The 124846-nt window shown below is 34.0% G+C and overlaps 16 protein-coding genes, 2 long non-coding RNA genes and 1 pseudogene across 20 annotated transcripts; 17 read left to right on the top strand and 2 right to left on the bottom strand.

Annotated features, from left to right (window-relative positions):
- The first annotated feature begins 7207 nt into the window (after positions 1-7207).
- Positions 7208-10209, top strand: LOC144560837 (zinc finger CONSTANS-like protein (DUF3537)). Its single transcript, XM_078310072.1, has 4 exons — positions 7208-8000; positions 8098-8529; positions 8668-8980; positions 9677-10209. Exons 1-4 carry the CDS (start codon positions 7305-7307, stop codon positions 9850-9852), a joined length of 1617 nt encoding a protein of 538 aa, XP_078166198.1. The 5' UTR covers positions 7208-7304; the 3' UTR covers positions 9853-10209.
- A 1720-nt stretch (positions 10210-11929) lies between these two features.
- On the top strand, positions 11930-21551 carry LOC144560827 (D-alanine-D-alanine ligase family). Its single transcript, XM_078310064.1, has 22 exons — positions 11930-12316; positions 12758-12873; positions 12958-13069; positions 13166-13237; positions 13336-13398; positions 13488-13565; positions 14366-14578; positions 14668-14751; positions 14844-15050; positions 15131-15178; positions 15693-15938; positions 16025-16125; positions 16552-16796; positions 17237-17305; positions 17407-17471; positions 17940-18109; positions 19432-19510; positions 19624-19879; positions 20133-20178; positions 20270-20378; positions 20743-20805; positions 21312-21551. The coding sequence occupies exons 1-22, from the start codon at positions 12005-12007 to the stop codon at positions 21414-21416; spliced, it is 2859 nt and encodes a 952-aa protein (XP_078166190.1). The 5' UTR covers positions 11930-12004; the 3' UTR covers positions 21417-21551.
- Positions 21552-24819: 3268 nt separating this feature from the next.
- On the top strand, positions 24820-26511 carry LOC144560819 (chalcone synthase-like). Its single transcript, XM_078310062.1, has 3 exons — positions 24820-25096; positions 25200-25892; positions 26008-26511. The coding sequence occupies exons 1-3, from the start codon at positions 24919-24921 to the stop codon at positions 26319-26321; spliced, it is 1185 nt and encodes a 394-aa protein (XP_078166188.1). The 5' UTR covers positions 24820-24918; the 3' UTR covers positions 26322-26511.
- Positions 26512-30379: 3868 nt separating this feature from the next.
- On the top strand, positions 30380-32115 carry LOC144560809 (chalcone synthase-like). The gene is made up of 3 exons (XM_078310054.1): positions 30380-30700; positions 30804-31496; positions 31612-32115. Exons 1-3 carry the CDS (start codon positions 30523-30525, stop codon positions 31923-31925), a joined length of 1185 nt encoding a protein of 394 aa, XP_078166180.1. The 5' UTR covers positions 30380-30522; the 3' UTR covers positions 31926-32115.
- Positions 32116-35857: 3742 nt separating this feature from the next.
- On the top strand, positions 35858-37529 carry LOC144560777 (chalcone synthase-like). Its single transcript, XM_078310031.1, has 3 exons — positions 35858-36111; positions 36214-36906; positions 37022-37529. The coding sequence occupies exons 1-3, from the start codon at positions 35934-35936 to the stop codon at positions 37333-37335; spliced, it is 1185 nt and encodes a 394-aa protein (XP_078166157.1). The 5' UTR covers positions 35858-35933; the 3' UTR covers positions 37336-37529.
- A 2853-nt stretch (positions 37530-40382) lies between these two features.
- Positions 40383-42065, top strand: LOC144560799 (chalcone synthase-like). Its single transcript, XM_078310046.1, has 3 exons — positions 40383-40654; positions 40757-41449; positions 41565-42065. Exons 1-3 carry the CDS (start codon positions 40477-40479, stop codon positions 41876-41878), a joined length of 1185 nt encoding a protein of 394 aa, XP_078166172.1. The 5' UTR covers positions 40383-40476; the 3' UTR covers positions 41879-42065.
- A 3642-nt stretch (positions 42066-45707) lies between these two features.
- Positions 45708-47243, top strand: LOC144560789 (chalcone synthase-like). Its single transcript, XM_078310038.1, has 3 exons — positions 45708-45976; positions 46079-46771; positions 46861-47243. Exons 1-3 carry the CDS (start codon positions 45799-45801, stop codon positions 47172-47174), a joined length of 1185 nt encoding a protein of 394 aa, XP_078166164.1. The 5' UTR covers positions 45708-45798; the 3' UTR covers positions 47175-47243.
- A 3626-nt stretch (positions 47244-50869) lies between these two features.
- LOC144560737 (chalcone synthase-like) lies at positions 50870-52646 on the top strand. The gene is made up of 3 exons (XM_078309986.1): positions 50870-51140; positions 51247-51939; positions 52055-52646. Exons 1-3 carry the CDS (start codon positions 50963-50965, stop codon positions 52366-52368), a joined length of 1185 nt encoding a protein of 394 aa, XP_078166112.1. The 5' UTR covers positions 50870-50962; the 3' UTR covers positions 52369-52646.
- A 1416-nt stretch (positions 52647-54062) lies between these two features.
- LOC144565867 (uncharacterized) lies at positions 54063-56617 on the top strand. The gene is made up of 2 exons (XM_078315739.1): positions 54063-55497; positions 55680-56617. The coding sequence occupies exons 1-2, from the start codon at positions 54063-54065 to the stop codon at positions 56615-56617; spliced, it is 2373 nt and encodes a 790-aa protein (XP_078171865.1).
- A 3021-nt stretch (positions 56618-59638) lies between these two features.
- LOC144560747 (chalcone synthase-like) lies at positions 59639-61290 on the top strand. The gene is made up of 3 exons (XM_078309993.1): positions 59639-59936; positions 60043-60735; positions 60825-61290. Exons 1-3 carry the CDS (start codon positions 59759-59761, stop codon positions 61136-61138), a joined length of 1185 nt encoding a protein of 394 aa, XP_078166119.1. The 5' UTR covers positions 59639-59758; the 3' UTR covers positions 61139-61290.
- Positions 61291-69299: 8009 nt separating this feature from the next.
- On the top strand, positions 69300-71022 carry LOC144560725 (chalcone synthase-like). Its single transcript, XM_078309976.1, has 3 exons — positions 69300-69564; positions 69665-70357; positions 70471-71022. Exons 1-3 carry the CDS (start codon positions 69387-69389, stop codon positions 70782-70784), a joined length of 1185 nt encoding a protein of 394 aa, XP_078166102.1. The 5' UTR covers positions 69300-69386; the 3' UTR covers positions 70785-71022.
- Positions 71023-74170: 3148 nt separating this feature from the next.
- Positions 74171-75673, top strand: LOC144560714 (chalcone synthase-like). Its single transcript, XM_078309969.1, has 3 exons — positions 74171-74434; positions 74535-75227; positions 75339-75673. Exons 1-3 carry the CDS (start codon positions 74257-74259, stop codon positions 75650-75652), a joined length of 1185 nt encoding a protein of 394 aa, XP_078166095.1. The 5' UTR covers positions 74171-74256; the 3' UTR covers positions 75653-75673.
- Positions 75674-78772: 3099 nt separating this feature from the next.
- On the top strand, positions 78773-79188 carry LOC144547329 (uncharacterized). Its single transcript, XR_013509119.1, has 3 exons — positions 78773-78859; positions 78948-79068; positions 79118-79188. It is a non-coding gene; the product is annotated as an uncharacterized LOC144547329 (long non-coding RNA).
- Positions 79189-81721: 2533 nt separating this feature from the next.
- LOC144560763 (cysteine-rich receptor-like protein kinase 10) lies at positions 81722-85957 on the top strand (annotated as a pseudogene). The gene is made up of 7 exons (XR_013513471.1): positions 81722-82662; positions 83467-83571; positions 83668-83846; positions 84038-84248; positions 84613-84853; positions 85040-85190; positions 85515-85957. The product of XR_013513471.1 is annotated as a cysteine-rich receptor-like protein kinase 10 (transcript).
- Positions 85958-87800: 1843 nt separating this feature from the next.
- On the top strand, positions 87801-92384 carry LOC144560705 (cysteine-rich receptor-like protein kinase 19). The gene is made up of 7 exons (XM_078309958.1): positions 87801-88682; positions 90055-90159; positions 90252-90430; positions 90604-90814; positions 91243-91480; positions 91668-91818; positions 91966-92384. Exons 1-7 carry the CDS (start codon positions 87860-87862, stop codon positions 92251-92253), a joined length of 1995 nt encoding a protein of 664 aa, XP_078166084.1. The 5' UTR covers positions 87801-87859; the 3' UTR covers positions 92254-92384.
- On the bottom strand, positions 88749-90073 carry LOC144560772 (uncharacterized). Its single transcript, XR_013513480.1, has 2 exons — positions 89966-90073; positions 88749-89933 (listed from the first exon to the last, which is right to left on the bottom strand). It is a non-coding gene; the product is annotated as an uncharacterized LOC144560772 (long non-coding RNA).
- Positions 92385-95136: 2752 nt separating the features above from the next.
- On the bottom strand, positions 95137-99295 carry LOC144560690 (cysteine-rich receptor-like protein kinase 10). 2 transcript variants are annotated; one of them, XM_078309946.1, is made up of 8 exons: positions 98850-99002; positions 98335-98521; positions 97539-97643; positions 97272-97450; positions 96916-97126; positions 96278-96518; positions 95928-96078; positions 95137-95605 (listed from the first exon to the last, which is right to left on the bottom strand). In XM_078309946.1, exons 1-8 carry the CDS (start codon positions 98859-98861, stop codon positions 95297-95299), a joined length of 1395 nt encoding a protein of 464 aa, XP_078166072.1. In that variant the 5' UTR covers positions 98862-99002; the 3' UTR covers positions 95137-95296. The 2 variants fall into 2 exon arrangements, with proteins under 2 accessions (XP_078166072.1, XP_078166064.1); XM_078309938.1 differs by having other exon boundaries at positions 98335-99295.
- A 15281-nt stretch (positions 99296-114576) lies between these two features.
- On the top strand, positions 114577-116237 carry LOC144560755 (chalcone synthase-like). Its single transcript, XM_078310005.1, has 3 exons — positions 114577-114831; positions 114934-115626; positions 115741-116237. Exons 1-3 carry the CDS (start codon positions 114654-114656, stop codon positions 116052-116054), a joined length of 1185 nt encoding a protein of 394 aa, XP_078166131.1. The 5' UTR covers positions 114577-114653; the 3' UTR covers positions 116055-116237.
- A 3106-nt stretch (positions 116238-119343) lies between these two features.
- LOC144560679 (protein NRT1/ PTR FAMILY 8.3-like) lies at positions 119344-122715 on the top strand. The gene is made up of 5 exons (XM_078309931.1): positions 119344-119479; positions 119710-119779; positions 120520-120737; positions 121119-121624; positions 121834-122715. The coding sequence occupies exons 1-5, from the start codon at positions 119420-119422 to the stop codon at positions 122630-122632; spliced, it is 1653 nt and encodes a 550-aa protein (XP_078166057.1). The 5' UTR covers positions 119344-119419; the 3' UTR covers positions 122633-122715.
- The last annotated feature ends 2131 nt before the right edge of the window (positions 122716-124846 follow it).

Genomic DNA, 124846 nt, shown 5'->3' with positions numbered 1-124846 from the left:
TATGTTAGCCTTTTCATATACTTGGTTAGTGTTTGTTTGTTTGTTTTTTCTTATTTATTTTTGAAAGCTGGAACTTTAATCAATTTTTCTATTATCTGTGATCTACTTCAATTATTTTGTATATTTTAAGCAAGTCAAGTTATGATCTACTTCAAGTAATATAACTGATTAATTTATCCCAATAATTCCTTATATCTATCAAAAATATTTTTGTGTGAACACCTTCATACATTAATTAAATACAATACCAAATATATAACATATTAGATAATATAAATTTTATGAGGAATTCTCTCTCTCTCTCTCTCTCTATATATATATATATATATATATATTTATATATTAGACAATAAATTTTTATGTGAGGCTATGTTACTATGCATGATTCTGTACTATGGATCAATATCTTTGTTTTTAAAGTCTAAACAACTGATAAAAGTTTTAAATTTTGAGTTATTAATTTTTTTTTTAAAATAAAGGTGTTTGAACCCTCCTATATAATATATTTTTTTTAAATAAAAATTCAAATTAATCCCAATAATTGTTTTTTGTAAAATGCCTCTTAAGGAAAGAGAAATTAATAGTATAATTAATGAATTTGACCAATTGATTTAATTACTAACGTCATTGTAGGGAATAAAGAGAGAGAAATTGAAGTGAGAGTGAGGGAATTAATAATTAGTTTTTAATGCCAGCTCATTTATATTTAATTAGCAAATTGGTAAGGATATATGTCTTTTTCCATCAAGTCGTTTTTAGACATTTAGAAAAATATGTTTTCCCTATAAAAAATGCAGAATAATTTATTTTTTCTAATGATCCTGTGTGGATTTTTAGACATGTGTGGGACATTGAAGAATTTGAATTTTTCCTGGAAAATTGTTATTGGAATTGGATTTTTATTAACATTTTTTTTTCCTGGAGAATTGGAATTTAACACCCCCGTTAAATGAGCCCAGATCACCAGAGGTAATATACTGGCTGAGTTTCAATCCCGACCGTTCGATCAGAATTCATATCAATTAGATTCAAGTATGTAATGTACGAAATTCTTTTAAGATTCATGTTAGTATATAATGAACAGATTAGATCCAAACTAAAAAAATTGAGGTACCTTAGTGAAGGCGGAACCAAACTTTCAAGCTATGCGAGTCAACTATATAAAATTATAACGTTGCGTACATGATTCAATTTTACAATACTCATAGCATTTTACTCTAAATTATATAAAATATCATGTACAATTGTAAAATTTTGAAAATAAATGTCTGTCGACATGGACTGAAATTTTTAAATCTTCCATACTAGAGAAATAGATAAACCACAAATTCTGTAGAATTCGAAAAACACCATGGACGCAATCTCATGTTGCGTCCACCATATCTGTAGACGCAACGTGAGGTTGTGTCCAACTAGGAGTGGACTCAACCTCATGTTGCATCCAAATTCATTAAAATTTTGAAATTCAACTCTTGTTTTTCTTATTATTTTTTGAAAATGAATGAAGCAACTTACAATTTGAATATACGAGAAGGAATATCAAACAAAATAGATGAAAACTTTTATAAGATATTTTATATATTTTGTTTGATATTCTTTCTAGTATATTCAAATTATAAGTTACTCCATTCATTTTTGAAAATTAACAAAAAAAAAACACAACATTTCTTTGGCAGTAAAAAAATTTTAACGAATTTGGACGCAACGTGAGGTTGTGTCCGTAATATTTTTCGAATTCCACAGAATTTGTGACTTATTTATTTATTTATTTGTCTGATATGGTAAATTTAAAAATTTGGGCAACATGGATCCACCCCTGATCCTCAGATGATATGAATTTCTGTTAAATTATTTCAGCCTTTGGAATAGAAAATGGGAAGCATAGTGTTCTAGGGGTCAACATTTTAACAGAGAAATTTTACCTTCATACAGCGCACAAACTATGAACATTATTATTTTGATTCTATAACCCGTGTGCTGCATGTAGCCAAAACTGCTCTGTTAAAATATTCATCCACATTTTAGATTAGATCATTTGCACTTTCTGTAAAGCAAATGATTTTCCAACTCTGTCTTTATTTCTTCTTGAAAGCTTGGCATCTTGATTAACGAATAAGTGACCAAGAAGCAAACTTCAGATAATTATAGAGAGGGTTGGTGCAGCTCTCTTTTGAATTTTTGTTTATTTTATTTTTTAATTGGTCATTATGCAATTATTGATTTGTCAAATAGATTAAATCAGCGGTGTAAATTTATTGTTTGAAACTAATTTAATAATTTTAAAATTTAATCGAAAACTTGATTGGCTCTGATTTCTCATCAATCATTTTTAAATAATTGTATTTTGCAATTGAATAATAAATACTGCTGAACTCAATGAATTTCTTCTTCATCTTTTGAGAAATAAATAATATGTTTTTACTTGGGCAAAGATCATTTTTTTTTCATTCAAGGTTTAGTTATTAATTCCATTACAAATCAAAATTCAATGTAAAAGTTTAACATAAAAACTGATGAACAAAAACTATCTAAACAAAACTTCCAAAACTACCTTTCAAAGCTAACTACAAAATTTAAAAAAAAAAAAAAAAAATCAGTAACTTGGAACTATAAAATTAAGATTGGGATACTGAAAAATCAAATATAATGTTTATTTTATTTTATAAGAGGAACTGAAAAATAATGATGTATATAAAACTTATAAAAATTAATTGAACAAAAATACAAATTTTCAGTTTATAATGAAAGCTTAGTTCTCAGTTTTTTTTCTCAAACTACCATCCTCCTCTGTCAGCACCACATCATCAATCTAAAAAGATAAAAATTTATTTAATTTTCTAAATCTAACATTTACATACCTTTCATGTGCAATATATAAAACAAAACCTCATTTAATCTTTTGTTAGTTTTGTGGGTGTTGTTTTTTGGTGTTTCATATAAGCCCTCATGCTTGTAAGTTGCAAACAATAAATTGTCCTCTATGATGCCTCTTTTCTTTGCCTACTAATCACGTAACACTAATCGAAATCTAGCCGATATCCATTTTAACACTAATTGAAACTTAGATAGAATATTATACTGATTTTGATAAAGCATTAATCGAAAGTTAGATAGAACATCAGACCGATTTTAATAAAGCACTAATCGAAACTTAGATAGAACCTCAGATTGATTTTGATGTGATGTCTATTAAAAATTTTCTTTCTCCAAAATAACAATCTAATGAAGTCAAAATGCGATTAGCAACACATTTTCAAGCTAATGAAAACTAATGTTATGTTTTATTTTCTAATCTAACAATTACATACTTTTCATGCACAACATATTAAGTAAAGAGAAAAATTTTAATGTCTTCATTTTTTTTTTGTTCCATCATATCTCTATTATTTAATTTTATAATAAGAATAATTATAATATTTATATGTCAAAATAAAACCATTATATCTGATCTACATTATTGAAAAATCAACATCCAATAATTACATCAGTGTATTTTTGCATGTTCTTGATAGATTTTTTTTTTTAAATAGAACTATTTTTAAAAAATTTAACGGAACAAACATTATATGTGGAGAAGCTATAAAAAAAAGACCACCAATCGCAAAAAACCATGTTCTCCACCTCAAAATACTTCACATTTATCTAAAACCAACACTATCAGTGGTCCGAAAATAGCTCACCCATCCTAGAAAAATGATGGAAGACACAAAAAATAAAAACATTAGAACCTCCTCTAAAATAAAATCTCATTTATCTTTGTTATTTTTTTGGGTGTTCTTTTTGGTGTTTCATATAAGCCCCCATTGCCTTTTGTTGCAAACAATAAATTATCCTTTACGGGTGCTTCTTTTCTTTACCTACTAACCACGTAACATATAGCAAACAAAAGTAGCCAGACAAATGGACGGTGGATATTGATGCAATGCCACATCTCACTTTCACTTTCATAGTTTCCTTAAGATGATGCAATTTTATTTATTGCCACGTGAGACTGTGAAAACCTTTTTGTGTTCTACATAAAGAACTCTTAATTATCCAAAATAAATAAAAATAAGTAACATTTAGATCTTTATCCATTAAATTAAATGTAAACTAGAGTGTTTTAAGCTCATCTTGTTTTTTTAGCTTAATTTTACAATTTATCTGATTGACTTCAAATGACAAATTTAAATTGTTAAAACCAATCGACTTCACGATGCGTTTACATATCAAATTTATAAACTTCCGAGTTAATTTAGTAATTAGTATAATATTAATTTGTTAAAAAATGAGAAAAATAATCTAAATTTTCATTTTTTTTATCACCTACTTTAAGAATAATTTATTACAAATTAATAGTTTCAAATTTTGCAACATCACATGTATACTTTGAGAATTAATATTTGATTTAGCGACAAAAGATAATACTTTTTATGAACAAAGTTATACATCAAGAAATAATCTTTGATTTGGCGATAAAAGATGAGTAGAACTAAAGTGTTTCTTAACCTCACCAAGTTCTTTGGTAAACTTAATTCTAAAACTTATCAGAGTGAGTTCAAATGACCAATCTAAATTGTTGAAACTGATCTACTTAATGAGTGATGTGTTTACATGTCAAATTTATAAATTTTCAAATTAATTTATTCTTAAGGCAAATGGTAAAAGAATAAAAGAAAATGAACGTATTAAAATTATCTGATAAACCTTCTTTTTTTACTGCTTGACTTAACATTAAATTATTTTGAATAGTTATAAATTTGACATGTGAATGTGTCACTTGTGAAATAAATTGATTTCAGCGATTTGCATTTCTCATTTAAAGTCATTCTGATAGATTTTAGAGTTTAAGTTCATAGTAATACTCTTTCTGCATGAAGTCTTCAAATTTTTTTTTATAAATAATTAAACAGTTGAATGACATTTTTTTAATAAAATATGGAGATATAAGTTTTTCAAATTACAATATACAAAAAATTTCTAAAATTTCATCCTGCAACGTTTTCAGACAAAACGTTGCACAACTAAATCAAAGACTAGTTCTTCATTATATTTTTCCTAATAAAAAAAAATATGGAGCTATCACATAACATGCCTATATCTTTGTTTGTATATACCTCAGCAGAAACAAACACACAAGCATGAACAAAACACAGAATCATCACATTTCAACATGTCAATTAATTGAAGAGTTGTTGATAATCAACAAAATTATTTGATTTCATGGCTTATCAACCTATGACACGGTAGTTTGCACCGCCACAATCATTAGCCATGGATTCAAGCGCACATGTTGTAGTGTTAGTCTACATCGTAATTGACAAATAGATTGGATTATATATACATGTAAAGTAACATGTCAATCAAATGTTTTCCGGTCACCTCTGACCGAAATTTTTATTTATACCATATTAAAAAAATAAAGCAAAAAATTATATTTTGGAAGAATTTTGAAAAAAATACTATAGTCTTCAAGCCAATATGTGGTCTGATAGTTGAAGGAGGAGGGGAGAAGGAGGGCGGAAGCAGATTGGCTTGCCGGCCCTCTAGAAATTCAAAAATGCACTATAATTTTAAATATATTTAGGTTTTTGAGGGGCTTGCAAACCAATTTGCGTCCATCAAGAATGAAGCCGCAAAATGTCTTGGAGGCCCTGGTGTTTTCGCACACCCTAAACGACTGATTTAGTTGAAACTGTAAACTATTTTTTTTTTGCGGTTTTTAAAAAACCAACGAATTAATATAACTAACCGAATAAAATAAATTAAATTTAAAAAAAAAACTCAATACACAATACATTATAATTTTCTAGAATAAATATTTAGAAAACATTACAAACATTATTCAATTCCATACAAAAATGTAAATGTTTTAAAATTTTCAAACTAAAATATAAAAAAGAAAGTAATAATTGAACTAAATAAAATATAAATCATATTAAATCATTATAATTAAGTCGGTTCAATTTAATCAATTTTAAAAAATCTAAACCGAATCAATTCATTTAAACTGAAATCATTTAAAAATTTAACCAAATCAATTTATTTAAGTAAAAAAAATTCGGTTCGGTTGAAAACCAATCAAACCGGCTCTACGCAGGATTGAACAGACACCTGTCCTTTTTTCAAGCCATGTGCCGTGGCTGGTAGTGTGTTACCTTCTAGTAAGAAAAAATAAATATTTACCTGGGCTCAGAAGCATATGTGACATTCATAGACTTGGTCCAGTGAACCACATCTTGCTGGAATTGAATGATTAAAATATTCTTGTTTTTCTCAAGTCTAGAGGAAAAATACATTAAATAATTAAAAGAGATATTAGATGAGATAATATATTTATAAATTACTAATTCAAAACATATTAGACTTTGATTCCGGATATCTTTCATTAAAATCCCACAATCTATATTTTAATATATAATTTTCTTCTATTTGTGGATTAAGAATTATTCAGAGATTCTTTTCAATCTTTGAACTTTTGAGCAGGATGAATCCAAGATTTTTGTTAGAAGTGGAAAAAAAAAAATAGCGAATTGGATTTAACCCCATTAGCTAATTGGATACTAAATAAAAAACAATACTAAATTTATAATTTCTAAAGCTCCGACTTATAATTTTTAATGATCTAGCTTCTAATTCTAATTATCAATCATAATTCACATAATTTATTGTAATTTTAATCATAAATTTAATATAAATTACAAATCAGAATTCTAGAGGGGCGCAAAAAATCCAACGAACCTATAAATTTCTATAAATTCAAAATCCAAGAAGGCACTCCCCTGAACCTATGTGAATTCGCCCCTGAAATTTTTTCCTAAAAATAAGTCCTAAGAAATTGTATATTAATAACACTGAATTTGTTGTTATAAATTGATGATATTTTGTTTTTATTATTGTACATGAGCATTCGATCAAAATTGCCTTTTAGATTAAATAAATGCATTGTAGAGAAATAAATTATATATTCGAAAACCAATCAATTAAAATACCGATATTTTTTTTAAACATAGTATATATTTTTATTTTTTAATAAAAAATAAATAGGTACTTTATAAATTTAAATGAGTTTTAATAAGAGACAATAAATAAAATAAATTTATGAGTTTTTAAAATTTAAAATGTTCTTTAAGATACACATAAATTTCCCCCTAATTTCAATGTCGCCATCATATATATATTTTTGACAAGAAGAACAAAACGGGCAAGAAATGAAAACCAATAATGAGCCCCAAAATCACAAGGAAACATTCCTCTTCTCTCGGAACAAAACAATCTCCTCTCTTTCTCGATCCTACCAGTAGGTTCTACTTTCACACACTCTAATGGCGGATCCCTTTGCTGCTCCGCTACTTCCTTCTTTCATCAACTACACACCTCCACCCCCTTCTCCTTCTCCTTCTCCTTCTCCTTCTCCACCTCCAGGCGAAGACTCCGGACACGGACACGGCGACGCTTCTGTACCTCTTCTCCCTTCATTCTCCCCTTTACGACAAATAAATGAAAACGGAAGCGGAAACGGAAACGGAAACGGAGACGCTTCTGGGCCGCAACTCACTTCAGTCTCTACTCTGGACCGCTCCTCCTTACGATTCACCAACGGACACGGACACGGCGACGCTTCCCTCCCTCCAATCTCCCGAATTCTGGACCGATCCTTACGCCGCCTCGAAACCTTCCTCTGTTTCCTCGGTCTCTGCCCCTTCTTCCTCTCCTCCCTCCCTTTCCCTCCCATCTTCCTCCCTTCCTCTGTGTTTCTCCTCTTAGGCCTCGCTCTCCCCATCCTCTCCTCCCTCCTCTCCTCCTGTGCCCTATCCTCCGATTCAACTTCTTGCCAGAACTACCGTGTCGACAGCTTTGAAACCTGTGTTCTCATCTCCCAGGCCGCTGTTGCCGCCGTGTCCATTGGTTGCGTGTCCAGGAGCCTCTGTAAGTACAAAATCAGAAAGTTTATCTTCATGGATAATCGCTTTTGCGGAGCAAATCCCCGTTTCCAGAAGGAGTACATTACCAGAATCCAGGTAAATTTGATTTCTAAATTTACAGGTCAAAACTTCTAAATTTGATCTTTCACTTTTGCAAAATGGTCCCTCTACTTATCTTATTTTTGTACTTCAGGGATTTTTTCGCCTTGCCATATGGTGGATTATACCTTGCCTTCTTGTAAAGATAACTCGTGAAGTATTTCGGTTCATGCATTTGTTACACGAGTCGAAATTGCGAGCTGCGGTAGTCTTTATTGCCTCCATCATATCATGGAGTTACCTTACTTCTATAATTCTAGCCTCTTGCACTCTTTTTCACCTAGTTTGCATTCTACAAGTGATCCATTTCGAAGATTTCGGTAAATTGTTAGAACGGGATATGGATCCGATGTTGTATTTAGAGGAGCATATGAATTTACGGTACAATTTGTTGAAGATTAGTCATCGGTTCCGGATGTTTTTATTGTTGCTTTTTTCTTTTGTTACGGCGAGTCTCTTTGTGGTTCTTTTTATAACGACGGCTTATAAAGGGAAGATTACTTTCGCCAATGGTGGAGATATTGCGGTTAGTATATTCATTCATTGGCCTTTTTTTACTTTATATAATAATTTTCTCACTCGCAGTGCCCTCTTAAAGTCAAAATAGTTTATTTTTTTTTAATTTATATGCTCATATCTAATCAAAGGAACTTATTGTTGCTAGGTTTCATCGGTTGTTCAAGTAGTGGGCCTAGTTATATGTCTCCACGGGGCCGCAAAAATCTCTCACAAATCACAAGGCGTTGCCTCGTTGGCTAGTAGGTGGCATGCATTGGTAACATGCAGCTCTTCGAACAATGAGTCTACACACGGTACACATCGAGTGCAAAGCTCGTCAAATCTTGCTGCTTTTCCCGCAAGTTTTTTAACAATGGATTTTTCGGAGAGTGACTTGGAGTCGGTGGAAAATGGGCCTGTGCATAACAATACACAGTTGGCTTACTATATGTCCTCGTATCACAAAAGAGAAGCACTCGGTGAGTTTATATTCTACTTATGAGGTTTTAAATAAAATTTGGAGGGAGGCTATGGTAATATGGCACATGCTACGGACTCATATCTCCAAATTTAAGGCCCAAACAGTCGATCTGAACAGTTGGACATGATCTTCCTATGAAAAATGTGTTTGCATACCAAATTTTACATTTTTTTAGAATTTTTGTGCTATTTTTTAGATAGGTAGAAAACAAAAAATTCTGGACCATCCAAAAGCAGTGGTTTTCTACCATCTAAAAAAATAGTACAGAAATTCTAAAAAATATAATATTGGGCCTTCAAGTATATTTTCATATGGATCATGTGTAACAGTTTGGATCGATTGTTTGAACTTTGAAAATAGAAAGGTGTGTTCATAGCACAGATTGATCTGTAATATGCATATTGCCATAACCTCACTCAAATTTTTTCTAGATTTAGCAATTGCAACACCAAAAAGAATCGAATTTTAGGTTTATTAGATAAAAATTGAGAATAATGACATCTACTGGTACAATATTAGTATCATAGATGACAAAAAAACCCATGGCTCGGCTGACCCACCCTTATTCACTTTGGCCCTAGCTGATTACTGACAAAGAAAACCTAAATTGCATGTATGTTCTTATCCCAAACTTAGCAACTTATATTAAAATTCAAATTACAGTGACTAACCTTATACTTTCATACACTTGCAGTTCTATATTTACTGGCAAATCCGGGTGGAATCACTATTTTTGGATGGACAGTCGATCGAGGAATGCTAAACACTATATTAATGTTTGAATTATCACTGGTACTATTTGTGCTCGGCAAAACCTTTGTGCTTCCAAATGACAAGGCATTACTAAACAGTATACTGAGGCTGTTTTGAGGTGCATTTTTTATGCTTGTCAGATTTGCTGGCTTATTCTCTGCTTGAATCGACCGTTCAAGAAACGAGTCTCGTGTTGTGCTTTCTAGGACAAAATCAGAGGAAATTTCAATGAGAAATCGGAAACATCATAGGGTTAGAACGCGAATTTTCACCGAGTAGTAGCAGATGGGTCGAGATGAAACATGGTACAGAAGTAAATAGTAAAATGTTAATAACCAGATTATATGAGGGTTTTTTCTGGTTCTTTTTTGTTTTTATTTTTGTCAGCCATATTTTTTGTAGATTATTTGTATTCATTCTCAAACCTTGGTACAATATGCTTGTATAATATATCCGTTTATTTTGTTTCTCTTTGTTTCTTTCCTCTTGTAAATTTCTTTATGCTTGAATGTAAATTAATTTCATTCTTTAAAATTTTTTGTTTTGTTTGTGTTTCAAGTTTAGCACAATTCAATTCAATTTTGTCTTGTTTATTGATCACTTCAGGTAATTGCAACTTATGATGGATTTACTTTTGGAGGCTACTATAGAATTCTGGAGTGATTTGTTAAAGAGATGCATGAGCTGAAGAGTTGGTATTGTAGACAACTAAAATTTGGAGCCTATACGAATTACCCACGACAATATTAATTAAAAATGGGCTGCTTTAAGATTCGTGTAGTAAGAATCTGAATGATTTTAAAAAAATACTGAAGGAAGGAAATTAAGGGTTTTTGCAGACTGCCTTTATTTTGAAATTATAAATGTGGGAAAATAAATTTAGCGAGAACCAGCAAATCAAGAGAAGAACAGACAGAGATTGTCAGATTTGTGCCAGAAAACATTATTTACTGACAAGACGAACGGAAAATAGGGATAACATGGATCATAATATTAGTTATTGGATTCGATCCATATTAGATCTGATCAACTGCTAATCATCCGTTAATTGTGTTTTGCACAACCCATTTTCTTTTGTCTTTTTGTCTTAGTAGAGCTTTTAGCGACACATCAGATGCTCACAAAATTTTTTAATAACATGCTGTTTATATTGGGTATAGATTTTAAAAGATTAGTTACGACTATATGCAGCGCACATGTTACAGAATCAAAACATCACTGTATATAATTTGTGCGTTGTATGAAGATAAAACTGCTCTGTTAAAATTTTACCTGTCTATATTCCTCTCAAAACTTGTTTGGATTGACGGTAGATAAAAACGAAGGTAATTACGTAAGAGAATTTTTTTTTTTTTTACTTTATTGAGGGTATATTTGTAGCTGCTATCAATCACAAAACATACAATAGTGTGATTCTGATGAATAAAAAAAGTGATGGTACATTGTTTTACAAATTTATCTATTGTATTTCAATACAACAATTATTAGACGTGTTTCAATTTTCATTCAATGCACATCTTAACACAAATCCAAGGTCTGTTATATTAAAGGGAAAATAAATGTTATATTAAAGCACACTTAATAGGTGTACATTGTATAAAACATCATAACCTCACTCGAAAAAATTATAAAGTTTCAAATAACATAATAACAATATAAATTTTAGTAAAACTGAAAAAAAAAATCTAACGGACAAGTTAACATAATAACAAATTAGTCCCAAAATCTGACGAAATTCCAACGGAGAGCCTTCATCTTTCTTCTGTGCATTAAAAGAACAAAACAATCTAACGGAGAACTCAACAGAATTCAACCCGTAATTACTAATTAATAGAATAAAATAATAAAAATCCTCATCAGATTAAATCATGCGGCTGAGAGAGGTTTTGGAAAACGGTTTCGTCAAAAGGCGTTTGTACAAGATAAAAAAGAATCCAAAACCCACTAGCAAATACTAGAACCATTCCCATCGTTCTCATCGAACAACTGCTCTCTTTCTATTGGGTCCGGATCCCCTAAGTTAACCCAAATATTTCTTTTATATATGAATCGTCCGATCAGAATTATGTCTAGATACAGTCCGTTCGATCCTAATTCTTTCCTTTAATATTCGTGTTTATTCAGATCTGACGGTCGTGATATAAGCTCAAAATTTGCTTTAACTCAGGTCATATCTATTCAGTGATGAAATCTCTATCTTTCCGTTCCGAGGTTTTAGAAAGCAAAACCCTCAACCTTTTGACACTGACACTACCACCTCTCCTCTCCAATGGCGTCTCTAGTTCGATGTCACCGCCTCTTTCCTCTCACCTTTACCTTTTCAAATCACAACAACAGAACTCCATTCCTCCAATTCTCTTCTTCTCTGAACCTATCCAACTCCAATTGCTCAACCAGATCAAAACCGGGTTTGTCTCTTCTTCGAGCAATAGAATTCGGAGTTGGAGTCGTGACTGATGCGGAGAAGAAGAGGGAAGAAGAGAAAGGGAGACAGCTCAGAGTTGGTTTGGTGTGTGGTGGCCCCTCTGCTGAGAGAGGCATTTCTCTCAACTCGGCGAGATCTGTGCTTGATCACATACAAGTATGCTCTTCTTTGCATATAGATTTCAGATGTTGAATATTACTGCAAATTTCTAATTTCAATTGAAAAAGGAAAGAAAATTACTGGTAAAGATTTTAACAGCGCACATGCTGTTGAATCAAAACAGCACTTTATGAAGCCAAAATTGCTCTGTTAAAATCTTTATCCAAAGGACTGCAAGTTTAAAAAAAAAATATTGAGTTGATTAATTTGATTTGAACATGTCCTAATAATCAAATCCAGGGAGAAGATTTGATTGTTAACAGTTTTGGCTTCATGCAGCATACATACTGTTGAATCAAAGCAGCACTGTATAGGCTTCGTGTGCTGCATGAAGCCAAAACTGCTCTGTTAAAATCTTTACCCAAAATTACTGCAAAAAACATATTTAACTGATTAATTGATTTAAACATGTTGTAACAATCAAATTACGTAATATAGGGAGAAGATTTGATTGTTAGCTGCTATTACATCGACTCTGATTTGAATGCATATGCTATCTCATCAGCACAGTTATACTGTAACACACCAGCTGATTTCGATTTCAAGCTAGAAAGGTTGCATTTTAATCTTTGTAATGTTTCCTGGTTAAGTTAATTGGGTTAATTTTTTCTCTTTAAAGTTTGATTAATGTGATGTAGCCTAGCACAAGGGTTTAAATCTCTAGATGAGTTTGTGGAGCATCTTGCCATGTCTGTTGACATAGTATTTCCTGTTATTCATGGCAAATTCGGTGAAGATGGAGGCATTCAGGTCTCATTAATTTATTGTTTGCTGATTTATTTGCATTTTGAATTCTACTCTTTGGTAATAAAATGTGAGTTGTTCTCCAAATTATTTGAATTTTAGGAACTTTTGGAGAAGGCCAATGTTCCATTTGTGGGGACATCCTCTGAATGTTGTCGTAGAGCATTTGACAAGGTATTTATTCACATATTTCTTCTTTCCATGTACTACCCCAAATAAATCTGATTATGTAATTATTTAATAAATTATTTTTGTTTTTAATTCATTGGTAGTACAATGCATCTCTGGAGCTTAAGACACTTGGTTTTGCAACAGTCCCTAACTTTCTTGTAGAGGTAACAAATTGAACTGTGATTTTGTTTTCAGAATGTATTTGATCAAATTTTGTATTTTTAATTTGTGTTCACTCAATTTGAAAGTGCAGGGAAGAGAAGTAGACAAAGCAGCAGTAATTGAATGGTTTGAAAGTGTTGCCTTGAACACAGAAAATGGCAGAGTTGTGGTAAAATAAAGAACACTTTATATATACTTTGTATTTCTTAATTTTCTGTCTTTTTAAATGTTTTATTATTTTATTTTTTTATGTTGGAAAACTGATTGCAAGATAAAATATAGGGGAACGTCACTACACCCACTTAAAATTTCCATTTGAGGCAAATGCTTCCCTGAACAATTTTGACCAACATCCTACAAAATTCTAGTTTTTGATGATCAACCTCTAATGCAAGATATCTATTACTTAAAATTAGCACTGTTACCTATTACCTTAGATATTTGACGGAAAATAACCATAATACCTTAGAAAATTTTGAGTTTAATGTGCTTATTTTCCTAAATTTGGAGCGAAATTAATATATCACTTCAAGAAAAACTGTTATATCTAAAACTGAAGTATCATTGCATTTCCTTTTTTTTAGTACATATAATATGATTCTAATTTCTACAATATATGGCTTTGAAAAACTCTTTAAACAGGCAAATTTATTACCAACATTTAAAATGTATAGACAATTTTGACTACACATTTAGTACTCTAATTTTGAAATAAGATATGAAATAGAGGATAGTAAAGGCGATGGCAAAAGTTTAACAAGGATAACAAAACTCAAAAGGGTATTGTAGTCATTTTCCATTAAATTGTTAACAGTTTTGATTAAAATAAATGGCAAATTATGATAAGATTCGAATTTTGGGGTATTTATCAAAATTAAAAGTTTGAACAGGGAGGGGAATTTTTTTTGTAACAATTGGAAAGTTGAGGGGATGTGATTCCATTACCCCTCAAAAAATGTTTTTTTACAGGTAAAACCGACAAGGGCTGGATCAAGTATTGGTGTTGAAGTTGCTTATGGTGTTGATGATGCAATACAAAAGGCGCTTAATATAATTTCAGAGGGAATCGATGAGAGAGTTCTAATAGAGTTATTTCTCGAAGGAGGCAAGGAGTTCACTTCTATTGTATTAGATGTTGGCTCTGCTGCTGACAGCCGGCCAGTTGTGCTACTTCCAACTGAAGTTGGTTCATTATACAGTGAATTATTTTTGCATTTTTGCTCTTTTTAATTCAATTTCCTCTTTTTTTACATTTTTTTTTTTTTGTGCAGGTGGAGCTTCATTTCTTCCATGAAAACGATAAACAAGAGAATACTATATTCAATTACCGCAAGAAATATCTGCCAACCCAACAGGTACTGACAATCATGACATTTCAATTAATCATATTACATCTATTTCGATATAATTTGTTAAATGAACAATTAAGTGAATATTACTTTTCCAGGTTGCATATCACACCCCTCCTAGATTTCCTACTGATGTGATCGAATGCATAAGAGAAGATGCAGCTCTTCTTTTTCAGAGATTAAATTTGCAAGATTTTGCAAGAATAGATGGGTGGTTTTTGCCAAATCCTGTACCAGGAATGGACAGTAACCATACCTTTGGAACTACTGACTCTGGTACCATTTTGTTCACTGACATCAACCTGGTAAGTTACTTGTTATATCTTTTCGTTTTGCTTTTTCTTTTTACCATGATTAACTTCACTTTCCTGCTTTTTTTATGTAGATTAGTGGAATGGAACAAACAAGTTTCTTATTCCAACAAGCATCGAAGGTACATCTATATCTATCTAAAAGTTTAAACTTTCAAAATATATAATGAGTGAGGCTATGGTACTATGCATAGCGTGGATTGGTCCGTACTATGATTCAATATCTCTGTTTTTAGAGTTCAAACAGTCGATCTAAACCATTCAACGTGATCTCCATATGAAAATGTACTTGTAGACTAAATTTCACATTTTTTAGAATTTTTTATTATTATTTTTAGATAGGTAGAAAATCAATACTTTCTAATGGTCTAGAATTTTTAGATCAAGTAATTTCTACCTATCTAAAAAAAGTAAAAGAATTATAAAATAATTAACAAAAAAATATAAAAAATGTAAAATTTGATCTACAAGAACATTTTCATATGAAGATCATGTTAAATGGTTTAGATTGACTGTTTGGACGTTTAAAAATGATATATTGATCCATAATACAGACCTATCCGTGCTATGCATAATTTCCTTTCTCTTAATTATGACTCTGTACTGTACATCTGAGCCTGTTTTGTTCAAGCACAGGTTGGTTTTTCACATTCACGCATCCTTCGTACTGTAATTCAACATGCATGTTTGCGATTTCCTTCTCTTGCACCACGCTTTGATGAATGGAATGCCCTGTCAAGAGAGTTACAACTCAAGGGGCCCGGTAATAAAAAAAGTGACACTCAAAAGGTTTTTGTTTTGTTTGGTGGAGTCACATCAGAACGGCAGGTGTCCCTTATGAGTGGCACCAATGTGTGGCTTAATTTGCAAGGTTTTGATGATGTAAGCATTCCAAAAACAAGCATAAGTAATTTTGAATCAAATCATATTATTTTTTTTTTCTTCTTGACATATTTTCATGTCTTCAGCTTGATGTGGTCCCATGTTTGCTGGTACTGACGGATGGATATGGGTCAATAGACCCGAGCATTGATGAGATTGACCGAGACTGGGCAGTTTGGACATTACCGTAAGTAATTTCTGAATTTACATTCTCACATATATTTTCGAATGAGGATTAAAATGTTTCATTGTGCCTCACATTCTTTATCTCGGTTTTCAAAGTGCAAATAGTCGATCCAAACTGCTCAACATGATCTCCATATTAAAAAATGTGCCCGTAGACCAAATTTCATATTTTTTTGAATTTTTTTTACTATTTTTTAGATAGGTACAAAATCACTGATTTTCATAAGATTCTAGACCATCCAAAAACAGTGATTTTGTACCTATCTAAAAAAATAGTAGAAAGTATACAAAAAATATAAAATTTGGTCACATTTTAATATGGAGATCATTTTAAGGCATGATGAGGCATGAAAGACATGAGGCATTTGAAACCTCCTCTTTTTGGAATATCCTGAGCTTAATATTTTACGAATTTTAATGCCAACAGTTATTCACTGGTACTTCGCCATACTGCTGAGGAGGTCTATGCAGCATGTATCGAGGCCATTGAACCAGATCAAGCAGTTAAAACCTCTAGAATGCGTGAAAAAGTTATGGCTGAGCTGGGAGAGAATCTAAACAAGCACACTTGGTTTGAAGGGTTTGACATTGTAGATGAATTGCCTGTTATGTATTCATTAGAGGAATGGGCTGAACTTGCAATTAAATCAAAGGCCATTGTGTTTAATGCAGGTCCAATACCTCCAAAAATATAATTTTTTTTTTATTTGAAATTTTAACAAGAGGGTTCAAATGCCTCCATTTTTAGAACTACAATAGTTTAAATTTTAAAACTTAAATGTCAAAATAAAACCGTATATGATCACAGAATTTTGATTTAGTTTTCATTAGTATCAAGAGCTTGCAAAAGTGGATAAATTATGGATGTTGATTTTTCAAATTGTTGATTCATATAAAACCAAAATCAAAAAGTGATAATTTTTTCTGTGCGGGTAGAGAAAATAATATACATCACATCTAACGGTTTTATTTTGACATATAAATTATAGAATTTTTGTTATTATAAAATTAAAAAGTGAAGGCATGATGGAAGCACAAAAAATCCCTCCTCTTTTAACAATAGCTTCTAGTTTTGGAATTTTATATAATATATTTTTTTTTGTTCTGAATAGTGCATGGTGGTATGGGTGAGGATGGCACCCTTCAATTAATACTTGATTTAGCAGACATTCCTTACACAGGTATTTTGCTGCATCATTTTGTTCTCCTCTGTTCTTACTTCTTTATAATGAAGCAAAGATAAAACCATGTTATATATTATATTGCGCTTTCTTTGGTTCAGGGCCAGGGCCTGTTGCTTCTAAAATATGCATCGATAAAGTTGACACATCACGGGAACTAAAAAATGTATGCATTGTGATTTTCCTGTCAGCTTTGAAATTTTTTTTGTCATGAATTATTTGTTGAGGCTATGGTACTTTGCATAGCGCGAATTGGTCCGTACTATGGATCAATATTTCCTCTTTCAAAATTCAAATAGTTGATCTGAACCGTCCAACATGATCTCCATATGAAAATGTACTTGAAGATCAAATTTTTTACAATTCTTTTGGATACGTAGAAAATCACTTGATTTGAAAATTGTAGACCATTAAAAAGTAGTGATATTCTACCTATCTAAAGATATAGTAAAATAATTCTAAAAAATGTTAAATTTAGTCTGCAAGTACATTTTCATATGGAGATAATGTTGAACGGTTTAGATTACGGAGATATTGATCCATAGTACGATAGCCTCACTCTTATTTATTTGTTTAAATATTTATTTATAATATGCCAATATCAATTGAGCATGTTTCTTTGTATATAATGTAGGCGATAGGATCAGGAGTTTATACTATTCCAAAGGATGTATGGAGTACAAAGACAATTCTAGAAACACCTCTCGGCACTGTCTGGGATGTTTTGGTCACAAATTTCAGGGGTGAGTCGGTCTGTGTGAAACCAGCTAGTGACGGTTGCTCCACAGGAGTAGCCCGATTATGGTTAGTGCATTTATTATTAGGGTTTCAAAATCTCGTGGAAATATCTTTAGGTTCCTTTTTTTACTATTTATCTGTTGAAGGAAAATGAAGGCATTAAACAGTGTACAATGAACTTCTTGCATATTTTTTCCTTCCATCTGATAAAATAGTATAAGAATCTAGGGGGAATTTCACGTATACCCCTCAAAAACTTCAAAATTACGTATTTCCCCCGCTAAATTTTGAAATGACATATTCCCCCGTTAAACTTCAAAAACTCACATATTTACCCATTTTATTGTCTATATTAAAACACATTCTAAATTTATAAAATACCTATTTTACCCTTTTATTAAAAAGCATAAAACGCCCACTTGACTCCAATTTGAATATGAAGGTTCCTCTACCATCCGAATTGCTTTAAGATCTGTACACACTAGATCAGCACGAATCTTGAAGCGAACACACAAATATTGAAGCAACGTGCACAGATTTTAATGCAATGCACGCGGATAAAAAATGCTTTGAGATCTTTGCGCGCTAGATTAGCACAAATCTTAAAGCAAACACACAATAATCTTATTGCAATGTGCACAGATCGAACGATAGAGGAACCCTCCAGATTTGAATTTGATTTCGATGGAGTGTTTTATACTTTTAATGAAGGGTAAAATGAGTATTTTATAAATTTAGAATGAGTTTTAATATAAAAGACAATAAAATGGGTAAATATGTGAGTTTTTGAAATTTGGAGGGGGGAAATACGTAATTTCAAAATTTAGAGGGGGAAATACGTAATTTTGAAGTTTTTGAGGGTATATGCGAAATTCCCCCAAGAATCTAAATAAGAGTGGGGGCTTTGGTACTTCGCAAATTGATTCATATCTTCGTTTCCAAAGTCCAAACAGTCGATTCAAACTGCTCAACATGATCTCCATATGAAAATGTACATTGAGACCAAATTTAATATTTTATAGAATTTTTTTACTGTTTTTTTAGACTAGTAGAAAATCACTTTATCTAAAAATTCTGGGACCATCCTAAAGTAGTGATTTTCAACCTACCTAAAATTATAGTAAAAAAATTATAAAAATATAAAATTTGGTCTTACATTTTTATATGGAGATCATGTTGAACGGTTTAGATCAACTATTTAAATTTTTAAAATGGAGATATGGATCCATAGCATGGACTGATCCGCACTATGCAAAGTACCACATCATCATTTATTCATACAAGCTATTGATATATAGATTCCATTAAACGGCTCAGAACTGCCTATAGTATCTAGGGCTTTTACTACATGTAACCAAACTCTTATAGTTATATGTTTTATATTTCAGCTCAATTGAAGATCTGGAAGTGTACTTGGACGCACTTCGGAATTCCTTACCACAACTCCCAGCTAATAGTTTATCCAGAGTAAGAACAAATAATCAAAATAAATGTAAATCTAAAAAAGTACTGAGCCACCTAGCAGTGGGTCCTGCAGTGTTTTATATTAATTAAAGAGATATTTCACTTGATCAATTCAGGCACATGGGGTAATTGAGATGCCAATACCACCACCCAAATCGCTCATATTTGAGCCATTTATAGAGACAGATGAGATTGTCATTTCATCAAAGTCACCAAGCAATGGGTCCCGCAGTTTGTCATGGAGTGGAGAAAATGAATGGGTTGAGATTACAGTTGGCGTAGTTGGTAAACATGGCGAAATGCATTCTTTAAATCCGAGCATAACTGTGAAGGAGAGTGGTGATATTTTATCCCTTGAAGAGAAGTTCCAAGGTTGCATTTCTTAACTGGGCGAGGCGTAGTTTTATAATTATTTTTAATACTGAGTATATTTTTATAATTTTTTTTGAGAGAAACATAGAAATAGAAGCATATTTTTGGGAAAATTCCAGGGGTAGGTAAAATATATATTTTTTGAAGTTCAAGTATATTTTTTTATTGAAAAAAGCATAAAAATAAAAGCATATTTTTGAAATAAAATATGGTTTCAATTTTTAGGGGTAAAAATTATACTTAAATTTTTCAGGTGGAACTGGAATCAACCTAACACCACCACCAACAAAGATTATTAGGTCTGATTATTCCCTTTGTTCGTATTATTATTCCATTGCTATATATAGTTTAATTTTGTTTTACTATTATTTATGAATGTTTCTTTTACAGTGAAAAAGCCTTAAAAAATTGCAAAAAACGTATCGAAACAATAGCTGCTACATTGGGATTGGAAGGGTTTTCTCGTATTGATGCCTTCGTTAGTGTCGAAACTGGGGAGGTAATTTTTTTTAGTAAATTTGCATGAATGGTCTCCATTTCAATTTTGCGCATAAACATTCAAAAGTACAATACTCTTTCTTTTTGAATAAAAGCAACAATGTTTTCTGTTGTTGGTAGTATGAAGTTGTTAAAACAGTACAGATGTGAATGTTCCGGGATCAAAATGGGAATTGGGAATCTTTATTGGAACAAAAAGAGAAGCTTGATTTTTTAAGATTGTATGATTATCAAGTGATTGGATGCTTAAATTCTGCATATTTTAATATAGAAAAAACAATAACTAGGCACATATCTAATAATCATTTACTTTTCTGATACCCAATATAATATCTTAGTAAATGTTATTGCTTTCTTTACTAAAGGTGCTTGTAATCGAGGTCAACACTGTGCCAGGAATGACCCCTTCAACTGTCTTGATTCATCAGGTAAAGAAGGAAACAAAATGAAAATATATTTATCAATTACCTCAATTCTTTGCATCCTTAATTTATAGTATCATATAGAGTAAACCGTATAATGTATAGCGCGGATTGGTCTTTACTATGGATCAATATATCCGTTTTCAATGTCCAAACGGTCGATCTAAACCGTTCAACATGATCTCCATATGAAAATGTATTGGTAGATCAAATTTTGCTTTTGTACAATTTTTTAGATAGTTAGAAAATAACTTGAATTAAAAATTCTAGACCATTCAAAAGTAGTGATTTTCTTCTACCTTTCTAAAAAATAGTAAAAATTTCCAAAAAATATAAAATTTGGTCTCCGAGCACATAATAATATAGATATCATGTTGTGTTGTTTGGATCGACTGTTTGGACTTTAAAAACGGAAATAAGGATATGAGACATGATTGAACCCTACTCATTTATCAATTACTTTAATTATTTGCATCTTTGATTTATAGAATCATATACATTTTATTGTTCAGGCACTTGCAGAGCAACCACCGATATACCCGCAGCAGTTCTTCCGGAAGCTTCTCGACCTCGCTCTCGTAAGAACCAAATACAGAAACCCGATCTTTAATCGCTAGAATTAATCTTTGTAGAAACATTAATTTATTTATCGCCTTCAAATCTATTATTCATGGGTATTGACTCAACAGTATTTGTGGTGTAATAATTGATAATTGGGTATATATAATAAACTTAAATTTTGAAATACAAAATTTTATATTTTTAAATGGGGAAAAACAAAAGAAAATTTCTACATAAAATGTGGTTTCTGGAAACGAGTATATACAGGTCGGGTAAACAGTGTAGCGTTGTGATTTTCTGTAGCCGTTACTGTGTACAAGTTCATGCTGAGGAATTCAGATCCAGTGAAGTAACCCAATCTTTGGGTTCTAAATTGGGACTGTCCGATTCGAATCCGAGATGATCTATACAAAGTGGAGGGCACATAACCCGAGATGTGAATTCAAATCCCGAAGCAATTTCGATCAATGGATTCGAATCGAATGGTCTCGATCCAAACCCAAAGATTGGGTTACTTTAGGGGATCCGGACCCCTGAGGATAGCTATGGATGAACCGTATTTAGTAGATTTCGAAGGTGTCTCTGTTCCTCTTCTGATGCAGAAAGGAGTGTGGCGGGTCAAAATGAAAAACTTATCATTGAAAATAGTGAACTATACTATTACCTACACGAAAGAGAAACATATATAAAAGCAAACAGTTATGAGAAGCAGTGGGTTGAACAGTCAGAGCTCCACGATTTCTGAAAAAGAGAGCCTTTTTATTTCCCTATCACAATAAAATGAATTCAATGATGCCTACGGGCAATTCTCCTAAAAAAATGAATACAATGGAAAACAATTTTCATTGTTCCAATCAAAACAAAGTTGGTTGATAGACTCCGTCAGTTACTCAAAACACAAAAGGGAAAAAATGATAAAGAGAAGGGAAACAATAGTTATTCAAATTAATTTCTCAAACATAGTTTTAAATTGAATATATTTCTAATTAGAATTAATATATTCCAATCATACAAGCCAAAACACGAGAGAGTATTAAATTTAAATGGGAGATACATTCAATATGGACGAATTGATGGGGACATTTTTAATTATATAACTTTTTGATAGTATGCATATAAATATATTTGTATTTCTTTCATACTTCGAAATAGCTAGTTATAGTTTTGTAATAACTATGTTATAGTTTTTTCGAACCTTAAAAGCTATAACGCTATTAATCACTTTTCTTTTATTAGAAATCTAAATAGCCGGCTATCATTGCGCAATACCTGTGTTATAGCTTTTTTGAGCTTTAAAAACGATGACGTGATAATCTTTATTTAAAACCATGATTTCTTTTGATTACAATTTATCTAATATAATGCTATCTTAAGCGCATTACAAAAAAGAAAATTAACTGTCACACATATATGATGAAGAATCACTCATTTATTTGCCTCCCTCATTAACTTTTTATTTTGTTGCATGCTTTTCGCTACCGTTTTAGTAACTACTTTTAATACCATAAATATCAAAGTAATAAAATAAATAAATTATTTGTGAGTTAAATTCTTTTTTTTTTTTAAATTTCAAATTAAATTTAAAAATGAATCACTTATATGAATAAAAAACATAATATGTTATTAAGACATTAGAGAAAATCAATTATTTGTAACAAAGATCTGTGCATTTGTTAGAGCAGAGAGACTTCTAATCCAAAAACTAACTATCCCTTTTAAAATTTGAAATTAAGAAAAAAAAAATAATTTTACGCCTTCACAATTTTTATATTTTTCTTCATTTTTACTGTGGTTTTTGCCCATATTTGTAACTGTACAATATTGACTTTCTAAATTTATATTTAGATATCGTTAGCATTAAAAGATAGTGTAGTTGTTCGATTGACAATTCGAATGTCTTGGTTAGACATCTAATCAAGCAAGAGAAACAAGATTTTTCTTAAAAAAAAAATATGAAATATCATGTTACTCGTTCTAAGTTTGAGATTAACAAATAAATTTGCCTCTAGTAAAATAAATCATTTATGATATCTGTGATATATTATATTAAAATGAACAAATTAATTATTGTTTTAAATAAAAAGTTTGAAATTGAGTTTGAATAATAGAAATTGTATTTGTTTGAGTTATTAACTAGAATTAGCATTTTTGTTAAGGAATTGTATTCTAAATGCTTCTTCAAATTTAGTTGTACAATTCAATATTATCTCCATATAAAAATATACTTGAAAATCAAATTTAATATATTTTTCAATTTCTTTTACTATTTTTTTTAGACAGGTCAAAAATCATCTTATCTAATTTTTTTGTGACACATTTTAAAAATAACAATTTACTATCTATCTAAAAAAACTCTATTATATCCGATGAGTTGATGTTTTAATACATGGTCCTTGAAATAAAATCCTTCATTACTATATCCTGTAATTTTGGAAGAATAAATTAATCAAGTTTAACTAAATTGTTCTGACTAATTCAAAAGCAGAGAACCCATGGAATTTAGCATGTGCATTTGTGTTAGTCCCTAACAACCATAGTTGTTACCTACTGAGAGTGATAACAACTAATAGCATGACAACAAATAATTTACCACATGGAGAATAGACTTTTTGAGGAATATACTTAGACTGGGTACTGGGTAGGTGTCTCTCTTCAAGTCAATCCACAAATCATTTGATATGATTAATTCTTTTGTAACTACACCCAGATTAATAGTATGATATCTTTATAGAATCTATAGTAACATTTTATTGTAATCTATATACAAAAAAGACGGCTTAAATGTTTATTTTTTGTGCTTCCACCGTGGTTAATTATTCAAAATCTAAAATATAAATATCAAAATAAAACCGTTAGATGTGATCTATATGATTTTTACTACTGGCATGTATATAAGAATTTATCACATTTCAATTTTATTTTTACGTGAATCAATAAGTTGAAAAATGAATGTTTAGGAATTATTTACATCAATACATTTTTACAAGTTTTTGATAACAAAGTACAAACACAATAAAGTTAAAATATTATAATTTTTCACACGTGTGTGTAGGTAAAATGATGTAAATCATATTGCATGGTTTTATTTTGACTTTTAAGTTTTAAATTTTGTGTTATTAATATTTTTAAAAATAGAAATATGCACAGAAATAGAAACATTTGAATCCTCTAATAAAAAAAATGGCTTTGCTTGTATGGAAATTGAGACGAATTAAATTAGTAGGTTCAGGTAAATTATTTTTTCTGTACATGGGAAGTTGTGGCAACAGGAGCTAAAATTGTCTCTGATTCTCTTTACCGTTTTAATTCTGTCATCAGAAATTTTATAATGAAATATAAATTTCTGGTACCTAACAAATCAAAGTTTGAACATCCCACCAGTCTCTTCAAAACAGTCATACTATCCATCTATCATGCACCTTCCCTTCTCCTTCTCTATATCCTATAAATTCTCTCTTCTCCATCACAAATCATAACACAAATTTTTTCATCTCTTTAATTGCTCTCTCCTTCCTTTAATCTTTCTTCAAGCTTAATTAATTAACAAAGAGTTGAGCTATGGCTAACGTAGAAGAGATCAGGCAAGCACAACGTGCGCAAGGCCCGGCTTCAATTTTGGCAATCGGTACAGCCACACCGAAAAACTGCGTGTACCAGGCTGACTACCCCGATTACTATTTCCGCACCACAAACAGCGAACATATGACGGAACTTAAAGAGAAGTTTAAGCGCATGTGTAAGTTGTACAAAATAATTAAGTTTATGTATGAATTAGATGTATATATCTTTCTAATTATTTTAGTTTTAGTTTCTCATTATAATCTTATTGTATATTTCAGGCGATAAGTCGATGATCAAGAAGAGATACATGCACCTGACTGAGGAGATCTTAGCTGAAAACCCGAACATAACCGCTTACATGGCACCGTCACTTGACGCACGTCAGGACATGGTTGTCGTTGAGGTACCGAAGCTCGGTAAGGAGGCAGCAGTCAAGGCCATCAAGGAGTGGGGCCAACCAAAATCAAAAATCACCCACTTGATCTTTTGCACCACCAGTGGTGTCGACATGCCCGGGGCTGATTACCAAGTTACCAAGCTCCTTGGACTTCGTCCATCCGTAAACCGCTTCATGATGTACCAACAGGGTTGCTTCGCCGGTGGTACCGTGCTCCGCATGGCTAAGGACCTGGCTGAGAATAACCGTGGTGCTAGAGTTTTGGTAATTTGTTCGGAGATCACCGCCGTTACCTTCCGTGGGCCCTCAGATACCCACCTTGACTCCATGGTAGGGCAATCACTTTTCGGAGATGGTGCAGCTGCTTTGATCGTAGGTGCCGACCCCGACCCTGCAATCGAACGGCCTTGGTTCCAGATGGTCTCAGCCGGACAAACCATCCTGCCCAACTCAGAGGGAGCCATTGATGGCCACCTCCGTGAAGTCGGTCTCACCTTCCACCTACTCAAGGACGTGCCACGTCTTATCTCGACAAACATCGAGAAAAGTCTCGTGGAGGCTTTTACTCCTATTGGTAAGCAAAAACTATATTATCCTCATAATTATATTGGTCATTAAAACATATAATAAACAGTGCTAAAGAAGATATACATATGTATACAAGGCTAATATATGTACGGTGCATGCAGGCATCAATGACTGGAACTCGATCTTTTGGATCGCACACCCGGGAGGCCCAGCAATCTTAGACCAAGTAGAGCTCAAGCTCAAGCTGCAGAAGGAGAAGATGAGTGCAACAAGGCACGTTCTAAGCGAGTACGGCAACATGTCAAGCGCTTGTGTTTTGTTCATACTGGACCAGATGAGGAAGCAGTCGGTGAAGGAAGGCAAGGCCACCACCGGAGAGGGCCTCAACTGGGGAGTGCTCTTCGGATTCGGGCCAGGTCTCACGGTCGAGACTGTCGTTTTGCGCAGCATTCCCATCGAAGCCCGGGAAAACTGAGAGAAAACAGCCCCGGGATACATATATTATGTTTGTTTACATTGGAAGTGAAATTAATTAATTAGTTTATTGGTTATATTGACCCATTTATTTTTAAAGATTTTATAGTTGCTGTTCACTAAGATGAATTTATTTCTCCCTTCTCTTTTACACGGCAAGAACAGTTATCAAAGAATTTATTTCTCCCTTCTCTTTTGGCGATCTTTTATCTTAAATGTAAAATGAAAAAAACATATCATAAATGTTGTGATGTATAAATATATTGATTATAATTATCCCATCTCTATATAACATAAATATTTTTGAAGAGGATTTTTTCTTCATTTTATTAAAATAATATCAATACATAATAAATTAGAAGGCTGCATATATTATTTTATTTTTTTAATTGAAAGTCTGTAGACAATTGCATTGCGATTTAAAGCTGTACAACATAGGTTTGTCTTATTTGTATACTACTAGCTATCTGACAAAGTCCTATACAAAATACTACTTAAAATAAATCTCCTAAATTGCCATGTCATGGAAGAGTGCGTAGGTGGTTCCAGAGATTGCAAATTGGCCAACTCGCATTCTATTAGCAAGTTGGGAGCCGTAACATTTTCATATTTAGATATACAACAATAGTTCTTCCGAGTAGCAAGGATCTGAACAGTAACCAATAGATTGTAAGAGCGTTAGTCTGTAGCTTGCAACGGTTGTAACCTTCACTACTAAAATCTGAACTTTTTCCACGGGCATAATAAAGCTTGTTCCCTTGGCTGATCTTTGGAAAAAGCCTCGAAATCGTTATTTCCGTGCGCTATCCTTGATTTCGAAGGTGTCTCTGTTCCTCTTCTGATGCAGAAAAGAGTGTGGCGGGTCAAAATGTAAAACTTATCAATGAAAATAGTGAAGTACAGTATTACCTACACGAAAAGAGAAACATATATAAAAGCAAACAGTTATGAGAAGCGGTGGGTTGAACAGTCAGAGCTCCACGATTTCTGAAAAAAAGAGCCTTTTTATTTCCCTATCACAATAAAATGAATTCAATGATGCCTACGGGCAATTCTCCTAAAAAAAATGAATACAATGGAAAACAATTTTCATTGTTCCAATCAAAACAAAGTTGGTTGATAGACTCCGTCAGTTACTCAAAACACAAAAGGGAAAAAATGATAAAGAGAAGGGAAACAATAGTTATTCAAATTAATTTCTCAAACATAGTTTTAAATTGAATATATTTCTAATTAGAATTAATATATTCCAATCATACAAGGTAAAACACGAGAGAGTATTAAATTTAAATGGGAGCTACATTCAATATGGACGAATTGATGGGGACATTTTTAATTATATAACTTTTTGATAGTATGCATATAAATATATTTGTATTTCTTTCATAATTCTAAATAGCTAGTTATAGTTGTGTAATAACTATGTTATAGTTTTTTCGAGCCTTAAAAGCTATAACGCTATCAATCACTTTTCTTTTATTAGAAATCTAAATAGTCGGCTATCATTGTGCAATAGCTGTTATATAGCTTTTTTGAGCTTTAAAAACGATGACGTGATAATCATTATTTTAAACCATGATTTCTTCTGATTACAATTTATCTAATATAATGCTATCTTAAGCGCATTACAAAAAAGAAAATTAACTGTCACACATATATGATGAAGAATCACTCATTTATTTGCCTCCCTCATGTACTTTTTATTTTGTTGCATGATTTTCGCTACCGTTTTAGTAACTACTTTTAATACCATAAATATCAAAGTAATAAAATAAATAAATTATTGGTGAGTTAAATTCTTTTTTTTTTATTTCAAATTAAATTTAAAAATGAATCACTTATATGAATATAAAACATAATATGTTATTAAGACATTAGAGGAAATCAATTATTTGCAACAAAGATCCATGCATTAGTTGGAGAAGAGAGACTTCTAATCGAAAAACTAACTATCCCTTTTAAAATTTGAAATTAAGACAAAAAATAATAATTTTATGCTAGAGTAAACCTGCCTTCACCATTTTTATTTTTTTCTTCATTTTTACTGTGGTTTTTGCCCATGTTTGTACCTGTACAATATTGACTTTCTAAATTTATATTTAGATATCGTTAGCATTAAAAGATAGTGTAGTTGTTCGATTGACAATTCGAATGTCTTGGTTAGACATCTAATCAAGCAAGAGAAACAAGATTTTTCTTAAAAAAAAATATGAAATATCATGTTACCTATTCTAAGTTCGAGATTAAGAAATAAATCATTTATGATATCTTTGATATATTATATTAAAATGAACAAATTAATTATTGTTTTAAATAAAAAGTTTGAAATTGAGTTTGAACTATAGAAAATTGTATTTGTTTGAGTTATTAACTAGAATTAGCATTTTTATCAAGGAATTGAATTCTAAATGCTTTTTCAAATTTAGTTGTACAATTCAATATTATCTCCATATAAAAATATACTTGAAAATCAAATTTAATATTTTTTTCAATTTCTTTCACTATTTTTTTTAGACATGTCAAAAATCATCTTATCTAATTTTTTTTGAAACATTTTAAAAATAACAATTTACTATCTATCTAAAAAAAACTCTATTATATCCGATGAATTGATGTTTTAATATATGGTCCTTGAAATAAAATCCTTCATTACTATATCCTGTAATTTTGGAAGAATAAATTAATCAAGTTTAACTAAATTGTTTTGACTAATTCAAAAGCAGAGAACCCATGGAATTTAGCATGTGCATTTGTGTTAGTCCCTAACAACCATAGTTGTTACCTACTGAGAGCGATAACAACTAATAGCATGACAACAAATAATTTACCACATGGAGAATAGACTTTTTGAGGAATATACTTAGACTGGGTACTGGGTAGGTGTCTCTCTTCAAGTCAATCCACAAATCATTTGATATGATTAATTCTTTTGTAACTACACCCAGATTAATAGTATGATATAGTAACATTTTATTGCAATCTATATAAAAAAAAGACGGTTTAAATGTTTATTTTTTGTGCTTCCACCGTGGTTAAGTATTCAAAATCTAAAATATAAATATCAAAATAAAACCGTTAGAAGTGATCTATATGATTTTTATTACTGGAATGTATATAAGAATTTATCACATTCCAATTTTATTTTTATGTGAAACAATAAGTTGAAAAATAAATGTTTATGAATTATTTACATCAATACATTTTTACGAGTAGAACTAGGGTGTTCTTAAGCTTACCAAAGTTTTGGTGAGCTTAACTCTAAAACTCATCAAATAAATTTCAAATGACGAATCCGAACCGTTGAAACCCGTCTACCTTACGTGTGATGCATCTACATGTGAAATTTTAAACATTCGAATTAATTTAGTATAAAGTCAAGCGGTCAAAAACATTCAAAAAATGAATGTACTAAAATTAATTTATTAACCTTAATTCTAATTTTGACCGCTTGACTTTATACTAAATTAATTTGAATGTTTAAAAATTTCACATGTAGATGCATCATACGTAAGGTAGGCGGGTTTCAACGGTTCAGATTTGTCATTTGAAATCGATTTGATGAGTTTTAGAGTTAAGCTCACCAAAACTTTGGTGAGCTTAAGAGCACCCTAGTTCTACTCCATTTTGACAAGTTTTTGATAACAAAGTACAAACACAATAAAGTTGAAATATTATAATTTTTCACACGTGTGTAGGTAAAATAATGTAAATCATATCTCATGGTTTTATTTTGACTTTTAAGTTTTAAATTTTGAGTTATTAATATTTTTAAAAATAGAAATATGCACAGATATAGAAACATTTGAATCCTCTAATAAAAAAAAATGGTTTAGCTTGTATGGAAATTGAGACAAATTAAATGAGTAGGTTCAGGTAAATTATTTTTTCTGTACATGGGAAGTTGTGGCAACAGGAGCTAAAATTGTCTCGGATTCTCTTTACCGTTTTAATTCTATCATCAGAAATTTTATAATGAAATATAAATTTCTGGTACCTAACAAATCAAAGTTTGAACATCCCACCAGTCTCTTCAAAACAGTCATACTATCCATCTATCATGCACCTTCCCTTCTCCTTCTCTATATCCTATAAATTCTCTCTTCTCCATCACAAATCATAACACAAATTTTTTCATCTCTTTAATTGCTCTCTCCTTCCTTTAATCTTTCTTCAAGCTTAATTAATTAACAAAGAGTTGAGCTATGGCTAACGTAGAAGAGATCAGGCAAGCACAACGTGCGCAAGGCCCGGCTTCAATTTTGGCAATCGGTACAGCCACACCGAAAAACTGCGTGTACCAGGCTGACTACCCCGATTACTATTTCCGCACCACAAACAGCGAACATATGACGGAACTTAAAGAGAAGTTTAAGCGCATGTGTAAGTTGTACAAAATAATTAAGTTTATGTATGAATTAGATGTATATATCTTTCTAATTATTTTAGTTTTAGTTTCTCATTATAATCTTATTGTATATTTCAGGCGATAAGTCGATGATCAAGAAGAGATACATGCACCTGACTGAGGAGATCTTAGCCGAAAACCCGAACATAACCGCTTACATGGCACCATCACTTGACGCACGTCAGGACATGGTTGTCGTGGAGGTACCGAAGCTGGGTAAGGAGGCAGCAGTCAAGGCCATCAAGGAGTGGGGCCAACCAAAATCCAAAATCACCCACTTGATCTTTTGCACCACCAGTGGTGTCGACATGCCTGGGGCTGATTACCAAGTTACCAAGCTCCTTGGACTTCGTCCATCCGTAAACCGCTTCATGATGTACCAACAGGGTTGCTTTGCCGGTGGTACCGTGCTCCGCATGGCTAAGGACCTGGCTGAGAATAACCGTGGTGCTAGGGTTTTGGTAATTTGTTCGGAGATCACTGCCGTTACCTTCCGTGGGCCGTCAGATACCCACCTTGACTCCATGGTAGGGCAATCACTTTTCGGAGATGGTGCAGCTGCTTTGATTGTAGGTGCCGACCCCGACCCTGCGATCGAGCGGCCTTGGTTCCAGATGGTCTCAGCCGGACAAACCATCCTGCCCAACTCAGAGGGAGCCATTGATGGCCACCTCCGTGAAGTCGGTCTCACCTTCCACCTACTCAAAGACGTGCCACGTCTTATCTCGACAAACATCGAGAAAAGTCTCGTGGAGGCTTTTACTCCTATTGGTAAGCAAAAACTATATTATCCTCATAATTATATTGGTCATTAAAACATATAATAAACAGTGCTAAAGAAGATATACATATGTACACAAGGCTAATATATGTACGGTGCATGCAGGCATCAATGACTGGAACTCGATCTTTTGGATCGCACACCCGGGAGGCCCAGCAATCTTAGACCAAGTAGAGCTCAAGCTCAAGCTGCAGAAGGAGAAGATGAGTGCAACAAGGCACGTTCTAAGCGAGTACGGCAACATGTCAAGCGCTTGTGTTTTGTTCATACTGGACCAGATGAGGAAGCAGTCGGTGAAGGAAGGCAAGGCCACCACCGGAGAGGGCCTCAACTGGGGAGTGCTCTTCGGATTCGGGCCAGGTCTCACGGTCGAGACTGTCGTTTTGCGCAGCATTCCCATCGAAGCCCGGGAAAACTGAGAGAAAACAGCCCCGGGATACATATATTATGTTTGTTTACATTGGAAGTGAAATTAATTAATTAGTTTATTGGTTATATTGACCCATTTATTTTTAAAGATTTTATAGTTGCTGTTCACTAAGATGAATTTATTTCTCCCTTCTCTTTTACACGGCAAGAACAGTTATCAAAGAATTTATTTCTCCCTTCTCTTTTGGCGATCTTTTATCTTAAATGTAAAATGAAAAAAACATATCATAAATGTTGTGATGTATAAATATATTGATTATTTGTAATCTGCAGTTACAACACTCTTGCAACATTTTAATGAAATCAATTAGAGGCTGGACCTCTATTTTTCCTCAAAAAAAAAATAAATATATTGATTATAATTATCCCATCTCTATATAACATAAATATTTTTGAAGAGGATTTTTTCTTCATTTTATTAAAATAATATCAATACATAATAAATTAGTAGGCTGCATATATTATTTTATTTTTTTAATTGAAAGTCTGTAGACGATTGCATTGAGATTTAAAGCTGTACAACATAGGTTTGTCTTATTTGTATACTACTAGCTATCTGACAAAGTCCTATACAAAACACTACTTAAAATAAATCTCCTAGATTGCCATGTAATGGAAGAGTGGGTTGGTGGTTCCAGAGATTGCAAATTAGTCAACTCGCATTCTATTAGCAAGTTGGGAGTCGTAACATTTTCATATTTAGATATATGGATACAACAATAGTTCTTCCGAGTAGCAAGGATCTGAACAGTAACCAATAGATTGTAAGAGCGTTAGTCTGTAGCTTGCAACGGTTGTAACCTTCACTACTAAAATTTGAACTTTTTCCGCGGGCATAATAAAGCTTGTTTCGTTGGCTGATCCTTGGAAAAAGCCTCGAAATCGTTATTTCTGTGCGCTATCATTGAAATTAAATACTACTGTCACAAATAGTTTCGATGAAAATATTATTTTTCTGACTTTTTCCGTGGACTTGTACTTGGAAATACTATTTTCTGACTTTTTCTGTGAGCTTGCCCTAAAAATATTACTTTCAGAAATACTTTGACATCCGGCCCCTGAGCTTATTATTTCCAAGGGCAATGTCTGTGGGTCCCACTATGGTATTTCCAAGGACAGCACATGTGGGTCCCAACAGGTTATTTCCAAGAACAGCGTATGTGGGACCCACCGTAGTTTTTCCAAGGGCAGCACATGTGGGTCCCAACAGGTTATTTCCAAGGAAAATGTATGTGGGACCCACCGTATTATTTCCAAGGGCAGCATATGTGGGATCCACCGTAGTATTTTCAAGGGCACTGTGTGTGGGACCCACCGTAGAATTTCCAAGGGCAGCGTATGTGGAACCCTCCGTAGTATTTCCAAACACAAATTGTATTCATTTTTCCATGGATATACTGACAAAAATAACTTGAATGACATTGTACATGTAAGCTCTCATCTACAACCCTTCTTGTACCAACCAGGTACTATATTACATTCCCCACTAATACCCATTCAAAAATACAAACAAAAACACATTTATAAGTAGATTTAAAGAAAGCATTTAACATTTAATAAGTATTAACATAACATATATATATATAGTGTTCATACATTGAAAGGAATACACTTGCATTCCCAACTATACCAAAATGTGCCCACCAGTTAATCAAAATATACCATATTGCAGTTATAACTATACTAAAATATACACATCCCAAATTACCCAAAATTCACAAAATAACTTGAATTTATTTAATATCTCAAACGTCGTCAGTTTTAAATTGAATTTATTTCTAATTGGAATTAACATATTCCAATCATACAGGAGAAAACACGCGCGAGAGAATATAAAATTTAGATGGGGGATGCATTCGATATGGAAATAATTGATGGGGACATTTTTAATTGAGGTGGGTTCCAATGTTTCATGTATTTTATACCTCATTATACTTTATATTTTATATCTTTGTTTTCAAAGTTCAAATTGTCGATCCGAACCGTTCAATATGATATATATATATGAGGAGGGATCGGATGACACCCTTTTTTGGTGACATCGAATAACATCGTGCATTTTCAAAGTTTTTAAAGTCCAAACGGTTGATCCAAACCGTTCAACTTGATGGATATGTTAAAATGTGCTTGCAGATAAAATTTTATATTTTTTAGAATTTTTTTACTATTTATTAAGTATTTACCAAAATCACTATATTCAGACCGTTGAGTTTTTGTACCCATCTTAATAAATAGTAAAAAAATTCAGAAAAATGTAAAATTTGATCTGCAAGCACATTTTAACATATCTATCAAGTTGAACGGTTTGGATCGACCGTTTGGACTTTGAAAATACATGGTGTTATCGGATGTCACCAAAAAAGGGTGTCATCCGATCCCTCCTCTCTCTCTCTCTCTCTCTCTATATATATATATATATAGGAATATGCTAGCATGCTATGCATAGCATAGAGCCCCCTCCATGCAACGGCTCGGATTTCGAGTTTTCAAAATCCTAACGGTCGATTTGAACCGTTCATCTTGTTTTCTATATTAATATGTGTTTGGAGACCAAATTTTACATTTTTTGAAATTTTTTTACTATTTCTTTAGATTTATTGAAAATCCTTGTTTTCAGCAAATCTGACCATAAAAAAACAGGGATTTTCAATAAATCTAAAGAAATAGTAAAAAAATTCAAAAAAAATGTAAAATTTGGTCTCCAAACACATATTAATATGGAGAATAAGATGAACGGTTCGGATCGACAGTTAGGATTTTGAAAACTCAAAATCTGAGCCGTTGCATGGAGGGGCTCTATGCTATGCATAGCATGCTAGCATATTTCTATATATATATATATATTAAAATAAGGTTAGGGATGAAATTTTTTTACTATTTTTTAAGATGGGTAGAAAATCACTGTTTTTTGAACGGTTCAAAAACAGTAATTTTGTACCTATATTAAAAAATAGTAAAATTTTTTTTCAAAATATATAAAATTTGATCTCCAAGCATATTTTAATATAAATATTATGTTGAACGGTTCGGATCAACGATTTGGACTTTAAAAACAAAGATATAAAATATGAGACATGAAAAAATGAGGCATAAAAAAATGAGGCATTAGAACCCTCCTCTTTTTAATTATATAACTTTTTATGGGCATATATATTTTTAATTTGTCCTAAATATATATGTATTTCTTTCATGATTCTAAATAACTTGTTATAGCTATGCAATATATAATCCTTAAAATAAAATCCTTCGTTACTATCCTTTAATTTTTGGGGAATAAATTAATCAAATTTAGCTAAATTATTTTGACTAATTCAAAAGTAGAGAACCCATGAAATTTGCCATGCGCATTTGTGTCAGTTCCTAACAACCACAGTCATTACATGAGACAGATAACAACTAATAGCATGACAACAAACAATTTACCACATGGGGAATAGACTTAATGGACTGGGTTGGTGTCTGTCTCTCTTTCTCTCTCTCATTGTTCAAGTCAATCAACAAATCATTTGAAAATTAATTAATTCTTTTATTATTACATCCAGAATGAAAAAATAAAATCCAGAATAATGTGATATCTTTATAGATTCTATAGTCACATTTTTATTCCAATCTATAAAAAATGTTGAGCTCATATGGAAATTGAGACAGTAAATTAGTAGGTTTTGGTAATTTTTTTCTCCTGTCAATTTGTAGTTGTAGCAACAGGGGCTAAACTTGTGTCTTTGATTATCTTCACCTTTTTCTGTCATAAGAAAATTTACGATGAAATATTAATTTCTGGTACCTAATAAGTCAAAGTTTGAACATCCCACCAGCAGTCTCTTCAAAACAGTCAGACTATCCATCTATCATGCACCTTCCCTTCCTATTCTCTATCCTATAAATTCTCTCTTCTCCATCACAAATCATAACACAAATTTAATTTGTTCACCTCTTTAATTGCCCTCTCCTTCCTTTACTCTTTCTTCAAGCTTAACTAGTTAACAAAGAGTTCAGCTATGGCTAAAGTAGAGGAGATCAGGCAAGCACAACGTGCGCAAGGCCCGGCTTCAATTTTGGCAATTGGTACAGCCACACCGAAAAACTGCGTGTACCAGGCTGACTACCCCGACTACTACTTCCGCGTCACAAACAGTGAACATATGACGGAACTTAAAGAGAAGTTTAGGCGCATGTGTAAGTTGTACAAAATAATTAAGTTTATGTATATGAAGATGTATATATCTTGCTAATTATTTTAGTTTTAGTTTCTCATGATAATCTTATTGTATATTTCAGGCGATAAGTCAATGATCAAGAAAAGGTACATGCACTTGACTGAGGAGATCTTAGCCGAAAACCCGAGCATAACTGCTTACATGGAGCCGTCACTTGACGCACGTCAGGACATGGTTGTCGTGGAGGTACCGAAGCTCGGTAAGGAGGCAGCAGTCAAGGCCATCAAGGAGTGGGGCCAACCAAAATCCAAAATCACCCACTTGATCTTTTGCACCACTAGCGGTGTGGACATGCCCGGGGCTGATTACCAAGTCACCAAGCTCCTTGGACTTCGTCCGTCCGTCAACCGCTTTATGATGTACCAACAGGGTTGCTTCGCCGGTGGTACCGTGCTCCGCATGGCAAAGGATTTGGCTGAGAATAACCGTGGTGCTAGAGTTTTGGTAATTTGTTCGGAGATCACTGCCGTTACCTTCCGTGGGCCCTCAGATACCCACCTTGACTCCATGGTAGGGCAATCACTTTTCGGAGATGGTGCAGCTGCTTTGATCGTAGGTGCTGACCCCGACCCTGCAATCGAACGGCCTTGGTTCCAGATGGTCTCAGCCGGACAAACCATCCTACCCAACTCAGAGGGAGCCATTGATGGCCACCTCCGTGAAGTCGGTCTCACCTTCCACCTCCTCAAGGATGTTCCACGTCTTATCTCGACAAACATCGAGAAAAGTCTTGTCGAGGCTTTTACTCCTATCGGTAAGCAAAAATATTATTATCCTCATAATTATTTTTGTCATTAAAACATATAATAAACAGTGCCAAAGAAGATATACGTATGTATACAAGGCTAATATATATATGGTGCATGCAGGAATCAATGACTGGAACTCGATCTTTTGGATCGCACATCCTGGAGGCCCGGCGATCTTAGACCAAGTAGAGCTCAAGCTCCAGCTGCAGAAGGAGAAGATGCGTGCGACAAGGCATGTGCTAAGCGAGTACGGCAACATGTCGAGCGCCTGTGTTTTGTTCATACTGGACCAGATGAGGAAGCAGTCGGTGAAGGAAGGCAAGGCCACCACCGGAGAGGGCCTCGACTGGGGAGTGCTCTTCGGATTCGGGCCAGGCCTCACTGTCGAGACCGTCGTTTTGCGTAGCATTCCCATCGAATCCCCGGCACACTGAGAGAAAACAGCCCTGGATTGATACATTTATTATGTGTGTTTATAGTTGAAGTGAAATTAATTAGTTAATTTATTGGTTATATTGACCCATTTAATTTTAAATATTTTATAGTTGCGGGTCACAAAGATGAATTTATTTCTCCCTTCTCTTTTGCACGGCAAGAACAGTTATCAAAGAATTTATTTCTACCTTCTGGTTGTTTGTCATACTATAGATATTTGATATATTTTTGAATTTTATGATATAAATGCATGAAATGTCTTAGGAAGAATGACCATACTTTTCTGAAATTAAAGCATGACTTGATATAAAATAATTTTGCTTTAAGTCAACAATGGCATGATTATGATGCATAGTGTTCCTCATGAAGCATAACATATAGTCATATGTGTGCTTGATTAAATATTAAACTTGGAAAATTGACCGGTCATTAGGCGCTGTCTTTTTGGGGTAAGCGCACAATTTTGGTTATTTAGGTGCTGAGCTTCTAACGCATAACAAAAATATTACGTAGGTGTCATATTCATGGTAGCACAACGGTTATGTAGGCACTCAATTTGTGGCGCATCGTGTAGACACCGTATTTAGAGTAAGCGCATATTTTCAAGTTATGGCCATAAAAAAAAATTGTATATGCGCTGTATTTGTGGTAGCGCATGACCTGTAGTCAAATATGTGTCGAATATGAATTGCAAGATAAAAATGTTAAAAGAATTGTTTCATAAGAACATTTGTGTATTAAATAATATTCATGAGCATTGCATTCAGGTACCTATATAATATCATATGCATGGCAAAATATTGAATTTTGTTTCATTGTTTCTCTTATGGTTGATTGTTTCTTTTATTTGAAAACGAGCATTTGATGTTGTGAAAATTAAAAGCATGCTACTTAGTATGTGATCATTGCACTTTCAAAACTTAGAATTATGTTACGTAATGAGACATGCATTTTCTTTATGATTTTGTTTATAAGATACTTGATTAGATTTCAAATTTATAAGTTGTTTCTGGATTTCTATTATCTTTATTATTTTATTATAATCGTGCTCAGTGTTGTTTTGGTTTAGTTGGTTGGATCTTATAATAACTGGATTAATTGGAATTGAATACAACACTGAGAGATTTTTAGTCTCACCATTCTACTTTGTGGGTTCCAGATACAAAGAGTAAAATATGAAAACGACACGTAGAACTTGAAGATTTGAGGAATTTGTCACAGAGAAGGTTATTTATTTACTTCAAAATAAATCTGCTATGATATTTCATTGGCATATTTTATACCATAACAGGGTTATTCTCGATTTGTTTATTTCAAGTTAAATATGTAACTTGAATAGAAATTTCATTATGCCTTGTGGCTCATTAACTTGTCACTGGTAATGTATTATAAATGATTATAGTTATGATTGAATTACCTTGCGCTAATGAGTGTGACGGGTTGTCAGTCCTATTGTCAGATTGTGACATATACATACATAAGTTGAAAAAATAGTGCAGTTGTCTGCCTGATAATTTGAATGTCTTGGTTCGACATTTAATCAGGCAAGAGAAAGAGGATTTTTCTTAAAGAAAATAGGGAATATTATTCGGTGCTAAGTTTGAGATTAACAAATAAATTTGCTGCTAACGAAATAAATCCTTTATAGTTGGTGCACCATATAGCTAGGCGGACCATATGTGTTATATTATATTAAATATTTATAATTAAAAAATTAGATATTGAGTTTGAATAAAAAAAAATGTATTTGTTTGAGTTATTAACTAGAATTAATTAACATTTTTGTCAAGGGTATGTATTCAAAATGATTTTTCAAATTTCGTTGTGAGGTGTAATGTATTAGTTTTAGAATTGAAGTTTTATATAATTTAAAATATGTTTTTAGTAGAATTTTTTAAGCATAAGATACTGATTCATATATACACAGTCGATTTAAAAACTGCTGTAATATAAAATGGTCTGATAGCATGTGAAGAGTAGAACTAGGGTGCTCTTAAGCTCACCAAAGTTTTGGTGAGCTTAATTCTAAAACTTATCAAATCGATTTCAAATGATGAATCCGAACCGTTGAAACCCGCCTACCTTACGTGTGATGCATCTACATGTGAAATTTTTAAACATTCAAATTAATTTAGCATAAAGTCAAGTGGTCAAAAAACGTTTAAAAATGAATGCACTAAAATTAATTTATTAACCTTCTAATTTGACCACTTGACTTTATACTAAATTAATTCGAATGTTTAAAAATTTCATATGTAGATGCATCACACGTAAGGTAGGCGGATTTCAATGGTTCGGATTCGTCATTTAAAATCGATTTTATGAGTTTTAGAGTTAAGCTCACCAAAACTTTGGTGAGCTTAAGAGCACCCTAGTTCTACTCGCATGTGAATAGATAAAATTGTGTTAATGTTTTAATATTGTTCTTGAAATAAAATCCTTCGTTACTATATCCTGTAATTTTGGGGGAATAAATTAATCAATTTTAGTTAAATTGGTTTGACTAATTCAAAAGTAGAGAACCCATGGAATTTACCATGCGCATTTGTGTAAGTTCCTAACAACCACAGCCGCCGTTACGTAAGACCGATAGCAACTAATTAATACCATGACAACGAACAATTTACCACATGGAGAATAGACGTCTAAAATGGACTGGGAGTCTGGGACACTGGGTAGGTGGCTCTCTGTGTGTTCAAGTCAACCAACAAATCATTTGATAATTAATTAGTTATTTTATAATCCAGACTAATATGATATCTTTATAGAATCTATAGTCACATTTTTATTACAATCTACAATAAAAGGTTAGATTATATGGATATTGAGACAAAGTAAATTAGTAGGTTTAGCTAAAGTTGTGCCACTGATTCTCTTCACCTTTTTAATTCTATCATGATAAATTTTATAATGAAATATTAATTTGTGGTACCTACCAAGTCTAAGTTTGAACATCCCAACAGTCCCTTCAAAACAGTCATACTATCCATCTCTATCATGCACCTTTCCTTCCTACCCTCTCTATCCTATAAATTCTATCTTCTCCATCACAAATCATAACACAACCTTTCACCTCTTTAATTGGCCTCTCCTTCCTTTACTCTTTCTTCAAGCTTAACTAATTAACAAAGAGTTCAGCTATGGCTAAAGTAGAGGAGATCAGGCAAGCACAACGTGCGCAAGGCCCGGCCTCAATTTTGGCTATCGGTACAGCCACACCGAAAAACTGTGTGTACCAGGCTGACTACCCCGACTACTACTTCCGCGTCACAAACAGCGAACATATGACGGAACTTAAAGACAAGTTCAAGCGCATGTGTAAGTTGTACAAAATAATTAAGTTTATGTATATGAAGATGTATATATCTTGCTAATTATTTTAGTTTTAGTTTCTCATGACAATCTTACTGTATATTTCAGGCGATAAGTCGATGATCAAGAAGAGGTACATGCACCTGACTGAGGAGATCTTAGCCGAAAACCAGAGCATAACTGCTTACATGGAGCCGTCACTTGACGCACGCCAGGACATGGTTGTTGTGGAGGTACCGAAGCTTGGTAAGGAGGCAGCAGTCAAGGCCATCAAGGAGTGGGGCCAACCAAAATCCAAAATCACCCACTTGATCTTTTGCACCACCAGTGGTGTCGACATGCCCGGTGCTGATTACCAAGTCACCAAGCTCCTTGGGCTTCGTCCTTCCGTCAACCGCTTTATGATGTACCAACAGGGTTGCTTCGCCGGTGGTACTGTGCTCCGCATGGCAAAGGATCTGGCTGAGAATAACCGTGGTGCTAGAGTTTTGGTAATTTGTTCAGAGATCACCGCCGTTACCTTCCGTGGGCCCTCTGACACCCACCTTGACTCCATGGTAGGGCAATCACTTTTCGGAGATGGTGCAGCTGCTTTGATTGTAGGTGCCGACCCCGACCCTGCGATCGAGCGGCCTTGGTTCCAGATGGTCTCAGCCGGACAAACCATCCTGCCCAACTCAGAGGGAGCCATTGATGGCCACCTCCGTGAAGTCGGTCTCACCTTCCACCTACTCAAAGACGTGCCACGTCTTATCTCGACAAACATCGAGAAAAGTCTCGTGGAGGCTTTTACTCCTATTGGTAAGCAAAAACTATATTATCCTCATAATTATATTGGTCATTAAAACATATAATAAACAGTGCTAAAGAAGATATACATATGTATACAAGGCTAATATATGTACGGTGCATGCAGGCATCAATGACTGGAACTCGATCTTTTGGATCGCACACCCGGGAGGCCCAGCAATCTTAGACCAAGTAGAGCTCAAGCTCCAGCTGCAGAAGGAGAAGATGCGTGCCACAAGGCACGTTCTAAGCGAGTACGGCAACATGTCAAGTGCCTGTGTTTTGTTCATACTGGACCAGATGAGGAAGCAGTCGGTGAAGGAAGGCAAGGCCACCACCGGAGAGGGCCTCGACTGGGGAGTGCTCTTTGGATTCGGGCCAGGTCTCACGGTCGAGACTGTCGTTTTGCGCAGCATTCCCATCGAAGCCCGGGAAAACTGAGAGAAAACAGCCCCGGGATACATATATTATGTTTGTTTACATTGGAAGTGAAATTAATTAGTTTATTGGTTATATTGACCCATTTATTTTTAAAGATTTTATAGTTGCTGTTCACTAAGATGAATTTATTTGTCCCTTCTCTTTTACACGGCAAGAACAGTTATCAAAGAATTTATTTCTCCCTTCTCTTTTGGCGATCTTTTATCTTAAATGTAAAATGAAAAAAAACATATCATAAATGTTGTGATGTATAAATATATATATATATATATATATATATATATATTAATTATAATTATCCCATCTCTATATAACATAAATATTTTTGAAGAGTATTTTTTCTTCATTTTATTAAAATAATATCAATACATAATAAATTAGAAGGCTGCATATATTATTTTACTTTTTTAATTAAAAGTCTGTAGACGATTGCATTGAGATTTAAAGCTGTACAACATAGGTTTGTCTTATTTGTATACTACTAGCTATCTGACAAAGTCCTGTACGAAACACTACTTAAAATAAATCTCCTAGATTGCCATGTAATGGAAGAGTTGGTAGGTGGTTCCAGAGATTGCAAATTGGTCAACTCGCATTCTATTAGCAAGTTGGGAGCCGTAACATTTTCATATTTAGATATATGGACACAACAATAGTTCTTCCGAGTAGCAAGGATCTGAACAGTAACCAATAGATTGTAAGAGCGTTAGTCTGTAGCTTGCAACGGTTGTAACCTTCACTACTAAAATCTGAACTTTTTCCACGGGCATAATAAAGCTTGTTTCGTTGGCTGATCCATGGAAAAAGGCTCGAAATAGTTATTTTCGTGCGCTATCCTTGAAATTAAATACTACTGTCACAAATAGTTTCGATGAAAATACTATTTTTCTGACTTTTTCCGTGGACTTGTACTTGGAAATACTATTTTCTGTGAACTTGTCCTAAAAATACTACCTTCAGAAATACTTTGACATCCGGCCCCTGAGCTTATTATTTCCAAGGGCACCGTTTGTGAGTCCCACTGTAGTATTTCTAAGGACAGCACATGTGGGTCCCAACAGGTTATTTCCAAGAACAGCGTATGTGGGACCCACCGTAGTATTTTCAAGGGCAGCACATGTGGGTCCCAACAGATTATTTGCAAGGGCAGCGTATGTGAGACCCACCGTATTATTTCCAAGGGCAGCATATGTGGGATCCACCGTAGTATTTTCAAGGGCAGCGTGTGTGGGACCCACCGTAGAATTTCCAAGGGCAGCGTATGTGGAACCCACCGTAGTATTTCCAAACGCAAATTGTTTTCATTTTTCCATGGATATACCGACAGAAATAACTTGAATGACATTGTACATGTAAGCTCTCATCTACAACCCTCCTTGTACCAACCAGGTACTATATTACATTCCTCACTAATACCCATTGAAACATACAAACATGAACACATTTATAAATAGATTTAAGGAAAGCATTTAACATTTAATAAGTATTAACATAACATATATATATATAGTGTTCATACATTGAAAGGAATGCACTTGCATTTCCAACTATACCAAAATGTGCCCACCAGTTAATCAAAATATATACCATATTGCAATTATAACTATACCAAAATATACACATTTCTAATTACCCAAAATTTACAAGATAACTTAGAATTTTTTTAATATCTCAAACGTCATTAGTTTTAAATTGAATTTATTTCTAATTAGAATTAACATATTCCAATCATACAATCGAAAACACGCGCTTGAGAATATTAAATTTAGATGGGGGATGCATTCGATATGGAAAAATTGATGGGGACATTTTTAATTGAGGAGGTTTCCAATATTTCATATCTCATCATACCTCATATTTTATATCTTCGTTTTCAAAGTCCAAATTATTGATCCGAACCGTTCAACATGATATATATACTAAAATATGGACAAGGATGAAATTTTATAATTTTTGAAATTTTTTTACTATTTTTTAAGATGGGTAGAAAATCACTGTTTTTTGAACGGTTCAAAAACAGTGATTTTGTACCTATATTAAAAAATAATAAATAAATTCTAAAAAAATATAAAATTTGATCTCTATACATATTTTAGTATAAATATTATGTTGAACGGTTCGGATCGATGATTTAGACTTTAAAAATGAAGATATAAAATATGAGATATGATGAGATATGAAAAAAATGAGGCATTGAAACCTCTCTTTTTAATTATATAACTTTTGATGGGTATATATACTTTTAATTTGTCTTAAATATATATGTATTTCTTTCATGATTCTAAATAGCTTGTTATAGCTACGCAATATATAATCCTTAAAATAAAATCCTTCGTTGCTATATCCTTTAATTTCTGGGGAATAAATTAATCAATTTTAGCTAAATTATTTTGACTAATTCAAAAGTAGAGAACCCATGAAATTTACCATGCGCATTTGTGTCAGTTCCTAACAACCACGGTCATTACAATATAAGACCGATAACAACTAATAGCACGACAACAAACAATTTACCACATGGCGAATAGACTTAATGGACTGGGTTGGTGTCTGTCTCTCTTTCTCTCTCTCATTGTTCAAGTCAATCAACAAATCATTTGATAATTAATTAATTCTTTTATTATTACATCCAGAATGAAATTTTTTTTTCAGAATAATATGATATCTTTATAGATTCTATAGTCACATTTTTATTCCAATCTATAAAAAAGGTTGAGCTGATATAGAAATTGAGACAGTAAATTAGTAGGTTTTGGTAATTTTTTTTTCGTGTAAATTTGAAGTTGTTGCAACAGGGGCTAAACTTGTGTCTTTGATTATCTTCACCTTTTTTCAAGGTTCTAAATAGCGTTTATCGCGTCATAGCGGGAAGCCGAAAAAAAAAGCTATAGCGAATAGCGTCGCTATAGCGAAAGCTATGCCACATAGCGTTTTTTTATTTTTATAAAAATTATATCATATATTTGTATTAAATATCAACATTATCTAAGTCTCATATAACAATAAATAAAATCAAATTGATTAAAAAATTATAATATTCATATTGAACCAATACAAAGTCCAAATTGTGACTCAAAATATCCATAATAATACAAATATCATAAACTATGGATCTTTTTCTATTCAAAATATATTCAGCATTATGACATAATCTACCTTTTTTCTATTTAAATTTCAAAATAACCTAGACATCATGACATAATTAATTATCTTAATCTATTCAAAATATTAAAACTACCATATAGTAAGTATCATTTTGTTACTTCAAAAAATATCTTTATATATTCAATCTGAGTCTTTATTTAAAACCCATATAAATTAAAAAGAAAAAAAAATAGCTTATGTTGCATAGCGCACTGTAGCTTCCTTATTTGATTTTTTTTGATGGATCTCTCATTTAATAATTAATAGTTTACTATAAAACTTAGTACGTCAATTGCAAAAAAAAATCACAGTTAAAATTCAATATGAGCCTTTATTTAAAACTCATATAAATTGAAAAGAACAAAAAAAAACAGTTCATGTTGCATAGCGCGCGCTATTTGCGCTACACGCTATGCGCTATAGCGGACCGCTATTACCGCTATAGCGCCCGTAGCTCAAATAACGCGTTTTGATACCATAGCGTAGCGTCGCTATAGCATGCTATTTAGAACACTGCCTTTTTCTGTCATAAGAAAATTTACAATGAAATATTAATTTCTGGTACCAAATAAGTCCAAGTTTGAACATCCTACCAGTCTCTTCAAAACAGTCATACTATCCATCTATTATGCACCTTCCCTTCCTATTCTCTATCTTATAAATTCTCTCTTCTCCATCACAGATCATAACACAAATTTAATTTGTTCACCTCTTTAATTGCCCTCTCCTTCCTTTACTCTTTCTTCAAGCTTAACTAGTTAACAAAGAGTTCAGCTATGGCTAAAGTAGAGGAGATCAGGCAAGCACAACGTGCGCAAGGCCCGGCTTCAATTTTGGCAATTGGTACAGCCACACCGAAAAACTGCGTGTACCAGGCTGACTACCCCGACTACTACTTCCGCGTCACAAACAGCGAACATATGACGGAACTTAAAGACAAGTTCAAGCGCATGTGTAAGTTGTACAAAATAATTAAGTTTATGTATATGAAGATGTATATATCTTGCTAATTATTTTAGTTTTAGTTTCTAATGACAATTCTATTGTATATTTCAGGCGATAAGTCGATGATCAAGAAGAGGTACATGCACCTGACTGAGGAGATCTTAGCCGAAAACCCGAGCATAACTGCTTACATGGAGCCGTCACTTGACGCACGTCAGGACATGGTTGTTGTGGAGGTACCGAAGCTTGGTAAGGAGGCAGCAGTCAAGGCCATCAAGGAGTGGGGCCAACCAAAATCCAAAATCACCCACTTGATCTTTTGCACCACTAGTGGTGTTGACATGCCCGGGGCTGATTACCAAGTCACCAAGCTCCTTGGACTTCGTCCGTCTGTCAATCGCTTTATGATGTACCAACAGGGTTGCTTCGCCGGTGGTACCGTGCTTCGGATGGCCAAGGACCTGGCTGAGAATAACCGTGGTGCTAGAGTTTTGGTAATTTGCTCAGAGATCACCGCTGTTACCTTCCGTGGGCCCTCAGATACCCACCTTGACTCAATGGTCGGGCAATCACTTTTCGGAGACGGTGCAGCTGCTTTGATCGTAGGTGCCGACCCCGACCCGACGATTGAGCGGCCTTGGTTCCAGATGGTCTCCGCTGGACAAACCATCCTACCCAACTCAGAGGGAGCCATTGATGGCCACCTCCGTGAAGTCGGTCTCACCTTCCACCTACTCAAGGACGTCCCACGGCTTATCTCGACAAACATTGAGAAAAGTCTCGTTGAGGCTTTTACACCTATCGGTAAGAAAATAATATATTATCATCATAATTATATTTGTAAACAGGAGATACATATATATTCAAGGCTAATATATGTACGGTGCATGCAGGCATCAATGACTGGAACTCGATCTTTTGGATCGCACACCCAGGAGGCCCGGCAATCTTAGACCAAGTAGAGCTCAAGCTCCAGCTGCAGAAAGAGAAGATGCGTGCGACAAGGCACGTGCTAAGCGAGTATGGCAACATGTCAAGCGCCTGTGTTTTGTTCATACTGGACCAGATGAGGAAGCAGTCGGTGAAGGAAGGCAAGGCCACCACCGGAGAGGGCCTTGACTGGGGAGTGCTCTTTGGATTTGGGCCAGGCCTCACTGTCGAGACCGTCGTTTTGCGTAGCATTCCCATCGAATCCCCGGCACACTGAGAGAAAACAGCCCTGGATACATATATTTTGTTTGTTTACTGTTTAAGTGAAATTAATTCGTTTATCGATCGGTTATATTGACCATTTATTTTTGAAGTTTTTATAGTTGCGGTTCACTATGATGAATTTATTTCTCCCTTCTCTTTTACAGAAAAGTTGTCAAAGAATTCAATATATTTCTCCCTTCTGTTTGGGGATCTTTTATCTTAAATGTTGTGATGTATAAATATATTGATTTTAGTTATCCCATCACTATATCACATAAATATTTTTGAAGTGGATTTTTTCTTCATTTTATTAAAATAATACCAATACATACCAAATTATCTAGTTCATTTAATTAGAAGGCTGCATATTTTACTTTTATTTTTTTGATTAAAAGCTCGTACGCAATTGCATTGAGATTTAAAGCTGCATTACATATGTTTGTCTTATTTGTATATTATTAGTTATCGACAAAGTCATATACAAAGCACCACTTCAAATAAATCTCCTAGATTGTCATGTCATGGAAGAGTGGGTAGGTGGTTCTTGATATTGCAAATTGGTCAATTCGTACCCGATTAGCAAGTTGGGGAGCCGTTACATTTTCATCTCTGGATATATAGATGGCATTGTTGTTGAAGTAAGCTTACTGCTGTCATGTTTGAGGTTTTGGTGCGAACCAGAGCGTTTTTTTCACCTCTTCGCTACTTCGCTGCAGAGTCCACAGAGGCAACATCATCTAGGCAACGCCTGGTGTCGCGAGAGAGAGGTGGTGTAGCGAGAGAGCACAATTGACGAAATGAAACAGCGCCATCTTCTAGTATTCGCCTAGAAGAAGCGGATAGGTTTGAGAAGATCAGATCGGAGAGAAGCGTGAAGTGAAGTGAACGCTCAAGAGAGAGGTGCAACTACGTTTTTTCGAGCGGGAGAGATGTGCGGAGGGAGAAAAGAGGCTGTGTTTTAAACCCTAGGCGCGCGTTGTGAAAGAGATGCGCGGGACTTAAAATGAAATTTTTTTAGCTTTAGTGTCAGCTGTTTATAAATAGGCGACACTAATAACTGAGAATTAGTGTCGGCTGTTTATAAAAAGGCGACACTAATGTATTAGTGTAGGCTATTTATAAACAACCGACACTAATACTTAACAATTAGTGTCGCCTATTTATAAACAACCGACACTAATACATTAGTGTCGGTTGTTTATAAATAGCCTACACTAATTCTCAGTTATTAGTGTCGCCTATTTATAAACAGCCGACACTAATATTATTAGTGTCGGCTTTTTGTAAACAACCGATACTAAAGTATTAGTGTCGACTTTTTAAGGCGACACTAATTGTACGTTCTCCACTAGTGCAACAATAGTTTTTCCGAGCAACAAGGATCTAAGCAATAGTAAACAATTGATTGTAAGAGCGCCAGTCTGCAGCTTGCAATGGTTGTAACCTTCTGCCTGGGTCAAAGGTGTCTGCTAATTGCTGAGAGTCGGTTAGAAACGTGTATTCTTCAAAATGAAGTTCAACAACTGCCTCGAGTGCCATAAGAAGCGCGCAAGCCTCTATGTGAAACGCAGATACACCATTTAGGTGTCCCAAGCTGGTATTTGATTAACACGCCGTTTAAGAGTAGAATAAAGGCTATTCCTCCTCTGTTCTGTTCATCGAAGGAGCCATCCACCCAAGCCATCGGGTTGCTCAATGATGCTTAATTTAGTTTTGCGTTTACTAGAATTAAGCAGTTCACCAATCGTTTGGTTATGTACGCACATGTGGCTTTTTTATTGTCTTCAAGCACACACGGAATGTTTTGAAAGATTTGCATGCATCTTGCGTTTCAAATACGCCATGCAAGCATCATGACGAAGGCACTTTGGTTGTTATCGAGGTTTTGCCATAGGTCAATAATGATTTCTTTTAGTGAAGTATTGAGTCCCAGTTGTGAACTAAAACCAGGTTGCACGCACGTGCGGGCAGCCGAAGATTACGTGATCGAGTTGCATCCTCTGTGTCCCACAAATTCGTATCCCCTCAGGTTATCTTACGGAGTAGAATTGAATTGGACGGTCAATAATCCTGCCCTCTGTTATCCCGAATCTTGACCGCCTGAGAGTAAATCTGAGCCGTTCGTTTCAATTGTGTTGAGTCAAGTACCTGGGAGGATACGGATCCGTGTCCCTCCAGCACAACTTGGAGTCTAGTTGGATAGAGAACGGTTTGGCAGTTGGTAGCGCACTTGTATTGACTCTCTAAATATTAAGTTCGAGATTAACAAATAATTTTGTTGCTAGCAAAATAAATAATTATAGTTGGCACATCATATAACTAATTTGATCATCTGTGATATATTATATTAAAATGAAAAAAATAGTTATTGCTTTAAATTAAAAAAATTAGAAATTTAGTTTGGATAATAAAAAATTGTATTTGTTTTGAGTTATTAACTATAATTAATATTTTTGTCAATGCTAAGTATATATTCAAAATGCTTTTCAAATTTGGTTGTCAAATATAATGTATTAGTTTTAATTAGAATTGAAATTTTATATAATTTAAGCATAAGATACTGATTCGTACACAGTGCATTTAACAACTGCTGTAATAAAATGGTCCTTGAAATAAAATCCTTCGTTACTATATCCTGTAAGTTTGGGGGAATAAATTAATCAACTCTAGCTATATTTTTTGTTTTTTCTACTTATTCAAAAGTAGAGAGCCCACATTTGTGTTAATTCCTAACAACCACAGTCGTTACGTAATGAGACCGATAACAACTAATAGCATGACAACAAAGAATTTACCACATGGGGGAGACTTATTGGACTGGGTACTGCGTAGGAAGGTGCACTCTCTCTCTGTTCAAGTCAATCAAGAAATCATTTGATAATAATGAATTCTTTTATTTTATCAAAAATTAATTCTTTTATAATTAAGCCCAAAATAATAATATAATATCTTTATGGTATCTATAGTAGCATTTTATTGCAATCTATAAAAAAAGTGGGTTTAAATGTCTATTTTCTTGTGCCCAACCACGTCTTCATTTTTAAAACATTAATAACACACAATTTAAAGCATAAACATCAAAATAAAATCGTTACATGTGATTTATATGATTTGTACTACTTGTTAATAAAAAATTATTACATTTCAATTTTGTTTTTATGTGAATTAAAAACTTAGAAAATGAACGTCTAGAAATTATCCGAATTAATATATTTTTACAAGTTTTTGATGACAAACAAAACAAAATTGAAATATCATAATATTTTACACGCGTGTAGATAAAATGATGTAGATCATATCTAACGGTTTTATTTTAACTTTTATCTAACGATTTTATTTTAACTTTTATGTTATTAAAAATTTAAAAATAGAAGTACGATGGATGCACAAAAATAAAGGCATTTGAATGCTCTTATAATTTTTTTTTTAGCTTGTATGGAAATTGAGACAAATTAAATTAGTAGGTTTAGGTAACTATTTTTTTTCTCTAAATAGGCAACAGCAGCTAATTAAACTTTTGCCTCGGAGTCTCTTCAACTTTTTTATTCCATCCTAAGAAATTTTATAATGAAATATTAATTCAGGCACATAACAAGTCAAAGTTTGAACATCCCACCAGTCTCTTCAAAACTGTCATACTATCCATCTATCATGCACCTACCCTTCTTATTCTCTATATCCTATAAATTCTCTCTTCTCTACTACAAATCATAATACAAACCTTTCACCTCTTTAATTGCTCTCTCTCCTTCCTTAATTTAATCTTTCTTCAAGCTTAATTAATTAACAAAGAGTTCAGCTATGGCTAAAGTAGAGGAGATCAGGCAGGCACAACGTGCGCAAGGCCCGGCCTCAATTTTGGCTATCGGTACAGCCACACCGAAAAACTGTGTGTACCAGGCTGACTACCCCGACTACTACTTCCGCATCACAAACAGCGAACATATGACGGAACTTAAAGACAAGTTCAAGCGCATGTGTAAGTTGTACAAAATAATTAAGTTTATGTATATGAAGATGTATATATCTTGCTAATTATTTTAGTTTTAGTTTCTCATGACAATCTTATATATTGTATATTTCAGGCGATAAGTCGATGATCAAGAAGAGGTACATGCACCTGACTGAGGAGATCTTAGCCGAAAACCCGAGCATAACTGCTTACATGGAGCCGTCACTTGACGCACGCCAGGACATTGTTGTTGTGGAGGTACCGAAGCTTGGTAAGGAGGCAGCAGTCAAGGCCATCAAGGAGTGGGGCCAACCAAAATCCAAAATCACCCACTTGATCTTTTGCACCACCAGTGGTGTGGACATGCCCGGTGCTGATTACCAAGTCACCAAGCTCCTTGGGCTTCGTCCTTCCGTCAACCGCTTTATGATGTACCAACAGGGTTGCTTCGCCGGTGGTACTGTGCTCCGCATGGCAAAGGATCTGGCTGAGAATAACCGTGGTGCTAGAGTTTTGGTAATTTGTTCAGAAATCACCGCCGTTACCTTCCGTGGGCCCTCAGACACCCACCTTGACTCAATGGTCGGGCAATCACTTTTCGGAGATGGTGCAGCTGCTTTGATTGTAGGTGCCGACCCCGACCCTGCGATCGAGCGGCCTTGGTTCCAGATGGTCTCAGCCGGACAAACCATCCTGCCCAACTCAGAGGGAGCCATTGATGGCCACCTCCGTGAAGTCGGTCTCACCTTCCACCTCCTCAAGGATGTTCCACGTCTTATCTCGACAAACATCGAGAAAAGTCTCGTGGAGGCTTTTACTCCTATCGGTAAGCAAAAATATTATTATCCTCATAATTATTTTTGTCATTAAAACATATAATAAACAGTGCCAAAGAAGATATACATATGTATACAAGGCTAATATATATATGGTGCATGCAGGCATCAATGACTGGAACTCGATCTTTTGGATCGCACACCCGGGAGGCCCGGCAATCTTAGACCAAGTAGAGCTGAAGCTCCAGCTGCAGAAAGAGAAGATGCGTGCGACAAGGCACGTGCTGAGCGAGTACGGCAACATGTCAAGCGCCTGTGTTTTGTTCATACTGGACCAGATGAGGAAGCAGTCGGTGAAGGAAGGCAAGGCCACCACCGGAGAGGGCCTTGACTGGGGAGTGCTCTTTGGATTTGGGCCAGGCCTCACTGTCGAGACCGTCGTTTTGCGTAGCATTCCCATCGAAGCCCCGGCACACTGAGGGAAAACAGCCCTGGATACATATATTTTGTTTGTTTACTGTTTAAGTGAAATTAATTCGTTTATCGATCGGTTATATTGACCATTTATTTTTGAAGTTTTTATAGTTGCTGTTCACTATGATGAATTTATTTCTCCCTTCTCTTTTACAGAAAAGTTGTCAAAGAATTCAATATATTTCTCCCTTCTGTTTTGGGGATCTTTTATCTTAAATGTTGTGATGTATAAATATATTGATTTTAGTTATCCCATCACTATATCACATAAATATTTTTGAAGTGGATTTTTTCTTCATTTTATTAAAATAATACCAATACATGCCAAATTATCTAGTTCATTTAATTAGAAGGCTGCATATTTTACTTTTATTTTTTTGATTAAAGGCTCGTACGCAATTGCATTGAGATTTAAAGCTGCATTACATATGCTTGTCTTATTTATATATTATTAGTTATCGACAAAGTCATATACAAAGCACCACTTCAAATAAATCTCCTAGATTGTCATGTCATGGAAGAGAGTGGGTAGGTGGTTCTTGATATTGCGAATTTGTCAATTCGTACCCGATTAGCAAGTTGGGGAGCCGTTACATTTTCATCTCTGGATATATAGATGGATTATGCAAGAAAAGGCATTGTTGTTGAAGTAAGCTTACTGCTGTCATGTTTGAGGTTTTGGTGCGAACCAGAGCGTTTTTTTCACCTCTTCGCTACTTCGCTGCAGAGTCCACACGGCAACATCATCTAGGCAACGCCTGGTGTCGCGAGAGAGAGGTGGTGTAGCGAGAGAGCACAATTGACGAAATGAAACAGCGCCATCTTCTAGTATTCGCCTAGAAGAAGCGGATAGGTTTGAGAAGATCAGATCGGAGAGAAGCGTGAAGTGAAGTGAACGCTCAAGAGAGAGGTGCAGCTAGGTTTTTTCGAGCGGGAGAGATGTGCGGAGGGAGAAAAGAGGCTGTGTTTTAAACCCTAGGCGCGCGTTGTGAAAGAGATGCGCGGGACTTAAAATGAATATCCGAAAATAGAATTCTGTGTTAATTGATTGTGTACTAAAAATAGAAAACTGGTTTGTCAAGTAAACCAGATTTAGTATCTCAATATTTAGATTAAGTTAGTGGGTGTTTTATATATGGAAGTACTTGTAATAGGTTTATTGGCTGAGGTGGGTTAGTTGTTGCCAAAATTAGATTTGTGTGGTGCTTAAATACAGCACTTGTAATAGAGATCAGTGTATTCGGAAATAGAGGAATTCCAGAAATAAGAAAATTGTTGAAAGCAGAAATTCTCTTGTCTTGTCTCTGTTTTTTTTTACCAAAGTTTCCAACAATTGGTATCAGAGCCATAAAGGGCGCAATCCAAAGAGTAGAAGAATATCTCCCATCGACGAAGCATTGAAAGAATGTCTTCAGGCGCAACCATGGCGCAATTCCCAGCTCCTATGCTGACCGGTAACAACTACGGCATATGGAAAGTGAAGATGGAGACTCTACTACTCTCACAAGGTTTGTGGGATATCGTTGAAGCTGGGTATACCACGTATGCCGCCGGACACCAACTAAAAGAAGAAGAGAAAAAGCAGTTGAAGGAAGACAAGATGAAAGATGCATGAGCGCTATTCCTTATTCAACAAGGGGTAGCAGAAAACATCTTCTTACGCATCATCAACGCAACCAAATCAAAGGATGCTTGGATCATGTTGCAGCAAGAGTTCCAAGGATCAGCTAAGGTGCAAGTTGTCAAATTACAAACCTTACGAAGACAATACCAAAACATGCAAATGAAAGATTCAGAGAAGGTAAAAGATTATTTTTCACAAGTTATGGATTTAGTAAATCAAATGCATTCGCTTGGTGATAAAGATATTACCGAACAGAAACTTGTAGAAAAGATGTTGATTAGCCTTCCTGAGAGTTTTGACTCTATAGTCACGGCTAAAGAGGAGTCCAAAGACCTTGAAACCTTACCCATACAACAGATGATTAGTTCTCTTGAAGCGCATGAAGAGAGAAAATTGCTAAGACACATGTCTAATGAAAACGCATTCAAAGCAAGTCCAGCCTTCAAATCTGGAATTTTCCGAAAAACAGAAAATCTTGAAAAAACCGACATAGATGAGAATGCAGAATCTAGTAAGGCCAACCGATGGTGTGAAATCTGCAAGAGGGATAGCCACGATACAAAATATTGTTGGACTACCAAACAATGCAACAAATGTAAGAAGAAAGGCCATATAGCTCGGCTTTGCAGAACAAACAGCTCTCCACAACCCAATCAAGCACAGCCACCTCCTGCTCAAGTCAACTTCTCAGAACAGAGGGAGAATTCCGAAACAATCTTCTATGCATGTCAATCTGCTAGTGAAGAAAGAGGCGACATCTGGTATATAGATAGCGGATGTACAACTCATATGACCGGCAACCATCAGATCTTCCATGAAATCAACACCTCATTTGAAACAAATGTTCGAATGGGAAATGGTGCATTGGTTCAAGCCAAGGGCAAGGGCAGCATCGCAATACATACTAAGATGGGTACACGGTTGATAAGGGATGTGCTCCTAGTACCGGACTTGAAGCAGAATCTGCTAAGCGTGGGGCAGCTGGTTCAAAATGGTTATGCAATGCATTTTGAGAAGAATGGCTGCAGGATAATTGATCGGCATGGTCAAGTACTAGCGAATATTGGGATGGAAGACAAAAGAAATTTCATGTTACAATTGAAGCATACTCCACATATGGTTCTTCAAACCGAAACAGTTGATGAGTCAGTTCTTTGGCACAAAAGGTTTGGTCATCTCAACTATAGAGCACTCAAACTGCTACAAGCAAAAGAGATGGTGCACGGGCTACCCGAAATCAACACAAACTATCAAACCTGTGAAGGATGCATTAGAGGCAAGCAACATCAGAACTCTTTTCCAAAAAAGGGTGCATGGAGGGCAAGCTCACCATTGGAGTTAATTCACACCGACATCTGTGGCAAAATGCAAACACCATCAGAAGGACAAAATTGGTACTTTCTTATCTTTGTGGATGATTTTACTAGAATGACCTGGGTTTATTTCCTCAAAGAAAAGTCACAAGCACTTGATACATTCAAAAAGTTTAAAGCTCTAGTTGAGAACCAAAGTAATTTCAAAATCAAGGTGCTAAGAAGTGACAGAGGTGGAGAATATACATCCAATCAATTTGTTAGTACAGTCAAATTGACAAATATTTTCTGCAAAACGAGTTTGAGAAGAGCAAGTCCGAACCTACTCTCTATGTCAAGAAAAGAGGTACTCAGATTTTAATCGTTGCTCTATATGTAGATGATTTAATCTACACGAGCAACAGTGAAGAAATGATGCAAAGGTTTAAAGGAGACATGATGAACACTTATGAAATGAGTGACCTTGGATTGATGAAATACTTCTTAGGTATAGAAGTGGCTCAAGTTCAAGATGGGATATTCATATCTCAGAAGAAATATGCAGAGAACATATTGAAAAAGAATAGATTGCAAGATTGCAAGAGTGTCACAACACCACTTGTTCCATTTGAAAAATTCAAGAAGGAAGATGGTTCAGCAAAAGCAGATCCAACTGAATACCGCAGTTTGGTTGGAAGTTTACTGTACTTGACTGCAACAAGGCCAGACATCATGTTCAGCTCAAGCCTTTTATCAAGGTATATGGATTGTCCTACACAAAAGCATGTTACAGCGGCAAAACGAGTTCTAAGGTACATCAAAGGTACTGTTGCATATGGCATATGGTACAAACCAGTCAAGAGCTCAAAGCTGATTGGTTATACTGATAGCGACTGGGCGGGTTGCCAAGACGACATGAAGAGTACTTCAGGCTATGCGTTCTCTCTTGGATCAGGTATTTGCTCATGGTCATCCAAGAAACAGACGGTGGTCGCCTTGTCATCAGCTGAGGCAGAATACGTTGCAGCAGCAAAAGCCGTTGCACAGGCCATTTGGCTTAAAAGAATATTGGAGGATGTCAACAGCAAAGTGGAGGAACCAGTCACCATCAACAGTGATAGCAAATCTGCCATAGCAATCAGCGAGAATCCAATAAGCCATGATAGAACCAAGCACATTGCCATCAAGTATCACTACACTAGAGATGCAGTCGAGAAACAAGAAGTGCAGTTGAAGTTTTGTCGAACTGACGAACAGTTTGCAGACATCTTTACGAAGGTGCTAACAAAGGAGAAGTTTGAGCTAAACAGGGGACACATAGGTGTATCCCAGATGTAATCGTTTTACCGCTGAGGGGGAGTGTTGAAATAAGTATCCGAAAATAGAAAACTGGTTGTGTACTAAAAATAGAAAATTGGTTTGTCAAGTAAACCAGACTTAGTATCTCAATATTTAGATTAAGTTAGTGGGTGTTTTATATATGGAAGTACTTGTAATACGTTTATTGGCTGAGGTGGGTTAGTTGTTTCCAAAATTAGATTTGTGTGGTGCTTAAATACAGCACTTGTAATAGAGATCAGTGTATTCGGAAATAGAGGAATTCCAGAAATAAGAAAATTGTTGAAAGCAGAAATTCTCTTGTCTTGTCTCTGTTTTTTTTTACCAAAGTTTCCAACACGCGGGACTTAAAATGAAATTTTTTTAGCTTTAGTGTCGGCTGTTTATAAATAGGCGACACTAATAACTAAGAATTAGTGTCGGCTGTTTATAAAAAGGCGACACTAATGTATTAGTGTAGGCTATTTATAAACAACCGACACTAATACTTAACAATTAGTGTCGGCTATTTATAAACAACCGACACTAATACATTAGTGTCGCCTTTTTATAAACAACCGACACTAATTCTCAGTTATTAGTGTCGCCTATTTATAAAGAGCCGACACTAATATTATTAGTGTCGGCTTTTTGTAAACAACCGATACTAAAGTATTAGTGTCGGCTTTTTAAGGCGACACTAATTGTACGTTCTCCACTAGTGCAACAATAGTTTTTCCGAGCAGCAAGGATCTAAGCAATAGTAAACAATTGATTGTAAGAGCGCCAGTCTGCAGCTTGCAACGGTTGTAACCTTCTGCCTGGGTCAAAGGTGTCTGCTAATTGCTGAGAGTCGGTTAGAAACGTGCATTCTTCAAAATGAAGTTCAACACCTGCCTCGAGTGCCATAAGAAGCGCGCAAGCCTCTATGTGAAACGCAGATACACCATTTAGGTGTCCCGAGCTGGTATTTTATTAACACGCCGTTTAAGAGTAGAATAAAGGCTATTCCTCCTCTGTTCTATTCATCAAAGGAGCCATCCACCCAAGCTATCGGGTTGCTCAATGATGCTTAATTTAGTTTTGCGTTTACTAGAATTAAGCAGTTCACCAATCCTTTGGTTATGTACGCACATGTGGCTTTTTTATTGTCTTCAGGCACACACGGAATGTTTTGAAAGATTTGCATGCATCTTGCGTTTCAAATACGCCATGCAAGCATCATGACGAAGGCACTTTGGTTGTTATCGAGGTTTTGCCATAGGTCAATAATGATTTCTTTTAGTGAAGTATTGAGTCCCAGTTGTGAACTAAAACCAGGTTGCACGCACGTGCGGGCAGCCGAAGATTACGTGATCGAGTTGCATCCTCTGTGTCCCACAAATTCGTATCCCCTCAGGTTATCTTACGGAGTAGAATTGAATTGGACGGTCAATAATCCTGCCCTCTGTTATCCCGAATCTTGACCGGCTGAGAGTAAATCTCAGCCGTTCGTTTCAATTGTGTTGAGTCAAGTACCTGGGAGGATACGGATCCGTGTCCCACCAGCATAACTTGGAGTCTAGTTGGATAGAGAACGGTTTGGCAGTTGGTAGCGCACTTGTATTGACTCTCTAAATATTAAGTTCGAGATTAACAAATAATTTTGTTGCTAGCAAAATAAATAATTATAGTTGGCACATCATATAACTAATTTGATCATCTGTGATATATTATATTAAAATGAAAAAAATAGTTATTGCTTTAAATTAAAAAAATTAGAAATTTAGTTTGGATAATAAAAAATTGTATTTGTTTTGAGTTATTAACTATAATTAATATTTTTGTCAATGCTAAGTATATATTCAAAATGCTTTTCAAATTTGGTTGTCAAATATAATGTATTAGTTTTAATTAGAATTGAAATTTTATATAATTTAAGCATAAGATACTGATTCGTACACAGTGCATTTAATAACTGCTGTAATAAAATGGTCCTTGAAATAAAATCCTTCGTTACTATATCCTGTAAGTTTGGGGGAATAAATTAATCAACTCTAGCTATTTTTTTTGTTTTTTTTTACTAATTCAAAAGTAGAAAACCCACATTTGTGTTAATTCCTAACAACCACAGTCGTTACGTAATGAGACCGATGACAACAAAGAATTTACCACATGGGGGAGACTTATTGGACTGGGTACTGCGTAGGAAGGTGCACTCTCTCTCTGTTCAAGTCAATCAAGAAATCATTAGATAATAATGAATTCTTTTATTTTATCAAAAATTAATTCTTTTATAATTAAACCCAAAATAATAATATAATATCTTTATGGTATCTATAGTAGCATTTTATTGCAATCTATAAAAAAAAGTGGGTTTAAATGCCTATTTTCTTGTGCCCAACCACGTCTTCATTTTTAAAACATTAATAACCAAAAATTTAAAGCATAAACATCAAAATAAAATCGTTAGATGTGATTTATATGATTTGTAATACTTATTAATAAAAAATTATTACATTTCAATTTTGTTTTTATGTGAATTAAAAACTTAGAAAATGAACGTCTAGAAATTATCCGAATTAATATATTTTTACAAGTTTTTGATGACAAACAAAACAAAATTGAAATATCATAATATTTTACACGCGTGTAGATAAAATGATGTAGATCATATCTAACGGTTTTATTTTAACTTTTATCTAATGATTTTATTTTAACTTTTAAGTTATTAAAAATTTAAAAATAGAAGTACGATGGATGCACAAAAATAAAGGCATTTGAATGCTCTTATAAATTTTTTTTTAGCTTGTATGGAAATTGAGACAAATTAAATTAGTAGGTTTAGGTAAATATTTTTTTTCTGTAAATGGAAGTTGTGGCAACAGCAGCTAAACTTTTGCCTCGGAGTCTCTTCAACTTTTTTATTCCATCCTAAGAAATTTTATAATGAAATATTATATAATTCAGGCACATAACAAGTCAAAGTTTGAACATCCCACCAGTCTCTTCAAAACTCTCATACTATCCATCTATCATGCACCTACCCTTCTTCTTCTCTATTTCGTATAAATTCTCTCTTCTCTATTACAGATCATAATACAAACCTTTCACCTCTTTAATTGCTCTCTCTCCTTCCTTTAATCTTTCTTCAAGCTTAATTAATTAACAAAGAGTTCAGCTATGGCTAAAGTAGAGGAGATCAGGCAAGCACAACGTGCGCAAGGCCCGGCCTCAATTTTGGCTATCGGTACAGCCACACCGAAAAACTGTGTGTACCAGGCTGACTACCCCGACTACTACTTCCGCATCACAAACAGCGAACATATGACGGAACTTAAAGACAAGTTCAAGCGCATGTGTAAGTTGTACAAAATAATTAAGTTTATGTATATGAAGATGTATATATCTTGCTAATTATTTTAGTTTTAGTTTCTCATGACAATCTTATATATTGTATATTTCAGGCGATAAGTCGATGATCAAGAAGAGGTACATGCACCTGACTGAGGAGATCTTAGCCGAAAACCCGAGCATAACTGCTTACATGGAGCCGTCACTTGACGCACGCCAGGACATTGTTGTTGTGGAGGTACCGAAGCTTGGTAAGGAGGCAGCAGTCAAGGCCATCAAGGAGTGGGGCCAACCAAAATCCAAAATCACCCACTTGATCTTTTGCACCACCAGTGGTGTCGACATGCCCGGTGCTGATTACCAAGTCACCAAGCTCCTTGGGCTTCGTCCTTCCGTCAACCGCTTTATGATGTACCAACAGGGTTGCTTCGCCGGTGGTACTGTGCTCCGCATGGCAAAGGATCTGGCTGAGAATAACCGTGGTGCTAGAGTTTTGGTAATTTGTTCAGAAATCACCGCCGTTACCTTCCGTGGGCCCTCAGATACCCACCTTGACTCAATGGTCGGGCAATCACTTTTCGGAGACGGTGCAGCTGCTTTGATCGTAGGTGCCGACCCCGACCCGGCCACTGAGCGGCCTTGGTTCCAGATGGTCTCCGCCGGACAAACCATCCTACCCAACTCAGAGGGAGCCATTGATGGCCACCTCCGTGAAGTCGGTCTCACCTTCCACCTACTCAAGGACGTCCCACGGCTTATCTCGACAAACATTGAGAAAAGTCTCGTCGAGGCTTTTACACCTATCGGTAAGAAAATAATATATTATCATCATAATTATATTTGCAAACAGGAGATAAATATATATTGAAGGCTAATATATGTACGGTGGATGCAGGCATCAATGACTGGAACTCGATCTTTTGGATCGCACACCCAGGAGGCCCGGCAATCTTAGACCAAGTAGAGCTGAAGCTCCAGCTGCAAAAAGAGAAGATGCGTGCGACAAGGCACGTGCTGAGCGAGTACGGCAACATGTCAAGCGCCTGTGTTTTGTTCATACTGGACCAGATGAGGAAGCAGTCAGTGAAGGAAGGCAAGGCCACCACCGGAGAGGGCCTTGACTGGGGGGTGCTCTTCGGCTTTGGGCCGGGCCTCACTGTTGAGACCGTCGTTTTGCGTAGCATTCCCATCGAAGCCCCGGCACACTGAGAGAAAACAGCCCTGGATACATATATTTTGTTTGTTTACTTTTTAAGTGAAATTAATTAGTTTATCGGTTATATTGACCCATTTATTTTTGAAGTTTTTATAGTTGCTGTTCACTATGATGAATTTATTTCTCCCTTCTCTTTTACAGAAAAGTTGTCAAAGAATTCAATTTATTTCTCCCTTCTCTTTTGGTGATCTTTTATCTTAAATGTTTTGATGTATAAATATCAGGCTTCTAAATAGCTAGCTATAGCTACGCTATAGATTTTCCGGACCATAAACGCTAAGCTATGAGATAAAATTGCACTAACTCAGCTACGACCGCTATAGCTATAATAGCTGACCGCTATTACCGCTATATGAGACCCGTTATAGCTACCGCTATGCTAGGTGATTTTTTTTTTGCAATTTATATGGACTTCTGTACTTCTATTCTTATTTCTAATGCTACATGGTCTTCTACGATAAGTATACTAAACCAAACTATATGCTTCTATTTTTATTTGTGATTTATTCTATCATTCTATATCGAGAAATATTCAAATACTAATTATTCATTCTGATTACTCTTTTTATAGTATTCATCTGTAAAATTATTATCGTTCGTTTCAATTGAAAGCTGATTTTGATTATTATTATAATTATAAAATGTTTAAATATGTATATTGACTTCATTTACCTTATAAAATTAATTGCTCTTTGTCTATTATAATATGTAATACTATGAAGTATAAATTATTAAATAATGTTACTTTTTAGATTTTTTTTATTCTTATTTGCGTAATTGATAAAAAGTATAGACTTGGATTAGTTGTCATTTAGTTGTTACATCAATTCTCTAATATTGATTATGTTGATAATTAGTAGAAATATAGAATATAAAGTTTGAAAAGGAAAAATCGCTATGTGTGATAGCTTCCGCTATAGCTACGCTATTCGCAATAGCTTTTTTTTTTATCTCCCCGCTATGCCGCTATAATCGCTAGTTAGAACCTTGATAAATATATTGATTTTAGTTATCCCATCACTATATCACATAAATATTTTTGAAGTGGATTTTTTCTTCATTTTATTAAAATAATACCAATACATATATATCAAATTATCTAGTTCATTTAATTAGAAGGCTGCATATTTTATTTTTATTTTTTTTGATTAAAAGCACAATTGCATTGAGATTTAAAGCTGCATTACATAAGTTTGTCTTATTTGTATACTACTAGCTATTGACAAAGTCATATATAAAGGATATGAGCAATGGTGGTTCTAGAGATTGTGAATTGGTCAATTCGCATCCGATTAGCAAGTTGGTGGGGCGTTAAATTTTCATCTCTGAATATATAAACATAACAATAGTGTTTCCGAGTAGCAAGGATATGAGCAATATGCGCAACAAGAATGAGACACTTTTCGCGAGGATAAAAAAATGACTTTTTGCGACGAACTGCTCTCATTGTTCAGCTTTTTTTTTTTTGCGATAATACTTTTTGCGACGGACAACCGTCATAAATGCATTTTTTCCCTCGCAAAAAGTGTCTACATTGTTGTAGTTAATGGTAACCAATTGATTGTAAGAGCGCCTCACTAGTGGAAAAACATGAATCAGGATCGGCCTATCTGGATCGGTTATATGAAACAACCGATACTAATACCTATCTGGATCGGTTTTCTGAACAAAACCGATCCTAAAAACTAGTTAGATCGGGTTTTTTAGTCAACCGATCCAAATTTGTGAACTATCAGGATCGGTTGTTCTAAAAAACCGATCCTGATACTATCAGGATCAGTTGTTCTAAAAAACCGATCCTAATAGTTAAACTATTAGGATCGGTTGTTTAGAACAACTGATCCTGATACTATCAGGATCGGTTTTTTTATAAAACCGATCCTGATACAATTTTTTTTTCAAAATTGGTTCTGCAAAAAAAAAAAAAAAAATCTGGGTCGGTTTTTTATTAAAAACCGACCCTATTTTTTTTTTTTTTTTTTTTTTTTTTTTTTTTTTTTTTTTTTTGCAGAAATTTTTTTGAAAAAAAAAATTGTATCAGGATCGGTTTTATTGCTAAAAACCGATCCTGATAGTATCTGGATCGGTTTTTAGCAATAAAACCGATCCAGATAGTTTTTTTCTTTTATTTGGAAAATCTTTTCATATGGTTATGTTTAAATAAATATAAAAAATTACATATTAGAAATATAAGTTAATTATTTAATAGAAATTTTAGAAAGCGTGCATTTTTTTTTCTCAATCCAAAATTAATGCATGTATCTAATAATCATGACTCATGAGAGATGAACCATATATATTATACGAGTAAGGCTGGGTGCTATGGATAGCATAAAGGCCTCTATGCTACGGCTCAATATTTCATATTTTAAAATCCAAACGGTCGATCCGAACCGTTCATCTTATTCTCCATATTAATATCTGCTTGGAGACCAAATTTTACATTTTTATGAAATTGTTTACTATTTATTAAGTATTTTACAAAATTGTTGATCCAACGGTGGCTGCACAAAACAGTAAAACCGTTGGATTAGCGATTTTCAACGTGGCTTAATAAATAGTAAAAAAATTCAGAAAATTATAAAATTTGGTCTCCATGCAGATATTAATATGGAGAATAAGATGAACGGTTCGGATCGACCGTTTGGATTTTAAAAACTTGAATATTGAGCCGTAGCATAGAGGCCTATATGCTATCCATAGCACCCCAGCCTTACTCATATTATACTTACCACTATATGTATATGAGGCTTACATCATTTGTCATATATATATATATATATATACATTAATTAAAAAAAATGTAAAAGTTTATTGTCTTATTATTAATGATATTTGAGAATCTTAAAGTCATTTTGGTCGTTCTTTTGACGACCAATAACAATTCTAGTATAAAGAGCAACAATATTGGTCGTTGCAAATCTGATCATTTCAAACCGGTCAAAATATACATAGAAATTAATGAATTTGACATTGGTCGTCAATTGTTATAAATCAGAGAGAATCTCCTACATAAAAATCATATAAATAGCCATTGTTAATTTATTAACCCGATAACTGTTGTTTTAATAAGAAAGTTTCTTCCATAAATTATTATTGTAATTATACATATACCACAATATATATCTAAAGATAATCAAATTAAACATATAGCTGAAAAAAAAAAATCCCCTTCCTTCATTTTATTTAAGTGTTGAAATGGAAAATAAAATATATTATATGGCACAAGTCATTGATGCATAACCATATGAAAAGAAAATATATTATATGCACAAGTCATTTGAAAATTAAATCAAATTTTTATTAAATAATTAACTTATATTTCTAATATGTAATTTTTTATATTTATTTAAACATAACCATATGAAAAGATTTTCCAAATAAAAGAAAAAAACTATCTGGATCGGTTTTATTGCTAAAAACCGATCCAGATACTATCAGGATCGGTTTTTAGCAATAAAACCGATCCTGATACAATTTTTTTTTTTCAAAAAAATTTCTGCAAAAAAAAAAAAAAAAAAAAAAAAAATCAGGGTCGGTTTTTAATAAAAAACCGATCCTAATAGTATTAGGATCGGTTTTTTATTAAAAACCGACCCTGATTTTTTTTTTTTTTTTTTTTTTTTTTTTTTTTTTTTTTTTGCAGAAATTTTTTTGAAAAAAAAAAATTGTATCAGGATCGGTTTTTTATAATAAAAAACCGATCCTGATACTATTTTTTTTTCAAAAAAATTAGTATCAGGATCGGTTTTTTTATAAAAACCGATCCTGATACTATTAGGATCGGTTCTTTATAAACAACCGATCCTAATGATAACTTTCTATATAACCAGCTTAGCTAGGGTTCTTCTTATTTTCATTTCGCGCCTCTCATTTTCAATTTAGCGTCTCTGTCTCTGTCTCCGTATCTCCCTCTCAAATCCTCAGTACTCTCTCTCTCTGTCTCCGTCTCTCTCTCTCCTCCGTGTGTCTCTCTATCTTTCTCTCCGTCTCTTCCTCTCAAATCCGAGCATCTCGCACCTCCGGCTCAATTGTGCCAATTTTTTATTTTTTTTATTGTTTCAAAAATGAATTAATGGTGTTTATATATTGTTTTACAGTTTTGAGGACATCTCTCTCAAGTTACTTAATCATCCGGCCGATCAACTATCATGGTATTAGCTTTATCTAATTTTCTCATTATTATACTTTTAAAACACATTTTTTTGTATTTTTTATTGGAAAATGTTTTTCTATCTAATTGTTACCTTTGTTTTTGTTTTTAGGATTTTTTTTAATCTCAAGTGATGTGATTGCAAAAGAGGTAATTATTGATTTTTTTATTGTTGTGCTTTACATTAATTGCATAATTGTGTATATTGCATAAATGTGTGTTAATTGAAGAAATAGCCCAATTAGTCACTTGTATGTTTGTTAATTAATTTTTTTTTTGGATTTAAATTTCTTGTTATAATATGTAATGCTTCACAAAACTTTGTATGAAGTACATGAATTTTTTGTAATAGTTTAAGATGTGTATGATAATTAATTTAGAATGTGTATATGATATTTAATTGATTATTGTTTCTTACTGTGCAAAAAAAAAAAATTTAGGATGCTGGCCAGCAAAATATATATGGAAGCTGGTCAAATAAATAAAAATATTTTTTTTAGCCTCAATAAAACATCAGGATCGGTTTTATATAAAAACCGATCTTGATAGTACGTATCAAGATCGGTTTTTATTCAAAAACCGATCTAGATATGTAATTTAAAAAAAAAAAATCGAAAATACTATCAAGATCGGTTTTTATATAAAAACCGATCTTGATATGTAATTTTTAATTAAAAAAAAATTCGAAAAAAATATCAAGATCGGTTTTTATATAAAAACCGATCTTGATAGTACTATCAGGATCGGTTTTTAGCAATAAAACCGATCCTGATACAATTTAAAAAAAAAAAAAAAAAAAAAAAAAAAAAAAAAAAAAAAAAAATCAAGGTCGGTTTTTAATAAAAAACCGATCCTAATACTATTAGGGTCGGTTTTTTTTATTAAAAACCGACCCTGATTTTTTTTTTTTTTTTTTTTTTTTTGCAGAAATTTTTTTGAAAAAAAAAAATTTGTATCAGGATCGGTTTTTTTATAAAAACCGATCTTGATAGTACGTATCTGGATCGGTTCTTAGTCAAAAACCGATCTAGATAACAACTATTAAGATCGGTTTTGTTAAAAAACCGATCCTAATAGTTTCTATTTGGATCGGTTCTTTAAAAAATATAAAACCGATCCTGATAGTATCAGTATCGCCTTCAACAGGATCGGTTGGATTCCGATACTGATATGTGTATATAACCGATCCTGATTCCATATTTTCCACTAGTGCCTGTCTGCCGCTTGCAACGGTTGTAACCTTCTACCTGGGTCAAAGGTGTCTGCTTAGAGCTGAGAGTCGGTTAGAAACGTGCATTCTTCAAAATGAAGTTCAACAACTTCCTCGAGTGCCATAAGAAGCGCGCAAGCCTCTATGTGAAACGCAGATACACCATTTAGGTGTCCCAAGCTGGTATTTGATTAACACGCCGTTTAAGAGTAGAATAAAGGCTGTTCCTCTTCTGTTCTGTTCATCAAAGGAGCCATCCACCCAAGCCATCGGGTTGCTCAATGATGCTTTAGTTTTGCGTTTGCTAGAATTAAGCAGTTCACCAATCGTTTGGTTATGTACGCACATTGTGGCTTTTTTCATTGTCTTCAGGCACACACGGAATGTCTTGAAAGATTTGCATGCATCTCGCGTTTCAAATATGCCATGCAAGCACCATGAGAAGGCAATTTGGTTGTTATCAAGGTTTTGCCATAGGTCAATAATGATTTCTTTTAGTGGAGCCCGTTGATAAGTGAAGTATTGAGTCCCAGTTGTGAACTAAAACCAGGTTGCACGCACGTGCGGGCAGCCGAAGATTACCTGAGTTGCGTTCGTATCCCCTCAGGTTATCTTACGGAGTAGAATTGAATTGGACGGTCAGAAAACGGATTGGCACGCATCTCAAAACACAAATAATCCTGCCCTCTGTTATCCCGAATCTTGACCGGCTGAGAGTAAATCTGAGCCGTCCGTTTCAATTGTGTTGAATCAGGTACCTGGGAGATACGGATCCGTGTCCCACCTGCACAACTTGCAGTCTAGTTGGATAGAGAACGGTTTGGCAGTTGGTAGCGCACTTGTATTGACTCTCTAAACATAGAATTAAATATTGTTATTATTGAAAGATAGTGCAGTTGTCCGCCTTGTCAGTGGAATGTCTTAATTCGAATATCTGATCAGAAAAGAGAGGGTTTTATTTACAAAAATATTGAAGATCATGTTATACTTGATGAACTATTAAGTTCGAGATTAACAAATATTGTTGTTATATAGCAAAATAAATAATTTATACTTAGCACGTCATCTAGCTAATCTGACCACCTGTGATATATTATATTAAAATGAAAAAAAAAAGTACTTATAGCTTTAAATTAAAAAAAATCGAAATTTAGTTTGGATAATAAAAAATTGTATTTGTTTTGAGTTATTAACTATAATTAACATTTTTGTCAAGGGTAAGTATATATTCAAAATGCTTTTCAAATTTGGTTGTCAAATATATATAATGTATTAGTTTTAGAATTGAAAATTTATATAATTTAAGCATAAGATACTGATTCGTACACAGTGCATTTAATAACTGCTGTAATAAAATGGTCCTTGAAATAAAATCCTTCGTTACTATAGCCTGTAAGTTTGGGGCAATAAATTAAACAACTTTAGCTATATATATATATTTTTTTTTTTACTAATTCAAAAGTAGAGAACCCACATTTGTGTTAATTCCTAACAACCACAGTCGTTACGTAACGAAACCGATAACAACTAATAGCATGACAACAAAGAATTTACCACATGGGGAGACTTATTGGACTGGGTACTGCGTAGGTAGGTGTACTCTCTCTCTGTTCAAGTCAATCAACAAATAATTTGGTAATAATTAATTCTTTTATAATTAGGCCCAAAATAATAATATAATATCTTTATAGTATCTATATAGTAACAATTTATTGCAATCTATTAAAAAAAGTGGGTTTAAATACCTATTTTCTTGTGCCTCAACAACATCTTCATTTTTAAAACATTAATAACACAAAATTTAAAACATAAATATCAAAATAAAACCATTAAATGTGATTTATATGATTTTTACTACTTGCTAATAAAAAAAATATTATATTTCAATTTTGTTTTTATGTGAATTAATAACTTAGAAAATGAACGTTTAGAAATTATCCACATTAGTATACTTTTATAAGTTTTTGATGTCAAACAAAACAAAGTTTAAATATCATAATATTTTACATGCGTGTAGATAAAATGATATAGATCATATCTAACATATTTATTTTAACTTTTATCCAACAGTTTTATTTTAAGTTTTATCTAACGGTTTTATTTTAAGTTTAAATTTTGAGTTATTAAAAATTAAAATTTTAAAAAAAAGAAGTACGATGGATGCACAAAAATAAAGGTATTTGAATCCTCTTAGAGCATCTCCAACAGTGATTGCTTATGGATTACTTATGCTGATATGTGAATTATTTTTGTAATTGCTGGGTTGTATGGCTATTGCTTATTTAGCAATTCTTGGAAAAAATTGCTTAATAAGAAATCCTTTTTCTAAAGATGAGTTGACCAAATGTTTAATTCTTATTGGCCAAATGTTTAATTTTCAATTGTTTAGTTGATTTTACTAATGTAGGAGTGGATTGCTTAATTTCTAAAATTTTCATAATTGTTATTTAGCAATTAATTTCAATTGCAGGATTGAAGATGCTCTTATAATTTTTATTTTAGCTTGTATGGAAATTGAGACAAATTAAATTAGTAGGTTTAGGTAAATATTTTTTTCTGTAAATGGGAAGTTATGGGAAAAGCAGCTAAACTTGTGCATTCTCTTCACCTTTTTTATTCCATCATAAGAAATTTTACAATGAAATGTTAATTCCTGGTACCTAACAAGTCCAAGTTTGAACATCCCACCAGTCTCTTCAAAACAGTCATACTATCCATCTATCATGCAGCTTCCCTTCTTCTTCGATCTCTCTATCCTATAAATTCTCTCTTCTCCATCACAAATCATAACACAAACCTTTCACCTCTTTAATTAATTTACTCTCTCTCCTTCCTTTAATCTTTCTTCAATCTTAACTAATTAACAAAGAGTTCAGCTATGGCTAAAGTAGAGGAGATCAGGCAAGCACAACGTGCGCAAGGGCCGGCTTCAATTTTGGCAATCGGTACAGCCACACCGAAAAACTGTGTGTACCAGGCCGACTACCCCGACTACTACTTCCGCATCACAAACAGCGAACATATGACGGAACTTAAAGAGAAGTTCAAGCGCATGTGTAAGTTGTACAAAATAATTAAGTTTATATATGAAGATGTATATATCTTGCTAATTATTTTAGGTTTAGTTTCTCATAATAATCTTATTGTATATTTCAGGCGATAAGTCGATGATCAAGAAAAGGTACATGCACCTGACTGAGGAGATCTTAGCCGAAAACCCGAGCATAACTGCTTACATGGAGCCGTCACTTGACGCACGTCAGGACATGGTTGTCGTGGAGGTACCGAAGCTTGGTAAGGAGGCAGCAGTCAAGGCCATCAAGGAGTGGGGCCAACCAAAATCCAAAATCACCCACCTGATCTTTTGCACCACCAGCGGTGTCGACATGCCCGGAGCTGATTACCAAGTCACCAAGCTCCTTGGACTTCGTCCATCCGTCAACCGCTTTATGATGTACCAACAGGGTTGCTTCGCTGGTGGTACCGTGCTCCGCATGGCTAAGGACCTGGCTGAGAATAACCGTGGTGCTAGAGTTTTGGTAATTTGTTCGGAAATAACCGCCGTTACCTTCCGTGGGCCCTCAGATACCCACCTTGACTCAATGGTCGGGCAATCACTTTTCGGAGATGGTGCAGCTGCTTTGATCGTAGGTGCCGACCCCGACCCGGCCACTGAGCGGCCTTGGTTCCAGATGGTCTCCGCCGGACAAACCATCCTACCCAACTCAGAGGGAGCCATTGATGGCCACCTCCGTGAAGTCGGTCTCACCTTCCACCTACTCAAGGACGTGCCACGGCTTATCTCGACAAACATCGAAAAAAGTCTCGTTGAGGCTTTTACTCCTATCGGTAAGCAAAAAATATATTATTCTCATAATTATATTTGTCATTAAAACATATAATGAACAGTGGTAAAGAAGATATACACGTATTCAAGGCTAATATATGTACGGTGCATGCAGGCATCAATGACTGGAACTCGATCTTTTGGATCGCACACCCAGGAGGCCCGGCGATCTTAGACCAAGTAGAGCTCAAGCTCCAGCTACAGAAGGAGAAGATGCGTGCGACAAGGCACGTGTTGAGCGAGTACGGCAACATGTCAAGCGCCTGTGTTTTGTTCATACTGGACCAGATGAGGAAGCAGTCGGTGAAGGAAGGCAAGGCCACCACCGGAGAGGGCCTCGACTGGGGAGTGCTCTTCGGATTCGGGCCAGGCCTCACTGTCGAGACCGTCGTTTTGCGTAGCATTCCTATTGAAGCCCCGGCACACTGAGAGAAAATAGCCACGGATACATATATACGTGTGTTTAGAGTTTAAGTGAAATTTATTAGTTCACCGGTTATATTGACCCATTTATTTTTAAATTTTTTTATAGTTTCTGTTCACTAAGATGAATTTTTCTCTCCCTTCTCTTTTACACTGCAACAACAGTTATCAAAGAATTTATTTCTCCCTTCTCTTTTGGTGATATTTTATCTTAAATGTTGTGATGTATAAATATATTGATTTTTGATTATCGATCCAATCTCTATATAACATAAATATTTTTCAAGACGATTTTTTCTTCATTTTATTAAAATAATACCATACAAACCAAATTATCTAGTTCATTTAGAAGTTTGTAGGCAATTGTATTGAGATTTAAATCTTCATTACATAAATTTGTCTTATTTGTATACTACTAGCTATTTGACAAAGTCCTAAATTGCCATGTCATGGAAGAGGGAAATAAATCTGCTGTGATTCTAAAAGAATCGCAGGACCCTATGATTTCAAATCCAACCCTTCATTTTTTTTAATGCACGAATCTCAAAAACACTTATATACACAGTAATAGTTTTTCCGAATAGCAATGGTAACGAGATTGTAAGAGGGAAATAAATCTGCTACGATCCCTTAGGATTGTAGGGTCCCTACAATTTTAAATCCATATTTTATTTTTTGGGTGTACGAATCTCTATAGAAATTTTTTATGCACGAATCTCAAAACAAATAAAAGGTTGGATTTGGAATTTTTGGAACCCTACAGTAAGGGATCGTAGCTAGGGGTGTCAACGGGTACGGTAAGGGTCGGGTGGAAGCATTTTCATACCCGTACCCGTCACAAATTATCCTTACCCGTACCCTACCCTTACCCGTTACAAATTGCCTTACCCGTACCCTACCCTTACCCGTTATAGTTGTCGGATAACGAAACGGTGGCGGGTAAATAACGGTTAATACTTGTATAATAATTATTTTTATTATTTATTAAATAAAATACTAAGACACATTTATTTGTCACATATATAATCACACTACTAATATGAAAATTAATTCTAACTATATTGATTTTTATCAAAACACAAATTTAAAAATAAAATATCTCTGTTCTTTAATTAAAAAAATCAGGTATGCAAATAAAAGCAAGATGGTCAATTGTTCAAGTACTTTAACGGTGATTATGTTTAACACAGTTACATAAATGGTCAATTGTTCAACTTAGAAAATTTAATAAATTTTATTTTCTAAGATTAAGAGTAGTTGCCAGTTGGACTGTTGGAGAGGGATAGTAATTCAATGCTCATTAAGATATATAATATATACAATTTTTTTATATAATTACCCGATCGGGTAACGGGTACGAAATAGGCTCTACCCGTACCCTTACCCGTTTTGATAACGAAAAAAAATCTTTACCCGTACCCGTACCCGATAAATTTACGAAAAAAAAATCTTACCCATACCCGTCTTATCGAATACGGTACGGGTCGGGTAAACGGATAAAAGGGTGCCATTGACACCCCTAATCGTAGCAGATTTATTTCCTTGCAATGATTGTAACCTTCTGCCTAGGTCAAAGGTGTTTGCTAAGAGTTGAGAGTCAGTTAGAAACGTGCATTCTTCAAGATGAAGTTCAACAGCTGCCTGGAGTGTCAAAAGAAGCGCACAAGCCTCCATATGAAATATTGCAGATACGCCATTTAGGTGTCCCTCCTGTTGGTATTTGATTAACGCGCCATTTAAGAGTAGAATAAAGGTTGTTCCTCCTCTGTCCTGTTCATCAAAGGAGCTGTCCATCCAAGCCATCGAGTGCGTGTGCAAAGCACTACTCTCCTCAATGCGGTTGTTCACAGATGCTTTGGTTTTGCGTTTGCCAGACTTAAGCAGTTCACCAATCATTTCGTTATGTACGCACATGGTGGCTTTTTTTATTGTCTTCAGGCACACAAGGAATGTCTTGAAAGATTTGCATGCATCTTGCCTTTCAAATATGCCATGCAAGGATCATGAAGAAGACAATTTGGTTGTCATCAAGGTGTTGTCATAGGTTAATAAGCAGGGCGGAGTTATACTTTCAATTATGAGGATCAAATGTGAATGAATGTTAAGTATATCAAAATTTTCTACTATGAATAGTATCAATTTCACACTATCCATAACCTTTTAGTTTAAATTATCTTAAAATAGAGCACAAATACAAAAAAAAAATGAAAATAAATAGACGTCAATTCATCTCATTTATTACATATGGATTCGCCTCTGTCAATAAGAATTTTTTTTGTTTGGAGCCACGTTGATAAGTGAATATGTATCGCCTCTGTCAATAAGGATTTTCTTTTTTGGAGCCACATTCATAAGTTAATTTTTGAGTCCCAGTTACATTGAGCAAAAACAGGTTGCACGCACGTGTGGGTTTGGGGGAATAAATTAATCAAATTTAGCTATTTTTTTTTTTTACTAATTTAAAAGTAGAGAACCCGTGGAATTTAGCATGTGCATTTCTGTTAGTTCCTAACAACCACAGTGATAACAACTAATAGCATGACAATAAATAATTTACCACATGGGGAATACACTTGGACTGGGTAGGCGTACTCCCCCCCGTCTCTCTCTCTTCAAGTCATTCAACAAATCATTTGATAATAATTAATTCTTTTCTAATTACACCCAGAATAAGAATATGATATCTTTATAGAATCTGTATAGTAACATTTTTATTGCAATCTATAAAAAAAGAGGGTTCAAATGTTTACATTTTTTGTGTCTTTTTTTTTTAAATGTTAATAACTAAATATTTAAAATATAAATGTCAAAATAAAACCGTTAGATGTGATCTATATGATTTTTATTGCTTGCTCATAAATAATTATCAAATTTTAATTTTGCTTTTATGTAAATCTATAAGTTGAAAAATAAACGTTCATAAATTATCTACATCAGTATATTTTTATAAGTTTTTAATGATAAACACAACAAAGTTGAAATATCATAATTTTTTACATGTGTAGATTATATCTAACGGTTTTATTTTGACTTTAAAATTTAAATTTTGAGTTACTATTTTTTTTAGAAATAAAAATATGATGGAGATACTATTATATAAAAAAGTTTAGCTTATATGAAAATTGAGACAAATTAAAATTAGTAGGCTTAGGTAATTTTTTTCTTCTATAAATGGGAAGTTGTGGCAACAGGAGCAAAAATTGTCTCTGATTCTATTTACCTTTTTAATTCTATCATAAGAACAATTATAATGAAATATTAATTTCTGGCACATAACAAGTCAAACATCCCACCAGTCTCTTCAAAACTGTCATACTATCCATCTACCATGCACCTACCCTTTTTCTTCTCTATATCCTATAAATTCTCTCGTCTCTATTACAAATCATAACAAAAAACTTTCACCTCTTTAATTGCTCTCTCTCCTCCCTTTAATTAATCTTTCTTCAAGGTTAATTAATTAACAAAGAGTTCAGCTATGGCTAAAGTAGAGGAGATCAGGCAAGCACAACGTGCGCAAGGCCCGGCTTCAATTTTGGCTATCGGTACAGCCACACCAAAAAACTGCGTGTACCAGGCTGACTACCCCGACTACTACTTCCGCATCACAAACAGCGAACATATGACGGATCTTAAAGAGAAGTTCAAGCGCATGTGTAAGTTGTACAAAATAATTAAGTTTATATATGAAGATGTATATATCTTGCTAATTATTTTAGTTTTAGTTTCTCATAATAATCTTATTGTGTATTTCAGGCGATAAGTCGATGATCAAGAAAAGGTACATGCACCTGACTGAGGAGATCTTAGCTGAAAACCCGAGCATAACTGCTTACATGGAGCCGTCACTTGACGCACGTCAGGACATGGTTGTCGTGGAGGTACCGAAGCTCGGTAAGGAGGCTGCAGTCAAGGCCATCAAAGAGTGGGGCCAACCAAAATCCAAAATCACCCACTTGATTTTTTGCACCACTAGCGGTGTCGACATGCCCGGGGCTGATTACCAAGTCACCAAGCTCCTTGGACTTCGTCCGTCCGTCAACCGCTTTATGATGTACCAACAGGGTTGCTTCGCCGGTGGTACCGTGCTCCGCATGGCAAAGGATTTGGCTGAGAATAACCGTGGTGCTAGAGTTTTGGTAATTTGTTCGGAAATAACCGCCGTTACCTTCCGTGGGCCCTCAGATACCCACCTTGACTCCATGGTCGGGCAATCACTTTTCGGAGATGGTGCAGCTGCTTTGATCGTAGGTGCCGACCCCGACCCGGCGATCGAGCGGCCTTGGTTCCAGATGGTCTCAGCCGGACAAACCATCCTACCCAACTCAGAGGGAGCCATTGATGGCCATCTCCGTGAAGTTGGTCTCACTTTCCACCTACTCAAGGACGTGCCACGGCTTATCTCGACAAACATCGAAAAAAGTCTCGTTGAGGCTTTTACTCCTATCGGTAAGCAAAAAATATATTATTCTCATTATTATATTTGTCATTAAAACACATAATACTGTGGTAAAGAAGATATACACGTATTCAAGTCTGATATATGTACGGTGCATGCAGGCATCAAAGACTGGAACTCGATCTTTTGGATCGCACATCCGGGAGGCCCGGCGATCTTAGACCAAGTAGAGCTCAAGCTCCAGTTGCAGAAGGAGAAGATGCGTGCGACAAGGCACGTGCTGAGCGAGTACGGCAACATGTCAAGTGCCTGTGTTTTGTTCATACTGGACCAGATGAGGAAGCAGTCGGTGAAGGAAGGCAAGGCCACCACTGGAGAGGGCCTCGACTGGGGAGTGCTCTTCGGATTCGGGCCGGGCCTCACGGTCGAGACCGTCGTTTTGCGCAGCATTCCCATCGAAGCCGCAGCACACTGAGAGAAAACAACCTTGGACACATATTATGCGTGGTTACAGTTGAAGCGAAATTAATTAGTTTATTGGTCATATTGATCTCATTTATTTTGAATTTTTTTTATAATTATACACAATTTTCTATATTGTTTAAAGAAAAATGTTAGTACTGTAAAATTGAAACTCATACTAAGTATGAAAATTTTATATAATTAAATTCTATTCAAGCCCATAGTTCATGCATATATTTTCATACCGAAATTGAATCGAGCAGTTAAATTGAAAATTGAAAACGAATCCAGGTCAGCGGGCTGAGAGAACAGAAGATCCAAGCCCAAGCCGAAATTGAATCCAGCAAACAAATTCGAAATTCAATGGAGGTGTTATTAAATTTTTATATTCCAAGCCCAAGCCCAAGCCCAAGATCAAATCCAGTAGACTAAAGAAGGCCATATGCTCCGTTCTAATGTCGTGAAAAATCTGAGCCTTAAGTTTTGACAAATCGATTTAATTGGACAAATGAAATGACGCTAAATTATCTATAACTGGTCCCAAATTTATACTTGATTTTGTTGAGAAATGAAATGACGCAGCGAGTGGGACTGACCAACAAGCGAAATTGTATTTTCTATAGAGTGATAATTGCACCTTTAACTCAATTGAAAGATGCTACTATTAGAGTTGAAAAAATGGCAGGACGGAGTCAACCAAATAGGTATTAGGAATGAATTGTGGGAGAATATGGGAAACCGCAATAGAAACCGTCAAAAGGAGTAGAAATTAAGCTCATCTTATTTAATTATTCTTTAATTAGCATTCAATCATATATGAACTAGAGTCGGTCTATGGTACTATGCATATTACGATTTGGCACTGTACTACAGCTCTATATTTGAGTTTTCAAATCCTAACGGTCGATCCGAACCGTTCATCTTGTTCTGCATATTAATATGTGTTTGAAGACCAAATTTTACATTTTTTGAAATTTTTTTACTATTTTTTTAGATATTTAGAAAATCACTTGATCTGAAAATTCTGGACCATCCAAAATCAGTGATTTTCAATAAATTTTAAAAAATAGTAAACAAATTTCAAAAAATGTAAAATTTGGTCTCCAAACACATATTAATATGGAGAACAAGATGAATGGTTCGGATCGACCGTTAGGATTTTAAAACTCGAATATAGAGCCGTAGCACGGTGCCAAATCGTAATATGCATAGTACCATAGACTCACTCTATGAACTATCTTTTAAATTAATGTGTTGTATGAACTCTATATATTTTGAGAAGGATTTGCTTTATTTTGTATTAATATATGGGACAAGGACTAAATGGTAAAAAAGACAGCTTCTTGTCAGGTTATTAATTTCAAGAAGGATTTGCTTCATTTTGTATTTTAGATGAAATTTGTAGCCATTATATTATTCTCAGTTGTGACAGTTGAAATATTGCTGTTATTATTCTCTGAGAAGGTTTTGCTTCATTTTGTATTTTAGATGTATTAATGATAATAATATAATTCAGTTGAAATCTGTTATTGTACATTGTTATATAGATAAGTATTCAAATCCGAACTAAAACACTATTTCTTACTGTACACAAGTCGTTTGTTCTATATGACCTCATTAGCAAGGGTATATTGGTCTTTTACTCTTATCCCATAATAGAATAGATTTTTTCAATTCAATGATAATCCTAGTTTCTAGCTTAAAATTTAATCTTTCATGCTTAAGGAAGGGTGCTAAACATGGCCCAAAGGTTTAAATAGTGGTTATCATGTTTTTATGATCTAAAAACGCTATAGCAGCACTATAGTGCACTATTTAGTGCATACTAGGAGTGGATTAATTAGTCAGATAGAAAAAGGCCATGGTCAAGAAAACATTTCAATCAACCACTTAAATTCAGCTTATTTTCAACGGCGATTAGACACAAATTTGATTTCCTAATCATATCTCTGCTATAGTGTAGTTGACGAGAAATTAGCGGAAATTTCGCCAAACTACAATGACAGACAGGGACTATATATGACATGGCCTTGGCTTTTCGCCAATCAAAACATTCAATTTGGAATAAGTAAAATTCAACTAATTAAATTTTTAGTTGTTCTCAGAAGTTTCCTCACCCTTTGCTGAAGATACTTGCAATGGGTCAATAGTCAACACTGTACATAGTCCTCCCTTCATATAACCGCCACAATTATTGACTTCGACTAAAAATATAAAAATATGTGAGTATCCACATTAAAAGTGTTTAACAGTGGGAGATTTTTGTTGGTAATAGTGATACTCTCAAAAATAATAATTTCATTATATCAAATGTGATTGCCTTTGTCAGGTCATAATCAAATTATTTTTTAAATTACATATATTTTAATTATTAAATTATCTAGAGAATTCAAATTCCTCGTGTCTTTCATGTGCCTCCATCATACCTCACATTTATATATATTTAAATTTTTTTAATATTTTTTTAAATAGAAACAAATCACTGTTTTTGAAAATATAAACATCACAACTGATAATGATAGATATCACAAAGGAGCAACAACAATTAAGAATTTGTTATTAAAATTGTTTCATATATTTTTGTTTCTTATATATAGTTGTATTTTATTTAATTAATTTCTAAACATTTTAATTTTATGTTTCCAATTTGTTTACCAAAACTTCTGTAAGCACTTACTGACAGTCTGACACGCTTGATGTTGATGTTAATAGAATCTGGAAGAATTTCATGCCGATTTTTTTATTAATAGAAATAAAATAAAATAAATATTTAAAAAGAGCATAACTTTTATGTTTTTGCGAAAAGTAGGTAAATCGGGTCTAGATAACCCGTCCCACCGGACGGGTCCAATTGACCCGTCCCGGTTAATCCTCATTTAACCTTAACCAACATCACGGAAAAAAAAAAAAAAAAAAATTCCTGGACGTGTTTAAGCGTCCCGTCCCGACCCCTAAAAAAAAAAAAAACTTTCTGGACGGGTTTAAGAATCCCGTCCCGACCCGTAAAAAAAAAAAAAAAATTTCCTGGACGGGTTTAAGCATCCCGTCCCGACCCGTAAAAAAAAAAACCGTCGTCATTTAACCTTTACAGCAATGAATGATTTGTTCCATTCATCCAGGTGATGAAGAGTCTCATTGGGTGGGACCCTCCTAAATGTTGGGGTCGCATTGAACGGTCAAGGCAACCAACTGATTGCTAACGGCTCATTTGTTGGTGCTGGTATAGAGCCTCTCTCATCCCTTTTCCTCCCAATTTCTTATAAATAAATATACATAATCTGATTGATGAACTCTTTATAAAATAACAGGTGTCATGTTGGCGCTAGTGGTTCGATCGATGCAAAGAGTGAAAAAACTTGACAAATTTGAGACGATGATTTAACTTGTAGGGTTGTGTAAATGAGCAGCATGATGTTGTTTATACTATCCGTTAGTCTGAATTTTTTTTTTCGAGTTATATCATATGTGCGGTGGCAAGCATACCATCCGTCAAATTTGTAACCCGATTCTTATGTAAATAAGTACATTTGTTTATTCGAGTCTTCAATCGCTAGCAATGACAAAAACCAGCTTTTGTTGTTGATCTGACGTCTGGTTTAGGAGATTGTCTAAGAAATATTGAATAGACCTCCTTACCTAGTTTAGAAGATAACCAACAAGTTAGTTACCAATAAAATCATCATTACCTAAAAGTGACCTCTATAGTTTGCAAATAAATCCCTTAGTTATCTAATAAGTATGGATAACATAATGTTCTAACTTATGCAACCCTCTTAGTATCGGATTCCCACAGTTTCTTTTGGATACTTAAGAAAACATGACCAAGGTACAATAAAATATGTTTAAAGGGCCCGTATGAAAAGAGATACAGTTTAATACTTACAGGAGAAAGGTCACCAGTTGGTTGGAGGGCTTCCAGTTCAATCAGACTCTTCATCACCTGGATGAATGGAACAAATCATTCATTGCTGTAAAGGTTAAATGAGGACGGGATTTTTTTTTTTACGGGTCGGGACGGGATGCTTAAACCCGTCCAGGAAATTTTTTTTTTTTTTTTTTTTTACGGGTCGAGACGGGATTCTTAAACCCGTCCAGAATTTTTTTTTTTTTTTTTTTAGGGGTCGGGACGGGACGCTTAAACACCTCCGGGAGTTTTTTTTTTTTTTTTTCCGTGATGTTGGTTAAGGTTAAATGAGGATTAACTGGGACGGGTTATCTAGACCCGATCTATCTACTTTTCACAAAAACATAAAAGTTATGCTCTTTTTAAATATTTATTTTATTTTATTTCTATTAATAAAAAAATCGGGAATTTCATGATGTAGACTCGGCAGTCGACAATGGTTTATTCAAAGTCATCAAAGCCATCAATGTTATGAGAAGACTAGCTAAGATGTTGACTAGGACAATAGAACCCACATGCAATTATCAAAAAAATATTACAACGACAGAACACGGCAATAGTGTACTAGTAGGGGTTGTCAATAACACCCTTTTATTCATTTATCTGACTCATACCGTATTTAATAAAATAGATACTGGTAAGAATTTTTTTTGATAACCTTATCGGTATGGGCACGGATAAAGATTTTTTTCGTTATCTAAATAAGGATACGAATAAAGCCTAATCCGTAGCCATTACCCGATCGCGTAAATATAAAAAAAAAGATTAATAAGGAATGAATATCTATTCTCCAACTACTATTTGTAGTTGTGTTACACTTAATTAATCATTAAAGCACGTAAATAAATCCAGCCAATTCTGATAAAATTTAGATCTTTAAAACACGTATATATGTGTGAAATGAATATGGTTTAATATTTTATTTAGTAAATAATAAAATAATTATTATATTAGCACCATAGTAGGAATTATCGGTATCGGGATCGGGATCAGTCCCGGCCGATACCGATACGGGATTAGGGTATCGGATCGGTATCAGCTCAGGATCGGGGATTTTTTTTTCTTTTTTTTTATGATTTGCTACGTGAGGATCGGCTTAGGATCGATCGGGGTAGGCCGATACTGATACGTATCGGCCGATATTTCCTACTATGATTAGCACCAGTAAGATAATTTGTAACGGATACGGGTATGAAAATCCTTCCAGCTGACACATATCGTACCCGTTGACACCTCTATGTACTATTGAGGTAGCCTCGCCTCAAAGACAGTTGACTTAGTCAACTTCTTCCTTCTTGCATTATTTGTTTCCATTAAAGACTAGTTCGGGCACGTACTCTATATTTATTTTGCCAGACAATTTTAATTAGTTGTTAGTCACATACATCAATTCCAGTTGTCCTGCAATTGATGTATTGTTGACTCAGACTTCAAAATCTCGTGCTTGATGAATAGATAAAAGGAAGCTACTAGGAAAAAGACCCCAAACATAGGGAATTTTTTTTATAAACCATCATAAAAAAAAAAATTTCGAAAATTGGATTGATTGTTTACTTTTTGTTTTTGTGAGAAATTTGTGTTTAAAAATTTGGACAAAACATACACGGTTTTTAAATGAGTAACTATGTACGGAGGCCTCTAAGTGTACACGGTACATTAATAACAAACCGCGTACACATACAAGTTATTTTAGTACATGGTTGCTTTTTACATGATCGTGTGTGTGTGGTTGATCAAGTTCATTTTCGTGCGAGCACCTTCTCTGTTTACACACTGGTAAGTTGGAAATTTATTGCATCTGTGTATGATATATATGTCATATATGGTTACAGTTTTTGTAGTAGTGTTATTATTCAAATAAAATATAAAAATATTGATATTTGTATAAGTAAATAATAAGTTCGTAAATTTTAGGAATATATATATGAGCTAAATATTATAATTGGTTTGTATAATTCGTCAAATTGGAGAATTATTCGAACATGTTTGAAAAAAAATATTGGATAATACAGCTATTATATTGTTCAACAATATTAACAGCATCAACAATTTAAATAAAAACAGAAAGTTGTGATATTTTGTAGCATGAAAAAATTTGTGGAATTAAAACCAAGTCATAATGAGATACCTTATGGCTCCAATCACTATCATCTAGCTGTAACATATCATTGAGATGTGGCACAGTTTTGCTCCATAGGTGCATAATCATTTTGTTCCTTGACCAAAAGCAGAGCAATGCAGAACATTAGTCCCTGCCTTTTTGCTCTGTTCCTAACAACTCTCTGCTTACATCTATCATCTGCATCCGACGACTTCGACCAAATTTGCGGCACCACTGCCAACTACACCGTAAATAGCACATACAGTTCCAACCTTAAGACACTCTTCTCCTCCTTTTCCACAGAAGCTGTTGCAAGACAAGGTTTCTCTGAAAATACCATTGGTTCAGCACCGGACCAGATCTCTGGTCTTGTTCTCTGTCGTGGCGATGTCAATTCTTCTATTTGTGGCGACTGTCTTAACCAATCCTTCCGAGATGTAATAAATCTATGCCCATTCTCAAAAAAAGCCACTATATACTATGATTTCTGCCTCCTCAGCTACTCCAACCTGAATTTCCTCAAGTCAAGTGATAATTATTCTAACCTAATCATAGGGTGGAACCACAGATATGTGACAGACAATAGATTTAGTGGATGGGATCCATCAAATAATACTGTAAAAAAACTACTTCAACAGTGTGTTGAATACATTACTTAGCAGTGTCTCGGATCAGGCAGCTTATAACTCTGAAAGGCATTTTGGGACCGGAGTGATAAACATAACAGGATCCTTGCCGGTGATCTATGGATTGTCTCAGTGCACACCCGATTTGTCAAATACTGCATGCCGAGCTTGTTTAGAAGTCTTTATTAATTTGATTCTAGGGTTATATGATGGGAAGCAAGGTGGAAGAATTTTAGAAGTGAGATGCAACCTGAGGTATGAAATATACACCTTCTTTTCCGGAAATCCAGATAAATATATCTCAGGGACATCCATAATACCGACTCCTCCAGCATCTGGTAACCAGCCAACTCAGCCTCCTCCAAAGAATACAACATCTAGCACCAGTAAAGGTGAGTATTCAACACCTTACATGGCCTCTTTAATCTTTCAATTTTTTAAAAAGAAAAGCTGGAATATCTTTATTCTTATGTATTTTACAAAAAGGCAACATCCCAAGATCTCTTAAATCCTTATTTGTCTGGGAATTAGATAGGATAAGGATTCAGATTGAGTTGAAATCAGCATGAAAAGATGACGTCAAGGATACTACCTTTTCTAAAGAGCAAATTTGAAATTACTTAATTGACCCTAACTGATCTTGTCCTGCCCTGTTCTCTATCTGGACACTACCAGTATCTACTTTAGTGTTATTAGTTGAACCAAATAATTTGAAGTGCAAACAACAAAACTTGGATAAATGCAAAAATCACCTACTTGGTCGAATTTAGAAGGGGTACCATAATGTAGAACCAAACCTGAATATTACATAACCAACTAACCAAAAATGCAGGACTAATGGTGTCTGCTAACCTTAATCTGACTGACCCCTTGTACTCTGGAATTGTATGATCTTAACATACTCTTAACAGACTCTTAAACCCATAAAATCCAAGTTATACCAAGCTGTAACTGAAAATTACACAGAAATAAATTAAAACTGATTTACGATCCAAATTAACGTCCGAGGTTGGCCAGACTATAGCTGAAAGTGAACTAACTGAATCCATCTTGATGAAAAATTGCCACCTAATTACAACTCTTTGGATGTGTATATCCATCAGTTCCTTGTGAATGTTGATTCTTTTTCTTCAGTCCTCATCTATGCAAAATTGCAAAAGAAACTATTCACTATATTGATGTGTGTTGATCTTCAGGAGGAAAAAGAAGGCACCTCATTATCATCATTAGTGTATCTGTGGCATTGCTTATTATTGGCTGCTTCATCGTCTCTTTGTTGATCAGAAAATTAAGATATGCAGGTTTAGTTCTTAATTTATACAATTGAAAGTACATTGTCAATACATTAATTTACATGAAAACTTAGCTAACACTTTATCCATTCATTAATAATTTAGAAACCGAGATTTCTCAAGAAGAAAGAATGCTCGCAACTAACAATGGAACACTTAATCAATGGAACAGCAAAAGAAGTTCAGATTTTCCACTCTTTGATTTCAGTCAAATAGCTAATGCGACAGATAATTTCTCATTGGACAATAAACTCGGTGAAGGTGGATTCGGACCTGTCTATAAGGTGCTTCCTATTTCCTTCCATCTCGATACTGCAATTTTGTTTTTATCTTTCTTATTATTTTTATTATTATTCTTTTAGAGCAAAAAAAGTAATAGGATTTTTTTATTTTAATTCTCATTAAAAGAACTAACAAATTAAAAAATGCATAAAAATCTACTTGAGATAGCTGTGATTCCAAGTTCTTCTTTTAGGGGCTGCTACAAGATGGACTTGAGATAGCAGTGAAGAGGCTTTCTTCAAATTCAGGTCAAGGTCTAGTTGAATTTAAAAATGAAATCCAACTTATTGCAAAGTTGCAACACAGAAATTTAGTCCGGCTGGTTGGGTGGTGCATCCAAGAAGAGGAGAAAATATTGATTTATGAGTTTATGCCAAACAAGAGCTTAGACTGTTTCATTTTTGGTACGTCTCTGTAAACCTATTTTGGAAGGGTTTTTGCAATCTTTTTATCCATTATTTCCCTGTGTTTCCATAAATTAGAGTAGTAGTACTTACTGAGTCATCTGTAATAAATCACTGGGGTTGTAGTTGATAGTATTCTGACTTTGGAGGCTTCTAATTTCACAAAGTTTCTCTTATCAATTCTAAGAATTTATTCACCCATAAGTTACATTAATTAAATAAGTTAATATGTTCAATATTTGCCTCCTGTAGTTTTTAACTGAAAACTAACAATTCAAGACCAAGGAACTTTTTAGTTCTTGGAATGTAATAACAAAGATAATCCAATTACTATTACTATATTACTATATATATTGTATCCCAGATAAAACATCAAGAGGAGAACTTCTAAATTGGGAAAGGCGTTTTGAGATAATTGAAGGCATTGCTCAAGGACTCCTATATCTCCACCAACACTCGAGGCTAAGAATTGTTCATAGAGATTTGAAAGCAAGCAACATTCTCTTAGACTCTGAAATGAACCCAAAGATATCTGATTTTGGATTAGCCAGAATATTTGGTCCGAAAGAGCTCCAAGCAAATACAAATAGGGTGGTAGGAACATAGTAAGTATGATGCGACGTATCAACTAATATATATCCAATTTAATTAGTGTGTACAGAAAGGGAAAAATTAAACAAAAAACAAAATAATTTAAAATAAATCTGTTTATGAATAAGATAAAGTTATTAGAATTGATAATCGGAGGATTTATATCATCATATTATGTTGCTTTTTCTTTGTTTTATCAGCGGTTACATGGCTCCTGAATATGCATCTGAGGGTCGTTACTCAATCAAATCAGATGTATTTAGTTTTGGTGTGCTTCTTCTGGAGATTGTAAGTGGAAAAAGGAATACGGGTTTCCACCAATATGATGACTTTCTCAACCTTATTGGATATGTAAGGATCTCACAATACTAAAAGCATTCTCTGAAATTGATTACCAATTACTTATTATCAACAAAATAATAGACCATTCAGGATAATATAAAATTTTAATTGCTTTCTAATTAACATCACGTCGGTGATCTCTCCTTCTTCTTTTCTCCCTGACCCCTATGTACTTTATTTAATTTAATTTAATTTCTGGAACATAACAGAACTCCTGTTAAAATCTCGGTCTATTTTTAGTTTTGAAGTACATTATATTTGCATTTGAGTACCTACAAGACTAGACATAGTTTGCAGCATTTTTTACCCTAGCATAAAAAATTTCTTTTACAGGCATGGGATAGATGGAAAGGTGGGAGATTTTCGGAACTAATTTGTCCAACATTAACCGAAGTGTCCCAAAGACAGACAGAGAGATGCATTCATGTGGCTTTATTGTGTGTACAAGAAAAGCCAGTTGATCGACCCATCATGTCAGATGTGATCGTGTTTCTTACCACTGAAAGCATAATTTTACCAGAGCCTAAGAAGCCGGCATACTTCAATGTAAGAGTAATAGAGGAAGCAGTGGAATCACCTGATTTCGACGGCTCATCATGCTCTATAAATTATGTGACCTTGACCAACCCACAAGAGAGATAATTTTACTAGATGTGATTAATTAGTTATAGTTATTAATGGAAGTACTATGCACTGTTATTATGAGCTAAATCTCAAATTAATTTTCATTTGTACGATACATAGGATATATATAGCTAGGTACTTCTAAGTGTCTATATCTATTATTATGTGCATCAACATAACACATGTTTTTTGTGTGTTTATACTTCAACTATTCACTAGGATCAAAGCTCAATTCAATAGTGGACAAGAGATAAACTAAACTCATATGAGAAAATTCGTATTAATTCAATTGCTTCCCTTACAAACTGATTTTGGACTATATTATATAGCCATATTCAACCTCTAAAGTCTTCCAAATATTTATTACAACTCTCAACCACTTTTTGTAATACCAAAACATAATTATAACCTCCTATGGACACTCAAAACGCACCTTAGAAGACTTAATAGAACCATTCGTTTTGACTAAAATTAAAACACATTCATATAACTCCCACCTAACTAATTAATGACAGAATCCTCCAAAACTTGTAACCTTGTTAGCACGGCATTTTGACCAACCTATGTTCTGAATCTGGAATAATGTGTCATATGAAAGTTGTAGAGCTTATTGTCAGGATTCCATAGAGCTTATTGTCGTATGAGAACTCTATGGCCAAAATACTGAAGTGTGTCAAATTGTCCAGAAAACAGTCCAGAGAGTTTGCTCCATTGCTGACCTGATTTAGTTTCATATTAACTTGGTCGATGGTAATATGGACTTGAAAAGGCTTAACCATCATCCAGATGGGACATTTAACTTGATGACATGATACATGTTGCTGATGTGACTTGATAGGTGATCCAGGTAGTACTGTCAGTAAGGTTAAACGGATATTATCCACGAGGCTTCTTTCCTCCAGCAAAGTGTTTTCTCGTACGTGCAGTTTCGAGTATTGCCGGGATGTTGGATTTTGTGTTGTATTTCTACCATTGAAAGTCCACAGGAATGGTCTGGTTCAAACTGGATTTTGTACAGGACTTCTACCATGGAAAAGTCCACACGAATGGTCTGTCATTATCGTGGATTTAGTGCTGGACTTTTACCATGAAAAAGTTATGGAAATGAACTTCTACCGTTGAAAAGTCAACAGGACTGGTCTACCATGATTGAAACATCAAATACCGTAATTCTTCCTTGACAACAACGTGAAGAAAATTGAGGAGGGATCCAGTATCAAGAGTATCAAACGGTGTTAATTTTTTTTATTCATCATAATTAAATAATTAAGTTGTATTGTTAGATACGTTTCGTATCATCTCAATTACATGTAGGATTTTGACATCATTTTCATAGCCATCAAGAAAAAGGGTTACATTGCGAAATTTGCACTGTTGATATTGTTAGCTTTTGATGCATAGAAATAAGATCCAAATGATGTAACTTTTTATATGTGCAAAGTTTATGATATTTATAATATATCCAATCAATTAATTTTACTTTTAAAAAAAAAATACTTTCGAGATTTAATATTATTGGCACCAATTTTACACCAAAATTATAGATATAAAAGCCCTTCTCAAGTAAAATAACCATCCAATGGCACAAGATATTATGCCAAAAATTACCACAATCTCAATTTTTCGTTTAGAATTTAATTTTTGAAACCCAAATATCGAATTTAAACTGTTTATTGTGTTTAATTTTATTAGTAGAATTATATGAATTTCTTAGTGCATTCTATACTAGATCAAATGATAAAGAAATGAACAAATTAAATATAATCAATTATGAATTTTTTTAGTTCATTTTTTCTATCACCTGATCTACTATAATTAAATTTCAAAAATTATAATTTTGTGTGGACATATTCTCATACATATTGTCAATGTTCAGATTTGAAAAATCTAAAAAGTAAAGCAGCATATCTGGTGATGCTATCATGGAGCAAGTGGCTGTGATAAACCTTATGGCTCCTATCACTATCATCTAGCTGTAACATATCATTGAGACGTGGCACAGTTTTACTCCACAAGTGCATAATCATTTTGTTTTCTTGACCAAAAGCAGAGCAATGCAGAACATTAGGCCCTACCTTTTTGCTCTCTTCCTCACAAATCTCTGCTTAAATCTATCATTTGTATCTGATGAAATCTACAAAATTTGCAGCTCCAACAACAACTATGCCGGAAATAGCACATTCAGTACCAACCTTGAGAAATTGTCATCCTCCCTTTCCACAGAAGCAGTTGCAGAACAGGGTTTCTATGAAAATACAATTGGTGCAGCACCGGACCAGATCTCTGGTCTAGTTCTCTGTCGTGGCGATGTCAATTCTTCTATTTGCGGCAACTGTATTAATCAATCCTTCACTGATTTATCAACTCTATGTCCATACTCAAATGAAGCAACTATATACTATGACTTTTGCCTCCTCAGTTATTCCAACCAGCAGTTCCTCAACTCGACTGATAATATTGACAAAATCCCAAGCGTGCAATCCACTAGATTTAGAGGATGGAATCCATCCAACGATACTGTAAGGAACATCTTTTCTACTGCGGTGAATACGTTACTTAGTAATGTCTCAGATCAGGCAGCTTATAAATCGAGAAAACATTTTGCGACTGGATTTATGAAAACAACAGCATCCATGCCAGTGATCTATGGTTTGTCACAATGCATTCCCAAATTTTCAAATAACGCATGCCGTGATTGTTTAGAAGACCTTATTTCTCAGATGCTAAAGATATTTGATGGGCAGCAAGGGGGAAGGTTTTTAGGAGTGAGATGCAACCTAAGGTATGACATATACGCCTTCTTTAACGGAAATCCAGATATAGAAATTGGTTTAACCTCAGGGACAGTAATACCGACTCCTCCAGAATCTCGTAAAGGTGAGTATTCAACACTTGACATGGCCCTTTTTATCTTTCATTTAGAAAAAAAAACTGGAATATGTATAATCTTATATATAGTTAAGACTCAACTGGGATAAGGATTATAATGATTAGCTTCGGCAGTGTTAACTCAAAATCCTAAATATTAAATAAACTGATATATAGTACACAAGATTCCTCATAGGAAATATGGATCTTTTTTTAATATATTTACTTGACTCCATAGGAAGCACATGTAATTGAGCCTGGGTAAAAATTTGAATCTTAGGAGACTAGAGCACAATTTGTGATTGATGAGGAGCAAAATAATATGTATAAATGGAACATGAAAATATAACAAGTGGAAAAGAACAAAGTGCTTTTAAAAGTCCAATTTGCGCTACTTCAAAAGTATATTGCTTCTTTGAAGTCCACATCTTTTCTTTCCCTTAGTTTCCTCTTTACTTTCGATCGTTCGTTCATTCTTTATTTTGATTTTGTTTTTTTTCTGTGGCAAGTGAAAGTCCTTGCCCAATCCTCAAGTCAGAAATGAATTCCCAGTTGTTGAAACTTCAATTTTGGAGAACACTAAATTATATCCCAATTTGTAATAGCTGTAAACTTGAGGATGAAATTGGAAATTTCCAATTCATTAAATAAGGAGTATTTCTCGTATGCCCTCAAAAACTTCAAAATTACGTATTCCCCCCTCTAAACTTCAAACTTACATATTTTCACCTCTAAACTTCAAAAACTCACATATGCATGTGTACCCATTTTTATTGTCTTTTATATTAAAACTCATTTTAAATTTATAAAACACCCATTTTACCCTTTATTAAAAAAAATAAAAAAGTTTGTAGTATGTTTACGAAAAATAAAGAACTAGCCTTTGATCTAGTGGCAAAAGCATATGGTCTCTATGTAAGAGGTTATGAGTTCGAAACCTAGATGAGAGAAATCCTTTGTTGTAATAACAAGGGTATTAAATAGTTGGATGACTTGACTTCCAACTTTACTCAAAAAAAAATGTTTACGAAAAATATCTGTATTTTTATTTGATTGGCTTTCGTGGGCAAATGGTTCATGTTTTTTTTTATTCTTGACGTACTCTGGAATTATAGCATCTTAACATACACTTGACTCAATATAAACCAAGATCTACCAAGCAGCAACAGAAAATTACTTAAATCTGAAGCCGCCAGACTATAGCTGAAAGTTAACTAACCTGAATACAATTTGATATCAATTTTCCACCTAATTTCCACTCTTTGGATGTGTTTATCCATCAGTTTCCTTACGAATGATGGATCTTTTTCTTCAATTTTGATCAATGCAAAATAACAAAAGAAACTATATTGAAATGTGTTGATAATTTCAACCTCAACAGGAGAAAAGAGAAGGCACCTAATTATCATCATTAGCGTATCTGTGGCATTGCTTATTATTGGCTGCTTCGTCGTCTTTTTGTTGATCAGAAAACTGAAATATGCAGGTATAGTTATTTATACAATAATACAGTAGTTCTCAATATGTTCATTTGAATGAAAATTTTGCTAACACTTTACCCCTTCATTAATGATTCAGAAACAGAGGTTTCTCAAGAAGAAAAAATGCTCGCAACTAACAACGAAACACTGGATCTGTGGAGCAGAGAAAATAGTTCAGATTTTCCACTCTTCGAGTTTAATCAAATAGCTAATGCAACAGGTAACTTCTCATTGGACAATAAACTTGGCGAAGGTGGATTTGGACCCGTCTATAAGGTGCTTCCTATTTGCTTCCATCCTGATACTGCTTTCCTTTTTCTCTTCCTTGTTTATTTGAAAAATTACGTTCTTAAAGCAAGAGAAGCCACAATTTTAACATGGCAATTAAAATATAGGAAACCATTAAAAGAAGAATTATGATTTATTATCATTCAAAGTTCTTCTTCTAGGGGGTACTACAAGATGGACTTGAGATAGCTGTCAAGAGGCTTTCTACATTTTCGGGTCAAGGTCTAGTTGAATTTAAAAATGAAATCCAACTAATCGCTAAGTTGCAACACAAAAACTTAGTCCGGCTGGTCGGGTGGTGCATCCAAGGACAGGAAAAAATATTAATTTATGAGTTTATGCCAAACAAAAGCTTAGACTATTTCATTTTTGGTACGTCTCTAGAAACTTATTTTTAAAGGATTTTTGTAATCTTTTATCCATATTTACCATATGTATCAATAAATTAGAGTACTAATTCCATTTATAAAGAAGTTTTCTTTTTTTCTCAGTACTAGGTCATCTGTAACAAATCACTAGGGTTGTTAGTTAACCAACTATTTTTTAATCATATAGCCTTCTGAATTAATTTGAAGTCCTGTCAGATCACCAGATTTATCTCTTTTACATTCTAAGAACCAATTTACCCACAAGTTCCTTTATTAAAAGTAAACAGTACAATATTTTGACTCCTTTTATTGTTCAAGTTGTAACTAAAAACTAACAATTCAAGGACAAGGATTGAATTGTTGGAATGTAATAGCAAAGATAATCCAACTTCATTTCCTATATTACTATATAACCGTTGTATAAAATCACAGATAAAACAAGAGGAGCACTCCTAAATTGGCAAAGACGTTTTGTGATAATTGAAGGCATTGCTCAAGGACTCCTATATCTCCACAAACACTCGAGGCTAAGAATTGTTCACAGAGATCTGAAAGCAAGCAACATTCTCTTAGACACTGAAATGAACCCAAAGATATCTGATTTCGGATTAGCCAGGATATTCGGTCCGAAGGAGCTCCAAGCAAATACCAATAGGGTGGTAGGAACATAGTAAGCGTGATCCTACCTGTCAAATAAAATTTGTCCAATATATGTTAGTGCAAAAACAAAGATCATATTCAACAAAAAAACACAATAATTTAACATTAATCAGTATAATACAAGGTTACTATCTATATATGAATAAGAAATGTATAATATTGACATATCATCATATTATGTTTTTTTTTTTAATCAGCGGTTATATGGCTCCGGAGTATGCATCAGAGGGTCTTTTCTCAATGAAATCAGATGTATTCAGCTTTGGTGTATTGCTTCTGGAGATTGTAAGCGGCAAAAGGAATATGGGTTTCCACCATCATGGGGACTTTCTCAACCTCCTTGGATATGTATGAAGCTCATATATTGACATATGCTAACACTTCTATACAGTGAAATTCCTTTTACTTAATTCAAACTCTGGAACAAAATATAATTCCTGTTAAAATCTCGGTTCATAGAATGTTTTTCCCTGACATAAAATTTCTCTTTTGCAGGCATGGGTTAGATGGAAAGATGGAAGTTTTTCTGAACTAGTTTGTCCAACATTAACCGAAGTGTCCCAAAAACAGACAGAGAGATGCATTCATGTGGCTTTATTGTGTGTACAAGAAAATCCAGTTGATCGACCCACCATGTCAGATGTGATCTTGTTTCTTACCACCGAAAGTATAATTTTACCAGAGCCTAAGCAGCCAGCGTACTTCAATGTAAGAGAAACAGAGGAAACAGTGGGATCATTCTCTATAAATTATGTGACCTTGACAAACCCAGAAGTGAGATAATGTTATTAGAGGTGATTAATTACTTGCTGCTATATAAATATGACATCAATTACAATCGAAGTACCATTGATTGTTATTATAAGCAAATCTCAAATTAAATTTCTCATGTACCACATAGGTCACATGCATTCCTGTAATTCAGAAATAGTATGAAGTTATTCGAGGGTTCAATTCTCATCATGGTGGGCTCAAATGCATAGTAGGAAATATCGGCCGAAACCAATCCGGATCGGCCGATATGTATGGGTATCGGGCAGAAACCGATCCGATACTGAGCCGATATTTGCAGATTTTGTGTTTTTCGTCCAATTTCAGCCATTTTGGTCCGATTCTAGGCATTATTCGTCTGAAAACTTGAACTCATGATTGATTATAAATAGAGTATAAACTATGCACATGCTGAAAACTCGTCACATTCATTGATTAAATAGAGTATCAAGTATCAACTATGCTGAGAACTATGAACCCGTAATTAGTTAAATAGTGTATCAACTATATATCCACATGCTGAAAACTTTGAACCCGTCACATTCAAACTTTGAATCCGTGATTAACATGCTGCCAAACTATGCATCCAAACTTTAAATAGAACATGCTGCCAACTTTGAACCCGTGATTAACATACTGCCAACTAAATAGAACATGCTTCCAAGTGCCAACTATGCTGCCAACCCGTGATTAAATAGAACTACCAATGATGAACATAATGCACGCAACAGTGATCATGAAAGCAATGTTTCAAGAAGTAATGATGGCAGCAGTGATTCAGGAGATGCCGATTAAAACAAAGTCAAATGCTTCCAATTTGTGTGCTTTCATCATGCCTTAATTTATAAATGTTAATAATTAAAAATTTAAAATTCAAATATCAAAATAAAACCGTTAGGTTTAATTTTTTAAACGTTAATAATGAAAAATTTAAAACTCAATTAAACATTAATAATTATTGACTTTGTTTTAATCGGTATCAAAATCTTGCAAAAATATATTGAAATTGATAAATTATGGATGTTGATTTTTTAACTTATTGATTCATATATATAAAGAAGAGGGTTCAAATGCCTCCATTTCTTGTGTCTTCATCAGGCCTCCATTTTTAAAAACTTAAATAACTCAAAGTTTAAAACTTAAACGTTAAAATAAAACTGTTTGATGTGATCTATGTTATTTTCGCTACGTGCCCATAAAAAATTATCACATTTTGATTTTGTTTTTATGTGAATCAATAATTTAAAAAATCAACGTCTAGAAATTATCCACATTAGTATACATTTTTACAAGCTCAAGATGACAACCAAAACAAAGTTGAAATGCCATAATTTTTTACACGTGTATAGATAAAATGTAGTTCATATCCAACAGTTTTATTTTGAATTTTAAGATTTAAATTTTGAGTTATTAAAGTTTGTAAAAATGGAGGCATCATGGAAGCACCAAAAATGGAGGCATTTGAACCCTCCTCATATATAAAAATAAAACCAAAAAGTGATAAAAATTTTGTGTACGTGTTGAGAAAATAATATAGAATACATCTAATGATTTTATTTTTACATATAAGTTTTAAAATTTAAATTATTATATTATAACGCGGATATATTATGGAGACATTTAGAACCTCCTCTCTTTTTTTCGTAGGGTTAATTTTTTATTTTTGAAATACGTACCTAACAATAAAATTATTAACACTGAATATATGTGATTTAATAACGGTCATTATCATTTTCAAATCTTACAATTTTAATGGTTTCAAGGAACTCTCGCTAGACTAATGCATTTCTCGGTCCCTCCTGAGTTTTAATACAAGATTACATAAATATTATATTAATAATAACCAGAATTTCAGCACCAGATTGTTTCCTTCCATCACCATCATACAGAGGCGGAACTAGAAAATTTAAATAGGGGGCTAATTTATAAAATGTAATATGTGAAACAGAAAAAAAAAACTGTGACTAGTGGGAATTGAACCCATGACCTCACATATAACAACTTGAACTCAAACCACTAGACTACCACAACAAGAATGAGACACTTTTCGCGAGGATAAAAAAATGACTTTTTGCGACAGACTACTCTTATTGTTCAGTTTTTTCTTTTTGCGACGGTACTTTTTGTGACGGACGACTCTCGCAAAAAGTGTCTACTTTGTTGTAGTGTACTAACAATCACCTGTTATTCTATGAGGGGTGCTAGAATATATAGAAGTTAAAAAAACTCGAAAGTTTAATTAAAGTTTAATATATATAATTAAGAATTTTAAAATTATAGAGTGACTTAGCACTCCCTGACCTATACATAAGTCCGCCCCTGCCATCATAGTTGCCTAAATTAACATCGTTCAATAATACTCTTGAGTTAAAAAAATAACATCGTTCGATCCTCTTGATATTGGATCCCTCAATTTTCTTCACGTTGTCAAGGAACAATTTACGGTAGTTTGATGTTTCAACCATGGTAGACTATTCCTGTGGACTTTTCCATAGTAGAAGTGCATTTCCATAACTTTTCCATGGTAAAAGTCCAGCAGAAAATCGATCCACGATAATGATCAGACAATTTGTGTGCACTTTTTCATGGTAGAAGTACAACACAAAATCCAACATCCCGGCAATACTCGAAACTGCACGTACGAGAAAACACTTTGCCGGAGGAAACAAACCTTACGTATAATATCCGTTTAACCTCACAAAGTTCATAACAAGAGCCCTTCGCAAATAATTATCAATCGCGGCGGAGTTAAATGCAAGGTCGACAAGAGCAAGAATGTATCCTCGCATATAGTTAAGGTTGACAAGGGTTAGAATGTATCCTCATTGATAGCTATCTGCGAGGACTTACTATTGCGGAAAGGCAAATTTTTTACCTCGTTCTTGCTGCAAATTCTTGTAGTGAACAATGAATAGTTGAGGTATAAACACTCAAATAGCATGTGTTATGTGGTACATGTATTGTACAAATGAAATTCAATTTGAGATTTATCTCATAATAACAATCCATAGTACATCCATTAATAGCAACAACTAATTAATCACCTCTAGTAAAATTATCTCTCTTGTGGGTTGGTCAAGGTCACATAATTTATAGAGCATGATGAGCCATCGAAATCAGATGATTCCACTGCTTCCTCTGTTACTCTTACATTGAAGTAAGCCGGCTGCTTTGGCTCCGGTAAAATTATACTTTCGGTAGTAAGAAAGATGATCACATCTGACATGATTGGTCGATCAACTGGCTTTTCTTGTACGCACAATAATGCCACATGGATGCATCTCTCAATCTGTCTTTGGGACACTTCGGTTAATGTTGGACAAATTAGTTCAGAAAATTTCCCACCTTTCCATCTATCCCATGCCTGTAAAAGAAAAATTTTATACTAGGGAAAAAAATGCTACAAACTTTATATCTAGTCTTGTAGGTACTCAAATGAAAATATAATGTCCTTTAAAACGAAAAACAAACCGAGATTTAACAGGAATTCTGTTATGTTCCAGAAATTAAATTAAGTACATATATAGGGGTCAGAGAAAAAAGAAGAAGGAGAGATCAATGATGTGGTGTTAATTAGAAAGCAATTAAGATTTTATATTTTCTTCATTGGTGTACTATTTTGTTTATAATATAATAACTAATTGCTAATCAATTTCAGAGAATGCTCTTAGTATATGTCTCCTTACAAATCCAAGAAGGTTGAGAAAGTCTTCGTATTGGTGGAAACCCATATTTCTTTTGCCACTTACAATCTCCAGAAGCAGCACACCAAAACTAAATACATCTGATTTGATTGAGTAACGACCCTCAGATGCATATTCTGGAGCCATGTAACCGCTGATAAAACAACGAAAAAACAACATAATATGATGATATAAATCCTCAGATTATCATATATATTTTCTTGTAGTAACTTTATCTTATTCATAGACACAGCTTTATTTTAAATTAGTGTGTTTTTTTGTTGAATTATGCCCTTTATGTACACACTAATTAAATTGGATATATATTAGTTGACACGTAGCATCATACTTACTATGTTCCAACCACCCTATTTGTATTTGCTTGGAGCTCTTTCGGACCAAATATTCTGGCTAATCCAAAATCAGATATCTTTGGGTTCATTTCAGAGTCTAAGAGAATGTTGCTCGCTTTCAAATCTCTATGAACAATTCTTAGCCTCGAGTGTTGGTGGAGATATAGGAGTCCTTGAGCAATGCCTTCAATTATCTCAAAACGCCTTTCCCAATTTATAAGTGCTCCTGTTGATGTCTTATCTGTGATACAACATATAGTAATATAGTAAAAGGAGTTGGATTATCTTCGCTATTACATTCCAACAACCAAAATGTTCCTTGGTTTTGAATTGTTATTTTTTATTTCAAACTAAAAGGAGGCAATTTTTGAAAAGATTACTTTTTATGTAATGGAACTTATGGGTAAATAAATTCTTAGAATTGAAGAGCCAGAAACTTTGTGAACTTAGAAGCCTCCAAATTCAGAATACTATTAACTACAACCCCATTGTTTTATTACAGATGACTCAGTAAGTACTAGTACTCTAAAGAAATGAGTTTTATAAGATGGAACTAGTACTCTAATTTATGGAAACACGGGAAAAAATGGATAAAAGGATTAATAAAACCCTTCCAAAATAGGTTTCCAGAGACATACCAAAAATGAAACAGTCTAAGCTCTTGTTTGCCATATACTCATAAACCAATATTTTCTCATCTTCTTTGATGCACCACCCGACCAGCCGGACTAAATTTCTATGTTGCAACTTTGCGATAAGTTGGATTTCGTTTTTAAATTCATCTAGACCTTGACCTGAATTTGAAGAAAGCCTCTTCACAGCTATCTCAAGTCCATCTTGTAGCAGCCCCTAAAAGAAGAACTTGGAATCACAGCTATCTCAGGTACATTTTTATGCATTTTTCGAATTTGTTGGTTCTTTTAATTATAATTAAAATAAATAAGAAAGGGAAAAAGAAAATTGCAGTATTAAGATGGATGGAAATAGGAACTACCTTATAGACGGGTCCGAATCCACCTTCACCGAGTTTATTGTCCAATGAAAAGTTACCTGTCGCATTAGCTATTTGACTGAAATCAAAGAGTGGAAAATCTGAACTTCTTTTGCTGTTCCATTGATTAAGTATTTCATTGTTAGTTGCGAGCATTCTTTCTTCTTGAGTAATATTGGTTTCTATATAATTAAAGAAGATATAAAGTGTTAGCTAAGTTTTCATGCAAATGAACTTGTTGACAAGTACTGTATAAATTAAGAACTAAACCTGCATGTCTCAGTTTTCTGATCAACAAAAAGACGATGAAGCTGCCAATAACAAGCAATGCCACAGAAACACTGATGATGATAATAAGGTGTCTGCTTTTTCCTCCTGAAGGTCAACACATATAAATATAGTTAATAGTTTATTTTTGCATTTTTGCAAAGATGTGGACTAAAGAAAAAGATTCAACATTCATAAGAAACTGATTGTAATTAGGTGGCAATTGTTCGTCAAGTGGGATTCGGTAAGTTCACTTTCAGCTATATAGTTTGGCCGACTTTGGATTTGGGTTAATTTGTATTGCATATCAGTTTTGTTTTATTTCTGTGTAATTTTCAGTTACAGCTCGGTAGAACTTGGATTATATTGAGTTCAGAGTCTGTTAAGATCTTACAATTCCAGAGTACCAGGGGTCAGTCAGATTTGGTTATGTAATATTCAGGTATGTAGGTGATTTTTTTTATTTATGCAAGTTTTATTGTTTGCACTTAAAATGATTTGGATTAACTAATAACTCTAAAATAGATACTGGTAGTGTTCAGATAAAGAACAGGTCAGGACAAGTACTGTAACATCAAATTAATACTGTCATTTCAGGTTTCTGGTCCTTGATGTCATATTTTCTTGTTTATATCAACTCAATTTCAATCCTTATCCAACCTAATTACCTGACAAATAAAGATTAAGAGATCTGGGTTTGTTGCTGTTTTGTAAAATAAACAAGTATAAAAGATATTCCAGCTTTTCTTTTTTAAAAATTGGAAGATAAAAGAGGCCATGTAAGGTGTTGAATACTTACCTTTACTGGTGCTAGTTGGAGAATTCATTGGAGGTGGCTGAGTTGGCTGGTTACCAGATGCTGGAGGACTCGGTATTACTGTCCCTGAGACATGTTGATCTGGATTTCCATAAAAGAAGGTGTATATTTCATACCTCAGGTAACATCTCACTCCTAAAATTCTTCCACCTTGCCGTCCGTCAAAGAACTTTAGCATCAGATTAATAAGGTCTTCTAAACAAGCATTGCATGCATTATTTGAAATATCAGGCATGCACTGAGACATGCCATAGATCACCGGCAAGGATCCTGTTATGTTTATCACTCCGGTCCCAAAATGCTTTTTGGAGTTATAAGCTGCTTGATCTGAGGCACTGCTAAGTAATGTATTCACCACAGTATTGAAGTAGTTTTTTACAGTATTATTTGATGGATCCCATCCACTAAATCTACTGTCTGTCACATTTTGGTCGCTGGAAAATATGATTTTGTTCGAATTACTAACAGTAGAGTTGAGTAACCGTTGGTTGGAGTACCTGACGAGGCATAAGTCATAATATATATTGGCCTCTTTGCTGTTTGGGCATATAGATAGATTCATTACACCTTCAAAGGATTGCTTAAGGCAGTCGCCACAAATAGAAGAATTGGCGTCGCCACGACAAAGGACAAGACCATAGATCTGGTCCGGTGCTGCACCAATTGTATTTTCATAGTAACCCTGTTCTGCTACTGCTTCTGTGGAAAAGGATGAGGAGAGTTTCTCGAGGTTGGAACTGTATGTGCTATTTATGGTGTAGTTGCCGGTCTGACCGCAATTGTAGTAGAGTTCATTTAAGACAGCTGCAGATGATAGATGTAAGCAGAGATTAGAGAGGAAGAGAGCAAAAAGGTAGGGAATAATGTTGTGCATTACTCTGTTTTTGGTGAAGGAACACAATTATGATAAACTCGAGGAGCAAAACTATGCTACATCTGGATGATATGTTACAGCCACTGTCAGCATTTAGAAAAACAAAAGACTTTGTGTTGGATGCTGACAGCCACTGTCAGCATTTCGAAAAAAAAAAAGACTTGGTGTTGGATGCTGACAGCCACTGTCAGCATTTTATAAAAAAAAAAAAAAACATTTGGTGTTGGATGCTGACAGCCACTGTCAGCATTTAGAAAAAAAAAAAAAAACTTGGTGTTGGATGATATATATGTACATCAAGAGGTTTTAATACCACAAATTTTTTTATGCTACAAAATATCACAACTTTCTGTTTTTATTTAAATTGTTGATGCTGTTAACATTGTTGAATCATATTCGTACGTATTATCCAAATTATTTTTTTCAAACATATAATTCTGCAATTTGACGGATTATACAAACCAATTATAATATTTGAGTATTTAACTCATATATTCCTAAAATTTACGAACTTATTTTTTTAATTTATTTGAATAATAAAATATCGAATTTTTCCAAATCATATCCACATAAATCTGAATTACGAACTTTAAACCTGGCCGAATTATTTTAAATATGAACTTTGACACTTTGCTTGAGAAATGTGTCCATATAAAAGTTTCTGATTTTTCAAATTCATTTTATGTAATATCAAGTGGTCAAGAATAACAAAAGTACATTAAATTTAATTTTGTATAATTAATGGTCCCCACAAATTATATAATGATCTGCTATATATAATCTCTACTAATTATATAATGATGTTCTTGCATCAACTTATCTCTAATGATGTACTAAGGTCCCCACTAGTTATATGCTCCCGAATTTTTTATTAATATCCAAATTTTATATTAAATTTAAAAAAATATCCGAATCGGTTGTTGTTTTCGAAATCTACCCATTCCGGAAAAAAAAATTTCCGGAATTAAACTCTAAATCCGGAAAAAAAATTTACGGAAACTCGGTTCTAACTCCGGAAAAAAATTTTCCGGATTTAGGATTTTTTTTTTTTTTTTTTTGCTAAATCCAGAAAAAAATTTTCCGGATTTAGGAATTTTTTTTTTTAGGAAATTTTTTTTTCCGAAATTTTTTTTTTCAGTTTTTATTTATAATTTATTTATTTTTTGTATTGAAGTATTACAAATATTTAATATATTTTTTAAAAAATAGATGGAATACTATATAATTTGATTTATTCGAAAGAATGCTACAAATAATCCGGATCAACATTTTTCATGCCGGATTTTTTACGGTCGTAAAAAAAAATAATATAATATAATATATGTATATGTATATGTATATATAATATAATATATGTATATGTATATATAATATAATATATGTATATGTATATATAATATAATATATGTATATATATGTATATATAATATGAGATGGGCTACGGTGAGTTGCGAAGTAAAGCGACTATTTTACTTCACGCTCATATTTTGCGATTTTTAAGTTCAAAACGTCGATCCGAACCGTTCATCTTGTTCTCCATATTGAAATGTGCTTGGAGACCAAATTTTACATTTTTTGGAATTTTTTTACTATTTATTAAGCAATTTTGAAAGTCGCTGATCTGATGGTCCAGAAAATTTTACTGTTTTCTACTGTTCAAAGCAAAACAGCAATTTTCAAAAATTCTTAATAAATAGTAAAAAAATTCCAAAAAATGTAAAATTTGGTCTCCAAGCACATTTCAATATGGATTAAACATCTAACGGTTCGGATCGGTCGTTTGGACTTTCAAAATAAAAATACAGCGTGAAGTAGAAACGCGTTTTACTTCGCAACTCACCGTAGCCCACCTCTATATAATATAATATATATGAAAATGAAGATATAAAATATGAGGTATGATGAGGTATAAAAAATATGAGGTATTGGAACCCTCGGTTAGTGCCTCAAAAATTCAGTTTAAGTTTTCGTTTCAACGGTAGGCATTCAACGATCTGTTTGGACTTTGAAAACTTTGAAAATACCGATCGTTGAATGCCTACCGTTGAAACGAAAACTTAAACTGAATTTTTGAGGCACTAACCAAGGGTTCCAATACCTCATATTTTTTATACCTCATCATACCTCATATTTTATATCTTCATTTTCATATATATTATATTATATATACATATATATACATATATTATATTATATATACATATACATATACATATATTATATTATCTATACATATACATATACATATATTATATTATATATACATATACATATATTATATTATATATACATATACATATACATATATTATATTATATTATTTTTTTTATGGCCGTAAAAAATCCGACATGAAAAATGTTGATCCGGATTATTTGTAGCAGTCTTTCGAATAAATCAAATTATATAGTATTCCATCTATTTTTTAAAAAATATATTAAATATTTCTAATACTTCAATACAAAAAATAAATAAATTATAAATAAAAACTGAAAAAAAAAATTTCGGAAATTTTTTTTCCGGATTTAGCAAAAAAAAAAAAAAAATCCTAAATCCGGAAATTTTTTTTTCAGAGTTAGAACCGAGTTTCCGGAAAATTTTTTTCCGGATTTAGAGTTTAATTCCGGAAAAAAATTTTCCGGAATGGGTAGATTTCGAAAACAACAACCGATTCGGATATTTTTTTAAATTTAATATAAAATTTGGATATTAATAAAAAATTCGGTATATGCTCCCTTTACCAATCCCCGCACTCATTTCCTGTGTTAAACTTCAAAGGTACAAATACTTGAAAAATAAGATATTAATATTTATAAAATAAAATATTAATACTTTTATGCGTAACTTGATATGGTCATCTTCCATTTCCAGTCTCCCAATTATCTTCGCGTCAACATTCCTCTAATGGAGTAGTGAGGACCCTGTATTAAAGTAACCTATATTTGTACACGGTTTGTTATAAATGAACCGTGTACGCTTACAGGCCTCCATACATACATTTAATTATTTAGAAACCGTATATGATTTATCAAAATATCTAAACACAAATTTCACACAAAAACCATATAAGATTCGTTCACACTCTCAACTAAACCAATTCAAATTTTGTATGTAATATGTATGATTCAATTTGTATAAATATGTGTATTGGTTTTCAATATGAGACTTTAATTGATAAAAGCATGTTATCATATTAATTAATTTTTGTATGTTTAATTGTTTATGGATAGGAAATTAACAGGATGCTTGTCATGGGTCATAACATTAATTATATATTTTCTAAAATTTAGGAACTTATTATTTACTTATACAAATTTCAATATTTTTATGTTTTATTTGAATTATAACACTACTACAAAAACGTTAACCATACATAACATATCATACACAGATGTGATAAAAATCCAACTTACCAATGTATTAAGAGAAGAGGCGCTCGTGTGAAAATTAGCTGAACCAAGCATACATGGTCATCATTTAAGAAAACAACCATGTAAGTAACCTATATTTGTACACTGTTTGTTATTAATGAACCGTGTACGCTTAGAGGCCTCCATACACGGTTATTTGTTTAGAAACAGTATATGTTTTGTACAAATCTTCAAACATGAATTTCTCACAAAAACTATATAAGATTCGTTAACATGATCAATTGAAACAGTTCAAAATTTGTCTGCAATATGTATGATTCAATTTGTATAAATCTGTGTATTAGGTTCAATTTGAGACTTTAATTTATAAATGCATGTTATGCTATTAATTAATTTATGTATGTTTAATTGTTTATGGATAAAAAATTAACAGGGCTGCTTGTCATAAGTCATAACATGAATTATATATTCCTAAAATTTAGAAAATTATTATTTACTTATACAAATATCAATATTTTTATGTTTTATTTGAATAATAACACTACCACAAAAACGTTAACCATACATGACATATCATACACACAAGCGGTAAAATCCAACTTACCAATCTGTAAAGGGAGGAGACGTTCATGCAAAAATTAGTTCAACCATACACACACGGTCATTTAAAAAAACAACTATGTACTAAAGTAACCTACACTTGTAAACTTATCGGGTATGGGTACGTGTAAAGATTTTTTTTCGTTATCTAAATAGGTAATGGTACGAGTAAAGCCTATTCCGTATCCGTTACCCAATCTGATAATTATAAAAAAAAATTATATATTAATAAACAATGAATATAAATACAGTACAAGTTAGATAAACGAATAAAAGGATACCATTAAGACCCCAACTAGTACACTATTGCCGTGTTTTTTTCCCAATGGTCCTTGTAATTTTTTTGTGATAATTGCATGTGGGTTCGATTGTCAATGGTTCTAGTAGTGTTGTGCAGTCAGCATCTCGATCTGTCTTGTCATAACATTGAAGGCACCTGTGATGAATTTGAAATTCTTCCGACTGCCGACTGCCGATCGAGTCTACATCATGAAAATTTTCCAGATTCTATTAACGTACACATCAAGCGTGTCAGTAAGTGCTTACAAAAGTTTTTGTAAACAAATTGGAAACATAAAATTAAAATGTTTAGAAATAAAATAAAATACAACTATAAGAAACAAAAAGTACAGATGAAACAAATTTAGTAACAATAATTTCGCAATTGTTGTTGCTCTATGTAATCTCATACCAATTTACAAACTCCTTTGTGATATCTATCATTATCAGTTGTGATGTTTATATTTTCAAAAACAGTGATTTGTATCTATTTAAAAAATATTAAAAATTTCCATAAAAAAAATATAAATGTGAGACATTAGGGGTGTCAATGGTACCTTTTTAGCCGTTTACCCGACCCGTATCGTATTCGATAAGGCGGGTATGGGTAAGATTTTTTTTTCATTAGCTTATTGGGTATGGGTATGGGTAAGAATTTTTTTTCGTTAAATAAATGGGTAAGGGTATGGGTAATGACAATTTCGTACCCGTTACCCTATAGGGTAATTATAAAATCCAAATATATATTCAATTCAATTTTCAACTCACTTAAATGTATATTTAATTCAATTTCCAACCAACTTAAATGTATATTCGTGTTTTTGAATTTTTATTCTTTATAAAAAATAATTTAGTTGGAATTGATTGCACATTTATTTGATTTTTTATTAGAAATGCAATTATATATGTGTTAAAATGAATGAGTTTTTGATGTTTAATTTGTAAAATATAATAAAACTAATTATTATACTAGTATTATCCATTATTCACCCGCTACCGTTTCGTTACCCGATAATATTAACGGGTAAGGGTAGGGTAGGGTAAGATCAATTTTTAATGGATATGGGTAGGGTATGGGTAAGGTCAATTTTAATGGGTATGGGTATGAAAATGTCTCCACCCGACCCGTATCGTACCCATTGACACCCTTATGAGACATGATGGAGACATGAATGAAACGAGAAATTCGAACCCTCCTCCAGATAACTTAATAATTAAAATATATGTAATTTAAATATAATTTGATTATGATCTGAGAAAGTCAATCACATTTGACATAATGAACTTACAAAAAATAACTATTGTCTAGAGTAAACCGACAAAAATTATTATTTTAAAGAGTATCACTATTACTGAAGAAAGTCTCCACGAGGATACGAGGATACCGACGTTGTTAAGCATCTCTGACCTTGTGGATACTCACATACATATTCTTATAGTCAAATTCAATAATTGTGGCGGTAGTGTTGACTATTGACACATTGCAAGTATATCTTCAGCAAAGGACGAGGAAACTTCTGGGAACAACTTAAATTAAATTTGAGTTATTCCTAATTTAATGACTATGTTAGTTTTATTTATTTATTATGTGACCTATAAATTATTATTATGCACCAATTTTATTATATAGTTAATGAAAAGATATATGAATTTTTTAACTTAGTAGCCACTACCAAGCAATTTCAAAAAAACAAATATATATATATATGAATTTTTGATGAAAAAAATTCAGATTGCTATTTATAAGATATACTAGTTTCAAAGGTTGCCCCAGAGTTATTAAAATCATTATTTTCTTATTTGGACGCATTTCATCCTGAGAAAAACTCTCTGTTCACTTATTTTATTAAAAGAAAACGTCTAAGATCTTCATCATCACTTCTGAGAAAAACCACTGAAAATCAGTATTTACACTTCCACAAAACACATTATGATTTTATAATTTCTATCAGACTAATCTATGATTTTACAATTGATAGTAAATATGTATAGATATGATGTCTTGGAAATTTTCGCCAACAATACCATGTCATATGTCGAATATAGAATAGAAAAGTAGAAAGATATATCAGAAAATTTGCAATTGGAAATTAATATGACGGGGAATTTAAATATAATATATTAAAGAAAGTAGAAAGGAATAGTGTTGAAATTGTTTATTTTTTTATATGGCCTTTAAATTAAAGAAGTACAATATATATATTAATCGATTTTAATTATAGAAGCTATCCTTATTCGAAACTACAACCGAGGTTTCTTAAGACATTCTTATTTAACACTTTAAACGTGAAATAAATTCTTTATTTGAATGTTAATTAAGCTTGCTAATTAAACAGACAAATTATATCAATGCAATTGGGCTGAGAGTTCAACGATTTTTTGATAGGCCCGTTAATTAAGCAGTTCCAAACTCTTGTTCATTAAGAAGCACATTAATGTAGCCCAGGAGGATGGATCTGATGCTTCTCTCACCTCTCACCTCTCATCTCTTGCTCGAACTCTACACCCGGCATGGTTTGGCAAATCAGCCGAGTCTGAGTCAACTCGGCCAAGCCGGAACAGTATCGGCCGGAGGCAATCCGATATTTCTCGAGTTGACTCATTTGGACGAATTATATATAGAAAATCGATAAAATAGATACTAACTCAAAATAATCGGCTCAATTTTCACACATTCTCTTGCCTCTAGAGCAAAAGTATATTGTTTTAGTACTTTAATCGGATCAATTTTGAATTTTTGCAATCGCAGTCGAAGGATTTGGGAGTGTTGCAAAAGAATTTGGGGCACAGTTTTGCTCCACAAGTGCATAATTCCTTGACCAAAAGCTGAGCAATGCAGAACATTAGTCCCTACCTTTTTGTTCTCTTCTTCACAAATCTCTGCTTAAATCTGTCATCTGCATCAGATGAAATCTACAAAATTTGCAACTCCAACAACAACTATGCCAGAAATAACACATTCAGTACTTATTAATGTGTTTGGAGACCAAATTTTAATATGTCCAAATAACTAATCCAAACCGTTTATCTTGTTCTCCATATTAATGTGTTTGGAGACCAAATTTTATATTTTTTGAAAATTTTTATTATTTTTTTAGATTTATTGAAAATCGTTATTTTTCAGACAACCAAGTAGAGCTGAAGCTCCAGCTGCAGAAGGAGAAGATGTGTGCGACAAGGCACGTGCTGAGCGAGTACGGCAACATGTCAAGCGCCTGTGTTTTGTTCATACGGCAACATGTCAAGCCGCTAAACTGAAATTCAAACGAGGTGATATTAAATTGTTTGGGCCCAAGCCCAAGCCCAGGCCCAAGCCCAAGTTCAAATCCAGTAAAATTCTAATCGTAAATTTGAGGATTTCTGTCGATTTAATAAAGGGTAAAATTATCTATATGGATTAATAAAGAAGATCGACAAATAATCCAGAGCTTCTATTTGTCAGATTTTTGGTGAATTTTCGTACATTGTTAGAAATAACTTACTTTCATTATGACTATTTTTTTGTTGTAACCTAGAAATAACTAACTTCAATATATTTTTTTTTTTTGGAAATAAGGGTTAGAAGCCCGTTTCATATAGAAACCAGTTTAAGTTACATCATACCAAGTTCAAAAACGACCAACTAAAGAGGTCGAAACCACATGAAACAAAACACCAAAACAGAAATCATAGTTAGGCCACACATGGCGCATACCAACCAGCAAACTTATAAACTTTTGTTATGTTAGATATACTAAAGTCAGGCCACGCAGGGCACACACAAAACAAAAGTACATAGAACTATTCCTTAATGTGCAGATTCATTTTCACTGTCCAAGTCTATAATCTGACGTACTTCTGTGGCTTGGTTCCATTCTTGCATGCAGGGGGATATTCTCCATGGGAAATAGTGGCATCCAAATCACCTGACCAATAAGAAACCAAATGCACAATATGAGTAACCAAAGATCTAACATTATCAATGACAGCATGTTTAAACAAACATTGTTTCTCAAGTTCCAAATTGTCCAGGTAAAGGCACTAAGCATAATCAAGAAATGTTGTTTAGAGCTAGTTGGTAAAGCAAACCTACAATCTAGTACATCTTGAAAAGTGTCCTAATCAGGTAAGAAATGAGAGGTATTGCCTAACCAAAATAAAACTTGTCTAGCTTTGGGGCACTTGAAGAAGAGATGGTCTATTATTTCATTGTCCCTACAAAAATGACATCTAAGATTTCCTGTTCATCCTTTGGTAGCTAAATTATCTTTGCTCAAGGTTTTATTTTTGCTAAGCAACCACAAGAACAGTTTAATTTTTGGAGGAACTTTCAAGGTCCACCACTCCATAGTATGGAGTTCCTGACAGACCCCAAACTAAAGAATTGATACAATGATTTAACAGTATACTTCCCTTTTGAGTCGAAGAGCCAAGTTATGTGAGCTTGATTGTTATCAGAGATGAAGGTATCTAGGATTTACAGTACTTCTTGCCATTCATGTTTTACTACCCCTGTCAGAGTTATGACAAAACTAACTCCTTGCCGCGACCTTTGATTGAATCTCCTCAGGTAATGAAATATTTGGATTATTGCAGAGGGCAAAAAATAATGGTAACTGATAGATAACGAACAGTCTCCTATCCAAATATCTATACAAAATTTGACCATACTTTGGACTCCAGGTTGATATTTAATATTCCTATCATATATAGATTGGTATCCTGTACAGCAAGCCAGAAAGGGGAGAAGGATGGGAGGGTTTGAGAAGCATAGTATTTGAGATATATGTCATGTTTCTAAAGTCCCTGACAGCAGGGGTCTTTGAACCTCCATCTCCATTTTTCCCAGTAAAGAAATATTCATGAGTTCTAAATCTAGTACCCCCAAGTCCCCATATTTGTTCTCAGTTAATCAAACCATACTTATGTTGGTGGACACTGTACCCTTGCCACAAAAATTGTCTTCTTGCTTTGTGTAACCTGAGCAGCACTGTTTTTGGAATGTGATAAATGGAAAGAGCATAAAGGAGAACTGCAGATAGAACTGAATTTAGTAGAGTAATTCTACTACCTAGAGAAAAAATTCTGCCTTTCCAACTCTGTAATTTTAACTAACTTCAATATATGCAATATTGTTAGATTTAATTTGTTAATATAGAACAAGGCCAATCATGAGCAAAAAGAAATATTATTTAAAATTGGATTTCTTTGATGTCACAACCAACAATAGTTCTTATATATACATGAGTTACATAGGACCAAAGGAAAAATAATAAAGGGAAGGGATACAATAGGTATTTTTGAAATTTCTGAAATGTCAGTTTTAAATTGATTTTTTTTTAAGTTTGAATTAACATAATCAAATCATACATGTGAAATATGAGAGAATTTTAAATTAAGATAGGAAAAATTCAATATTGAAGAATTGATGGGGATGCTTTTAATTATACATTTTGTCCTTGCTCTTTATGATAGCATGCATAGAAATATGCATTTCTTTCATGTACAATTCATGTAAGATAATGTTATCTTTAGCGAATTAAGCAAAAGAAAATTAATCGTCACACAAATACAATTAATTGCCACACATGTACAATGAAGAATCACACATTTATTTTCCATCTTCATGCACATTTTATTTTTCTACACGCTTTTCGCTGCCTAATTAATAACTATGTAAACTACTATAAATATTAAGTGAGAAAAATAAATTGTATGTGAGTTTGAAAAAATTATATTCCAAATTAATTTAAAAAAATAAATCACTACTGAGTTTAAAAACATCATATAATATTTAGATATTAGAGAAAATCAATTAAACATAATAGTGCTTATTAGAGAGAAAGTTATTAGAGAAAAAGTTATTAGAGAGAGTAAAATAGAGGCTTCTAACTAAAATAAAATTGAAATTAAATTTGGAGAACTGTTGTACCCTAAAATGTTGCTAAAATAAAATAGCAATATTTTAACGCTTAAAAAAATACCAAGAACACATGAAAGCTCTTTAAAATAGATCAGGAGAAATACATGAAAATTCATGGTAATATTCTACATGTGAAATTGTGAATTTTGATATATTATACACATTCTAACTCAAAAAAGAAAACCTTGTGCCAGTCCCTGGTACCATACCAAGCATAGGCTCAGTAGCAAATCACATGAATAATCCAACTGGTACTATGCAATGCACAAAAAAACAGTGAAATGTGTTGTTCTGACAAAATGGACAATTCTGATAATTAAAAGGACAAAAGTGAAAAATGGACTTCACAGTCAGATAGACAATTCAAAAACATACAGAATCCTCACAAATTTCATATTTTTCTAATTTCATTTCAATTTCATATGATTTTCCAAAGTTCAGAATTTAGAAAATAATAAATGTGTATATGCTGTCCAGAAAATAAAAATACTACTGAAAATTGCATCGGCTTTTTCAAGGGTCTAATAGTATTGAAATGTAAAATAAAAATATATATTCACGAACTACACTCTCTGCCAATGAAAATGGATATAAAATTTGTCCAAACCTGATTTGTATATATGCCAAAATAAAATCTTGAAATAATTCACAAATAAATAAAAGTTCTTGAAATATAGGTACATATATAACCTTGCCATCAAATCTAAATCATGCATTCAAATCATGTCTAATCAGTTTGATATATCTAAATATGCTATGTAAGACCTCTTTAAGCTTACATCAATACTTAATTTTGATTTAAAGCTCCAATACCGATGACAGATACCAAGGTCGGTACCAAACCGAAATCCCAAATCCAAAATTATGTCTCATACTCAATTGAATTTCTAAATTAATGCTTCCATTCATTCTATGAAACCCAAACGCTACCCAATGACCAATCCGACAGGGAAGATCATGATGAATTCAATGAAAACCGAGATGCTATGCTATCGGTACTGACACACCAAATCAATGCCGAGAACCTCCGCCTTGATGACCGTCGACAGCCGACACTAGTGTCAAAATATTCCTAGAGATGTGACGATGTAGACTGCACCTCCTCAAAGCCTGCCGTGGCCGGAGACGTCACCGAAGCTATGAACCCTAATCGGGAATGGAGTCTCCAGTTTGTAATTGAAGCCATCAGACGTGCACGAGTTTTAATGTGAATCAGGGCCGCATGACGAAGGCGCCAGATGAAAATTTGAATAAAAGCGCGCATCACCAAACGCCACACTGGATCTGAAGGCCGGAGTTTAAATCCATAACCAGAGGATCCCGACAGTCGGACCCCACATGTCATAAAACCATTCGGGCCATTTCGCACGAGTTTTGATATAAGCCCATGATTAAAATTCCGACGCCAAAGCCCAATGTTATTCTAATTAATATTCAAGGCCTATAAGCCCAATATCATGTTTAAAGCCTAGAGTTAACTCCTGAACTCATATCTCAAAGCCTAGAACGCATCTTGAAACACTATATCCGGATCTTAAAGCCCAAACACTGATCCAATGGTTCTTCACTTCTGTTTCGCACATAAAGTACTTCTGACAATTTAAAATATGTATCGAAGTCCTTGTTTGTTTGTAGACAGATTCCTGATATGATAAAAATCTTCATAAAAAGGTCCCTGGCAGTCCATACTTCATTACAAACCTCATCAAAGCCTCAAATTGCGCACCCAGGTCCTTCAGAAATTACCAATCAGTCCATGGAATATAAAAATCTTTACAAATAGGTCCTTTTGGTTCATAACTTTCTCATACTAAGTCCAAATCAACTCAAATCAGTTCTAAATGAACCCAAATTCAATTCTCTACAATTCTAAATAATAATTGAACATATCCAGGTCCCAGCCATAATCTAAAATGACTAAAATGCCCCTCTCTTGACATATTTTTATAAATAAAAATATAAAAATGATATTTAAATGTTTTCTTTCAAATTATAAATACATAAATGATATTTCTCATGAATATTCTCATATTTAAAAATATAAAATCCATATTTTCATGCACACATCATGATAACTGACCAAAAAGAAATCCAAAGTCAAATGAGAACCAACCACATGACCAAAATAATCATACATGAGCCTTTTTAGCCCCAATTATTCAATTCACAACCCATAGGTACAAATTCTGAAATGCATGAGCTGTTCAATCTGACTCGAAAGGTCTTTCTGATGTAATTAACGGTGGGGGCTTGCGCCCGTCGGGAGTTAAACGTCGTCACAATCGAAAATAATAAAACCTCCGACAACTGATCATGAATGTAGATTGTCACAAGGGGTGAACTAGAAGAAATGCAGAAAGAAATACCCAGTGGATGCCTTCCCCTGAGTTCAGTGACCTGCTCATGTTTGTTTTGAAGAACCAGAGCACTGAACCTAGCTGGGATTTCCACTCACCCAAAGTAAAATCCTCACTGTTAGCTAACCTGACGCCGTGCAACTTTCTGCGCCCTATAACAACATAACAATAAATTAGAATTGAATACATTAGAATTGAATACGAAAATGTCTTAAATCAATACTTTGTTTTCATTGTCGTGTTCACTATTGCTTTCCTGATTTTCGTTGTTGTTGATATTCTTCGATTTTGCTTTCGTTTGTGCTTCTCCAATTATAAATGAAACAGTCTCTCATGAAGACTCAAATCTGCATTTCAATATTGTATTAATCAGAAAATAGCATATGAGGTAGATAACATGTATATATATGTTTTAAAAGAAAATATAAAATAATTTACTTTGTAAAAATCTACGTTCTAGAGTAACACTATTTTTATTTTTGTTGTCATTTATAATATATTAGTATTAACACTGATTCTTCAAATTATTTGATATGATATATATATATAATTTAAAATAATTATGTTGGCAGTAAAAAAAATTATTAATAAATTTTAGATATATAAGTATTAACTAGAATGAGACACTTTTCGAGAGGTAAAAATTATTAATAATTATGTTAGCAGTAAAAAATTTCGCGAGGTAGTAATTATTAATAACTTTTCGCGAGGTAAAAATTAAACATAATTTTGTTGGCAGTAAAAATTATTAATAAAAAATAATCCACAACGTGACAAGTCATGATGCGTGTCATTCCATTTATGTCCGAATTCATATAAACACGTATACAATGTATTTTTGTTTAGATCTGGAACGTCTGATTAGAATCTACACAAATCATTAAACAAGCTTTGTATATTCCGCTTCAGATCGAATTGATTCAAATTCTAATCGGATGGTCCAGATCTAAACACAAATATTATGTTACCTCATATACGAAATGAACTCTCTATCTCTGGGGTGCATTTTTCACGTGATAATTAATATATAGTTTTCACATGAAATTTACATGGAATTTAATCAAGTTTAGCTAAATTATTTTGACTAATTCAAGAGAATCCATGGAATTTACATGCACATTACTGTTAGTTCCTAACAACCTGCACAGTCGTCCTACTGAGACCGATAACAACTAATTAATAACATGACATCAAATAATTTACCACATGGGGAATAGCCTTTGATGGACTGGGAACTGGGTAGGTGTTCTCTCTCTCTCTCTCTCTCTCCTCTCTGTTCAAGTCAATCAACAAATCATTTGATAATTAATTAATTCTTTTATTTATAATTACATTCAGAATGAAAAAAAATCCAGAATAATATGATATCTTCGTAGAATCTATAGTAACACTTTTTTCCAATATATCTATAAAAAGTTGAGCTTATATGGAAATTGAGACAGTAAATTAGTAGGTTTTGGTAAAAAAATATTTTCTGTAAATGGGAAGTTGTGGCAACGTACAGGGGCTAAACTTGTGCCTCTCATTTAGGGGTGTCAATAGCACTCTTTTATCCGTTTATCTAGTGCAGTATCTGATAAAATGGATACGAGTAATTTTTTTTCGTTATCTAAATAGGTATGTAAGAGAATGCGTAAAGTCTATTTCGTACCTGTTATCTGATCGGATAATTATAAATATATATATATATATTAATAAATAGTAAAAAAATTCAAAAAAATGTAAAATTTGGTCTCCAAGCACAATTTAATATGGAGAACAACTTGAACGGTTCGGATCGACGTTTTGAAATTTAAAAATTTAAAAATAAATTGGTAGCACCAAAGCTCAGGAACTACCACTTTGATCTTAGCCAACCTCTCTCTCTCTCTCTCTATATATATATATATATATATATGAGTAGAACTAGGGTGCTCTTAAGCTCACCAAAGTTTTGGTGAGCTTAACTCTAAAATTCATCAAATTGATTTCAAATGACGAATCCGAACCGTTGAAACCCGCCTATTTTACATGTGATGCATTTACATGTGAAATTTTTAAACATTCGAATTAATTTAGTATAAAGTCAAGCGGTCAAAATTAGAAGGTTAATAAATTAATTTTAGTGCATTCATTTTTTGAACGCTTGACTTTATACTAAATTAATTTGAATGCTTAAAAATTTCACACGTAGATACATCACACGTAAGGTAGGTGGATTTCAACGGTTCGGATTCGTCATTTGAAATCGATTTGATGAGTTTTAGAGTTAAGCTCACCAAAACTTTGGTAAGCTTAAGAGCACCCTAGTTCTACTCTATATATATATATATATATATTGATAAACATTGAAAATAGTATTTTAGTTTGTTTACTTGCGCTTAATGTACATAATCAGTTTTTTTTCAATAAAGTGCTATACATGTGTGAAATAAATATATATGTTATAATATTTTATTCAATAAATAATAAAAACATTATTATATTAATATTACCCATTATTTATTCACTACCATTTCGTTATCCAATAATTACAACAGATAAAATAAAATACAAATTAAATAATTATTAGCGAACAACAATAACATATGAATAAAAATAACTTATAACGGATACAGTATGAAAATCCTTCTATCCGATGCTTACCGCGCGTAATCGTTGACACCCCCTACTCTGATTCTCTTCACCTTTTTCTATCATAAGATATTAATTTAACAATAAAATATTTTTCTGGTACCTAACAAGTCTAAGTTTGAACATCCCACCAGTCTCTTCAAAATAATCATACTATATATCCATCTATCATCCACCTTCCCTTCTTTTCTATCCTATATAAATTCTCTCTTCTCCATCACAAATCATAACACAAACCTTTCAACTCTTTAATTGCTCTCTTCTTTTAATCTTTCTTCAAGCTTAATTAATTAACAAGGAGTTCAGCTATGGCTAAAGTAGAGGAGATCAGGCAAGCACAACGTGCGCAAGGCCCGGCTTCAATTTTGGCAATTGGTACAGCTACACCAAAAAATTGCGTGTACCAGGCTGACTACCCTGACTACTACTTCCGCATCACAAACAGCGAGCATATGACGGAACTTAAAGAGAAGTTCAAGCGAATGTGTAAGTTGTACAAAATAATTAAGTTTATGTATATGAAGATGTATATATCTTGCTGATTATTTTAGTTTTAGTTTCTAATGACAATCTTATTTTATATTTTAGGCGATAAGTCGATGATCAAGAAGAGGTACATGCACCTGACTGAGGAGCTCTTAGCCGAAAACCCAAACATAACTGCTTACATGGAGCCATCACTTGACGCACGTCAGGACATGGTTGTCGTGGAGGTACCGAGGCTCGGTAAGGAGGCAGCAGTCAAGGCCATCAAGGAGTGGGGCCAACCAAAATCCAAAATCACCCACTTGATCTTTTGCACCACCAGTGGTGTCGACATGCCCGGTGCTGATTACCAAGTCACCAAGCTCCTTGGGCTTCGTCCCTCCGTCAACCGCTTTATGATGTACCAACAGGGTTGCTTCGCCGGTGGTACTGTGCTCCGCATGGCAAAGGATCTGGCTGAGAATAACCGTGGTGCTAGAGTTTTGGTAATTTGTTCGGAAATCACCGCCGTTACCTTCCGTGGGCCCTCAGATACCCACCTTGACTCCATGGTTGGGCAATCACTTTTCGGGGACGGTGCAGCTGCTTTGATTGTAGGTGCCGACCCTGACCCCGTGATTGAGCGGCCTTGGTTCCAGATGGTCTCAGCCGGACAAACCATCCTACCCAACTCAGAGGGAGCCATTGATGGCCACCTCCGTGAAGTCGGTCTCACCTTCCACCTACTCAAGGACGTGCCACGGCTTATCTCGACAAACATCGAGAAAAGTCTCGTTGACGCTTTTACTCCTATCGGTAAGCGAAAAATATATTATCTCATAATTATATTTGTCACTAAAACATATAATAAACAGTGCCAAAGAAGATATACATATGTATACAAGGCTAATATATGTATGGTGCATGCAGGCATCAATGACTGGAACTCGATCTTTTGGATCGCACACCCGGGAGGCCCAGCGATCTTAGACCAAGTAGAGCTCAAGCTCCAACTGCAAAAGGAGAAGATGCGTGCAACAAGGCACGTGCTGAGCGAGTACGGCAACATGTCAAGTGCCTGTGTTTTGTTCATACTGGACGAGATGAGGAAGCAGTCGGTGAAGGAAGGCAAGGCCACCACCGGAGAGGGCCTTGACTGGGGAGTGCTCTTCGGCTTCGGGCCAGGCCTCACTGTCGAGACTGTCGTTTTGCGTAGCATTCCCATTGAAGCCCCGTCACACTGAGAGAAAACTGCCCTGGATACATATATTATGAAAATTAATTAGTTTATTCGTTATGTTGACCTCATTTATTTTCAAATTTTTTTTATAAGTATACACAAATTTTTATATAATTTAAACAAAAATGTTAGTACTGTAAAATTGAAAATCATATTTATATGAAATTTTTATATAATTAATTCTATTCACGTTTGAGGCGCATAGTTCATGCATCTATTTTCATACCGAAATTGAATCGAGCAGTCAAATTCAAAATTCAAAACGAACCCAAATCTTCGAGCTTAGAGCAGAGGATCCAAGCCCAAGCCGAAATTCCAACGAGGTGTTATTAAATTGTTTGGGCCGAAGCCCAAGCCCAAGATCAAATCCAATAGACAAGGAGGCCTTATGATCCGTTCTAATGTCGTTAAAAACTGAGCCTTCAATTTCGACAAATCGATTTAATAAAGGGTAAAATTATCTCTGTGTTGTAAAATATGATCGACAAATGAAAAGACAGCCACTACCAAGTTTTCAAAAAAAGACAAATGAAAAGACGCCAAATTATCTATAGCTGGTCCCAAATTTATACTTGTTTTTGTTGATAAATGAAATGACGCCACTGTAGACAGCGAGTGGGACTGACCAACAAGAGAAATTGTATTTTGTATAAAGTGATAATTGCCCCTTTAATCCAATTGAAAGATGCCAGTATTGCCACTATAGATAAAGCATCACTGACGAAACCACCCAACAACCCCCAATATCTCATGTAGGGCTGCAAACGAATCAAACCAAATCAAATTTATCTTAATTTGAGTTTCAGGTTGAACAAGATTTGAAACAAACTAATTTGATTTATTTCAGAACGAACTTCAATCGAACCCTAGTTTTAGTTGATTGCAATTTCTTTTTCGAATCGAAGTTAATCAAATCACGAACTACGAGCTTTTTTGGCAGCCCTACCGTCCTTAGTTATTTTTTGAAAATTAGATAGCTCAAACTAAGCATTGCATTGGATCTTATCTAATCATATCAGGTATCTATTTGTACCTATTTGAAATGAAACCTTGATTTTGCATTGAGCCATTGACGTTGTTCTAATTTGAACGGTAAATATTAATTTGAGATTCAAACCTAAATAGTTCGCAAACCAATTTCGAACAAACTATACTTAGTTTGAGTTTAAATAAGATTCGAACCGAACAATTTGTTTTGTTTCAGAATAAATTTCAATCGCACTAGTTAATTGCGAACTTTTTTTGAATCGAAATCAATTGAATCACAAACCACACACTTTTTTGGCAGCGCTAATCTCATGCAATCTGTAAAGAAAAAAAAAAGCCAATCAATATCTCAAAGTTTATGATTGATCAGGTGACCAACTTGCTTTTCAAAAAATAAAATAAAATAAAATAAAGATCAGGCAACCAACTTGAATAATGTAGTCATCTAGAAGTAGATAGCAATCATTGATGTACAAAATTAATTTTAATATTTGGTGCATGTGTTTTTGCGAAATTAAATCACGTGGGGGTAAAAGATAATAATAAGATATAGAAATGCGTTGGTTTTCTTATTAAAAACTATGCATAGACAAACAATATTATTATTGAAGGCACATTAATTACTGTTCAAAAGTTATGAAGAATTAATTAATATTCGAAAGGTGTAGGTGCTGATAGAGTATGGATGTAAAGAACCTATTTTCATTTATAAATTCCACAAGGCTAGCTGACAAGCATTTCTAAAAAGAGAGAAAGGCACCCATCAAGTGCGCACTAATTTCATCAATTAATTAGGTTCTAAAATAGTACGAATTGATCCCAACAGCCACATAGCATATGATACTTCATTAATTTAATTAGGTTCAAGGACCACCTAATATATATATATATATATAGAGGTTGGCTAAGGTCAAAGTGGTAGTTCCTGAGCTTTGGTGCTACCAATTCGTTTTTCAATTTTCAAAGTTCAAAACGTCGATCCGAACCGTTCAAGTTGTTCTCCATATTAAATTGTGCTTGGAGACCAAATTTTATATTTTTCTGAATTTTTTTACTATTTATTAAGTTACTTTGAAAATCGTTGATCCAACGGTGACTTAACAAAACAGTAAAATTAGAAGCCACCGTTGGATCAATTGTTTTCAAAGTGGCTTAATAAATAGTAAAAAAATTCAGAAAAATATAAAATTTGGTCTCCAAGCACAATTTAATATGGAGAACAACTTGAACGGTTCGGATCGATGTTTTGAACTTTAAAAATTAAAAAACGAATTGGTAGCACCAAAGCTCAGGAACTACCACTTTGATCTTAGCCAACCTCTATATATATATATATATATATATAATATTTATATATCTCTCACCCTTTTTGATGTTGCGCCATATAAACTACTAATTAAGCTTCTATCTCCTATATATATATATATATATATATAGAGTTAGGCTAGGGTGCTATGGATAGCATAGTGGCCTCTATGCTATGGCTCAATATTCGAGTTTTCAAAATCCAAACGGTCGATCCGAACCGTTCATCTTATTCTCCATATTAATATCTGCTTGGAGACCAAATTTTATAATTTTCTGAATTTTTTTACTATTTATTAAGCCACTTTGAAAATCACTAATCCAACGGTTTTACTGTTTTGTGCAGCCACCGTTGGATCAACAATTTTGTAAAATACTTAATAAATAGTAAAAAAATTCAGAAAAATGTAAAATTTGGTCTCCAAGCAGATATTAATATGGAGAATAAGATGAACGGTTCGGATCGACCGTTTGGATTTTGAAAACTCGAATATTGAGCCGTAGCATAGAGGCCTCTATGCTATCCATAGCACCCCAGCCTAACTCTATATATATATATATATATATATAGAGTACGGCTAACGCACTTCCTCTAGCATATGGGCCGAAATGCTTCCGGTGGAAATTTGAAATTTCAAAATCCAAAAAGTCGATCTGAACCGTTGATCTCCTTCTCCATATTAATATCTTCTTGGAGACAAAATTTTATATTTTTCTGAAATTTTTTACTATTTATTAAGCCACTTTGAAAATCGCTGATCCAACGGTGGCTTAACAAAACAGTAAAACCATTGGATCAGCGATTTTCAAAGTGGCTTAATAAATATTAAAAAAATTCAGAAAAATGTAAAATTTGGTCTCCAAGCAGATATTAATATGGAGAAGAAGATGAACGGTTCAGATCGACTTTTTGGATTTTGAAATTTCAAATTTCCACCGGAAGCATTTCGGCCCATATGCTAGAGGAAGCGCGTTAGCCGTACTCTATATATATATATATATAAAGGGAAAGGATGTCTGTCGGATGAGGAGCATAGCATTCACACTGGGTTCCTTTCTTTCGTATTTGGAGAAGAGATGAGTTCAGTAGAGGAGTTAAGAATTAGTCTGCTAGTATTTGAAGAAAACCGTAATGAGGTAATTTAAAATTTTCAATATTAATTTGGTCCCTTTGAACTTCATCTTTTTTTGCTGATCTTTTAGCAGTGTACAACTGTCCAGTTAGCTAGAACTGCTGAATTTGTATCACAACTGGATATATTTTAATTTGTAATTAATGTCAATAATTGGACTCTATCTTTGGAGCCTGTTCAAGTCGTGGGTTTAATTTTATTAGAATTTTAGAACAAATTGCTACCATATTGTAGGAAATTGGCCCAAACACCTCACCAGTGAAGCAACAAACTGGAGGGTGGAAAGCTTCCTCTCTAATTCTGTGTAAGTAGCTAGAAAGTTGTTCTTCTTCTTCTTATTCCCTATGGTCATGTTTGGTTGTGGAGTAAAGTTAATAAAGATTAAATTGATTACTCTATCTTACTCATATTTTACACCTTATCTGGTAATTTATATCATGGATTAAATTAATCCACATGAAAAAAGTAAGATATTGGAAAATCAATCCAAGTCTATGATAGTGAGCCCTGCAGGTGGAGTAAGTGTGGAGTAAGTTAATCCATCTCTCTAGGTGGATTAACTTACTCCGAATTAGCTCACCTCTTAAACGTGAAATAAGAGGTTTACTCCACCTCTCACTCCACAACCAAACATGGCCTATGGCTTCTTTTCTTGCATTTAGAATGTTTTTTTTTTACTGGTAGATTTAAACCTATATATTTAAGTCCTTGAAATAAGTTTGGCTCAGCTTAAAAGACTTGAATGACCTCTTTAATTAGTAATTAACACATCTCGAAAGAATAGAGTTCTGATGGAAGTTTCCATATGAGTGAGATTAAACTAGCTAGGTTATCTCTCTGCTTAAGGTTGAATGTCTGAGCTCCAATCGAGTTCAACTTGTGCTTTATTTTTTATTAGTTAAGCTAAGTCAGTACAGCTCACTAGTAACTAGTAACTGATATATTTCAACTTTCCTCAAAAAAAAAAAAACTTTCCATCTAGGAGAAGTACACTAATGAAGATCTTATAGCTTACAATTGTTTAATTTCTGATAAACATAACAGTTACTGAGCTATGTCTGTGCATTGCTATCATGGGCATCACAAACAACCTAGTGGTTTTTCTGAAAACAGAGCTACTTGAAGATAATGTTACGGCAGCAACACATATGACGACATGGATGGGCACTTGTTTTCTTACCGCACTTATCGGAGCTTATGTGTCAGATTCTTATTGGGGAAATTATTTAACTATCATGGGTTTCGCTATCATTTATATGAGTGTAAGTCATCAACTCATGTTTTACTTGCTTACAGTTTGGCTAATTGTATTGATCAGTATATATGTCCATCAAGTAGCATGATGTATGGCCACAAACTGGAGAATTCACTCAAAAATAAATAAAGAAATAAAGAAATATGCAAGTTAGCTATGCGTCATAGCAGACTGCCTTACTTAGTATTATTATTCTGCTAAAAAGAAAAAAAAAAGGTACTCTAACGAGCGACATTCCATCTGTAAAATTATGTTTAAAACAAGGAGTCCTGTTATTCAAAAGTGTCAAAACCAACATAGAGATGGTTTTATATTGTTGTATGAGAAACAAGTTCACTCTAATTGAGAATTATATTCGATGTTTGTTGTCTTCTTACTTTTTCCATAGGGGATGGTGACTTTGACTCTATCGGCATCGCTCTCAGTCTTGAAGCGCTCCCCCTTCTTCACCTTTCTGGGCCTTTATATGATTTCTTTAGGATCTGGCACGATAAAACCATGTCTCTCGGCCTTTGGTGCTGATCAGTTCGACAAAACTGATACAAGGGCAAAGGCATCCTTCTTTAGTTGGTATTATCTCTCAATCAAGATTGCTGGTTTCATTGCGAGTACAGTTGTCGTATGGATTCAAGATAAATACGGATGGACCGTAGGATTCGGTATACCTACCTTGCTAGTAGGCACAGCCTTCTTGGGTTTAATGTCAGGTACAGGATTTTATAGGTACTGCAAACCCAGCGGGAGCCCTTTTACTAGACTGTGTCAAGTAATTGTTGCAGCTTCCAGAAAATATAATATGAATTTTCCGGAAGACAATTCTCTTTTTTATCAGGCAAAAGGAAAGTTGGAAAATGTCCAAGAAAATGAAGAATTGGATCATACCCCGGGATTCAGGTGATAATTTATTTATATTTTTTTAATTTGGGTAATTTTCATAATTTTTATTACCTATACTATCCAGTAATATGTTTCGTATCTCTTTTAAATGGAACAAAAAACATGCAGAAGTTTAAATTTTGATCCACAAACTTGTACTTAAAATTGATTATAAAAAATATAAACATCATTTTGTGCTAACATGCATGGATCCCCTATTACTGCAGTTTTCTTGACAAAGCAGCCATTGTCACAGCTTCAGACTTCTCCATCTCTGGCACACTTAACCCTTGGAGCCTTTGCACTATGTCGCAAGTCGATGAGTTGAAATCTATACTTAATTTGCTTCCTATTTGTGCCACATTTATCCTCTTTTCCTCGGTTGTAAGCCAGGAATCAGTTTTTGTAGAACAAGGGATGGTCATGGACCGACACTTCGGCTCTTTAAGCATCTCACCGGCCTCGCTTTCAAGTGCCGATGTGCTTGCAGGTGTTGTATTTGCACCGATATATGACAAGATAATTGTGCCAATAGCTTACAGATATACTAAAATAGAGGGAGGCATATCTCAATTACAACGTGCTGGGATTGGTTTGTTCTTTTCCATTCTTGCTATGTCATCAGCCGCAATTGTTGAAGCAAAGCGGTTACAGATTGCAAGAGATGAAGGTCTTATGCATAAGAATGTTGCAGTCCCAATGAGTATATTATGGCAATTACCGCAATATATCTTCATAGGTGTTGGAGAAGTGTTTACCTTCGTTGGCATGCTCCAATTCTTCTATGATCAAGCACCAGATTCTATGAGGAGTCTTTGCATGGCCCTCGCTTTTCTTACATTATCACTTGGGAGCTACGTTACTTCATTTATATTAACAGTTGTTAATCAGGTTACTAGATGGATCCCCGACAATTTAAACGAGGGACATCTTGATCGCTTTTTTGGGTTGATTGCGGGTTTATGCTTGATTAATCTGGTTGTGTTTACTTTTTGTGCCTCCAGGTACAGATATAAGAGGAAATAGCTAAGTACTTGCATTGGTTGATATGTCTACCAATTCATGTGTTGCACTCTATAGATGAAAGTTCATGGTTTTAAGAACTTGATATATAACATGGTTGATAGAGTTTTGTCAGAATGAATGAAGCGATTAATACTAATGCAAGCATGCATCTATTGTTTAAATGAATAAAACATATATATACAACGGTCTCTTTAATTCCTTAACATTCATCCATAGAGACTTAACAATATAAACCTTCTTGCTACAACAGCTAGGAACCGATGATAATCAAAGGTTGTTTATACACACTACTACAAAAATGGGATCTACTAAGTTGACATTTTTTTTTTTTGAAGGTTAGATGGCCTGTGCCACTAACAATATATTGATTAAAAAAAGTTATTTACAAATCAAAGTTGGAAAGAATATCTAATTAAACTCAATCATGGCATTTTCGCCCTGCACCCACCCTCCTACATATTTACAGTTTAGCTATCGAAAATTGCCACTAGCAAGGTGCAGTAAATGCATACATGCATACATTGCCCTTAGGCATTGAACAGCCACTCATGTATCTCAATGGATGTACCATTACTAAGGTACGACACTGGTTTGAACTTCTGGGAAAAAATCGGTCTGTTCCTCTCTCTCCATAGTACGACAATGGTTGAGGTACCACTACTACTTTTGCTCTTTTCATCAATACTCTAGCACCAGTGTCGTACCTTAGTAATGGTTGGGTTGGGTTGGGTTGGGTTGGAAGTCACCTTGGGTACGACAATGGTTGGGTTGGGTTGGGTTGGAAGTCACCTTGGGTGTAGCCGACCTCATTCTCATTTGCTCTTTTCATCAATACTCTAGCACCAAACCCAAGGTGACTTCCAACCCAAGGTGACTTCCAACCCAACCCAACCCAACCATTGTCGTACCCAAGGTGACTTCCAACCCAACCCAACCCAACCCAACCATTACTAAGGTACGACACTGGTGCTAGAGTATTGATGAAAAGAGCAAAAGTAGTAGTGGTACCTCAACCATTTACCAAGTTAGAACCAGGATTTGATGAGCTATTGTCAGATCCGAGGCCATATCCCCAACCTTTGATGCCGGAAGGCAGGCCACAAAAGGTTGACTGTTTCATTGAGCGAGATGAGGATTATTTCATGGAGTTGGAAACTCTCTCAAAGGCAGTGGTAGTTCACCACCTAGGATTCCAAGGGGATCTCTCAGTTGACAACATAGCAAACTATGCTATCAAGACGGGTTTGGTGACAAAAGAAGACATCCATGTGAGTGCTTTGCCAGGGTCAAGGTACTTAATTGGGTTACCACCAACGGTCTCTGTAGAAGCCTTCATCAATGCTACACCTTATGAAGCTTGGGAGGAGGGACTCTCATTCCAACAGTGGACACCGTTGGAGGATGCGGATACAGTGATACCAAGGTTCAAAATTCTCTTAGAATTAATGGGTGTGCCAGCTCTCTTGTGGAGAGAACAACAAATTGTGAAAGCTGTAAGTCAATTTGGTGTGTTTCTAGGCACTGTGGAATCAGAAGAATCTGGTAGTCTCAAATCCTGGATGGTGGCAGTAGGCACAGATGATTTGGCAAAAATTCCTCACACAATTGCTATGCATGTGGGGGGTATGAAATTTCCAGTCACTGTTCGACCAGTCACATGGAAGAGGTCAGTTCTTTACAAAGCGGCAGATTTTCCAACACTTCCGACAAAGTTCTCAGGTCCCTCTATACCGGTTCAAACCAATGAGTCGCATGGTTATGATGCTGATGAAATCATTCCTTTGAGCAAATCGACCCTAATAGAGTTTTGCAAGGGAAAGGTTCCTAGTGATCTGCCACCGGAACTACGCCGGTTTGCAACGGAGCCGGAGAACAACCATGGCAAGGGGTTGCACAATCAGCTACACAGTAATAAGGGGAAAGATCTGATCATGGCTGAAACGAGTCAAATTTGTGCATTAAAGGGACCTGCACCACAGAGGCAACATGGTTCCAGTAGCACAAAGAGGAATTTGTTTCATGAAGGAAAATCCATCTCAATGCACAATATATCCCAAGAATCTCAGGTCAGCTGTACCCCGGGTTTTAATGAGGCGCAAGATGATGTGATGGCTGAGGTTGTAAGCCCAGTTAAGGGGAATTCAGCTAGGCAACAGGAAGTACCACACGATTTTCAGCATCATTTGGTTCTACAGCAGGAGATGCGGCCTCTAA

Source organism: Carex rostrata, chromosome 1, assembly GCF_964058835.1.
Source record: "Carex rostrata chromosome 1, lpCarRost1.2, whole genome shotgun sequence".
In the NCBI taxonomy this organism is placed as follows: Eukaryota; Viridiplantae; Streptophyta; class Magnoliopsida; order Poales; family Cyperaceae; genus Carex; species Carex rostrata.
The sequence above is the reverse complement of the archived record's forward strand: the minus strand, read 5'-3'. Positions and strand labels throughout refer to the sequence as shown.

Coding starts and splice junctions, on each gene's coding strand:
- LOC144560705 (XM_078309958.1), top strand. CDS start 87,860: ATGCAGAACATTAGGCCCTACCTTTTTGCTCTCTTCCTCACAAATCTC. Junction 88,683..90,054: donor TCCTCCAGAATCTCGTAAAG/GTGAGTATTCAA, acceptor CAACCTCAACAG/GAGAAAAGAGAAGGCACCTA. Junction 91,481..91,667: donor AATAGGGTGGTAGGAACATA/GTAAGCGTGATC, acceptor TTTTTTAATCAG/CGGTTATATGGCTCCGGAGT.
- LOC144560789 (XM_078310038.1), top strand. CDS start 45,799: ATGGCTAAAGTAGAGGAGATCAGGCAAGCACAACGTGCGCAAGGCCCG. Junction 45,977..46,078: donor AGACAAGTTCAAGCGCATGT/GTAAGTTGTACA, acceptor TGTATATTTCAG/GCGATAAGTCGATGATCAAG. Junction 46,772..46,860: donor TGAGGCTTTTACACCTATCG/GTAAGAAAATAA, acceptor CGGTGCATGCAG/GCATCAATGACTGGAACTCG.
- LOC144560690 (XM_078309938.1), bottom strand. CDS start 99,226: ATGCACAACATTATTCCCTACCTTTTTGCTCTCTTCCTCTCTAATCTC. Junction 97,127..97,271: donor GATTCGGACCCGTCTATAAG/GTAGTTCCTATT, acceptor TTCTTCTTTTAG/GGGCTGCTACAAGATGGACT. Junction 95,606..95,927: donor TTCTCAACCTTCTTGGATTT/GTAAGGAGACAT, acceptor TTTCTTTTACAG/GCATGGGATAGATGGAAAGG.
- LOC144560837 (XM_078310072.1), top strand. CDS start 7,305: ATGGCGGATCCCTTTGCTGCTCCGCTACTTCCTTCTTTCATCAACTAC. Junction 8,530..8,667: donor CCAATGGTGGAGATATTGCG/GTTAGTATATTC, acceptor TATTGTTGCTAG/GTTTCATCGGTTGTTCAAGT. Junction 8,981..9,676: donor TCACAAAAGAGAAGCACTCG/GTGAGTTTATAT, acceptor ATACACTTGCAG/TTCTATATTTACTGGCAAAT.
- LOC144560819 (XM_078310062.1), top strand. CDS start 24,919: ATGGCTAACGTAGAAGAGATCAGGCAAGCACAACGTGCGCAAGGCCCG. Junction 25,097..25,199: donor AGAGAAGTTTAAGCGCATGT/GTAAGTTGTACA, acceptor TGTATATTTCAG/GCGATAAGTCGATGATCAAG. Junction 25,893..26,007: donor GGAGGCTTTTACTCCTATTG/GTAAGCAAAAAC, acceptor CGGTGCATGCAG/GCATCAATGACTGGAACTCG.
- LOC144565867 (XM_078315739.1), top strand. CDS start 54,063: ATGTTGCAGCAAGAGTTCCAAGGATCAGCTAAGGTGCAAGTTGTCAAA. Junction 55,498..55,679: donor AGCTCTAGTTGAGAACCAAA/GTAATTTCAAAA, acceptor CTCTATATGTAG/ATGATTTAATCTACACGAGC.
- LOC144560714 (XM_078309969.1), top strand. CDS start 74,257: ATGGCTAAAGTAGAGGAGATCAGGCAAGCACAACGTGCGCAAGGCCCG. Junction 74,435..74,534: donor AGAGAAGTTCAAGCGCATGT/GTAAGTTGTACA, acceptor TGTGTATTTCAG/GCGATAAGTCGATGATCAAG. Junction 75,228..75,338: donor TGAGGCTTTTACTCCTATCG/GTAAGCAAAAAA, acceptor CGGTGCATGCAG/GCATCAAAGACTGGAACTCG.
- LOC144560799 (XM_078310046.1), top strand. CDS start 40,477: ATGGCTAAAGTAGAGGAGATCAGGCAAGCACAACGTGCGCAAGGCCCG. Junction 40,655..40,756: donor AGACAAGTTCAAGCGCATGT/GTAAGTTGTACA, acceptor TGTATATTTCAG/GCGATAAGTCGATGATCAAG. Junction 41,450..41,564: donor GGAGGCTTTTACTCCTATTG/GTAAGCAAAAAC, acceptor CGGTGCATGCAG/GCATCAATGACTGGAACTCG.
- LOC144560755 (XM_078310005.1), top strand. CDS start 114,654: ATGGCTAAAGTAGAGGAGATCAGGCAAGCACAACGTGCGCAAGGCCCG. Junction 114,832..114,933: donor AGAGAAGTTCAAGCGAATGT/GTAAGTTGTACA, acceptor TTTATATTTTAG/GCGATAAGTCGATGATCAAG. Junction 115,627..115,740: donor TGACGCTTTTACTCCTATCG/GTAAGCGAAAAA, acceptor TGGTGCATGCAG/GCATCAATGACTGGAACTCG.
- LOC144560725 (XM_078309976.1), top strand. CDS start 69,387: ATGGCTAAAGTAGAGGAGATCAGGCAAGCACAACGTGCGCAAGGGCCG. Junction 69,565..69,664: donor AGAGAAGTTCAAGCGCATGT/GTAAGTTGTACA, acceptor TGTATATTTCAG/GCGATAAGTCGATGATCAAG. Junction 70,358..70,470: donor TGAGGCTTTTACTCCTATCG/GTAAGCAAAAAA, acceptor CGGTGCATGCAG/GCATCAATGACTGGAACTCG.
- LOC144560737 (XM_078309986.1), top strand. CDS start 50,963: ATGGCTAAAGTAGAGGAGATCAGGCAGGCACAACGTGCGCAAGGCCCG. Junction 51,141..51,246: donor AGACAAGTTCAAGCGCATGT/GTAAGTTGTACA, acceptor TGTATATTTCAG/GCGATAAGTCGATGATCAAG. Junction 51,940..52,054: donor GGAGGCTTTTACTCCTATCG/GTAAGCAAAAAT, acceptor TGGTGCATGCAG/GCATCAATGACTGGAACTCG.
- LOC144560747 (XM_078309993.1), top strand. CDS start 59,759: ATGGCTAAAGTAGAGGAGATCAGGCAAGCACAACGTGCGCAAGGCCCG. Junction 59,937..60,042: donor AGACAAGTTCAAGCGCATGT/GTAAGTTGTACA, acceptor TGTATATTTCAG/GCGATAAGTCGATGATCAAG. Junction 60,736..60,824: donor CGAGGCTTTTACACCTATCG/GTAAGAAAATAA, acceptor CGGTGGATGCAG/GCATCAATGACTGGAACTCG.
- LOC144560827 (XM_078310064.1), top strand. CDS start 12,005: ATGGCGTCTCTAGTTCGATGTCACCGCCTCTTTCCTCTCACCTTTACC. Junction 13,399..13,487: donor TCCCTAACTTTCTTGTAGAG/GTAACAAATTGA, acceptor TTGAAAGTGCAG/GGAAGAGAAGTAGACAAAGC. Junction 15,179..15,692: donor TATTCCAACAAGCATCGAAG/GTACATCTATAT, acceptor GTTCAAGCACAG/GTTGGTTTTTCACATTCACG.
- LOC144560809 (XM_078310054.1), top strand. CDS start 30,523: ATGGCTAACGTAGAAGAGATCAGGCAAGCACAACGTGCGCAAGGCCCG. Junction 30,701..30,803: donor AGAGAAGTTTAAGCGCATGT/GTAAGTTGTACA, acceptor TGTATATTTCAG/GCGATAAGTCGATGATCAAG. Junction 31,497..31,611: donor GGAGGCTTTTACTCCTATTG/GTAAGCAAAAAC, acceptor CGGTGCATGCAG/GCATCAATGACTGGAACTCG.
- LOC144560777 (XM_078310031.1), top strand. CDS start 35,934: ATGGCTAAAGTAGAGGAGATCAGGCAAGCACAACGTGCGCAAGGCCCG. Junction 36,112..36,213: donor AGAGAAGTTTAGGCGCATGT/GTAAGTTGTACA, acceptor TGTATATTTCAG/GCGATAAGTCAATGATCAAG. Junction 36,907..37,021: donor CGAGGCTTTTACTCCTATCG/GTAAGCAAAAAT, acceptor TGGTGCATGCAG/GAATCAATGACTGGAACTCG.
- LOC144560679 (XM_078309931.1), top strand. CDS start 119,420: ATGAGTTCAGTAGAGGAGTTAAGAATTAGTCTGCTAGTATTTGAAGAA. Junction 119,480..119,709: donor TTGAAGAAAACCGTAATGAG/GTAATTTAAAAT, acceptor ACCATATTGTAG/GAAATTGGCCCAAACACCTC. Junction 121,625..121,833: donor GATCATACCCCGGGATTCAG/GTGATAATTTAT, acceptor CTATTACTGCAG/TTTTCTTGACAAAGCAGCCA.